Source organism: Miscanthus floridulus, chromosome 5 (genome assembly GCF_019320115.1).
Source record: "Miscanthus floridulus cultivar M001 chromosome 5, ASM1932011v1, whole genome shotgun sequence".
In the NCBI taxonomy this organism is placed as follows: domain Eukaryota; kingdom Viridiplantae; phylum Streptophyta; class Magnoliopsida; order Poales; family Poaceae; genus Miscanthus; species Miscanthus floridulus.
Genome location: NC_089584.1, coordinates 135,488,418 through 135,629,688, shown reverse-complemented (window position 1 = coordinate 135,629,688; position 141,271 = coordinate 135,488,418). Strand labels below are relative to the sequence as shown.

Genomic DNA, 141,271 nt, shown 5'->3' with positions numbered 1-141,271 from the left:
AAATACTACAGTGCACCTGCGTTTCCGGCGACGCCAACTTTGGCCGGAACTAAACGCGGCCTAGAGCGGAAAAACTCCTCTCACATTTTCGTTTCTATATTTTTAGCAAAAACGAGCTCAGGTTCGAAAAAAAATGGAATTAAAAATGGATGAGGATATACAGAAATACGGAAACAGACAAATACGGACGAAGAGCCAGAAAATAAGTTATAATAACATGATCAAATATTCTTGAGTATACATGAACAAAGTCACAAAATAATATACACGTACGAAATTATCGGTCCAATATTCACTAGTATACCGTGTGTTAATGTGTTAACATGCATAATTTGTGATTAGTAGGTTTATGAATATATTAATTTTTAGACATCTCACATAGATCAAAAACGGAATGAGAAACGGAATAAATACGGGTCCATTCTAGATAAAAACGGGATCTCACGGAAACGAACGGAAAAACCTCTTTCCCGTTTCCTTAAATACGAAAAAAGGATCCCAACAGACCGAAGAAATTAGAAAATGGTACGGGTCGGAATTGGATTTTTTCCGTCCCTGTACAAATCGCAGATACGGCGACTGTGCCACCGCTCAGGCGTCCTTTTTAAGTCTCCAGATTTCATTGCGACTTTCTAGCATCAGAATTCAGAATCGACAATTTTACACGTTGCGATCAGATTTAAGTCTTAATTCTCAGGAAATGACAAATTGCATTGCTGATCTCTTGCTGCGCGCAGCCTCGGAGACTAGCCCACCGCCGAAGCAAAGCCCGTCTGCCATGGCATGGCGAACCAACTCGCAACGAAAAAAAAACACAAACCACATGACATGGCCGTGGCTCATCCCAAAATGCTGCTACTACTAGCAGTTCTTACTACCAGAACTAACCTTAATCAATGCACAAAACGCTGTAGCTAGTTTCTGCGGCCTATTCTGATCCCGACGGTAAACAAAAAAAGCACTACGCCCACTTGGAGCCTGCAGCTTGGCCTTGGCAGCCGTTGGCCTCAGGGCCCCGCCGCGCGGCTCCCTCGCCATCGCCACCGACCACTGTGCCGGCGCCACCTCGTCCGGGGCCCCGCCGGGCAGCGTCACGTCGCCGGGGAGCCACTTGGCCTGCATGTACCCGGACCTCCGCCACGGCGGGACGTGCAGGCCGCTCTCGCGCAGCGACCGCTGCGCCTCCGCGCAGAGCAGGGACACCGCCTTCCGGAGCTTCGCACGGGGGGCCCACGAACACCGCCGGCAGCCGGGCCCAGAGCTGCGCGTACCATGGCGCCGGCCTGGCGAGCTGGAACTGGGACCTGAAGTCGGTGTCCACGACGAGCCTGGAGCTGCTGGAGGAGGTGGCCGCGCCCGCGCCCGCGCCGTGCTCCTCCCTCGGCACCACGACGTCGATGTACTGTAGTCGCCTGCAGCAAACGGCATTGATCATTTGCAGCGAGCGTTTTTATTTCCTTTCTGATGATATAATCGCGACGGTGGATTAACTAGGAGTAATCGAGTGCATGCTGACAAGGAAGGACGAATCCTTATAATGGTGGCATTGATCAGTCGCAGACCTTGCAGGTATGATGTGGTAGCACACAGACACAGTAATCAGTTCCTAAAAGGAAAAGGAATATGAAAAAAAATAGAGGAAGGAAAAAAGAAAGGAAAGGAATAGTTCAGTCAGATACTTCATGCAGAGAATGGTAAATTTGGGAAGTATTTTCATACCAAAAGAAGAAACATGCTGCTCCATGGCAGCATTTTCTGCAGGCAGCCCAGCCCCTGTTTTAGAAGTTTACTGTGGGTGCATAAGAAGAGCAAGTAAGGACAAAAATGGTAAAGAAGAAGAAGAAGAAGAGAGGAGCATATATATACTGTGGGTGCTATATTATTATCGCCAGAGAAACTAAGCAAACTACCATCAGTTCATTCAGCTGAAACTTGTAAGGGTGTGTAGAGGTGTAGTAAGAGTGATGATCACATCACATTACCTCCCGGGTGCTCAGTGGTGGCAACCCAAGAAGACCTGCAGAGGGACGCATGGTAGCCGTCTTTCCTGAGCCTCATCATCAGCCTCCTCTTCAAGCTGCTCCTCTTCCTCTCCTCCCCGATCTCTCTCACGTGCTTCATGGCCCTCTCATGTAGCTCAATCTCCACCTGTGTGCTAGGCTCAACGATACCCTGACTATATGTATGTAGCAGATGCAAACAGAGTAATGCAACAAAGGTTTGAATCAGCAATGGCGAAACAAAACCCCACATAGTTAGAGATTGTAGGAGCAGATGATGAGATGAACCAATCAAACCTCCAAGATGTGGTATGGACTTTGGTGATGCATGGCGATGGCTTGTGGTGCTGATGGTGGCTCGGAGTCCATCTCGAACACACACTCGTCCGCTTCTTCGAGACAGGAACGCATACTCTCGTCCGAACTGCTCATGATCCTGCTTCAGGAATGAAGCAAGCCCAGCTCATAAGCTCAGGAATGGCGGAGAGGCAGACAGAGAGGGAGAGGCTCTCCCTCTTGAATTCCGATTTTTTTAAAATAATATTATTTAATGATTAATTGCAAATCTAAAAGCTGTTATATAAAAATTTGATGTGTTGCATCCTGTCGGCCTCTCATTAGCCGATAGACGTATTTGGCGCACACGTGCGAACCAACACCCACCAAAATAGCGCGTCCTCTACCATGTCGGCCCTCCAGATACCGACATGTCTAGTCGGCCCGTGGGAGGCCTATAAGAATACGTGGCGCACACACCCACCTATCCTGTCGGCCCTCCAGGTGGGAGACCGACAGGTATTCTCAGGCCACTTCATAAGTAACAGCGAATCAACTTAATAAGCAACAGTGAATCTACGGTTTGAGCCTGCCTCTGCGATAGTGACTGAAGCTTGAAACACAAATTCTTCTTATGCTGAACAAATTAAAGTGCCACTATACACCAATACATACGATAAGTAGAAAATAGAAATTACATCCATCTTCTGTTGATATACACCGAGGTTAGTGGCGGATGGAGTGTACACTACTGCTACATCAATCTTCTGTTGATATTGAAAGCACAGGGAGGGACGAGGGACAGGTCTCGTCTACCGGCGACCGGCCGGGAAGAGGGAGAAAATTTTATGGGATGTGACACGGTACGGTGACGGAGACAGAGTTGCGAGTAGGAGTGGAGATAGAGCGCGTGTTTAGTTCCCGCTCGAAAAAAAAAAAAATGCTACAGCACCCATCGCATCGAATCTTGCAGTACGTGTATGGAGCATTAAATGTAGATGAAAAAAACTAATTACACAGTTTGATTGGAAATTGCGAGATGAACGTTTTGAACCTAATTAGTCCACGATTGAACACATTTATTATTAGGCCTAATATTGGTATCCTTTTGACCTTAGGCCTATTCTCTCCATCCCAAAAAAGATGCAATTTCTATTTTTTCCGAGGAGACAAATGATTCTAAGTTTGACCAGAGCTATGATACAAGATGTGTGTCATTAAATTAATTATGAAATATTTTTTTATAGTAAAATAAGTTAGATACAAATATAATACTATTCACTATAAACGACTTGATTAAAATTAAGCTAGTCTGACTTGCACAAATCATATAATTCCATTCTTTTGTGAACGGAGAGAATACTATCTAATTAATTCTAGATCTCACTCCATTAATGTTGAGTGACACAGTGTAGGTTAAAATGACTGTTTACATTATCGTATAAGACTGTATTTACGACCTAAAGTCTTATTTTCAATAAATACAAAAGGAGAGATTCACTTCCACGCTGTTGTACATGGTGCTGGTTGGTGCAAAACTCGAAGTGAAACCTGCTTTAGGGCGCGTTCGGTTACCCTGGTTTGGAGCCACGAATAGTTCCAGTTTATCAAAACTATTTAAATTAGTGAATTATTCCTACCTAGAATTATTCCCGGTGCTCAAACCGCAGGAACCGAACAGGGCCTTAGGGCTCTTTCGGTTGCTAGGGAATCATTCCTTGGAACGATTTCTACCCTGATTGCTCTGCTAATTTATATAATCTTTGATCAGTTAGAACAATTCCTCTGTAGAACCGAACTGAGCCCTTAGTAGTCCTGGTTCTAGATCCTGGTGTGAAGGGATTTTCCAAGGCTAAAGGCGAATTTTGTAGCAGTGAAGTGAGTCACTTAGAGAGGAGAAACCAATAGAAAATATACAGTCAAACAATTCAAAACTACAGTAAATCGAATCATACCGTCACAAAGATGATTTTTTTTTAAGGAAAGACGAAGTTGGAGCTGTACCGTTGGAAGCCATGGTCTAAACTCACACTCTTGCCGTACGTATTGGGCTGAAATTGGTGCACTGGAATCTGTTTTGGTTGCCTCTCATCTGGGTACAACTGTAGTATCTGTTCGTACACACGTATGTCCACTCTCAACACACGCACACTACACACCACTCGTGTATAAATAAACATACAACTACACTCAGATTTGAAGATCGTGTCATTCTTGAAATCACCGAAATCCACTGATTCCATAGGTGACGGGCATCATGTCAGCGGTGCAGAACCGGGGTTCGAACCCCGGCCGGCCAGCTCCCACCACCGGAGCACAGCCACTGCGCTACACGCACGTCCGCACTGGAATCTGTTGGTGTAATGGGTCGCGAGCTATTTTCAGACCGCACCGAGTGTAGGTAAGGCCCGGTCCACTTTTCAGCCCAGCAGCGTGTTGGGGCCACTTTTCAGTCCACGCTTCTAGCGAAACAAAAACAGGCAAACCACACCCAGGACGGTGGACGGAGTGACGGACACCCGCGCCGCCGCCGCCATGGCCGACGCCGCAGCAGCACGGTGAGATCCCCTCTCCCAGTCCCAGTCTCCTACTCAATCGATTCATTCGCCCTATCCCCTCTAACGGCGTTCCACACGACCACACCCGCGCTCCCCTCGCAGCCGCCTCCGCGCCTTCAGGCGGTGGATGCACGCGCACGGCGTCGTCTGCAGCGACGCGCTCAGCCTCGACGTCTCCGATCCCCTCGGCGTCCACGTGCGCGCGGTCACGCCGCTACGCGACGGAGACCTTGTCGCCACCATCCCGCGCGGAGCGTGCCTCACCCCGCGCACCACCGGTGCCGCGGCAGCCATTGAGGCAGCCGAGCTCGGCGGATGCCTCGCGCTCGCGGTCGCTGTCATGTACGAGCGCGCACGCGGTGCCGACTCGCCGTGGGACGCCTATCTCCAACTGCTTCCCGACCGCGAGTCCGTGCCGCTCGTGTGGCCCGCTGACGAGGCAGAGTGCCTACTCGCCGGCACCGAGCTAGACAAGGTGACACATTTTCTTTTATTTTACTATATATAAGGTGTATGGTAATATTCTTTTGTATCTGTGATATAGTAAATTCTAGTGCTTTGATGATCAGAAAGCGAGTCTATCCTGCCTTCGCCTGCTAATATTTTGATGCAAGAAACATTACCGTGTCCCCCCCTAGAGCTGCAATGCTTTTTTCTTGCTCCAAGGTTGTGCCTTGTGATGCAATGCGTTGAGCATACCATATTTGATGTCATGTTTATGATGCTTTCCTTGACTAAGCATGGAAATTACTCTAAGAACGACATATTTCTAGGCAGATAGTGAAGCAAGACAGGGAATTCCTTTGTGAGGATTGGAAAGAATGCATCGAGCCCCTCATGTTATCTGGAGAGCTGGATGTTGACCCAGATGATATTAGCTTGGAGAAATATTTCTCTGCAAAAACTCTTGTTTCTTCAAGGTCCTTCCAGATAGATAGCTATCATGGATTTGGAATGGTTCCATTGGCTGACCTGTAAGTTTCTTGCTAATTCTGTAATTAAATATTTTATTTACCTGGTTATATTGGAAATGATTCATCACTTCAGCATGTATTTCGGCAGCTATTTCTGTGTAGTATTAATTTAGGTGGCTGAAGTCTGAGTAAAATTACATATCCTTGATCCTATAGGATATTTGTATATGTTCTGCTATTTATGAAAATTTTCTTTTCATCCTCTTCCCAGTTTCAATCACAAGACTGATTGTGAACACGTGCATTTCACGTCTGCATCAGATGCCTCAGACTCAGATGGTGAAGATGACGATAATCAAAGCGATGCTTCTGTTGATGATGAATCGACTATAGAAAATCCCACAAGTAGTCCTCCAGGTTATATATCCACAAACATATGCATGTTTATATCTCTTATCTCGATTTGTAATTGACTAATGGACAGCTTCACTCATTATTTTTATACTTTTGCATTTATTGTAAAGGTTCAAGAGCTAACGGTGAAGATTTGGAAATGATTATTGTTAGAGATGTCAATGAAGGGGAGGAGGTAATTCTCTGTTGCCATCATTCCATTGATTAGAGGCTGAGGTGCAAAGGTTCACTAGCTGTACTTATACTCAATCTGTGTTGTTCTTCCGACTAGTAATGTGTCTGTGTTTCTTTTCATCTTCTATTCTAGGTGTATAATACATATGGAACGATGGGGAATGCTGCTTTGCTTCATAGATATGGTTTCACAGAACTTGACAATCAATACGACATTGTCAACATTGATTTAGCATTGGTTACTAAGTGGTGCACATCCATATTCTCCGGTCGACATACAAGAGCAAGGGTATCGCTATGGCGCAATTTGGGTTATTCTGGTTGCACTAGCCAAGATACTGAGTACTTTGAGATTGCATACGATGGAGAGCCCCAGCTTGAACTCTTAATCCTCCTTTATACCATCAATTTGAAACCTGATGTTTATGACAAGTTGATCTGCGTGGCTCATGATTTCGTTAGTGACGAAGAGCATGCTACTATTTGTAACGTGGTCAAGTTTGTCAAAACAACAAGTTCCAACCAAAATTTTGAAGTCAATGGCCTTGAGAAACTGCCTGATGTTAAGAAGTTATTGCACAGTGAGAGCATTTGTTCGACACTTCTATCACTCGCTGACATGAGGGAGAGTCTCTATGGTTCAAGCACTTTGGAAGATGACGAGAAAGAACTTCAAGCATGCTGCATTGTCAACGAAAGGAAGCTCTATCATTCTCTGGTTCTGCGGGTGAGCGAGAGAAGGATACTTCATAGATTGAGGAAATTTGCCTCTAGTGGGTCAAAGGCCAAGAAGAGGAAGCATCCCTAGTGTTTAAGCCATATTCTGCGAATCATGTTTTATATTCCTGGACACCACGCAGCTTGTAACGTTTGCCTTTTTATGATGATGAGGCGAGGTACTAAAAGTGTGGATGCGTGTCCACGAGCCATTTCATGATTTGTACCATTTTAACATGTAATCCCTGATAGCTTTCTGCAATTTTGCTGCTCTTGTAATGGAGTAACATTTTTGAGGAACATACGGGCATGCTTTGTTTCCTTTAGGAGATTAGATACTTGATATTTATGACGTGGGAGACATTATGTGTTGATTTGCGTGTGTATTTTGTCTGCCAGTAATGTAAACTTTCTGAAGAGGTTACATAAATCACAAGCTGGATTCAGAGAAGTTCAGTTTTCAAACAAATGGTAATGTAAACTTTCTGGAGAGGTTACATAAATCACTCGCTGGATTCAGATAAGTTCAGTTTTCAAACAAATGTGATCTGGCAGATGAAGAAACAATGTTGGACAAAGGGAAGCCTCTATTGATGCTTGTTTAATGGTAAAATAAGAAAGATGACAAGATGCAATTTGCTGTCATGGCATAAACGGCAGAGTATGGCCATATCCAAGTATCAATACAGTTCTCTGAAATACACTTCTTTTTTTTCAAGAGAAGTTACAGACACATGCACATGTACACGCCAAAAAAAAAAGATGTATCAATGAAGTATGTTTAGGATGCCTGTTTTGTGCAAAAGCTTGAGGAACAAGCGATTAAAATCCTCAAGAAAGTTTCTGAACGATCTATCAATTAAAGTATAGCTAGCTATCTTATGTACTCGCTGCGCTTGCAATCTTCCAATCTTCTGGGAGGCGCCATTTCTTGTGCCAATAAATTGATACCCTTGACCACAAAGGGAATCCAAAACTGTAGTCTAAAGGTTCATCTGCCCGCCCTCCAACGAAAAGTGGAAGCCAAACATACCAGGAGTCTCTCAAGTTTGACGGACTCCACCTATCCGCCACGAAGATAAATGTACCAGGCAAACCAGGGAGGGGAAGCACAAATGTGCTTTGAGATAAGAATGTTGTAAGGCGGTAAAACCTGTTGCCTCCAACGCAAGGGTTTCCCAGTGTCTCCCATGGGCCCATGATAGACTCTGCAGCATGTGCCAATGCCCTGTTGGGAGCCCAGCCTGAGCAACCAGAGGTGATCATGTAGTAGGTCCCTTGGTGCTTGAAGACAGCCGGAGCCTCACGATGTCGCCTTATTAGTATTCTCTTCATTGCTGCTGTGATCTGAATATAGTCCTCTGTCAATGGGCTAACGTGGAACTCAGTATTATCACGAGAAGAATAGAAGAGGTAAGCCATTCCATCATCATCTTTGAAGACTGTCATGTCTCTACTCTCAAAACCATGTGGACGAAAGCTGTAAAGGTAAGTAAAAGGTCCAGTCGGAGAGTTGCTCACGGCCACACCAACAGATGCTTTGGTGTAGTTAGTATCATCGATGTGCATTCACATGATATATTTTTCAGTGCGATCATTATATATCACCTTAGGTCTCTCAAGCACCTTTGATTTATGAAGGTCGTGGGTGACATTAGTAGGTTCACCAGGAAGCACAATTCCTTCAAGAGTCCACGACCACAGGTCTTTCGATGAGTAGCAGCTTACCCCAATGACGTCAACCTGGCAAATTGGAACACACAACCAATCATCACTACATGTCTATCCACTAACCTTCTCCAAAGTAATGCTAAATCTCTTTAGATCTGTCAATTCGTGTCTAAAATACTGCTTATTCTATGCAGTTTTTTTTTCCTGCTGCTCTTTTATTCCACTTGTGTCTAGCTAAATAAATGTTAGCGTGTTCATCATTCAGCATTTTTTTCTTGGAATAATTGAAGGGCAACAAATGACCTATTTGTAACTAGATGGAAAACTACTGATTAGCACAAAACTAAAAGTAACATAAATACAACTGCGGTGAATCTTTATGGCTGACAACAAATGCTAGCACAAAAATAAACCAGAGGAGGTATGTTGGAATATCTACTCACCCTCTGTGTTCCTTTGGGGCGAGCTTGGTATGTTGGTCCATCTTTGTTTTCTCCATACCAATAGAATTTGGCAGTCTTGTGATCATACATAATCCCACCACCATGGGCTTGAATGGCGTTTCCATCAGTGTCCAGCCACACTCTACCAGGATAAAAATACATGCTATCATTTCCCCCCTTTGTTGGATCCATACCAGTCCTTTGATCAGGGAAGAACAGTGCATGTACTGCTGAAGACTCCTCCAGATAATCATCTACAACCTTTGGTAGTTTACGAGGTCCCCTCCTTTTCACTGCACGAGGATTCACCTTGTGAGGAGGTGGCAAGCGGAAATGATCCTCCTCGATGTCCTCTAATTCTCTGGTCGCATGTAGAGGACTGAAATAAACATGCTGGGTCTGCCCACTGTCTGCTTGATGTTTAAGGGAAAGGAAGCAGACAACAAGACCAAAACCCACCAAGCTCCATATAATACAAGATAAAGAAGATCCATATCCTGCATCAGAACCGAGGGCAAATGATTTTCTCTGTTTGTTCCTCATCTTCTTTCTCCCCTTACTAATCTTCATAAGATAACTGCAGTAATAAATCCACTATGGTTTTAATCCATATGAAAATGCCAAACAAAGTGATTCAAAATAAACGAATAAATATAACAGGAGCATCACCAATATTGGGAGAAATAATCATGGGAAGAATTTGGAATACAAGAGTGAGGAAGTTATTTGACATCTGAAACAAATACAGTGAAATTCTGGCTAGCTGCCAAACAATAATGATAGACTAGTTTACCTGCACAAAAATAGCCACTCCCTGCCCCCACCCAAAAAAATGATATTGTGATAGAAAGAAACTAAGACATGGAGTTGTATTGGAGGCACATTTATCAACACTAACAAAACATACATATTATTTTATACGGGAACGTATTTGGTGCAAACCAACCACCCCGTGCAACCTTGGAAACTACGAATCAGGGCCACAAGATGCTAATCCAATGGACAAAGTTAAAGTTGGGATTATTTTGCGCTTAAGCCCCCCCCCCCCCCCCACCAGCCGGCCACTTTTCCAACCATAAACGGACGCGAGGGGGCAGGGGGTATTGGAAAAGTGGCCGGCTGGTGGGGGGCCTTAAGCGCAAAATAATTCTACCTCTAACCCTGTCCATTGGATTAGCATCTTGTGGCTCTGATTTGTAGTTTTCAAGGTTGCACGGAGTGGTTGGTTTGTACCAGATACGTTCCCGATTGATACTGTACTGCATAACAGTTTTCCTGTCAGATTGAACACTCCACCCTCCACACTAGTTTTCTTGTAATTCTATTAACTGGTATTGATGTGAGGTCTGGTTGACGATGCACATAGCCCAAAACTAGATAAAAAATCCGTTCCTGACTTCTTATTATCCCTTTTTTTCCTTTGATAAGTTAAGTATTCAATGAGTTTCACAAAGCTGCTTTACCATACTGCTTGGAAGTTGGAACAGGAATGCAAAACAGAAAGTAACTGAATTAGGTTATCAATAATCATAACTGCACAGCAGTTAAACACACTCATCTAGTTCGCTGCTTTACCATACTGCTTGGAAGTGGAGAAGCAGGTGAAGCCGTCAAGACGAAGGATAGGGGTTGACCCAAGAGCAGGGCCGGCCCTGTGTTTTTAGGGGCCCAGGGTGAAACCAAAATTCAGGGGCCCCTTATATACACATGAACTAAGCACTTTATACGTATAAATTGTTAATGATAAACGCTTAGTAGCATATACAAAAGCGATATTCAGGAAAAAAACAATTCATATATAATAAAATACCTTAAAATTTTATTCTGATGTTCTCGATGCAAAGTCATTAATTATGATAGATACTCTAGTTCCTCGAAAACAACCAGTCAACCATCGCCATCTTGTTTGGATCTCTACGCTTGAATTACTCTTATAAAAAAAACTTACGTATAGATCTCTCCGTGATTGTATTAATTCATCTACTCATGCTCACTTTTTTCTTTTCTCTATTTGACGAGATTATGTACAAAATATTTTTTAAAAATAAAGAAAGCATGTAAGCTTTACTGTACGTGTGCATGCATAATTATGTGCGCTTTGAAGAGGCAAGAAGATAGTGAAGGAAACTAGCAAATTACTCTGGCTTTCATGTCTTGTTTAATAGGAGAAGATGAAGAAAGCTAGTTAGCCTGGTTGTTCAGGGCCCACCAGATCGAGTTCGCGCTTTGAAGAGGCAAGAAGATAGTGAAGGAAACTAGCAAATTGCTCTGGCTTTCATGTCTTGTTTAATAGGAGAAGACGAAGAAAGCTAGTTAGCATGGTTGCTAGTTCGCAAAGTAGCTCGCATGAGGATCGTCAGGTTGTTGTAAAGCGGTGTACCTGCAGGCTAGCAACGGCGCAGACTATTCGCTGGCTCGCTGCTGAGCCTTAAATACGGTATTCCTGGGATGGGGCCCCATGGGATCGGGGGCCCAGGGCGGTCGCCCCGCTCGCCCGCCCTCAGGGCTGGCCCTGCCCAAGAGGCTTTTACACGTATGTCATTAAAAAAGTTTATAATTATATATAAATCATTAAAAAAAATTAACTGCACACAAGTGTCATTGTTCTGAACTTCTTTGCTCTCCAAGCTATTATGTCGGTGTTCCATTCGTTTTTCATCGTTACATGTGGGCCCGATCAGTTAAAACATTTTTAATACCCCTCTCATCCGTATCCTCTCTCTCTTCTCGCGCGCACGGCGGCAGGCGAAGGAAGCGGACGCGCTGGCAGGGCGGCATGGCATGCTCACGCGCGCGGTGGCGGAACTCTCTCTCTCTCTTCTCGTGTGCACGGTGACATGCGAAGGAAGCGGCCACGCTGGCAGGGCGGCATGGCGTGCTCGCGCGCGCGGTGGCGGCGGTGGAAGCAGCCACGGCGGGGCACGAAGCACGGAGTTGGAGCGATGCGGTGAGGAGGGAGAGGAGGGGGGCGCCGGTGCTTCATGCGGGTGTCAGCAGGGCGACCCTCTGGGCGTGGCCTTGGCGGGGTGGAGCAGCGTGGTTCCACGCAGTACGGGCGCGCTCGCGCACAGGCCGGGCGACGGTGGGTGGGAGGCAGCGCGGGGAGCGAGGTGGAGACGTGCGCGGGCCTCGTGGAGCTGCGGCGTGCGGAGGAGATGTCGGGGAGGGGCAGTGGGCTTGCGCGCTCTTGCGGTGTGCCATGGCGGCGCGGGGCATCGGCGGCTGGCCATGGCGGGCGCTGCAGTTGCTGCGGGCACGGGAGGCGCGCCTGCACCTCGCCCGGGAGCGGAGCGTGCGGCGACAGAGTGCGGCGGGCACGCCCACGGCCATGAGCACGAGTGCTGACGGAGGGGATGGTGACCGCGAGCTCGAGCGCGAGCTTCGCCGAGCAGGGCTCTGCCGGCCGCGAGCTCAAGCGCGAGGGGAAGCCGGGCGTGGACGAGGACACAGTCGTGCGGCCATGGCGGTCGGAACTCGCGGGGCAGGACGCGCAGGGCCAGGGTGGCGCTGGAGGTCTCGCGGCCGACGGCCATGGTGGGTAGGGGCGCACGCGGCCATGGCGGCTGGAGCTCGTGGGGCGGGGCGTGCGGGGACAGGGCGGTGCTGGAGGTGTCGCGGCCGACGGCGCGGGACGCGTCCGGCGGCGGGTGCGGACGGGTGCTCATCGGAGCTCGGCCATCGTCAGTCTCGCCCCTGGCCATGCACGGGAGCGAAGGTGCCGGTCCGACCACCTCCGGCTGCGGAGCTCGGTGACCGCCTCGGTTTGAGAGAGAGAGGATAGGGATGAGAGGGGTATTAAGGACGTTTTAACTGACCGGGCCCACATGTAACGGTGAAAAACGAACGGAACATCGACGGAACTCGTGTGCGGTCAATTTTTAATGGCTTATGTGTAATTACAAACTTTTTAATGGCATACATGTAAAAGCCTCTTGACCCAATGATCCGGCCGAAGATGTCGGGAGAACGACCGCCCAGGCGCCCGGCCGTGTTTTAGAACCGAGACGGGGTATGTCCGCTGTCCGCGAGCAAGGGGCGAGGCCACAAGTCCACAGCAGCCGCCAGCCCCGGTAGGGCGGGTAGGCTTGTAGGCGGGGAGGCCGGGAGGGTACACACACCTCGCGTTTAGACTGATTATATACAATATATTAAAAAATATTATTTTCTTATTTCCGAACTATAAGCCACTTTAATTCTTTTATACATCGATTTTGTTATGTATCTGGACATACATTATATCTAGATATATAATAAACTTGATGTACCAAAAATATTAAAACAACTTATAATTTAGAAATTAATCATTATTATGACAAATACTCCCTATGTCCCCAAATAATCGTAGTTCTAACTACGAACCTGGACAAACACTTGTCCAAGTCCAAAGCTAAAACTATAATCTTTTGGGGACGAAGAGAGAGTAAGTATTATTAGATTAATCATATGGTATACTTTCATAATAGATTCATTTAGAGATTTAAATGTTGATGCTAGTTTTATAAATCTAGCTAGATTTATAATTAGTTGACTTCTCAAAATACGAGATGAGGCAATTATTTTATGATGGAAGGAGTAATTGTGTAATTGTTTCATGGGATAGATCAACTTTAAATGTCTCTTTATATCCTTCCTAATTTATATCAATAGAGATTTTGATGAAAAATCCTTTCAACAACTCCTTTAATTAAATATCTAAATATAGTTATCCTCGATTATGGATTTCTCTCTAACTAAATATAGAGACCGAGGTTGGCTCTCTAGAGTCTCTCTAGAGCGTGCACAAGACATGGAGAAGTTATTTAGAAAGTGAGTTTAAGAAAAACACTTGAAGATGCTCTTAGATCAGCTCCCAACCCCATAAAACTCTACTATCTTCCCAAGTAACCACAAGCCAACATATTTTAAAACCTCACCATGAAGGTGCCATTATAGTATAAAAGGATTAACTTACTTCAATGGTTTTTTTTGCATAAGATTTTTACCTCCTCGCGTTAGGTGTTTTTTCTAGAAAAAGTCAAGCTAAGGTGTTTGGTACGACTACTTATCCCTTCCAAGGTCGAGAGGCCGTTGGAGGAGTGTCAGGTTGTTTGAGTTGTGCCAGAGGAGGCAAGCTCACCTACCCACAGATGTAAGGTCGAGATGACGGACTAGAGGGAGGTGAATAGTCATTTCTAAAAATAATTACGGCAGCTAACCGAAACAAATACGGAATTAAAACTATCGGTCTAACCAAGACTACACCCCTCTATATAAAATTTAAGCACCTTACAAAAATCCTAAATAGGCAACAAAAGTGCCGGACTAGCTAGAGCTCACGTAACAATTTTAGCTTGCAAGGTCACATAAAGCTATGCAACTAGTACTTTAAGCAACCGGGAGAGCTCCTACACAACTAGTGATGCAAAGCACATAAAGCCCCTAAGCTCACTACAATGCTCAATAACAAGGCTACACAAGCCAAATTATAGAGCGCAAATTACTTAGCTACACAAACTAAGCAATACAACTAACAAGGCTACTGAAGCCAAATTAGTTACGAAAGGGAACTACTTTTATGCTACACAAGCAAGAAGGTAACTAACAAGCTACACAAGCTAACTAATTACAAGAGCAACTACACAAGCGCAATGTATATAAAAGTAATTACAAGCTTGTGTAAGGGGAATATAAACCAACTGGAAGACAATGATGACCCGGTGATTTTTATCACGAGGTTCACTTGGTTGCCACCAAGCTAGTCCCCGTTGAGACAAGCTCTAAGGTTGTCGTCGGTCCTCTTGCTAGTGGTGACCCGCAAGTCACACTCTCTCACATGGAGTGCTTACCACAAGCTATAGCACTTGACATGGTTGGACCACTTGTCGTCCTTCGCGTCTCGCTCTAATAGAGTTGCTCTTCGTGGCTCCCGTGGGGTGAGCACAATACCCCTTACAATCTCTTCTCCGGAGCACCGCACAATCTTCTTTGCATGCTTCGATAGAGACCACCATCAAGCCATCTAGGAGGTGGCAACCTTCAAGAGTAACAAGCACCACCGGCTTACAATTCGATCACCTAGTGCCACTTGATACAATCACTCAATGCAACGAACTAGAAATTGCTCACTTCGTAATTGGATCACACTTTTGCAAGCACAAGTGAGTTAGAGAGCTCTCAAACCAAGCACACACAAGGGCAACACATCCCCAAGATGCCCAACCTTAGCCAAGCCAGAGCTTCACCTCTATTTATAGCCCCCAAGCCAAATAGAGCCGTTGGAGCCAAGTAGCACATTTCTACGTGGTCACCGGACAACAACGTGCGGGCACCGAACATAGGGTGGTGGTGCCCAACGGTGGAATTGCAATGGCTATTTCAAACTAGCCATTGGGACCCTAACACCGGACATAGGGGGTGGTGTACCACCCTAGGGGTGACGGTGCCCCCGACGAGTTTCCCCCCTCTCTAAAAAAAGGGACAGTGCCACACTGCCATGGTCACCGGACACTACGGTGATCAAAACTTTCTCCAAATTGAAACCCACCACTTTATACTTGTAGAGCTACTCGTTAGCTTTCCAAAAAATTCTAGATCATCGAAATCGGAGTTCAGAGTTAGGAGTTATGCCCGAAATACGAAAGGTTGTTGCTGCTGTTTTTGGGCACTGCCCTAGGGTGGAGGTGCACCGCCCTAGAATGGCGGTGCCCTATTCAGTGCACATCAGAAAGGGCGGTGCCACCCTCTACAATGGCTGTAAGTTGGCTACAAGTTAGGTTGCAACTTCCGACCCTCGAACAACCAAAACCTTGCCCTTTTCTTCTCCTTTTCAACTCTGAATTGATCCAAATCAACTTCAACACCTTCTCCTTTGTAAATGTGCTAACACCACCAAGAGATCACCACCTTGTGCACGTGTATTAGCTTTTTACAAATATTTTCTTAAAGAATTAGCACTATTTTCACCATGCCACTCGGTCCTGGCAACGATGCAAAGTTAGATCACTTGAGTGGCACTAGATGACCGATATGCAAACAAGTTTGCCCCTCTTGATAGTACAGCCATCTATCTTAAACCCGGTCATAAACTTCTCTACACACCTATGACCGGTGAAATGACATGCCCTATAGGTTATACCTTTGCCTTGCGCATTCTATTTCATCTCCTCTGATGTTGATGCAACACATGCACCAACCTTGATCAATAAATGATATGATTCACTTCATATCATCACATGACTTTATTGGTTCATCGATCTTGACCTTACTTGCTCTTCACCTTTGCCTTCGTCCATCGGCGCCAAGTCTTGCTCAAGCTTCACCACCATGCGGTCCATCGCTCTAAAGCCTCTAACTTGTCCTTCACGCTTGCAACCTATCCATAAAGCCAAATCTTGTCTCGATCTTCTACACCTTAGTCGCATGACTCAATGTCATGTCTCATATGCAATGATGTCCTTCATCACATGTGTGAGCCTTGCAACATATCCACACCATTTTCACTGTCATGGCATAAGTTGGTCACACAAGTGTACTTGTGGACTAATTACCTGTGTATCTCACTGAAACACATATTAGTCCACCTAAGGTTGTCACTCAATTACCAAAACCAAACAAGAACCTTTCAATCTCCCCCTTTTTGGTAATTGATGACAACTCTACAAAGATATAAAAATTAAGCACTTTTAGATTCATGTTGCTTGCCCAAGAAATTTTGCCATGTGTAAATGATTTTAGACAAGTACCACAAATCTGAATTGGTAGTATTAGCTCCCACTACATATGTGCTAGAGTGTTTGGTTTAAAGCTCGCACATATGCATAGATTGGAATTGTGGGAGAATAATTACTACCAAATGATGCTAAGGTGTAAAGAATTAACCTTTGATGCATGATACCCATCGGAGTGCACATTTTAACACCATCCTTAACACCACGAGTAGCTAGACAACAAAAATACTAGAAACCTCGTGAGATCAACATTATAAGCAAGGTTCTAGTTTTGCTTGAGAAACACAAGTCTAGCTACCATCCTATGCTTGCTAGTTATCAAATCATCAATCAAGTTCTATAACTAGCATACAACACACAAGCATGCATATTAAATTTAAAACCTATATAAATGCGAGCAAGCACATGAATATGCACATATCAAATGCAAACAACCAAGTTCATGAGCTTGCCCCCTACTTGTGTGCTTCTCTTGTTCAAGAAATTTTGATCCTTCTCAATTCTTCAATCTTTTTTATCCCTCATAATTCTTCAATATTGCTCCCTCTTGATCCATGTCCATGCCCAATTCCCAATATTCCAACTTCTTCCCAATGCTTCTTCTTGCATATTTCATATCTTTGTCCACTTCTCCCCCTTTGTCATTAATTTCCATAAAGGGTGTGCATCTTATTGACACAAAGGGTTGCACTAGGGGTAGGTGGTTGACACTTGAATCTTGCATTTTTATGGACACCACCACATATATGTTGGAATGACATCACTTGTAACCCTTGAGATACCTCATGTAGGATCTTTGACCTTGATACCAATTGGTGGGGTACCTCCCCCTATGTCAATGCATGGGTCATCCTTCTTGATAAGCTTGAGCCTTTGTATGTGAGGGAACTTTTTTCTCTTGATGATCACTTAAAGTTGAGGATCACTTGTGGAACCATCATTCGATGTGCTAGATACCACTTATATGAATGCTATTTGTAACAAAGTGATAATCTAGATATACCATGTGTAAGAACAATCATGGAACCACTTGTAGGATTTGTCAATTATAACCATTGTCACAGTCATGGCATAAGTTGCTCACACAAGTGTACTTATGGACTAATTACCTATATATCTCACTCAAACATATATTAGTCCATCTAAGGTTGTCACTCAATTACCAAAACCAAACAAGGACCTTTCAACAGGTTACAAGAGAGGGAGGGCCTACTTAACCCATCCAAGGTCGAGAGGTCATTGGAGGAGTGTCAGGTCATTTGAGGTGTGCTGGAGGAGGCAAGATCACCATCCCCTCCCTGTACTGGTCACAAGAGAGGGAGGGCTGTAGGAGGCCAACTCGATGGCTATCGGGCCCTCCCTACACTAGCTGCAAGAGGTGAGCTTGATGGCTATAGTCGGGGGCAAAACCATCGGAGATCAAGCAGGCAGAGAATCTAGCTCACTGGAGAAGCAATGGTCTCAGGAACTTTGGTCGACGCCAGTCACGAGCGACGGTGGTAGAGCGACAACAATAGAGTGGCGTGGATGGGTGCGAGCACGTGAAGATGATGTGAATGGGGGCAATGAAAGCAGCGCAAATGGAATTAAGCTGGTGAGAGCGGCATGCATAGGAGAGAGGGGGAGACAAGATAGGCTAGAGAAACTACTCCACGTGAGCTTCTTGGCTTTTCACTTTGGTAGTTGACATGTTATCGGGGAGAAGCGCTTGTAGAATAAGCTCACAAGAAGCGCGTCCTGTTCTCTTTAACTTATCAGGCTAGCTTATCAGCTATGGTATAGTGTTTTTCTCTCACAATAAATCAGCTTTAACTAGCTTATTAGCCACAGAAATCATCTGCTAAACAACTTTCATTTTTTGTTTCGCTTGGGCTTTTCAATGAAAAGCTGGTCTAGAAGCAATTCTAAACAGCACATTGTCAAACACCTCTCGGAGTAGAGCTTGATGCGTGTGGCGGCACCAGACGACTCGATGATTGTGTCAAGGAACACGAGCACCTCTAGGTGGCCTAGGAATTTGTGTGCACCACCCGCAAATGCATGGTTGGATATTAGGAAGTCAAAGAAGTCCATGAGATGACGCGGCATGTGTGCATTGTGATGCGTAGAGGCTTCTTTTTATGACTGATCGATATTCATTCATTCAGTAGTTCTAGGGTTACAATCTCGGTTCACCAAGGCCAAAACACATGCTGGGACCTAGAGCCACCATCCGCCTTGCGTATCGCCCGTGACCTGCTTGGCAAGCACATGAGCAACCTGATTACAATTTCTACTAATGAAAGAAAATTTAAACTCTCAACTCTCGGATCTCCCTCAGGATAGACATGATGCTTGAACATTGATTCTCCCCTACACACCAGAGCTTCACCAGCTCCTAACAATCTGATTCCATCCACACTCGCTGTGCATTAGTCTGCTATGCCAGCAGTAGCCCGTCTCTGCAAGCTAAAGCCTCCATCGTGAGGGCATCAAGACAATGGGCATACCACTTGGCGCTACCTCTCACAAAGGATCCGAGTTCATCTCGAAGAACTAAATCGGTCGCTCCTTGCCATTGCTCTACATAAAAGGCAGCATCTGCCATCTGAAAGGTCCTAATGGCTAGAGAGGGGTGAATAGCCTATTAAAAATTCTACAACAACACTAAGACAAGTGATTAGTAAATAAGATGGCGAAACAAATTTTGTGCTAGTACTACACTTGTGTTGTAAGCAACCTACTCAATTCTAATCTCTATGATCTCTAGTATATCACACAAGAGCTAAGTCACTAATTTACACCTAGGTGATCAAACTAGCTAGAGAACTAAACTAAAGAGCTACACTAGCTACAACTAACACAAGCACTCCACAAGGTAAATACACAAAGTAATGCAAGAGAATGGTAGAAGTGATATACCGCCATGGCAAGTGATCAATCAATGAATACCAAAGAATACCAAGGAGACAATGATGACACAATCATTTTTTCCTCTGAGGTTCACTTGCTTGCCGGCAAGCTAGTCCCCGTTGTGACGATTCACTCACTTGGAGGTTCACGTGCTAATAGGCATCACATGCCTAATCTGCAACCGGGTGCCGCACAACCAACACAAGATGAGGATCCACAAGCCATACGCAATCCACTAGAGTTGCCTTTGGCGCTTTGCCGGGGAAGACACAAGAACCCCTCACAATTACAATGATCGAAGCCGAAGACAATCACCTTCTTTCGCTCGAAGATCCACCAATCACCGGGCCGTCTAGGTGTCGGTAAACACCAAGAGCAACAAGTTCTCCACCAGCCCAAATCGCCCAACTAGTGCCACAAGATGCTAGACCACTAAGCAATGCACTAGAGGCTCTCCAATCTCACTCAAGATGATGAAATCAAGTATGCAAGTGAATAGAGTGGTGTGCTCAGCTCCCAAAGGGTGTATGCAGGTGTGGGAAGTGCCAAGAGAGTGACCAAGGCCAGCCACTACCTCTATTTAAAAGCCCACATGCAAATAGAGCCATTACCCCTTTGGAGCAGCTTCTGTGTGATCACCGGACATGGCGGTGAGCCACCGGACAGGGGGTGGCGGTGACCCTCCAACGGTCACTAGCCGTTGGGGCACCGGACAGGTGGCGGTGGCACCGGACATGGCATGGCGGTGCCACTCCGGCCCAGCTGCCCGTTTTCCCTCCTCTCTAGGAAATTAGGGCGGTGCACCGCCATGGCGTGGCGGTGACCACGGCGGTGCCCAACACTAGAACCCCCACTCTCTGTTGAAAAGGGGCGGTGCCACCGGACAGGGTGGCGGTGCCACAGTCGGTGCACCGTCGCGCCTGAGGCGGTGCACATTGCCACTGACGGTGCTAGCCTCAGCTCCAGCTCCTCTCGGCCACGTCCAGGTGGGCACCGCCCTAGGGTGGCAGTGCCACTGGACAAGGGGTGGCGGTGCCCCCATTGGGCAATACCCAACTGCCTTCTCTCGGCCTCCAGCCGGTCACCACCACAGGGGTGGCGGTGCACCGGACAAGGGGTGGCGGTGCCCCCAAGGCAACACCCCAAGTTACGCCTCCTTTTCTTCATCTTTTCACCACATTTGCAAATGTGCTAACACTCCAAGTGTTTCACCATCATGTGCGAGTATGTTAGCATTTTCACAATCCTTTTTTAAAGGTTAATCACTTTCTCACCGCTTGTGCACTAGGTCTAAAATGCAATGCAAGTTTTTCAATACCTAGTGGCACTAGATGATCAAGTTGTCCGATAAGAGCTCCTCTCTTAATAGTACGACCATTTATCCTAAATATGATCACACTCTCTATAGTGTCTTGATCACCGAAAATAAAATGGCCCTATAGATATTACCTTTGCCTTGAGCCCGTTTTGTTTTTTCTCTTTCTTCTTTTTCAAGTCCCGGAGCTTTCATCATCCATGTCCACATCACCATCATGGACTTCATTTCATGTGGCCATCTCCATCCATGAGTGCCACCTAGCTCCTTCACTTAGGTTGAACCAATCTATCTCAAATACACACTTAGAGTATAGGATTAGTTCAAATAAGTTTCATCAATTAATCAAAATCAAACTAGAGCTTTCACCGTATTGTAGTCGGCGCTCCCACCGGTGGTTGCCTGTCTTCTGCGTGGTCACTGTCGGCGTTTGAGAGATGTGCCATAGATCAAAGGCCAGATCCGCCATCCACTGGACTGCTCCTTTGGTCGGCACTGGAGCCTTACCGTGTCTCCGTTTATTTCGCTGCATCCACAACGAATACATACCGATCATGACCAGTGGCTGGCTTCGTGTATCACCAACTCTCCCACAGACCAGGTCATGCGTAGAGGCTTCTGTGCACGACCCCAAGGACACTTGGGTTGCGACTCCAAATTAGTGTTCGCGCGCGGGTTGTGTGCCTAGGTGCCCACTGACTTATCGGAGTCCATGGCATTAAGGTGCGCCTTCGTGGCGACAAGGCTACCGTGTGTGACTTATGAATTTTTTATGCTCAAAGAGGGTGCCGCTTTGGCCAGGCCATTACTTGCTTAGCCAACTGAACATATACGTAATCATTCTTGACCTATTTCTCTAAGTTGCATTCCTCCACAATCGTTCTTGGTTCCATATAGACAGTATGCGGGCTGCCGCAAAGCCTGCAAAATGCTAGTGGTTCCATGCGAGCCTGTCACAACGACCGCAAGAACTCTATCAGCTTGTGCCGACACTCCACAGGCAACCGTGGTCCGGCCCGCCTGCAATCCTAGTAGACAATGAGAGCGTATTCATGCGTACATGTGATTGTGAATGGCAAATTGCAAAGCGACATCATTTGTATAAAAATGATCGGTGAGTAATAATGCTAATAACAATGAGTACCCCAGTACCCGCCACCCGGACCTGAACCCATTTTTGTATTGTCTGGGTTAGGTTCGGATTATCTACTCTTCTCGTGCCAAATCGAGATTTAAATCTTAATAGACTGGTTCAAAAGAGTGCGAGCAATTTACTCTTCTCTAATATGCAATGCAAATTGGGCATCCCTTGCATTTAGGGATGAAATCATTCGCTCCGAATCTGAATTCTAAGGATAGGGAGAAGTGTTTACAATTACGGTGTAGGATATGGAATTAGCGAAATTCGGTAGATATGGATTATCCGACACTTATAATAGGATAATTTAAATATTTTAAGGAGCCCAAGCGGCAAGAATATAAGTCAGTCTAGCCCATAACACAAGCATTATTATATTATAGCCCACAAACAAAGCTAGTCAACTATATATACTAATTTAAGTATGTTTACACACGACATGTAATGGTAATTTTAATGATTGCTTATTTGCCGTTTTATGACTTTGGTTAATGAATTGTTTCTCATCATAAAAAAACACTAGTTAATGAGTTTCTCATCATTTGGTTAATGAATTGTCAACTATATAAAAAAACAATATGTAAGCACATATTATCTGACTTTAAAAAGTCCGCTTCTGCTCCGACACTAGTCCGAATCCTTACCATTTCCGGCATCCTAAAAAATCATATTCGCATCCGAATCCTTATATGATATAAGGACGTTCGTCCCCCGACTTCTGTCTGGACACGCTCCCGCAAAAAGAAAAAGAAAAAGAAAAAGAAAAAAATCCCCGTTCGCTCGTTCTATTCCCCGCAGCGTCTCGATCCCCCTCCCTGCCTGGACGCCGCGCCCCACTGCCGCCGCCTTCACCCGTAGCTCGCTCAAGCACCATCCCACCCACGACGCTTTGGCTCCCCCATCCCGCGCCACACTCCATCTTGCGCTGCACCGCGCACCCCATCTCCCTCACCCCCACCCCCATCCCACCCACATAGGCACGGCCGGGTCCGTCCCCATGCCTTCACTGCTCGGCCGGTCATCTCTGACTGGTTCGTGCTGTCGGCGATGGCGAGGGTGCTGTAGCAGCGCACGATGTGGGGGTGGCCTAGGACATGGCGCTCCTCGTGGGGCCCCTCTAGGTGGCAGCCCTGCTCGGCCTCCTCCTTCTCCGCCGTTGCCACTCCAATCCCCACCAAGTAGGCCATGGCCACGTGGAGAACACTGTGTTTCAAGTGTTTCAGACGTTTCAAAGTTATGTTTCAAGTGTTTCATCTGGATATTGTAAAAGTATATCTGGGATGTTGCATATGTTGAAATGACAATATATGCATGTTGCAAGCCTATGTTTCAAGTGTTTCACGTGTTTCAGATGAATGCTGCAAATATTTCATCTGAATGTTTTAAAAGTAGATCTTGGTGTTGCACATGTTGCAATGGCTATACAACATGTTTCAAGTGTTTCATCTCCTTCAGACGTATGTTGTAAATATTTTATTCGGATGTTTCAAAAGTAGATCTGGTGTTGCACGTGTTTTTATACTCTGGTGTTGCACATGTCGCAATGGCACCGATGGCTGGCGTTATAGCGGTCTTTCTCGCATGACGTGCCTCGCCCTCCTCTCCCTTCCCTTCCCTCCCTTCCCTTCCCTCCATCTCCTTGCCGCGGCAGTTCGAGCTCGGGTGGGCCTAACGGTGGCACGATGCCCGTGTGGTGGCCCCACAGCAAGCTAAGGTTCATGTCGCCCACTCACTACTCGCGGGAACAGAGCAGCCGCGGACATTCGCCCGGACGTCAAGCGCTAGTCCTGCCATTTTATAATATTCGATCCACTCCGAATCCGATTAAAAAATGGATTAGGATATGAGAAAGCCATTATGCGCTCCAATCCGATGTGTTTTCATCCCTAATTGCATTGCCACATGGGACTGGTTTCGGTCATGTTAATTGAGCCTTCGTTACATTGGCACACGGAATGATTTTGGTTATGGTGTCACTTGTCTACAGTTGTTACTCCATCACTCACGTTGAGTTGTTAATGTGGCGACGTGTTGTTGCGCAACAGATACCGCGGTAAATTTTTAGCTCTTCTTAAGTAGCTAGGCTCGTTTGATTCTGACAATGTGTTCTCTTTGTGTATTTTCTTATTCTGGAATTAACTAAAGTTTACATGGGGCGACCTGTAGATGCTAAAAGTATTTTTGAGCGTCATAGTAAATCGTCATATGGGCTCAAAAAATCTAGGAGAAATTGACAACAAAAAAACATTCCACATGTCACTTGGATCTGGATATACCGCCAATATATGATATTTTGTTGCAAATGCCCACCCACTGTCCACTTTGTTGCTAAAAAAGATAATAGACTAGCAGCTCACAATGACATGTATGGGAGGGTACTTTTTATAAAAAAAGGTGAATCTTCACAACAAAATATACTAGGGGCATGTTTGGTTGTGATAGCTGTGGTAGCGGCAGCTGTTGCTGCTGTAGCATCCCCTCATAATAACTACAGTTCTCTATACACAAAACAAAAAGTTGCAGCCGCTGCCACTGTGCAGCAATGCCAGCGGAACAAGCTTTAATCTATAGTATTTTTCTATCACAACAAAACAGCTTCAGCCGGCTTTAATGGCGTATGGGTTATTTTTGCAAATTTCTCGGCAATCCAAACTTGTTTGTACCACTAGGACCTAATTAATTCATATCGCTGGCTCGCTCTCTCCCTCTCTCTTCGGTAATTCTGTGCTAAGGAGGTCCGTCCCGTCCGGACGTTTCTATTGGTGGGCCACGATATCAGCCCCACATCCCCAACACACTTCACCTGTGTATGCGCTCGTCCACTCGCCGACAACTATATCCGCTCGTGAGCCCATTGTCCGTTCCTCTCCACTCACTGCACCTTCGCGTTCGCACCGCCACGACGTGCTCTAGCGTGACCATGCCGCCGCGGCACTCTCCACGGCACCCGTTCGGCCGCCGTACCCTCTCTCCATCGCGCTTTAGCGCCACCGCCTCCCATCCTTTCTCCCCAGCGGGCCATTCGCTTGCTGCGGCGTTCTCCACAACGCCGCCCACCTTTCTCCACTGGAGCTACGCGCCACTCCGCGGCATCGAGCTCCGCATCGACGAGCCTCCATATTCGTCCAAGGCGGCAAGTAGATGTTGCGCTGAAAGCACATGTTGCAAGCGTATGTTTCAAGTGTTTTAGATGTTTCAGAGATATGTTACAAGTGTTTCATATGGATTTTACAAAAGTAGATCGGGATATTACATATGTTGCAATTGTTGTATACGTATGTTGCAAACATCTGTTACCAGTGTTTCATCTGTTTTTCAGACGCATGTTGCAAGTGTGTTTATCTGGATGTTGCATATGTTTCATACATATGTTGCAAAGTGTTTTATCTTGATTAGGTAAATGCTCGTGCGTTGCAATGGGAACATAATACCACGATAACATATGTGTGCGCGTGTGTTATACTGTTATCTAAAATAGACACCGCAATTATAATGTTCCAATCAATATTACATAAGTCTTCACGAAAGATAGATAGTTAAAATATAACTCTAAATTTGAATGCAAAACTAAAACATCAACTTCAATTGTCGCATCACTTCATGCCTACGATACGCGAAAGATAAGCTTGCACTTCTTTAGGAATCAAGTGTTACAGAAAGATAATCATAACAAGTTTGTGTTTCACAATACATGTTTTAGAATCTATTCTACAATTAAGAATCTAATCTCTCAATAGTTCGACTAAGAGAACGTGCTTTGCACGAATACCAAGCTGCAATTGGTCACCAATCAATGATGATCCTGAAGATTTTCTAGTTCAAGATGCGGCGTCTGACTTCTTACAGCTGAAGCATGCAGATGGTTGAAGCTGTAGTTAGAAGTATCCTGCATATAAGTTGTTTGTTAATTTTTAAAGTTAAAGTACCATTTGATATCCTAAAAAATATGTATTGACGTGTGATGCATTACCTCTTTTATGGAGTTAGAACCTCTTTATATAAGATATTCTTTGTGAATATATCCTTTGTCACTTTCTTCTTCCCCTTCCCTTTCTCTTTCCCTTCCCCTTGTTCATGTCCTTCTCAGCAGCCAACATGGCTATGATCCTAATGTTTGATCTTGCCATAGCTCTTGATAGCGCCTCATACAATTGGTCATGCGAGAACACTGGTTCCGGCAAGTATACCCTAACGTTAGGGATAGTCTACCCCTGCGACTTGTTAACGGTCATCGCGAAGCTGAGCCGGATAGGGAACTGCTTTCGCTTAAATTGGAAAGGGAACATCTCATCGTCCGACGGGCATAAGGGTATACGAGGCAGAAAAACCCACTTTCCAGTGTGTTGTCGCAACACAATTTCCATATCTATGGTATTCTTTTGAAACCCCCATATGATAAGCCTGATACCATTATAAAGTTCGTTTGTAGGGTCAATGTTCCTAAGCAATATGACCGGACAACCAATCTTCAGCTTCAACACATGTGGAGGTAGACCATTGGGTGTCAAAGTGTTAAGGAATTCCTCAGGGTAGTAGTTATGCGGATCATCCACCGCACAGTCAAAACTATGGTACAACATCTCTTTCCCGTGGAAACGATCTATCATCTTCATATTAATCATATCAACCCAGTTGTTCCGCATAGATAAGATCGCTCGAGAGGTGATATAATCTTTGCTTGACATATTCATATTGAGGTTAGGGAATATGTAGTCAATTAGAGTATCAAGGTCACTATCTTCCCTGATGTGTGGTATGCATATATCATGAGGAAGACGGATTTCATCATCAACAGTCACCTCCTCAGATACTCCACCGACGCGCAACAAATATTCTGCAAACCACAGGTCGCACTTTGCCCTCATGTTGTGCACCAGTTTTAGATGTCGCATGGAATCCCAAAGGTATGACATATGTAGTGAGGCACCAACCACCTGAGCCCTCGACCCTCTCCGAGCAACGGGAAGAACCTGTCTGAAATCTCCACCGAACACCATGGTCTTCCCACCGAACGACAGCTGTGGTTGGTCCATTATATCACAGAGACTGTTGTCCAACACCTTGACAGACTGCCTCTTTGTCATGCTAGCCTCGTCCCAAATAATGAGAGATGATGCTCGAAGCAGCTTGGCAGTACCACTCTGTTTCATGAAGGTACAAAAGGCCCCATTATCAATGGTGAGGGGAATCTGAAAGCACGAGTGGGCGGTTCTACCACCAGTCATTATTGAGGTTGCGACACCAGATGTAGCTGTTGCCACAGCAATCTTTTTCTGACTATGTATAGTAGTGACAAGTGCTCTGTACAGATAAGTCTTTTCGGTCCCGCCAGGACCATCCACAAAGAGGAGACCCCCATCCTCGGTATCAACTGAGGATATGATCTCATCGTATGTAGCCCACTGCTCCTTGTTAAGGGTGTCTGACAGAGCCACACCATCCTCGTTAGCCTCAATGCTAGCCTCCTAAAAAATCTCTTTAGGAATATCACAAGAGGCATCATATGTGTCATCTATATCAGGAAGTGGGTACATCTTTATATCATTCTGCATTGATTGTAGCAATTTTGAATATCCATGAGGACCATCTGCTCTACCATGAAGGTGGATTGATTATTACGCCTGTAGTCCTCCGACATTGCCTCCTTGTGTTTCTCCCACAGTCCAAACACATCACTGGTCTCACAAAATACCAATATTGTTGCAAAGAGCCTTCACAACGCATATCATACACCCGGTTGCCTCAGTGAGACACTCATTTAGCGTGTTGTCCTCTTCGATTAAGCCCCTTCTTTCTACAGTTGCACGGAAGGTTGGTAGGATTTTGCCATCCACGGTCCTTAGACACTCAAAGGAGGTTGCACCTGCCATGTGGTTCAGGAGAACCCTAAGATAGTAACGCTCCCCCTCGGCTAGATTGGCAGACACGATTCTTCCAATCTGTCATAATGTATCATGACGTACCCTATTTTGCCAAACTTTGCCCTGTGCTTGCCATGTATAGAACTCAGGAAAGTCCTGGTACAATATACCTCGAGTTGTTTCATCTGTCCTATTCTTCTCGAAGTATGCTGTAAGCATTGACTTGTCAGCACCTGAATAATCAAGCACTCATCGAATCCCTTAGCGCCGGTGAAATGACACCATGTGCATGTCTGGAAGATGTAGCTATAAGGACAAAACAGAAGGGTACCTATCACTCAAATCAAACCCGTATATCCTCCACAAGGCTTCTGGGGGGGTTACCCATCTAGCATCTCTGTACTGCTTGATCTCATTAATGTTCCCTTCACTATCCTCCTTGTCAGCCTCTCTCATAGCCATAGACGCCCGGTCATGACCCTTGTAAATGTACTTAAATATATACTTGACTGCCTTGATGCTCCCACATGCCTCAACATTAATGTGGTAGTTGAATAGACGGAGGAGATACGGGTTGTAAGGCACGACCCATCTGTTGTCAAGCTCATGTCCGCAAACTTTTTCTTTTCGGCCATCTTCACGTCGTCTGTAAACTGGATATGAATCCTTGCCTTGTACTATGACATCACAGAAAGGTCTAGGGTAATGGTTCTTGTAGGAATCATGACCCTTTGTGCATGGACAATCACGATTAAGCAGTCCGCAAGGGCCATGCATCATATGTTTGGTAACCATCTTGTACAAGACTGGGTACTTCTTCTTGTTTAGGAGCTCAGCTGAGATGAGGCGATCATACTGCTCTGGACACATGATCTTGTACTTCCTATCCATGATTAGCAAAAAATGTACATGCGGCAGACCCCTCTTCTGGAACTCCACAACATAAACATGTGCTCGCACCTTTCCAAGGATATCCTTTTTTAGTAGTCTATCCTTCAGCTCTTGTAGTTTTGCTCTAAAGACCTGAACAATGAGATCTAGATGATCCTGTGGTGTCTGGCCAGGGTAGAGTTCACGCTTGATCTCATCCAAGTTTGGGTTACATGTCATAGTTAGGAAGATGTCCGGTTTACCAAACCTCCATACCAGAGCTATGGCGTCCATGTACCAACGCCTCATGTCACGTGGGCCTCTAATAAATGATGAAGGCATCACTGTTTGTTTTCCAACAGCTTCTGCTCTACCTTCACCAACATGTAGGCTATCAACCAATCCTTATTAGAGGTCGGCCCTAATATCATCTTGATGGTTGCGTATATAATCTAATCAAGAACTCTTGATCTTGATGTACGTGTCGACTACAAACTATTGGAATAGACACTTGCCGTATAGTATGGGGTTAAATATTCCTAGATGCATCTGAAACTTGTAGCAATAGTAGTCATGCATAGACACGCATAGTCTACCAGGGGAGTCTACAAAAAATAGCCATGAATTAGAGTTGTTTGTAGAATAACCACTGAGGTACATGTATGCAAAGTATTTAAATAAGAAGAATAACAAACCTATTTCTTCTTCTGACCCACTACAAGCCTTCTGTAGGACACGATACTCGGTGACTTCTTCCATACTAACTCCTTTCTTTGGAATATCCATGTGCTACCCAAGCTCACCCTTAGGGAAGAATAGAGGGTATGAAAGAGCATCGTAACATCCATGATATGAGCAGATGCTTTGTCTGCTTCTATCTTTCCCATGCAGTACAACACTATTCTAGAACTAACCAAGGAGTTCGCTTCCCTTGATCCAAACAGTAACCACCTCTGAAGTTGATGGTGCATTGTATGTTCTCTGGTCTAGCCTCTGGTCAAGGTTTAGTGTGACATGATAGTTCTCGAGGTGGTGAGCCTGGCCCACACTCCTAAGATGTTGTATGGGTTGTCACGAAGGATGGCCACAAGCCTCTTAATGACTTCCTTGTCTTTTTGGCACTTCTCTTCACGACATCGTCGATAGCGGTGCTCAAGGCTTGGATCATTGTCATAGAAGTAAAGCTTGAGATGTCTTGGCTCCTTACCCTATTCTCTGCCAAATGACCTTATGTTGTGATAGATCTGGCCATGTGCACGAAAGGTGAATATGCCACTATTCTTCCAGCTTGTAGTAGCGTGATCGAGGCGATAATATAGAGAAGTGAAAGAGAAATGGCCATTGAAAAACCTAATGTTGTTACAAAAGTGCCTAGCATCTGCATCATTACTTGACTAAAGCCTCATAAGCTCATTAGGTATGTTCAGTTCATTGAGCTCGACCTTTTTGTTGCAACAACAGAACCCACGTGGTTCATGCTCAAACCTTTTCACATCGTAGTGCTTGCAATTTGCAACAGGTTTTAACATATGGGTATCTGTAGGCATGTTACTATACACCTCATCGTATCGGTCATGTACTTCAGGGATAGAAGTCATGTCTTCCTCAAGGTCATTGTCTTGGACATCATCATCATCTTCCTCTTCTAAAATAACATTTAAGCCGTAATAGTTTAGATAAAGTAGTGGAAGATTTGATTTATATTTGGTCTTTCATACAAATACCTTGCCCAGAAAATAGGTATCCCTCATCCTCTTCGTCATCCTCTTCAAATATATCTCCCTCATCATCATCTATGGCCATCAAAGATACGTGAGTTAGTAGAACTATGGGTAAAAATAAACAAAGGAGTTCAAATAGTTTAAAGAATGTTACAAAATAGTGTAAATTACCACTGTCATCAAATAGCGGTGTCATCGGTGCATCTGATGCAGGTAGAGGGCTAGGTCATGTCCTTTCTGATAATCATATAATGACCATGGTTGAGTTAGGTATAATATGGTATACAATATAGGTCACTTAAATGGGGTCATGAGGCATTAGTATTTACCGTTGTTGGTCAGGATTGATTGAGGCAAGGGTGTGTTATCATTCGGGTATTCTTTAGCCATGCATTCACAATCATCAAATAGTGGTGCCGTCAGTGTGGATGATGTAGCCTGAATGTTGGGTCCTACCCTTTCTGTTAATCACGGAATTACCATGGATCGGTTAGGTATAACATGGTATATAGGTCCCCTAAATGGGATAGTGAGGCATCAATATATACTTTTGTTGGTCATGACTGATTGAGGCAAAGGGGTGTGTTAGCAGCCACTCGGTCTTTAGCCATGCAGTCAGTCTTTATTAGATGCCCTTGTGTTCGAACCAATGCGACGCTCAAACATCGTGTTACGATGCGTTAACAACGCATGTCTTTGTCCAGATGGAACATGTGATCTTTGTGTCATATGGCCAGACAGCAACTCATCGCATCCTTCATCATCGGCCTCCTCATGAGGTGGAGGAATATAAAGAGGTGTTGCACTGGACTCTAGGATAACCCAATCATTGGATTTCACCATGGATCCATGAGCTCCAGATGCGCTTACAGTGGGCCACACAAGCTCAGGAACAAATAACGGGTTCTCTATGGCGATAGAATCCCGATGTAGGGTGTCCTTTTGCACCTCCCTTCATCTTTATTACCCGCTACTTTGACCTTTCACCCAGGTGCCCTATAACTTTTTCGTTGTTGTTCACGTCTAGCCTCCCTCTGTTCTGGTGTCATATTTACATATCGTTCCCTAAAGTACCGTTGATAAGATTTATCAAAAGTAGCAGGGGTACCACAATCATGACTCAAATTGGTGTCCACACAATCTTTTGTACAAGGTGTTTTATTCAAGTCAATGATGCTACTGTTATCTACACTCATCACCGAGCATTCACCTACATAAGAAATTTTGTTCATTATTATGAGGTGACATCATTATCCTAGACAACACCATATATATATATATATATATATATATATATATGTATTGCAATATTGTGTTCTCCTTACCAATTCACATAGGTTGGTACGACTGGTTAATATGGAGCCAATCATTATTCTCGGTGTCAACTGTGTTTTCAATGTCGGTTACAACGTCACCATCAACAAACAAGTTGCATGCTATTTTAGATTATTAATATTAAACACATGGGCATTACAGGTAGTGTGACATAATAAAGCTAAGAATGTCACATATAGATAGTTTATCGTTTTTAGAATTGGCTTTTTTCTTGTGATATGCTTCACGTCGCTTTCTATTAATTTTGCTACGTTGTTCTTCAGTCATTGCTGCACGACACTCCGTAAGCCTTGCTCTATCCCTTTGCCTTTTAAGTTCCCGAGGATCGGAGACTTGTGTAAGTGGATTAGATCCACTTTCAAGGCCTGCTTTTTTTAGAAGACAGACTTAACATCATTAATTATCAGATGTTAAAATTTTCACATATATATACACATCGACATCAGTATTTACCTTCATTTATCTGGATTGACAAGTCTCTCAATGGCATGCGACAACTGTGATTTTCATTAGGCTCCATGCAGGAAAGAGGTCTAAAAATACATGAAGATGATTTTAAAAAAACAAAATAGTCTTTTAGATATAGAAATAACGATCTGCTAAAAATGTGATCATTCTTATAGTTGTAAACAATAAACTATGAAACCAAAGCGGCTATAAATTATTTCGAACAGCTTCTCAAACGATAAACAAAATGATGATATACCCTATTTTGCTAAATTAGAAATAATATTTTATGCATGTACCTATGCACTCATATGTACATGTGATCAGTCTGAGAATTGTCTAATACTCATAGGTTTAATATTGTACCTCTACACATTTGAAACACGTAATTTCTGATTCCGATTAGATTAAAATGGTCAAAAGACGAATGGATCATATATCGAGAACCTTTTTATCTTCAGTATAAACTCCCTCCATTTCTTAGGTTTAGGAGGGTTAGGGGGCTAAGAATCGAACTTCCTTGTCTTCAAAACAAAGTAACTTTAGTACCTAAAAAGTTGACAAAAAATTTGAGGATCTAAACAACACCATAGATTTCAAACCTACCCATCCCCAACCATAGAAAAGCATGGCTGAATCTTTTGTTTTTTAGAGATGGTTGCAATAGCGGGGGCAGATGAGTTATATTAACAACTACCAATTTACCAGTGATCACAAGTTGATTAAAATCAATTTTAGCAGAGAAGACTTATTGCAGTCATCGGAGCCTTTCCCTAAGGGGAGGCCTCAACAACCAGTTTTCTATCGTGCTTCGATCATTAGGTGTTGTTTGTGACCGATGTCCCAACGGACCTATTACGATGACACGAGCGATCCATATTTGCGTATCATCAAGGCAACTATATGAACTTGCAAGTAAATAGCAACAGGTGTTTAGGAAAAAAAGTTTTGTTTCACTTAGTTTTTTCATGCCCAATACCTATGTACGAGCAAATTTTGTGGGCAAAAGAAATGAAATATGGTTTGCATGGCAGGATGAGGACTCAATTGGCGATCATCAGGCAGTGCAAAAAGCTCAAAATTCCAACCAAAATGGATGGACTAAAACCAAACAAACTCATTGTAAATTACCCAAATAGCATGACATAATTATAAACATTATGGTCCCGATAACCGATCATGCAAAGGGAGACTTTCTAGTTTCATAAACATCCTCAGAAAATTATCAACAACTAACATGATGTTTATTAGAATGTTCACGTAAAAAATAAAACACTGACAGGTCCATGAACCATGGATCGGCGGAGTGGTGTGTGAGCGGTCCACCATGGACCGAGTCCATGCTGAAGGGCATGGGTCCTTGTATTTCCAATGTATTTCCTCTTTTATTCTTCTGATGGAAAACGACAAGAAAGTGTGGACATGTCATCCTGATGTCATCAAGCTAGCAACGCTCGTGCAAAGCAGAGCACGGAACAGAGCATGACCTGTGCTCAACGGACATTTCCCAGCAACGCGAGCTTGCGGTTGCGTAGTGTGCCTTGCGCACGTGCGTGCATGGAGAAGGAGTGCAGGGGTACGGGGAAGCTCACCTGCGGCTTACCAAGGGCGGAGGAGCAAGGGCGGGACTGGTTGTTCCCCGGAGCGAGCTCACGCCTGGCAATGGCGGTGCGGCACAGGAGTTCACGGGCGTGATGCTTGTGCTGCCCAGCTGGTAGTGGTGGGCTGGTGGTTCACGCTATGGAGCTCGACCGCTCGCCATGATCACCGATCTATTGCAGGCTCCGTGGACTGCAGGTGTCGAGATCAGTGATCTATTGCAACAGACATCGGAGCAACGTCATGATTCCACGTGCCTGGCGTGTGTCAGCGATGGTGGAGACCTGAGCCCGTGGCGGCGCAAAGCAGCAGCCTCAGTGGAGAGGGTGCAGCGCCACGGAGACTTGAGCAAGGCGATTCGGCGACGGCTCCGCTGATTGTCATCGTCCGTGTGCTTCTGCTAGGATTAGTCGTGGTCGTCTTTGCCCACGTGCTGCTGTTAGGATTTGGGTTTGGGTGTTCCATTTCGCATAGCTGGAAGGGAAGACAGATGGGGATATAGGGTCCTGGTGACGTACCTGGTGGGTGCTCGTCGCTAGCTCGATGTCGTGATAGGGTACGCCAGCGTCAGCGGGCAGGGCGATGAGGCGACGGGCGCTCCAGCGGCATCGAGGCGACGGAGACAAGACGGGGCATCAGACGGGGCCGGTATGGGGTAGGACGTGGACAGGGTGCGATTGAACGATGGCGTTGATCGACGGACGATGTGTGCGATGGCGAAGGTGGCGCGAGGGCCAGGCACGAGGAGGTGAGGACACGGTGCCGTGCGACTGCAGAGTGCCAGGGAGGTCACGGTGCAGGTGACGACGCGGTCTCGCGTGATTAGCGACGTGCGGTGATTGCAGAATTGATCACGATTGTTACGGGAATTGATTTTTGCCTTTCTAATTTGCTACGGCTGTTATGGGGATTGAGCTGATCGCATGGAGCGAGTGCGCGTTGTCTTTCTGATTGATCGCATGGAGCGGCTTTGGTGTCTGCGTATGTTTGCAATGGTTTTCAAGTATTTTTGTGAGTATTTCAAATGCATGTTTCAAGTGTTTCATCTATCTTCAGACGTATGTTGAAAGTGTTGCATCTAGACGTTTTAAAAGTAGGCCGTGTATTGCATATGTTACAACGTGACTCACCTACTGCTGCAGCTAGAGGCGGCGTGAGGGGTTGGGCAGGGCGTAGACACCGCATAGGGGTCAGGTGGGAGCGCAAACGCCGTGTGGTTTTGGACGATACGCAAAGTGTAGGCGTGGGAACGGGTGTGGTATGGGCGTCCGTCTAACGGCGGCGTGCTAGCACTGTTGCTCTCTCTTTTGCGAAATTTTACGGTCTACATCTAGTTCCTTGGCGATAAGATTTTAGGGATGGTTAAGATTCCATATATCCAACCGCCTACCAAACGCAATCGCCTGTCGGCCGGCCAGTTGAGCAGGCCGATTCCTCCTGCGAATCAAAATATAGCGTGTGTTTAGTTTCAGAAAGTTAGAATTTAGGGTTATTGTAGCATTTTTGTTTTTATTTGGCAATTAGCGTTCAATCATGGACTAATTAGGCTCAAAACGTTCGTCTCGCAATTTCCCACCAAATTGTGTAATTAATTTTTTTCGTCTATATTTAATGCTCCATGCATGAGCCGCAAATATTTAATGTGATAAGTACTTTAGCATTTTTTGAGAATTTAAGGTGAAACTAAACGAAGGCATAGATTCATTGCATGCGTCATAGCTTACGAAACTACACGCCACAAGGAGTAGGTACTCTACAGCCAGACCAACCAACAAGCTCTGGTCAGGTCAGATGTCACAATGCGAACCCCACAAGAATCAGCGTAAGAGGTCAGATGTCACAATGCGAACCCCACAAGAATCAGCGTAAGTAGGTGTTTGGTCGTACCTCTAACTAGCTGTTCCATCGAATATTTATACATGAATCGAGTATTAAATATATATTAAGGGTGTGTTTAGTTCGCGAAATGAAAATTTTTGGATATCATATTGGATGTTTCGGAGATGTTGGAAGGGGTTTTCGAATACTAATAAAAAAAACTAATTACATAGCTCGCCTGGAACCTGCGAGACGAATTTATTAAGCCTAATTAACCCATCATTAACGTTTGTTAGTTACTGTAGCACTTATGGCTAATCATGGACTAATTAGTCTTAAAACATTCGTCTCGTGATTTCCAACCAAACTGTGCAATTAGTTTTTATTTTCGTCTATATTTAATACTACATATATGTGCCACAAGATTCGATGTGATAGTTTGGGGTGAAAATTTTTGGGAACTAAACCAGGCCTAATTACAAAACTAAATACATAGATGAAGATTAATTTACGTGATGAATTTTTAAGCCTAATTAGTCTATAATTTGACAATGTGGTGTTATAGTAAACATGTGCTAATGACGGATTAGTTAGGCTTAATAAATTCGTCTTATGGATTACTAATGGATTTTGTAATTTATTTTTTATTAGTATCAAACATCCCATACGACATCCCATGTGACATCCGATGAGACACTTCTTAAACTTTAGGCCTGGTTTAAATTTAGAGTGTAAAGTTTTAGGGTGTTACATCGGGTGTCACATGGGGTGTCGCATGAGGTGTTCAGATACTAATAAAAAAATAAATTACATAATCCATCAGTAATCCGCGAGACGAATTTATTAAGCATAATTTATTCGTCATTAGCACATGTACTACTGTAGCACAACGTTGTCAAATCATGGATTAACTAGGCTTAAAAGATTTGTCTCGCAAATTAGTCGCAAACTGTATAATTAGTTATCTTTAGTCTATATTTAATACTCTATGTATATGTCCAAATATTCGATGGGGTGGGAAGTAAACTTTAGGAGAAAAATCTACACAAGGGCCTTAGTCATTCATGTAGCGCAAGATATATCCTGTCGCAAGAGAATCGCTTTCCTCAGTCCCAAAGTCTCGACACAACGCAGCAACCCCACAACCTCAGGTTGTATAGGCTATTAGCAGCGTCCCTGCCCGTGACGGTCAACCACCATCCTTTCCAGCAACGCCATGGACACGTTCTTCATCTCCCACGGCTCTCCCACGCTCTCCATCGACGATTCGCTGCCGGCGCGCCACTTCCTCAAGTCGTGGGTGCCCGCCGGTCTCGCCGGGCCGCAGCCGCCGCGCGCCATCCTCGTCGTCTCCGGCCACTGGGAGACCGACGCCCCCACCGTCAACGTCATCCACGGGACCAACGACACCATCTACGACTTCTACGGCTTCCCCGACCAAATGTACAAGGTACAACGATCCCCTGCTCACCGTGCCTCACTGGCTCTGAACAGAGATCACGTACGTACGTGACAATGTTTTTTTTGAGGAAACAGGAGAGGCTCAGGAGCCTCTACTGAAGCACGTGACAATGTGACCATATACGTACGTACGCACAGCTGACGTACCCTGCGCCGGGCGCGCCGGACGTGGCCAAGAGGGCCAAACAGCTCCTCGAGGACGCCGGGTTCGGGCCGGTGGCCGAGGACCGCCGCCGCGGGCTGGACCACGGCGCGTGGGTCCCGCTGATGCTCATGTACCCGGAGGCCAACGTCCCCGTGTTCCAGCTCTCGGTGCAGACGGCGCGGGACGGCGCGTACCACTACGACCTCGGCAAGGCGCTGGCGCCGCTGCGGGAGGACGGCGTGCTCATCTTCGGCTCCGGAAGCGCCACGCACAACCTGCGCCGCATCCTGCGCACGTTCGCCCCGACCAGCCACGAGCCGGCGCCGCGGTGGGCCGCCGAGTTCGACGCGTGGCTCAAGGAGTCCCTCCTCGGCGGCAGGCACGAGGACGTCAAGCGCTATCAGGAGAAGGCGCCGTACGCGGAGGCGGCGCACCCGCGGCCCGACCACTTCTACCCGCTGCACGTCGCGCTCGGCGCCGCTGGAGAAGGGTGCGAGGCGGAGCTCATCCACCATAGCTGGTCCAACGCCACGCTATCGTACGCGTCCTATCGGTTTGCCACCAAAAACTGATGGCTGCTCCGTTTCGCGTGCTGCTCTGATTGCACCACCACACCAGTAAAAGCCCCTCTTCTGATAGGGACAAAAATACGACGCTGTATAGTGCCACACTGCCGCTGTCAAATTGTACTCCTGCAACTTCACTGTACCTGTACTCCAAAAATAACGATAAGACCAGAGATCGAGAGCTGCAAAGATGATATGGCTGCACATGCCGAAGTTCTATAGAGTTTCACTGTGCCATTATAAAAGGTTACAATTACTTATAAGTCATTAAAAAATTCGAGCGGTCGGCGCTAAACTTTTTTTATCTTCCACGCCATCTCGACCACCTTCTCTTAGATTTTCATCGTTTGACAGCTCTGACATGTAGGTCCACCCAATAAAGATGTCTAAAATGCCCTCTCCATCTGTGTCCTCTCTCGCGCTCACGCACATGGACGCCCGAGCCTTCGTCGTAGATGCGCTCGTTTCCCAGCTCCGTCTGGGGTCTGTGACTTTGCGGCCTCCCACGCCGCCACGCTGGAGGAGCTGGCGTGCTTCGTGCTCGCAGTGTCGGCGCCCTCCGCACGTGGTGGCCGCGTTGCTCGACTCTGTCGGCGTCGGAGGAGGGGACGTCCGCGGGCGGGCGTGGCGCACTGGCACAGGAGGTCGGATGCTTCATGGGACGCAGCCGCGGCAGGGTGGCAGTGCTCCTGGCCGCTTGCGCCTGCGCCGGCAGGGCCAGGCCGTGGCGGCGGGGCCGCTGGACGGCATCACGTGCCAAGGCCGTGGCGGCATCGCATGCCAGCCATGCTCCACCCGCGAGGCCTATTGGGTTAATCTAGCTTGTGCACGCGTCTGCTGAGTCAGGTGGTTTAGCCAAGTCAGCAGGAGGCGAGAAAGCGAGGATTCAAATCCAGCAGGAGCCGATGCGTGGTGAGCGCGCCCACGACATCGCGGTGGAGCGGCAGTTGTGCTGTGTGCACATTGTATCTTTGTGTTATCGTTTTTTATTAAACCACTTGTTGTAACAGCTATGGTATAAATAGCTGAGACCTCCCACTAGCTAGAAGTAACTTATCCATTGTAATCGTATTCTGTACTCCATATTATCAACAGTGAAAAAGGGCACCGTACATCTCCCAGTCGTCCTCAGGGCAGTTGCCAATCCGCGTGTTCTTGTTCGCGTTCATTCGATTGATCTTGTGTTTTCTTAGGATAGCTACCGATCGAAGGTTCGTGATTGTGTTCCTGGCATCCACAATTGGTATCAGAGCCATCAATCACGCAGCCACATAGGTTAGATCATCCACGATGAGCGAGACAGCTCGGAGCGGCGGTGGGGGAACTAGCGGCGCAGGTGATGGGGGGCGGATCGTTTACCCACCGCTCACGGCGACCAACTATGTCAGTTGGAGCATCCGAGTGCAGGCTTTCATGGAGGATCAGGGCGTATGGGAGGTTGTTGAGCTGTCGGAGGAGACATATGATGCGACGCAGATGGCAGCGCAGACAGCGGCGAGGACGGCGAAGGACAAGAAGGTGCGGGCGCATCTCTTGCAGTGTTTGCTGGACGACCTCTTGATGCAAGTGGCGAAGAAGAAGACGGGAAGGAGGTATGGGATTGTTTGAAGGCGAGGTTTGTGGGCGCGGATCGTGTGAAGGATGCGCGCCTACAGACGCTCAAGGTGGAGTTTTACGCGATGAAGATGAAGGAGGAGGAGCCCCTAGATCGGTACGTCGGGAAACTGACGGCGATGTCAGTCAAGTATGGCAACCTGGGGGGAACATTGGATGATGCCGCACTGGTCAAGAAGCTGTTCGACACCGTGCCAGATCGGCTCATCAACGTGGTGGCCGGCATCGAACAGTTTATGACTTGAAGACCTTGCCGTTCGAGGAGGAGATCGAAAGGTTGAAGGCGTTCGAGGAGCGTGTTCGGCGGGGAGCTGGAGGCGCGGGCGCCAAGACCGACAGCAGTGGTCAGCTGCTGCTCACTCAGGCGGAGTGGGAATCATGGCAGAAAGAAGTCTGGTGGGGAAGCCTCAGGGATAGGGAGATCACTAGATGGGGGAGGCCGTGGTCGTGGTGGTCAAAGCTAGGGGAGAGGCCATGGTCGTGGCAGGCGCGGGGATGCGCAAGGCGCGGCGAAGAAGGACAAGGGGCACATTCAGTGCTTCAATTGCAAGAAATACGGGCACTACACCAACAGGTGCCCGGAGGAGAAGAAATGTGAAGAAGCTCATCACGCGAAGGCGGAGAATGTTGAGCCAGCGCTGATGCTCGCGGTCACGGAGATGCCGAAGCCGCTCGAGCTCGTGCCAAGACTGAATCTGGCTTCAGGTGGGCGGCGAGCTGTGAACCTGAAGGAGGATCGTGTGTTCCCAGAGTTGCATCTCACTGGTGGTGGCACCAACACTGGTAATATCTGGTACTTAGATATGGGTGCTAGTAATCACATGACTAGGGATCTGGGGAAGTTTAAGGAGCTTGATCGTGGAGTAGCCGGGAAGGTGAGATTTGGGGATGGTTTAGGAGTGGAGATCATGGGGAAGGGTACTGTGTTGTTTCAGTGCAAGAATAGTAATGATCAGTGGTTGTTGCATGAAGTGTATTACATTCCCAAATTGAAAAGCAATTTAGTGAGTCTAGGACAGCTCACTGAAGTTGGACATAGAGTAATTCTTAATGATGATTGTCTAGAGATTGTAGACAAGGTGTCAAGGAGATTGGTGATGAGAGTTCAGAGGTCTGTCAACCAATTATACAAAATTGAGCTTAGGTTGGCTGATCCAGTGTGCTTGATGGGAAGCTTGGAAGAATCAGCATGGTTGTGCCATGCTAGATTGGGGCATATGAACTTCAAGGCTATGAAGTTACTTGTGGAGAAGGGGATGGCTGTAGGTGTGCCAATGATCACACATCCAGAACAAGTGTGTCATGGGTGTTTGGCAGGGAAGCAGGCCAGAGCATCTTTTCCAAATGCTACAAGCTTCAGAGCAGACAAGCCACTACAATAGGTGTATGTTGATTTATGTGGGCCCATCATTCCAGCAACACCAACTGGTAACAAATATTTTATGCTTCTAGTTGATGATTTTAGTAGATGGATGCATGTGTATGTGTTGAAGAGTAAAGATCAGGCATGTGATGTTTTTGTGAGATACAAGGCTAAAATTGAAAACCAGACAGGTTGCAAGATCAAGACTCTTAGATCTGATAGAGGTGGAGAATTTCTATCAAGCATCTTTGCAGGTGTATGTGAAGAAGCTGGTATTAAAAGACAACTGACAGCACCTTATTCACCTCAGCAGAATGGTGTGGTGGAGAGGAGAAATAGGATAGTAATGGAGATGGCAAGATCAATGCTGAAATGTATGAAAGTTCCTAGAAGATTCTGGGGAGAAGCTGTCAGGCATGCAGTGTATCTACTGAATAGGCTCCCTTCAAAGCCAATGGGGGAGCAGACTCCATTTGAAGCATGGAATGGGAGGAAACCACACCTTGGACATCTCAAGGTGTTTGGTTGTTTAGCATATGTAAAGCAAACAACACCACACCCAAAGAAACTTGATGACAGGAGTCACAAGATGGTGTATCTTGGGGTGGTAGAAGGCAGCAAGGCTCATAGGCTATATGATCATGTGCAAAAGAAAGTTTCAGTTAGCAGAGATGTGATTTTTGAAGAAGCAGTAGAGTGGAAGTGGAGTGGGACCTCAAATGATGATCTGATGGAGTTTTAGATAGAAGATGAGGCATTAGTTGACAACAGAAACTAGGCAACAGTGGATGTTGATGAAGAGATACCACTACCACAACAGGAGCAAGGGGAAGCTCAGTTTGTAGATAGTTCAGGCAGTGTGTCAGATGAGTTATAGTCACCAGGCATCTTGTTAGGTGTTGGTGGAAATGCATATAACTCACTGTAGGGAAATTCAAATACACACAGTATGGGGGTGCAGTCAAATCCTAAGATAATGTATGATGATTTATTAGATGAGGAGCCACAACATTTCAGAAGTCTGAATGAGATTTATGAAAATATAGATGAAGTGGAGCTAGCAGATTCAGAGAAAGCAGAAGCTTTGTTAGCTAAATCTGATGAACCTGCAAGTTTTAGTGATGCAGCAGGAAACCCAGAGTGGGTGGAGGTAATGAATAGTGAAATCAAGTCTATTGAAAAGAATAGAACTTGGGAATTATCAAAGCTACCTGCCGGTCATAAAAGCAATAGGTCTCAAATGGGTATTTAAACTGAAAAGAAATGCTGATGGAGAAATTATGAAGCATAAGGCCAGGCTAGTAGCAAAGGGCTATGTGCAAAAGCAAGGAATTGACTATGAAGAGGTGTTTGCTCTTGTTGCCAGAATTGATACAGTGAAGGTGATCTTGGCAATGGCAGCAAATAGAGGATAGAAAGTACACCATCTGGATGTGAAAACAGCTTTCTCAATGGTGAGCTAGAAGAAGAAGTGTATGTTGCTCAACCTGAAGGGTATGCTGTTAAGGGAAAAGAATAGTATGTGTCGGCGTTTTGGACCGGCGAGCCATCAACCAACTAGTAAATTTATACTGCGTGTTCCTAATCCTGAATGGTGATGTAAAGAGACACAAGGTTTATACTGGTTCAGGCAATGGGTGCCCTACGTCTAGTCTGAGAGGTCGATCTTGTATTCCTTGCACTGAGGTGCTCGTAGTAGGGGTTTACAAGCAGGGTGAGAGAGGGAAATTGTCCCAGGTCTCTGCGTGGAGCGATGTGAATTGCTTGAGATGTTGATCTCAGGCAGTGAGGAAGGATGAATTACAGAGCGCTATGCATGAGTTCATGGACTTGTGAGCTCGTGTCCCCCCCCTCTAAGCGGCCTCGGTCTCTCCCTTTTATAGTTGAAGGGGGGATAAGGGTGATACATGGGGTTCCTACATAGCGTCGTGCGAACAGAGGCAACACGTCTGAGCCCTGTAGTGTGTCACTGTGGCGGCATGGTCGACAGAGCGGTCTTTGTCCTTGATGCACTGGAGCGATGCACCGATCATGCCCGATCTTGCGTGATGTGGGGGCTCCAGTGATGGCTTGACGTAGGGCATGGCGGACGATGTGCTGGTCGCTGTGTGTTGGCCATGTGAGGAGTCGAGGCTCAGCCGGTGCTGAGGCCGAGCCACCATAGGGGCTCGGTGGACGTGAATCCCGAGGTTGCCGAGACCCTGATGTGGGTTGCCAAGGCTTGGTGGGAGCAGTTGGTCCTGTACACTGATTCTGAGGCTATAGTGACCTGAACCTGACCTCCCACGCCGCGTTGTTCCTAGATCGGGGATTAGGTAGCACAGTGCAGCGTGGGCGTCAGTAGTGGGCACAGTGCCGAGCACAGCGGTCGGTAACCCCTGCTCTATCCTATCCCGGACAACATGGCCTCAATGTGACTAGCATTCAGTCAGCCACGCCACTGTGTCGAGCCGTCGTCCGGCTGATGCTGCGAGAGTGATTGGCCGCATTAATTGGATGCGGTGCTCTGTCGGGGGAATCGGTCGAGGCGAAGGCGACAGGGCTATTGCCGAGCTGGCCTCGAGCGAGATGGAGAATCGGTGGCCTCGCCTGAGACTTTACGCGTGAGGCCTCGAGCGAGACGAAGAATTGTCAGGCCGTCCGAGGCCTCTTGTGCGAGGCCCCGAGTGAGGCGGAGAATCGATGTCTCATCCGAGGCTGTACGCGCAGGACCTCATGCGAGATGGAGAATCGGTGTCTCGTCCGAGGCTATACACATAGGGCCTCGGGTGGGATGAAGAATCAGTTCCATGACCGAGGCCTTTCGCGCGAGGCCTCGATCGAGACGGAAAATCGGTAGGCCATTCGAGGCCTCTCGCATGAGGCCTCTAGCGAGGCGGAGAGTAGGTGGCCTCGGACGTGGCCAGGGTTTGGCCAATAGTTGTCCCTTGGCTTTGGTTTTGAAAGGGTCTAAGCGATTTTTTCGGTTTTCGCTTAGGGAACCCTGTTTTATGGTACCCGACAGTAGCCCCCAAGCCTCAAGGAGAGCGCGAGCACTCTTCCTAAGGTTTTGATAAGACTTGGCACGTGGCAGCTTCTGGCAGGATGGTGTTTCATGCTTGAGGCCTTGGTGGGTGTGCGTGAGCGCACCCACCGGGTGTAGCCCCCAAGGCCCTAGAGGAGTGGATTTATTCCTCTAGGGGCTTTTCTCACGTCGTGCGAGGGGTTTTATTGCGTTTGCCGAGCCTGTAAGAGCGAGTTTGGGTCGCTGAGCCTCGGCAAGTTTATAGGGAGAGCCCCCTAGCCTCCACGCAGAGCAAGAGGGTCGTCAGAGGTTTCCCTAGCTTTTTCTACGGCCCTCACGCATCTTTTTCATTCGGAAGGAGGGGTGGAGGGTGCCATGCTACCCTCAGTGGGCGCAAGCGGTGACACCCCCGGTGAGCTGTTATTGGGTAAGTCCGAGTGGAGGCCCGTGCCCCGTTCGCTAGGGGTCGGCTAGCGGTCTAGAGATGCACTCCAAAAGTATCAGAGGGTTTCTCTAGTGGGTGCCGGGGCTGTTCTCTGGGCCCCGGTGGCTCGATGCCTCCCTACGGTGGGATCCCATTAGGAGACCTCCCGGTCGGTCTCGGACATGACTTAGGACGTCCCGAGCGATCGTTTGCTCAGGCCTTGGCCATGCGTGGGCTCGCCCATAGTCATCCTTGACTCTGTTGCCCTGGGGCGGCTGTCGAAACCCTTGGGGGCCCAGCCTTCGAACCCCTAGACCATAACAGGCTCGATGCCCTTTCATCGCGTTTTTTTGAGTCTTCAAGTGTGGGCCTGGGTCATTTGTCTTCGTCTTGGGTGCAGGAGGAGCCCCCGAGCCTCCGCACGGAGCAAGAGGGCAGTCAGGGGTCTCCCTGGCTTTTTTGTTCGACCCTCACGCATCCTTTTCGTTCAGACAAAGGGTTGTTTGCTGAGCCCCCTCGAGTGCGAGCTTGGGTCGCTGGGTCTCAGCAAAGTTGTAGGAAGAGCCCCCGAGCCTCTACACGGAGCGAGAGGGCGATCAGGAGTTCATCTGGCTTTTTATACGCCCCTCGCGCATGAGGGTTTGTTTGCTGAGCTCCCCTCGGGTGCGAGCCAGGGTCGTAGGGTCTTGGCATATTTGTAGGAAGAGCCCCTTAGCCTCTGCACAGAGCGAGAGGGCCATCAGGGGTTCTCCTGGCTTTTTGTACGACCCTTGCGCAACCTTTTCATTCGGAAGGAGGGGTTGTTTGCCGAGCCTCCTCAAGTGCGAGCCTAGGTCGCTGGGTCTCGACAAGGTTGCAGGAAGAGCCCCTTAGCCTCTACGTGGAGAGAGAGGGCCGTCAGGGGTTCCCTTGGCTTTTTGTACGACCCTCACGCTTCCTTTTCATTCGGAAGGAGGGGTGGAATATGCCAGGCTACCCTCGATGGGCGCGAGCGGTGGCACTTCTGGTGAGCTGTTATCGGGTAAGTCGGAGTGGAGACCCGTACCCCATTCGCTAGGGGTCGGCTAGCGGTCCAAAGATGCACTCCAAGAATACCAGAGGGTTTCTCTAGTGGGTGCCGGGGCCATTCACTGGGCCCCGGTGGCTCGGTGCCTCCCTATGGTGGGATCCCATTCAGAGACCTCCCTATCGGTCTCGGACACGACTTAGGGCATCCCAAGCGTTTCGCTTGATTGGGTCTCGGCCCCATATGGGCTCGCCCGTAGTTGTCCCAGACTCTGTTGCCCTGGGGTGGCTATCAAAACCCTTGGGGGCCCAGCCTTCGAACCCCTAGAACGTAGTGGGCTCGGCACCCAATTCCTTTGTCTAAAAGGAATGGGGTGCGGGATATTCCCTCCCCCCATCGGTTCGACAATAGCAGGCGCGCCTTTTGAGGCGATTTTCTCGGGGAGGCGGAACGGTGCCTGCCGCTGTAGTGGTTGGACGTGATGTTGCGTCAGCGGATGGAACATACTATTCACGTGATTAATAAGGGAAAGGTGGGTACGTGGGCGGTAAAATCGGATCTGGATTAACTGTGCCGGATCTGGGGAAAACTTTCCCAATTTCGTCACCCACCTGTTCCACCTTCTTCCTACATAAATACGCAATGATCCCTGCCCCTCCCCTCCTTACCTTGCCTACATTTGCCATTGCCGCCCTTGAGCCATTGCTAGAACAGAGAGCGTCGGGGAGAAGGAGAGAGAGGCGAGGTAGAGAGAGCGAGAGAGGCTCACCGTCGTAGATGTATTCTCCGTCGCACCCATGGCCAGTGCTGTTGTAGTTGAGGCGGATTCTTGGGGTCAGTCCAATGTCACCGTGGAGACGCTTCAGTCGCTCGTCGACGGTAGACTTCTTCGCCCAGTTACTGACCCCAACAGGCCAGAGTGGATCGCTCCGTTGGGCGAGCCAGAGCCAAGGCCACATGAGGGCTATGTCGTGAGCTTCGTGTCTTTTCATGAGCACGGCCTTGGCTTGCCGATGGATCGATTCATGTGGGTGCTCCCGCACTACTATGGCGTGGAGCTCCACAACTTCAACCACAACTCCATCGCATAGGTAGCCATCTTCATTGTCGTCTACAAGGGGTACCTAGGGATTGCTCCCCACTAGGAGTTGTGGCTCCACCTTTTCCGGGCAGGGCATACCACCAAGCTGGCAGGCACAACGGGCATGAGGAAGGTGGTGAGGGCCAGCGGCTGCACTCTCCAAGTGCGCCAAGACCGCCAGCACCTTTATATCCCAGCCCAGCTCATGTCAACTAATCGCCGTTGGTACAACAGTTGGTTCTATCTCTGCAATGATGACGGCGGGCTTCCCCCCTACACCGAGCGAATCATGGAGAGCTATCCGAAGAAGTGGAAGTATGGCATCCTAAAGGAGGATCAGCACAAGCTACAGTCGCTTCTAGAGGGGCAAGAGGTTGTGGAACCACTCACTTACTGCGGCTGTAGTCGTGGCTACCTTCCACCGTCGGAGGGTGCTGCCGCTGATGCCTCGGCGGCAACGCCTATTCGAGATGAGGCCGGATGAGCCGATCGAGGGCATCCGGATGTCCGCCTCTGCCCTCTCTGACGAGGAGATTCTTTGTCGAGTGAGGGAGATGGTGGAGGCGAAGCTGAGGAGCGGTGGCCTGACACCCATCGCGATGCGCCCATCGTGGGGTTTCCTCTTCCTGGTAAGTCACGCGCCGTTGTAGCCCCCGAGGCCTCTCCGTTCCCCACCATTTTCCTATTTCCTTACCCATGTTCGCTGTTCCTATAGGGGATGAGGGACGTGCAAGCCTCCCCACCGCCCATTCCTAAGGATGTGAGGCAGCGTGCGGTTAACCGGGCGCACGCCGAGGCACAGAAGAAGCGGAAGGACGCCAAGGTGGCGAAGCGCACGAGGAACTAGAGAAGCGCCGGCGGCGACAGAGGCAGGACGGTCTCCCAGTGGAGGCGTCTTCGTCGCCGTCACTGTCGGAGGGTTCTTCAGGCGGAGGTGACGAGAGTGAGGTGGGGCGAGGTCCCCTAGACCATCTCCCCAATGTTGGAGAGACGACGCCCGGGGTGTCGGCGAGCAGCCCGGTGCTCCTAGGAGGAGGAGGAGACACCTCGGGGCCGGCGATCGCCGGCCCTAGGGCCAAGGCTGACACGCCCGAGGCACGGGCGTTGGGAAAGCACGTTGTTGGCCCGGTGGGCTCGACGGCTGAGGTGGAGCAGGTGGCGGTGGGGGCGACACAAGTGCCCCCGCAGGGGGTTGAGGGGGCGCCGGGGTCTGTCGAGGACCGACCGGTGTTGGTGGATACGGAGGCCATGCCTCTACCACCGCCACCACCTTCATAGAGGAGGGTCGTCGTGCCAAAGCGGTTGCAGCCCTGCTCGAGGTAATCGTATTTTCAACAGAGTTGCAGCTTTTTCCATTCGTACTTCGGTCGTATGCTGACCCCGTGAGTATTTTGTCTTCAGCCGGAAGCGACCTGCGGAGGTGCCCACCTTGGCCCCCCTTAAGGCGCTCAAGGTGAGCCCTGGCTCCACCGCCCACTGGGTGGTGGAGGCGCAGGCCGCCATGCAACATGGCGTGGCGTCGGCGAGGGTTGACCCGAAGGAGCCGGTCGCCCAAGGAGGGGCTGTCGAGGCGACCCCGACACAAATGGGGGAGGGAGCGCCTTCGCCCCGCGAGGCCAAGGCTCATGAGTCAGATGGGGCTAAGGCGCCCTCAGTTGCCGAGGCCACCAAGGTGGAGGCCCCCTGGGCCTCTGAGGCCGAGGTGATGGAGGTCGGGGCACCCAGAGCCACCGAGGCCACAGCGACGGGGGCCAGAGCCCCCAGGAATACCGAGGCCACGATGGCGGAGGCTAGAGCCCCCGAGACCACCGAGGGCGACGTGATCATGATGAAGCTGTCGGCCTAGGAAGTGGAGATGAAGGCGGCGGAGGCCTCGGTGGCGCCCCTGGTCCAAGGCCTGCCGCTGTTGCGGGAGAGCGCCTGGGAAGCGGAGGTCCATCCGATCTCCTCCAACGATACTTCCCGGCTGTAGGAGGCGGTCGATGTCGAGGTGGCCGGCACCGTGGAACAGCCGGTTCTGACCCAGGTCGAGGGAAGCTCGGCTCTCGTGTGGGTATGACCTGAGCGTCGCGGGTGGGATCACCCACGTGTCCTATGGCAGAGCCGGGACAACCCTGAGGGGGAGCCTCTGTTCGCCCTCGAGGACACGGTCGAGGGCGGGCGCTAGGACACCTTCGAGCAATACCACTAGCTGGTGGAGCGGTCACTACGGACGGCGCTATCCATGGTGGTCGATGATCTGTCTGGGGTCACCCAGGTTCGTGCCTTCCTTTCTCATGTGGTGTTGTCTTTTTTCGAGTTTTCTTGTAGTGAATGACCCCTGTTCTGCTTACCCATAAGCTCGAGACCCGGTCTCTTGGGAAGTCAGTCTTTCTCCAGCGAGAGAGGGACATCTGGGACCAGCTCTAGCAGCAACAGGACATGCTCGCTCGTGCCAACGAGCTTCTGTCAGTGTGGAGCGTGGAGGTGGAGGACCTCCGCTTACGCGGTGCCGATATGAAGGCTGCTGCAGCGGTGGCTTAGGAGCAGGTCACCCCCTTGGCGGCATGGGTCAAGGAGTTGGAGGAGGAGCTGACCCACGTGGCCAATGATCGGGACGCCTGCAAGTCCTAGGCTGGAGAAGCCACAGCCTCTGTTAAGGCCCTTACCGGATAGCTAGGGGTGGAGCAGGGTGCGCACCAGCTGACGAAAGGTGCCCTGGACGAGGCCCTCAAGGTGGCTGAGGCTTCCCGGACCGAGGCTGTGGTCTGGAGGGGAAAGGCCGAGGGTGAGTCTTATTCCCCTTGTTTTATTTGTTTTTCTTGTGTTCGGTTCCTAACTCCTTGGTGTGATGTAGATCTAGAGGAAGAGGCTTCTAGGGTGGTCGAGGTTCAACGCCTGAAGAAGAGGGCCGAGGCTTCTCGGGTCGAGGCCCAGCGCTGGAAGGAGAAAGCCGAGGCCTCTCGGGTCGAGGCTCGACGTTGGGAGGAGAAGGCCGAGGGTGAGTCCCGTAGACTTCTGCCCCTATTTGGCTTGTTTTCCTTTGTGCTCAACCTCATTCCGTTGCTTTTGGCGCAGAGCTGGAGAAGGAGGTCACCTAGGCAGCTGAGGCCTTCGTCGCAGTGCAGGCGGTGATTGAGATCGAGATCAGGGAGCACGATGCGCTGAAGAGTGCCGCCTGATTGCATTGAGTGGCCAAGTGCACGATCGACTTCGAGGGGCGCTGCACATAGGCGTTAAGCGTGCCCTGGCCATCATTGCCTCGCACTACATTGGTGTCGACCTTAAGGCCATCAGCGATGGCTACGTCCTGCTTGATGATGATGGGGAGGCCGACGAGGAGGTAACGAAGCTGATGGAAGCGGCGGAGGACCCCGGCACGGTGTTGGCCAAGCTATTCGAAGAGGAGGTGGTCCCTCCTATGCCATCTACCGACGCAGGGGACCCTGAGGCTTGACCTGGGCTCAAGAGGCCGTGTAATTAGATTAGGGATTATGTTACCCAACCATAACGTTGGTGGCCATCGAGGCCTTTTTAAAATAATCATGCGTCTACGCTTCTTTAATCGTTTTTCATTGTATTTTTGAGCCTCTGCCCTCTGTCTCGTCTCTGAACAAATCTCTTGCAAAAAACTTCCTCAGAACCTAAGCTGCCCCTCGGGCAAAAGGTGGTAAGGGAGTGCCGTAGCCCGGAGGCGTAGGCCGTGTCACGACTCAGCCGGCCTTTTGACCTTGAGACAGTCTTTCGGTCCTTAGTTTTTTTACAGTCGATATGTCAGAGCGTGCTAGAGAGTTTGGCGTAGGAATTTTTCAAAAAACGATTAAAAATGGTGCGTGGGACTTAGGGGGGAGTCCCTCCTTCTAGCCCCCGAGGGAGGCTCGGTTCTACAGAGGCAGGGCCACGTCCTGTTCGAGCCCCACAACGGGCACCTCTACAGAGGCAGAGCTGAGTCTCCCTTATGGTGTTATCATGATGCCGAGGCCCGTGATGGCCTCGGCAGGTTTCTCAAAAATTTAGAACAACTAAAGAACGCTTCTTAATTGTATTTAGAGAAAACAATGTATACAATGCTTGGTAATTTAAGGGTAAAAGCGACGTAGCTGTTCTATGTTCCAAGCGGTGGTGAAGATTTCGCCCTTCTCGTTGGCTAGCTTGTAGGTCCCAGGCTTCAGCACTCGGGCGATGATGTATGGTCCTTCCCATGGCGGGGTCAGCTTGTGGCGGCCCTTGTTGCTCTGCCTTAGCCTCAGCACCAGGTCACCTACCTTCAGGTCTCGGCTTCGAATGCGTCGGGCTTGATAGCGTCGTAGGGCTTGCTGGTACTTGGCCGAATGTAGCAGCGCAACGTCTCGAGCTTCCTCCAGTTGGTCGATGGCGTCTTCGCGGGCGGTGCGGTTGGTCTGCTCGTTGTAAGCCTGTAGCCTCAGGGAACCGTATTCCAAGTCAGTGGGGAGGACGGCCTCGGCTCCATAGACCAGGAAGAACGGTGTGAACCCCATGGCTCAGCTTGGGGTGTTCCTCAGGCTCCGACGTGAAAGCACTCATGAGTGGGGTTGTAGGTGCCCTCATCGTTAGAGTCAGAGTAGCCGAAGCAGTAGTCGCTTGCAGCCAGGAAGCGGCGCATGGCTTTAGGGTCGTGGAGTTCGGAGAAGTCCGCTCTAGCCCATGCCTCGTCCTTCTTCCGAGGAGTCAGCGTGGGTGTGGGTTGAAGTCGTGGTGTCGAAGTCGAGGGCGAAATGTTGGTGGTGTCCCAAGGGCTCTGCGTGAGCGGAAGCGTAGGTGTAAGCGTAGGAGGCGACGGCATTTCTCAACCCGAAGGGGTACGGGGATGGTGCCATCGCCGGGTTTTGCTCCGTCGGGGTTAGCTCCTTAGGACGTGGTGGGGTAGAGCTTGATGACGGGGTGTCGCTGCACGCCACCGGCGTCTTTCTCTTGTCTAGGCTCAGGCTAGACAGGTCCCCATCTAGGGACCCTATGCCAATAGCTAGGCATGGGATACCGGTGGAGCACAGCGCGTCGCCGTGAGCTTGCACAGCATCGGGGTAGTCTCGCCCGTGTCACACTTGGAGAGCGCGACGAGAGCGGCTGCCCGAGCGCCGCCTACGCCTGGGCTGCCGGTGCATGGCGTCATCGTCGATCGGTGGGGCGCGGGGTGTGAGGAGTACCATATCGTACTCGTGCCCTAGAGACATGAACTCTAGGCTCCCAAACCAGATCACCATGCTGAGACGCAGTGGTCGTACAGGGTCTGCCATCCGACACTTGTTAGGATGACAAAGTTTAACACGCAGAGGCCCCTACCTGGCTTTCCAACTGTCGGCGTTTTGGACCGGCGAGCCCTCAACCAACTAGTAAATTTGTACTGCGTGTTTCTAATCCCGGATAGTGATGCAAAGAGACATAAGGTTTATACTAGTTCAGGCAATGGGTGCCCTACGTCCAGTCTGAGAGGTCGATTTTGTATTCCTTGCACCGAGGTGCTCGTAGTAGAGGTTTACAAGTAGGACGAGAGAGGGAAATTGTCCCAGGTCTCTACGTGGAGCGATATGAATTGCTTGAGATGTTGATCTCAGGCAGCGAGGAAGGATGAATTACAAAGCACTATGCGTGAGTTCGTGGACTTGTGAGCTCATGTCCCCCCTCTAAGTGGCCCCGGTCCCTCCCTTTTATAGTTGAAGGGGGGATAAGGGTGGTACATGGGGTTCCTACGTAGCGTCGTGCGAACAGAGGCGACATGTCTGAGCCTTGTAGCTTGTCACTGTGGCAGCATGGTCGACGGAGCGATCTTTGTCCTTGATGCACTGGAGCGACGCGCCGATCACACCCGATCCTACGCGACGTGGGAGCTCCAGTGATGGCTTGACGCAGGGCATGGCGGACGACGTGCTGGCCGCTGTGTGTTGGCCGCGTGAGGAGTCAAGGCTCAGTCGGTGCCGAGGCCGAGCCACCTGAAAGCTCTAGTTTGGTTTTGGTTAATTAATGAAACCCTAAGTGCTAACCTAGTTTATCAAGATGATTATGAGATAGGTAGCACTACTCCAAGTGATGATGCAATGGCGAAGATCATGACAATGGTGATGGCATGGTGATGGTCAAATGCAACTTGGAAAAGAAGAAAGAGAAAAACAAAAGGCTCAAGGCAAAGGTATAAAATGTAGGAGCCATTTTGTTTTAGTGATCAAGACACTTAGTGAGTGTGATCACATTTAGGATAGATAGCCGTACTATTAAGAGGAGTGAAACTCGTATCGGAATGCGGTTATCAAAGTGCCACTAGATGCTCTAACTCATTGCATATGCATTTAGGATCTAGTGGAGTGCTAACACCCTTGAAAATATTTGTGAAAATATGCTAACACATGTGCACAAGGTGTTTGCAGGGTTGAGATGGGTTCGGCGCTTTCGGGAAAATGAAATGTCTATTTTCTATTGCGCCGGATGCAAAATTCTTGGTGGTTGGCACACTTGAGCAAGGGTGAAGAAGTTAGAGTTGAAATGGAGTTGGTCGAAATGATGCTGGCGTCGGTCTACTGACCGGACGCTGGGTCACTCAGCGACCGGACGCTGAAGGGCTGCGTCCGGTCGAGTTGTCAGACGGCACAGTCGCTAAGGTTGAGCACCGGACGCTGGTCTGCGTCCGGTCAAGGTGGACCGGACGCGTCCGGTCGAAAAAACATGCCTCGGGGAGCTTACTGGAAACGACCGGACGCTGGGGCTTCAGCGTCCGGTCAGTTTTGACCGGAGCGTCCGGTCAGCTTCGTAGCCGTTGAAATCTGACGAACAACGTTTGAAGCTGGTGACGCGTGGCGTCCATCGGGCGACCGGACGCTGAGGGCCAGCGTCCGGTCAGTATGATCGGAGCGTCCGGTCAGAGCGCGTTCTGCCGAGTGAAGGGGTATAACGGCTCTATTTGATGGGGGCTCTATTTATAGCCCCATGGCCGGCTCAAGGGATCTCTCTTGCATATTTTCATTGACATAGCATCCTTGTGAGCTTAGCCAAAGTCCTCCCACTCATCTCCATCATTGATCCATCATCATTGTGAGATTGGGAGAGAATCCAAGTGCATTGCTTGAGTGATTGCATCTAGAGGCACTTGGTATTCGTGTTGCGCTGCGGATTTCGCTTGTTTCTCTTGGTGGTTGCCACCACCTAGACGGTTGGAGCAGCGGTGAAGGATCGGCACGAGTTGGTGATTGTTCGTGGCCGCCTTCGGTGATTGTGAGGGGAGTTGTACCTTCCCCGGCGGAGTGCCGAAAGGTAACTCTAGTAAATTGCTCGTGTCATTGAGTTACCTCACTTGTGGGTCGGTTCTTGCGGTGTCCTATCGTGTGGACGAGGTTTGTGAAACACCTCTTAGCCGCCGAACCACCAAGTGTTGGTCGACACAACGGGGACTAGCGTGTTGGCAAGCACGTGAACCTCGGGAGAAAAATCGGTTGTCTCTTGTCATTTGCATTCTCCCGGTGATTGGCTTGATCTTCATCTTGTGATTGGTTCATCCCCTACACAGCGGTATAATCACCCTATTTACTTGATTACTTTCTTGCAAACTAGTTGATACAAGCTCTTTAGAGTAATTAGAATTGAGAGCTTGCTTTGTTGTTTACATTCATCTAGTTGAGCTCTTGAGAGTAGCAAGTTTGTGTGCCTAAGTAATCATTGCAACTAGAATTGTTGGATAGGTGGCTTGCAACCCTTGTAGAGCTAGAGCAAGTTTGCATTACGCTATTTGTCATACTAATCAAATTGCTCTAGTTGATTTATAGATTTTTAAATAGGCTATTCACCCCCCCTCTAGCCATACTAGGACCTTTCACCACCGTAGGGGCTCGACAGACACGAATCCCGAGGTTGTCGAGACCCTGATGTGGGTTGCCGAGGCTTTGTGGGAGCAGTTGGTCCTGTACACTGATTCTGAGGCTATAGTGACCCGAACCTGACCTCCCACGCTGCGTTGTTCCTGGATCGGGGATTAGGTAGCACAGTGCAGCGCGGGCGTCGGTCGTGGGCACAGTGGCCGGTAACCCCTGCTTGTCCTATTCCGGACGGCATGGCCTCGATGTGACTGGCGTTCAGTTAGCCACGCCGCTGTGTCGAGCCATCGTTCGGCTGATGTTGCGGGAGTGATTGGATGCGACGCTCTATCGGGGGAATCGGTCGAGGCGGAGGTGACGGGGCTGTTGCCGAGCCGGCCTCGAGCGAGACGGAGAATCGGTGGCCTTGCCCGAGACTTTACGCGCGAGGCCTCGAGCGAGATGGAGAATTGTCAGGCCGTCCGAGGCCTCTCGTGCGAGGCCCCGAGCGAGGCGGAAAATCGGTGTCTCGTCCGAGGCTGTACGCGCAGGACCTCGGGCGAGACGGAGAATCGGTGTCTCGTCTGAGGCTGTACGCACAGGGCCTCAGGCGGGACGAAGAATCGGTTCCTCGGTCGAGGCCTTTCGCGCGAGGCCTCGATCGAGACGGAAAATCGGTAGGCCGTCCGAGGCCTCTAGCGAGGCGGAGAGTAGGTGGCCTCGGACGTGGTCAGGGTTTGGCCAATAGTTGTCCCTTGGCTTTGGTTTTGACAGGGTCTAAGCGATTTTTTCGGTTTTCACTTAGGGAACCCCGTTTTATGGTACCCGACAGTATGTTCTGGAGCTAAGTAAAGCACTGTATGGGCTCAAACAAGCTCTAAGAGCTTGGAATATCAGACTGGATAAAAGTCTGAAGAAATTGGGGTTTACCAAGTGTGCTAGTGAGCAAGCAATGTACAAGAGAGGGGCTGGGAAGGCCACACTCATTTTGGGAGTTTATGTGGATGACTTGTTGATCATAGGGAGTGAGACACATGATATTGAGAGGTTTAAACAGCAGATGACTAGAGAATTTGCGATGAGTGATCTTGGGTTACTGTCATACTACCTTGGGATAGAGGTGGAGCACCATGAAGATTTTGGGGGTGTTTGGTTTCAGGGACTAAAGTTTAGTCCGTGTCACATCAAACGTTCGGATGCTAATTAGGAGGACTAAATATGAGCTAATTAAAAAACTAATTACACAGGAGTAGACTAATTTACGAGATGAATTTATTAAGCCTAATTAAGCCATCATTAGCACATATTTACTGTAGCACAACATTATCAAATCATGGACTAAATAGGCTTAAAAAATTCGTCTCACAAATTAGTCGCAATCTGTGTAATTAGTTATTTTTTTAATCTATATTTAATACTCCATGTATATGTCTAAATATTCGATGGGACAGGGACTAAAATCTAGACTAAGGAACCAAACACCCCCTTTCTCACTCTCAAACAGTCAGGGTATGCTAAGAAAGTGCTTGCCAAGTTTGGCATGGAAGATTGTAATGCAACCAAAATTCCTATGGATCCTAGCACTAAATTACATGAAGACAAGAAGGGTCAGACGATTGATGCAGCAGAGTACAGGAGTATAGTTGGCTGTCTGAGGTATTTACTGCACACAAGGCCTGACCTTGCTTTTTCAGTTGGAATAGCAAGCAGGTATATAGAGAAGCCCACTATGATGCACCTAAAAGCAATGAAGCAGATCATCAGGTATGCCAAGGGCAGTGTTGACCATGGGCTGGTGTACACCAAAGGAGGTGATCCAGAGGTGTTGAATGTTTTTTCAGACAGTGATTTGGCAGCTGACTTAGTAGGAAGGAGAAGCACAGCAGGATGGCATTTTATCTCAATGAGTGTCTGATAACTTGGTGTTCACAGAAGCAAAAGACAGTGGCCTTATCCTCATGTGAAGCTGAGTTTATGGCAGCTACTGTGGCAGCTATGCAGGCTCTGTGGCTCAGGAGCTTGTTAGCAGAACTCATCTCAACCAAACCCAGTGTTTCATCAGAGATTGTATGTTGATAACAACTCAGCTATTGCATTGATGAAAAACCCGGTGTTTCATGGACGCTGTAAGCACATTGATACTAGGTATCATTTCATTAGAGAATGTATGGAGAGAGGTCAGATTGTGGTGAAAAGGATTAGCACAAATGATCAGAAAGCAAATTTGCTGACAAAGCCAATGGCAGTTGGGAAATTTGCAGTGATGAGACACCTGATTGGTGTGCGAGTTGTCAATGCACAGCAAGATTAAGGGAAAGATTGTTGGGTTAATCCAGCTTGTGCACGCCTCTGCTGAGTCGGGTGGTTTAGCCAAGTCAGCAGGAGGCGGGAAAGCGAGGATTCAAATCCAGCAGGAGCCGCCGTGAGCGTGGCCACGACGTCGCGGTGGAGCGGCAGTTGCGCTGTGTGCGCATTGTATCTTTGTGTTATCGTTTTTTATTAAACCACTTGTTGTAACAGCTATGGTATAAATAGCTGAGACCTCCCACTAGCTAGAAGTAACTTATCCATTGTAATCGTATTCTGTACTCCATATTATCAACAGTGAAAAAGGGCACCGCCTCCCGGTCGTTCTCCGGGGCAGTTGTCAATCCGCGTGGTCTTGTTCGTGTTCATTCGATTGATCTCATGTTTTCTTAGGATAGCCACCGATCAAAGGTTCGTGATTGTGTTCCTGGCGTCCACAAGGCCTCCTTCCCTGGCTCGTACGACGACGACGAACAGGTGGTGGAGGAGAGCGCTGATGTGGCGCAAGACCTGGACTGGGCGGCCGACGACGAGGTGGCTCAAAACCAGGGCGCGTCGAAGGGCAGATTCGCGGTGCTCTGCACGCCAGGGCACCGGAGCCGGCGGCCGCGGCTTTGGTCGGCGGCGAGAAGCGAGCGCCGCTCGACCTCGTGACAGTGATCGACGTCAGCAACAGTATGCGTGGCCAGAAGCTGTTTCTGGTCGTGCAGGCCGTGTCGTACTGTCGTTCGTCATCCACAACCTCGGACCGGGCGGACCGCCTCGGCGCGTCGTTTCCTTCTCGAATGCGCGACCCGCGTCCCGAGTGCTCCGGGGAAGCGCGCCGTGTCCGTGTGGCCGCCAAGGTCCTCGATGATCGCCGGCAAACGAACGCCGTGGCGGCACGTCGATTTTGTACTCACGGCCACCGTCAACCGGGCGCGGGCGCCGATCTCCAAAAGCCGGATTCTGCCAGCCTGAATATCTACAAGATGTGCGTAGATGGCGAAGGCTTCTAGAATGGTCCGAGCCGGGCCGGCCTCCAGCGCGCGTCGTGAACGCTCACATACATGCATTGCTATACTGTCTCTAGCCGGAAGCACTTGCATTGCTATACTAGCTTAGCACATCGTGAACGCTCACATACATGCATGAAACCGTATCACATAAAGCTCGTACACTTGCTAGCTTCTTCTTTTTCTCCCGATTTCTCGCTCGTATGATCGATCAAGCCATCCATCAAACTAGTGCCATGCCCCCGCCAGTTCGTGTTCTAGCTCATATGTTGGCAGCGGATTCAATTCTCGCGCCGTATATCGCTCCGCGTATACATACGACGTACGACTTACTTAGAGAGAAATACATGGACGCCATAAAGCTGTCCAGATATGTGCAGCGTGAGTTCAGATACGCATTTGCTAGCATGTATGCACGTTTGTTTTCATGCAGCTAGCTAGTTGCTAGTTTGCTTGCTTCTTATTTTCTTCTCCATTTAATTAGCGCACGTGAATATACATGCACATATTGCCTATTTATTTTTCTTCTCCTCAAGCAGTACAAAATGCTTCTCATTAATTAATAGCAAATATATATGCATACACATGTGAGAAATCTTTTGTACAAAATCTCGTCAAACACTCAACGGACAGCATAAGCTCACACATGAGCGGCGGCCACGACAACCGTGAGCCAGCGTCCACGTTCGAGGTGCTGCGGAAGTTGGTGGCACAAGAGGAACAACCAACTTTTGTGTGGCTCTCAGAAACGAGGGCATTTTAGACTTTTCGTATCACGGTTTGACATTGTTAAAGGTAAAAGTGGATGGAAGGGTGTAGAAGATAAAAAAAAAATAACGCAGTGACACCTGTCAAACTTTTTAATAATTTATAGATAATTGTAATATTTTATAACGGCATACGTGTAAAGGACTCGAAGTTCTGCTAGGAAACTGGAGCAAACTTGGCGTACGGTGGCCAGTACAGGTGAATCTCCAACTTGTACATGACCCTTGGGCCATCCTAGTCCACCGGCGACGACTGGACGTACCCCTCCGTGTAAAGAAAATCGCCGGTGCCGCCCACCACCGGATACACCGACGGCTTGGTGTTGTGGGAGCCCCCGAGGACGGAGACGGAGCCCCTGTAGCCGCGGTGGTGGAGCGAGATCTTGGCCGCCAGCAGGTTGTGCAGCCCGTCGAAGCTCGTCGTGGTGGCCGTCCCCTCCATCACGCCGGCCACTGTCGTTGTGCAGGGTCAGGTCGTCGCGGAAGACGTAGATGCTGCCGAAGGGCCTGGTGGTGTCGCTGGAGGGGGCGCCTTCGTCGCCGGTGACCACGACGTACCCGGTCTCGTTCAGCCTGTCGTGCTGGTACACGGTGAAGATCTCGATCTTGCCGGCCATTGTTGTCGCATGTCGCAGCCGATACAGGAGAGAATCGGTGAAGCTGGAGCTGGTAAACGAACCATGGAATCAGGCATAGCAGCAAGGTTTTAGTACTCGTAGCCATGGTGATTGTTTGGATTGCCACCTGACCTTTTTTTTAGAGTTCCAAGGCGGATGGCGGCCGTCTCGGTTCGTTAAATCTCACCGGATTGCAACCTGACTTTTACCTGACGTAGGGTGTTTGATGCATGGCATCGGTAGCTTGTTTCTTGGTGTGCTCAAGTGTCAACTTTCTAGGAGCATTTACATATTTACCACTATTACGGTGCACCCAAACCGTGGGCACCCGCAGCGCCACGTCGCCCGTTAACCTGCGAACCGTCAGATCGAGCAATCAGGCGATCTGGACCGTCCGATCGGGGTCCAAGCGGGTCTCTCACCCGTTGAGCCGTCAACCCGGAGGGTCACGAATCGTCGCGAACCCACTCTCGGGCGACTCCCGCACCTCCCTCTCCTCCCAGCGCGGGCGTTGCGTTCCAGGCCATCTCGGCGCGGGTGAGGGCCCCAGCGGCCCTGGCGACCCCGGCGCAGGCGGGGTGCGGGCACGGCGGACCCGGCCGCTCCGGTCCCGGCCATCCCGGCGCGGGCGGGGGCCCCAGCGGCCCCGGCGACCCCGGCGTGACCGGCGGTGCGGCCGTGACGGCTCCGGCCACCCCGGAGCCATCCCGGCGCGGGTGGGGCCCCCAGCGGCCGCGACGACCCCGGCGTAGACAGGGTGCGGGCGCGGCGGCCTCTCCGCTCCCTTCCTTACCCTCCTCGCCGACACTTGCGGGCGGCTTCCTGCGCTGTGCGCTGGGAGGCGAGGGCGGCAGCATCTCTGTTCGCCGTGGCGGGAACCAGGCCTTGAGCGCTTGGTGTTCGACCGACGGAATCCCGCGCAGGAGGGCTGTCCCCTGCAACTCATTCGTCAGGCTAGGCCAAGGTATTTGAGTTGCTCAGAGAAATGGCGAGGCACAACGATGGGGCTTATTAATGGTACATTCTTCAGAATGTAATTGAGGATGCGTTTGTTTTCTTCTCTGTTTAATCGTCATGCTTGAGCCTTGAGATGCACGAGTGTGAAACGCTCGGGTCATGCATTGAGGTGTACTGCAGTAACCTGGATCTACACATCCCATAGAAAAATCCTCCTCACCCTGATCCATTCCTTAACAAGCTACAACTAGTAGAGATATATATTCTTTTCTTCATGATGATGAATCTGTAGGATCAGTAGTTTGTTGTCAGGTTGTATAATTCATTGTAAACTGGTGGTCGAACAAAACGTTGACTAATGTGGATCCTAAAATGACTTTTAGTTTCGGGTTCGAAGAAAACAATAGCACAGTTATGAACCTTTTTTAATCAAACAATTTAGGATCAATATTAATTTAAAAAATTTATAAAAGATGAAAATAGAAAATATATTATTTTTTCAGAATTTCCAGCAAGTTTTTAGTCGTTTGTGAATTTCCTTCTTGCTTACACTATGATGTATTACCAGTATGATTATATTATTTCCCTAATGCTCCTACTCGATTTGTTGATATTATATGCAGCAATTGATTGTTCAAAGTGTGATTAAACTATTGAACAAGCATGGTGATAGTATTTTCTTCTTTTTTTGTTCGTTCATGTGTTTGAAACGATTTTACATGATTAAATCATATTAGCAGCCTTATTTGCATTTGGGTGGCATTGTTCTGTATTGTACTATAGAGCACATTACTGCAACTTGTGTGAATTTCTTCATTAGTTAAAATCATCCATTTTGGGCTCAGCAAAATACATATAAGTAAGTTAAAATCATGTTCTAACAAAAATGTTTCCATAGAAACCTTATGTGGTCTAATTATGTAAACCAATCTCTGAATTGTAGGAAGTTTGGTGCAAGCGGTAGAGTCTTACCGCCTGTGACCGGAAGGTCCTGGGTTCGAGTCGCGGTCTCCTCGCATTGCACAGGCGAGGGTAAGGCTTGCCACTGACACCCTTCCCCAGACCCCTCACAGAGCGGGAGCTCTCTGCACTGGGTACGCCCTTAGAAACCTTATGTGGTCTAATTATGTAAACCGATCTCTGAATTGTAGGAAGTTTTGCTGCCTGTACTCATTAGGTTGGCTTGGCATACCCTGTAAATCATTGTCAAGGTCAGAGGCCACGACCTTAGTAAGCCAAATGGCATCATCCATTGTGGCTTGACCCAAGGAGTTCAAGGACAGATCATTGACACCCATTCTAGGGTGTGCTCCTGAGTGCAATACGAGGTTTATTATGGTTGAAATGCAGCCTCCATCATTGCTATTTGCCAACACACCTTCCTGACTGGGCTATATATCACTTGACCAGCTGAGCTGTCATCCATGATATAGGAGACAAGTGTATAGTGCACACTGTTGTAGATCTTCAAACTTGCTTAGCACCACAATATGTGGAACACTTTTGGCTAGGAAATAATTGTGTCAATAGATGTGGGATTGCAGCTTTCAGAAATGTAGAGCTTGCAGCAGATAAATTTGGAGCGCTTCATGCTTGGCTTTGTTGTTTCCTGTGGAGCAAGTGAACAGGATAGCAATCAGGTTAGCATATTTAAGGCTTTCTAAGTAGCTATGAGACTGGTTAATAGGAAAATGATACAATCAGGGAAAATATTTTGTGGCATAAACTAATCACAAATGGCAGCCTCTGAAAAACAAATTAGAAATAAAGAAAAGGAAAGGAAAATTTGACGAAATTGTGCTATCAAAGTCAGTTTAATACGACAAAACAAATTCATAAGTAATAAGTTTAAGTGAAGTGGTAAGAGGTATTACTGAGTTACTGCCCCTAATCTATTGATTACCTGGCCAGACGAGTGAAAGCTTCAGGTTAATTCTTCAGTTTTGACTCAATGTTTCTACAGAGCTAATGTATGTGGGCTAAAGATAAATTACTCTGTTTTTGTGATCTACAGCCTGAATAATTTGGAATGCATTTGAAGATGATAATGCAGGCAGCACAGAAACAGGAAATTTGCGACCAGGTGAGCATATATCAGCAGATTTCCTTCAGGTGGGTCTAGGATCAGGAAGTCGAGGTGGGCTTCGAATGCTGTATCATTTTTTCTGTTGACCAGCAGCATCCATCCATCTAATCTATTGCATCATATTCAGCAACCTTTGCCTCTTACACAATGAGGCATGCCAACTAATACGATTTTCCATTTTACAAAGTTCTCATCCAGTACTGTTTCTTGAGCCTCATCAATTCCAAGAATCTATATACATTTGTCTTTATTGTGCTAGTAACTATCAGTTAACTGCAATCCATCAATAGATTGAGATTATTTGGATTTGCTTGTTTCGCTTATAATATCAGAAAAAAAACAGCTTCCTATAGTTTGATTTGGTAATCTGTATATGACACCTCACTTACATTTAAGAGAAAACTTAACGTGTTTCCCTGCTGAAGTAAAAAACAACGGTTAATCTTTTTGCCCTTACTAAAATTGCAATACTTTTAACATACCTTTTGCAATTGGCACATCGATCTCATAGAATAAAGCACAGTAGTTAATGTTTTCTTAAGGTACTAGCAGTACTTTTAACATCCCTTCAGTTACAAATCTTTGATGGACATCGAGCAGGACTATGTTGATCTCTACGCACCAAGCTCTACCATCCGTCCACGCGGACAATTCATAGGTTCCACCTTGATACAAGATCTCCACTGGGTTACCTCAAACAGTCAAATTGGCGCCGCGTTAACGTAATACGGGCTCGCCTCTCCACTGGGCAAGCTCAAGGTGGCGCGGCAACGCCACGCAAGTTTTCTAGTCATATAGAAGGATTGGAGCTATCCCCTCCGTCCCAAAATTAAAAATAAAAATCTCGCTACCCGAGTCAAACACATAAGGGTGTGATTGGATCCATTAGTTGCTAATAACTATCTAGCTAAATAGGTGACAACTAATATTAGCTTCTATTAGCTAGTTTGGTCCAACTAGTGAAATAATTATTAGCTATGCACTCAACTAACAATTACCTAAACTATTTGCTAGACTTATTTGAATTTAAGGAGGTAATTATTAGCAGCTAACTATCATCTTCTTAGATCCAAATAAGACCTAAGTTTATGACAATTGAGCGCAGGTGCCTGAATTTTAGTTTTCTTTCAGACGACGGTTATTGCATATATTTTATATTAAAGTTGCAATTTTTAGATACAATCTGCAATTTTTTGTTCCGAGAATAAAAAAAATGTTAGACAAAAACACAAGACTAACAAAATCTGATATTTGTTGGCAATTTAACAATTTACAACTATTTCTATAGTTAGACAAGGATAAAAATTTGATATATTAGGACACAAAGATAAATGACAAATCACAAAAGTGATAATTTACTTGTTTTAATTGGTAGTATAAGAGTGTTGTCTGAAATCATCTCAAAATTCAGACATATGAAATATAGGAGAAAATCATCAACGCAAACTATGGTTTTGTATATATAAGAAAAAGGCATCAAATTATTGTTCAACTTTATTATGATCTAAGATTAGATAAAGATTCACGCCGTGTTCAAAAAAAAAAGAATAAAATGAGCACACTTGTAGGCCGTTGCAATAGCTATACTATTCACGCTTTATGCGGAACCGTAGCGTAGTGGGCATACGGAGGCCAGTACAAGTGAAGCTCCATCTTATACGTCACCGTCCGTCCCCGCAAGTCCACCGGCGACGACCGGACGTATCCCAGCGCGTACGCGAAGTCGCCGGTGCCACCGACCACCGGGTAGTCGGACGGCTTGGTGTTGTAGGTGCCGCCAAGGACGGAGACGGATCCCCGGTGGCCGCGGTGGTGGACCGTGATCTTGGCCAGCGACAGGCTCTGCAGCCCGTCGAGGCTGGTGGTGATGGAGCTCCCCTCCGCGACGCCGGCCACCGGGGAGGCCCTGTCCGCGCGCACCGTCAGGTCGTCGCGGAAGACGTAGATGGTGCCGAAGGGCGTGGTGGTCTGGCTGACGCCCGCGCCCGCGACGCCGTCCACCACGATGTAGCCGGTCTTGTTGATGGTCTCGTGCTGGTACAGCGTGAAGCTGAGCGTCTTCCCGCGCCCGTCTCGTCGGCTCTCGGTTTTGTTGTGCGACGTCGTCGCAGCTGCTACAGGCGGGATCTGAAACTGGAGGCGGTGGAGAAAGGCGACCAGCAGGCAGAGCAGCAAGCTCCTGGCAGCACTCGTCGTAGCTGCCATGGCAAGCCGAGAGATCGATCGCTACCTGATTAGTGTAACTGACTTAGCTAGCTTATCGTGGAGTTTGGAGCTTTTATGCACTGCAGCCTGGCAGCCAGGATGGACTAGCGAGCGATTCTCAAACAGCTGATCTTGACGAATTATTAAAGTTAGTCTTAAAGAAAAATTGACGGATCGAGACACAGGACATTCGGTCGCCGTCGGAGTAGACCTGAACATCTAGATGCAGACTTTCGGTGGACGATACCGTTCTTTCTCTGTGTGAACTCTGAAGACTCGCGACCGGACGTGTGACGTCCTGACCTCAACTGCGGCTGCGTAAGTGATGCGGTTGCCACCGGACTGCCGTGGCGTATATGCTAGGGCGTTCGAACTTTTCTTTTCATCTTCTCTCTTTTTGGTGAGAGGAGTTCTTTTTCTTTAGAACAGTGAGAAGAGTTCTTTTCCTAGGCCCAAGCAGATCTGTGGGCCTGTGGCCTTGCTCGAGACCAACAGCAATTTCTGGCTAAGCCTGTGTAGGGCTAGCAAGCCCATAATGGAAGACCGGCCCGATCCAAGACCAAGATTCGAAGAGGCCCATCTGTCTAAATCCGCTTTCTCTCCTTGTTAGCGAGTAAACACGCCGTCGTGCGTCATTGCTTACACGCCAGTGACAACACGACGCGGGCCGGCAAACCGAACCGATTCCGGCGGAGGCCGGAAGATTCGTATTGCTGCGCGTCTAGAGTTTGGACTTTGGACCCCGTCCCCGTGCGACCAACCAAACCCCAATGTTTTTCAGGCGCCCTCCAATCATTTCTCTCGCGCTGCTCTGCTCCCCACGGACCACGGGGCACCACCACAAACCTGACGCGACGCACGCGCGCAAAATCCAGCGAAGCGAGCGCGACGACATAATGGGGCAGAGCCAGGGCAGAGCCAGAGCGGGCAGAGCCAAACCAGAGACGCGGCACGCGACGCGGGAGGGCGAGGAGGGCGAGGAGCAGCGGCGGCGGCGCGGCGACATCACGAGGCCACAGCCAGACGCAACAGCCGAGGAGGGGCAGAGGCGACCGCCGAGAAGCCTGGCCACCATGGACACCTTCTTCCTATCGCATGGCCACCAGGTCCGTTCGATGCCCACCTACCACCCTTCTCTGTCTTCAAATCCCCGCGAATCCGTTGGGAAGCCTCGCGTTTAAGATGACCCAGCGCATCAAAATTGGGTTTAGGATAGGCAACATTGCGGCTCGTCTGGATTTATCAGCGAGTTCTTTGTCTTCCTCTGCGCATGGGAAAGGTCAAAATCGGAAGTTTCCTCATTCGTATACAACAGCTAATGGCTTAGCAGTGCTTTTGAGTTACCCCATCAGATCATGGTCCATGTGTTAGTATTGATCTCCCACCAGTTAGGCCCAACGGCCTAACTGGGCCTTGTCCTCGCGCCCTGATCGGAGGCACCCAACCCTACATGGTTGGTGGGCCTCCGTCGCACAGCACTATAAAGGAAAGATGGGGGCCGGGGCTCGCAGTACGAGGTTCACCGCGCCGCTAGTCACCCCACCGACATCCTGAACCCTAACCCTTCAACAACTACGGCGTTTGACGGTTTGCCACTTATCACCTATCTCTCAATCTCTCTCTGTGAAATCCGAATGATCTATTACTGTACTAAGAATCCCGATCCGATGAACATACCTAAGAACTCTAAATGTAACAATGGCATCAGAGCCAAGGTTCGACAAGAAATCAAACCAATATGATGCGGATCGGGAAAGAAAACAGAAAAACCGAACTCTAAGACCTAACCCCATCACTAATCGGTTCAATCCGAGAAGAAAGAAAAGGAACCCTACCATCTAGATCTCGAATCACACAAAAGGTAAACACGGATCGGGGAAATCGGGTTCAACCGAACCCTAACCCTAGATCCCCTTTTCGGGTGAACGAGTGAGAAGAAAAGAAAGAAGAAAGAAATCAAATCCGAAAGGGGAAGGGGAAAAGAACAAGAGGCGGCACACTGAAACCCTAACCCTAATCCCATTCGGATGAACAAGCCAAAAGAACACAGTAAAAAACCCCATTCCCAAACCCTAACCCTAATTCCCGTGCGTAGGAATGGGGAAGAAAGGGGACGGGGAAGAACGAGAAAAGAAAGAACACGCCGTTCGTCGGGGATAAACTACCACCGGCGTGGAAGAAGAAGAAGAAGCGCACCGGCTTTTTTCGCCGGCGCTGGAGAAGAAACCGAGCCGATGCGCCCGGGCTCGGCCAAGAAAGCGCCGCGGCTAGGCCGCTCGACGGCGGCGTGCTCACCCGTTGGGGAGCACGCGCGCCGGCGAGGGGGCCAGCGACGGCGCCAAAGCCCGCTCCGGTTTTCCTCGCTCGCGGCTGCTCGGCGGTGACCGTCTCCGCTGCGGCTGAGAAGAGGCAAGCAGCGAGGAGAGAGAGAGGGGAAGAGCCGAATGCCTAGGGTTTCTAGGGCGTCGGCCGCGGCGGCGTTTTGATCAGCGCGAAACAGCCGCTCGGCCGTCGGATCGACACGAACGGCCGCGATACGCTGGGCCAACTCGCCGGCCCAGGCGGGAGGAGGCGCGCGCGGCGCTTTGCCGGCCCAGGCCCAGGTTGCGGCCTGGGTGCGGCCTGTGCGCGCGAGGCAAGCCGGGCCGAGCCGGTTCAGCGCGTCTTGGGCCGCGCTGGGCTAAAAAATGAAAGAAGAACAAGAAATTTTTTTTTCTTATTATTTTCCAGAAACAATTTTGAATGCATATTTTGATGAATTTGAATGATTTTGATACAATTTTCTGTGCAAATTTTATCCAATGATATTTTGCCCAGAAAACAATGAATTTTTTTAGTGCTTCTAGAAAATAATAACATGAAAAGATTATTAATGTTTCCGCTGTGCATGATAATTATTGTTCTCTTTAATTAAATTTGAACCAACGGGATAGTTTAATTTTTAAGAGAAATGAATTTCTGATAATTTTGATGCAATTATGATATTGTTATTTTCTGACCAACGTTGTTAATAACAAATATTATAATTTTTGATCCATGAGAAATTGTGCATTAATTTTACTTCTGCCCAACGGTGATGTAAAATATTTTGTATGGATGAATTATAAGTTTTAATTTGACCAACGTTGAGTTAAAAGCATGAATTTTATGTATAAATGTTTCTTACTTACTCTGGTGTGATTTCAGGAGGCAAATGCATTGTGAACATTGCCAACATCCCGACACTCAACGGAACCAATCACCGTGTGTGGCGGGAGAAATATGAATTGGAACTTGCGTTGGGAGAGGTCGATTTTGCCATCACCTCACCGTGCCCTACTGAGCCAGAGGACCCGGTGAGAGGTGACAATGAATCTGACGCTGATTTCGCTTCTCGAAAGCGTGATCATGCTGAAATAAGAAAAAAATATGACCTTGAACATAGGCAATGGACTCTCTCCAACCGCAAGTGCCTGTTGGTAGCCAAAGCCACCATAGAAGAACAGATAAGGGGCTCAATCCCTGAATGTGCTACTGCTAAAGAATATCTTGAGAAAATCAAGAGTCAGTTTACTGGGTCTACCAAGGCCACAGCAAGTTCACTGATTAAGAAGCTTGTGAATGAGAAATTCACTGGTGGTAGCATAAGAGAGCATATTTTGAAGATAAACACTACGGCATCTAAGCTAAAAGAAATGAATTTGAAGGAGGAGGATTTCTTAATTCATTTGATTTTTGCTTCTTTGCCGAAAGAATATGACACCTTCATTGTGAACTATAATATGCAGCCTGAAAGATGGGGCATAGAAAGACTCATCTCAATGTGTGCTCAAGAAGAGGAGAGGATAAAGTCCTCACAAGGTGAATCTGCTCATTTTGTGAAGGACAACAAAAGAAAGAACTTTAATGGCAAGAATTCTAAACCACAAGGGAAACCTAAGTGGGATAAGTCCTCTTCCTCCAGTTCACAGGGAAAGAAACCCCAGGATTCTGAGAATCAGCAGTATGGTGGAGCTGAAAAAAATCAGTGCAAGCACTGCTTCAAGAAGGGACACTACAAGAGGGATTGTCCAGACTTCCTGAAATCTCTGCTAAAGAAAGGTGATGAATTTATTATATTTATAGATGAATCTCTGTATTTATGTTATGATAAATCCACTTGGTGGGTTGATTCAGGAGCAACTACTCATGTTGCAAATTCTTTACAGGGGTTAAGTGGGACGAGAACCTTGCAAAGAGGAGAAAGAACGATTAAAGTTGCAAATGGACTGCAAGCCAATGTTGAAGCCATTGGAGATTTTTCTTTAGAATTGAATAATGGTTTTGTGCTTAGACTTAAAGAAGTACTTTATGTTCCCTCCTTGCGTAGAAATTTGATAAGTGTTTCGAAACTTGATGATGATGGAATTGATTGCCATTTTGGTGATGGCAAGTGTAAGATACTGGTTAATAATAAATGTGTTGGTCTTGCCTTTCGACAAGACAAGCTTTATTTATTATCTCTTGCTGAGAATGCGAACAATGTATGTGATGAGAATGTGAATGATTCCCCATCTACGGATGTAACTAAGAAGCGGAAGAGAATTGATACTGTCTCTTCGAAATTATGGCATTGTCGCTTGGGCCATATTTCGAGGGGGAGAATGGAACGATTGGTTAAGGAATCAATTCTCCCGCACTTAGAATTTTCAGATTTAGAGCAATGTATTGATTGCATCAAAGGAAAGTATGTCAAGAAAATTAAGAAAGATGCCAAACGAAGCACAGGAATTTTAGAAATAATCCACACAGATATATGTGGTCCTTTTCCTATGAAAAGTGTGGATGGTTATGACTCGTTTATAACATTCACAGACGACTACTCTCGTTATGGCAATATTTATCCAATTAAAGAAAGATCGGAAGCATTGGATAAATTCAAAATATTTAAAGCTGAAGTTGAAAACCAGCACAATAAGAAAATAAAGATAGTACGATCAGACCGAGGTGGAGAGTACTATAGGCGACATACCCCATATGGCTAAATTCCTGGACCATTTGCAAGGTTCCTACAGGAAAATGGCATAGTTGCTCAGTACTCCACACCGGGGGAGCCTCAGCAGAATGGAGTGGCTGAAAGACGTAATCGTACCTTAATGAATATGGTAAGAAGCATGATGAGTTACTCCACATTACCGATTAGTTTATGGATGGAGGCACTGAAAACCGCCATTCACATACTTAATCGAGTACCAAGTAAATCGGTGCCTAAAACACCGTATGAATTATGGACAGGAAGGGAACCCTCACTTAACCATTTGCGTGTGTGGGGCTGTCCAGCTGAGGCAAAAGTGTTTAACCCGAACATAGGAAAGTTAGACTCCAAGACAGCCAGCTGCCATTTTATTGGCTATCCAGAAAGATCGAAAGGATATCGCTTCTTTTGTCCTGACAGATATACGAAGATTGTAGAAACAAGACACGCTGTGTTCTTGGAGGATAACATGATCAGGGGGAGCGTGGTAGCACGAGAAATCAGCCTACAGGAGAAGCGGGTACATGTACCCACTCCGATGGTTAAAGAACCATTCTTCACGCTACCTGCTGTTGTTGCACCGACAGTGCAGGACACTGTAGTGCCAACACCTGTTGCAAGTTCTCCCGTGGCGATAATGAATGAACATGAGGAACCTGTCCTTGAGGAACCTATCCTTGAGGAAACTATAGAACCAAATGTTGCACATGAGGAAGAACTACAACAGCCCAATGTGGAACAAGTGCCGGAGACACCTAGAAGGTCTCAAAGAATAAGAAGAACAGCTATTACTGATGACTATGAAGTTTATGAAACTGAAGAATGTCAGATGGGGGACGATCCCACCTCATTTGAAGAAGCCATGAGAAGCGACCACTCATCAAAATGGCTTAAGGCCATGGAAGATGAATTGAAATCAATGAGTACCAATAAAGTTTGGGACTTAGAAAATATTCCTAAAGGAGCCAAAACAGTAGGCTGTAAATGGGTCTACAAAACGAAATATGACTCCCAAGGGAATATAGAAAGATTTAAAGCGCGACTCGTGGCGAAAGGCTTCACGCAAAGAGAAAGGATTGATTACAATGAGACGTTTTCTCCAGTCTCATGTAAAGATTCCTTCAGAATTATAATGGCACTTGTAGCCCACTATGACTTGGAGTTACATCAAATGGATGTAAAGACGGCTTTCCTAAATGGGGATTTGGAAGAAAATGTTTATATGGCACAACCGAAAGGTTTTGTCGTAAAAGGAAAGGAAAATATGGGATGCCGCCTAAAGAAATTAATTTACGGATTGAAGCAAGCTTCAAGACAGTGGTATTTGAAGTTTGATAGAACGATAAAAGTTTTTGGGTTTGAAGAAAATGTTGAGGACAATTGCGTTTATGCAAAGTTCAGGAATGGAAAGTACATATTCCTAATTTTGTATGTGGATGATATCTTGCTTGCTAGCAGTGATATCAATCTACTAATGGAAACGAAGAAATTCTTGTCCTCGAACTTTGATATGAAAGATCTCGGTGAGGCCTCGTTCGTTTTAGAAATAGAGATTCACCGAGACAGGAGAAAAGGGGTTCTAGGATTATCGCAAAAGGCATACATAGAAAAGGTCCTGAAGAAATTTAGTATGCATGCGTGCAGTCCTTCACCTGCTCCTATAGTCAAGGGCGATAGATTTGGGGAACATCAGTGTCCCAAGAACCAATATGAAATTGACCGAATGAAAGCGGTACCGTATGCTTCAGCTGTTGGAAGTTTACAATATGCTCAAGTGTGTACACGCCCTGACTTAGCTTTTGTTACCGGGTTACTTGACAGATATCAAAAGAATACAGGAATTGAACATTGGAAATTAGTGAAGAAAGTCCTGCGTTATTTGCAGGGTACGAAAGGCCTCATGCTTACGTATAGAAGATCTGATTCCCTGCAGATAGAGGGGTATTCAGATTCTGATTATGCGGGAGACGAAAGAAAATCCACGTCAGGATATGTATTTACTCTCGCAGGAGGGGCTATATCGTGGAAAAGCTCCAAACAAACCGTAACTACATCCTCGACAATGTATGTCGAGTTTGTAGCATGCTATGAGGCAACGGGGCAGGTGAACTGGCTGAAGAAATTCATACCCGGATTGAAAGTGATTGATGATATAAATGAACCACTACGATTGTATTGTGATAACAATCCAGCGGTACAGTACGCTCACAACAATAGGTCAAGTGGTGCTGCCAAACACATTGACATAAAGTACTATGTTGTGAAAGATAAAGTTCGGGATCATATAATAAATCTTGAGCATATAAGTACAGAGAAAATGCTCGCGGATCCGCTCACAAAGGGCTTACCACCCAACGTGTTCAGAGAACACGTAGCCGACATGGGTTTAAGGGAAAGCCTGTGATTCCCGAACATACGAAGGGCCTAAAGAAAGTTTACATTTCAAAACGGAGAATTGTATTGTGGCTGTTAGTCTAACGGCACTAATTGCTGTGACGATGGGACAGTTCTATGCACTAATCTATGATGAAATAGGATGGAAGCAAGAAAAATATGAATTGAAAGTTTTGAGTATGAAATTAAAGAACGAAGAATAGATGAGAGATCAAGGGGAAGAATGTTAGTATTGATCTCCCACTAGTTAGGCCCAACGGCCTAACTGGGCCTTGTCCTCGCGCCCTGATCGGGGGCACCCAACCCTACATGGTTGGTGGGGCCCCATCGCACAGCGCTATAAAGTAAAGGTGGGGGCCGGGGCTCGCAGTACGAGGTTCACCGCGCCGCCAGTCACCCCACCGACATCCTAAACCCTAGACCCGATCGAAAGTAGGGGCGCTACCAGCGACGGGAAGTGCCACCGACGCCGGCAACGCCACCCGACGTTCACATCGCCGCCGAGGACGCCACAGCGCCGACTCACTCTCCACCGACCGTCGCTGCCGGCGCGCAGATGGCATCCGTCAACGAAACCCCGGCCGGAGCTTCAACAACTACGGCGTTTGACGGTTTGCCACTTATCACCTATCTCTCAATCTCTCTCTGTGAAATCCGAATGATCTATTACTGTACTAAGAATCCCGATCCGATGAACATACCTAAGAACTCTAAATGTAACAATGGCATCAGAGCCAAGGTTCGACAAGAAATCAAACCAATATGATGCGGATCGGGAAAGAAAACAGAAAAACCGAACTCTAAGACCTAACCCCATCACTAATCGGTTCAATCCGAGAAGAAAGAAAAGGAACCCTACCATCTAGATCTCGAATCACACAAAAGGTAAACACGGATCGGGGAAATCGGGTTCAACCGAACCCTAACCCTAGATCCCCTTTTCGGGTGAACGAGTGAGAAGAAAAGAAAGAAGAAAGAAATCAAATCCGAAAGGGGAAGGGGAAAAGAACAAGAGGCGGCACACTGAAACCCTAACCCTAATCCCATTCGGATGAACAAGCCAAAAGAACACAGTAAAAAACCCCATTCCCAAACCCTAACCCTAATTCCCGTGCGTAGGAATGGGGAAGAAAGGGGACGGGGAAGAACGAGAAAAGAAAGAACACGCCGTTCGTCGGGGATAAACTACCACCGGCGCGGAAGAAGAAGAAGAAGCGCACCGGCTTTTTTCGCCGGCGCTGGAGAAGAAACCGAGCCGATGCGCCCGGGCTCGGCCAAGAAATTGTGCTATCAAAGTCAGTTTAATACGACAAAACAAATTCATAAGTAATAAGTTTAAGTGAAGTGGTAAAAGGTATTACTGAGTTACTGCCCCTAATCTATTGATTACCTGGCCAGACGAGTGAAAGCTTCAGGTTAATTCTTCAGTTTTGACTCAATGTTTCTACAGAGCTAATGTATGTGGGCTAAAGATAAATTACTCTGTTTTTGTGATCTACAGCCTGAATAATTTGGAATGCATTTGAAGATGATAATGCAGGCAGCACAGAAACAGGAAATTTGCGACCAGGTGAGCATATATCAGCAGATTTCCTTCAGGTGGGTCTAGGATCAGGAAGTCGAGGTGGGCTTCGAATGCTGTATCATTTTTTCTGTTGACCAGCAGCATCCATCCATCTAATCTATTGCATCATATTCAGCAACCTTTGCCTCTTACACAATGAGGCATGCCAACTAATACGATTTTCCATTTTACAAAGTTCTCATCCAGTACTGTTTCTTGAGCCTCATCAATTCCAAGAATCTATATACATTTGTCTTTATTGTGCTAGTAACTATCAGTTAACTGCAATCCATCAATAGATTGAGATTATTTGGATTTGCTTGTTTCGCTTATAATATCAGAAAAAAAACAGCTTCCTATAGTTTGATTTGGTAATCTGTATATGACACCTCACTTACATTTAAGAGAAAACTTAACGTGTTTCCCTGCTGAAGTAAAAAACAACGGTTAATCTTTTTGCCCTTACTAAAATTGCAATACTTTTAACATACCTTTTGCAATTGGCACATCGATCTCATAGAATAAAGCACAGTAGTTAATGTTTTCTTAAGGTACTAGCAGTACTTTTAACATCCCTTCAGTTACAAATCTTTGATGGACATCGAGCAGGACTATGTTGATCTCTACGCACCAAGCTCTACCATCCGTCCACGCGGACAATTCATAGGTTCCACCTTGATACAAGATCTCCACTGGGTTACCTCAAACAGTCAAATTGGCGCCGCGTTAACGTAATACGGGCTCGCCTCTCCACTGGGCAAGCTCAAGGTGGCGCGGCAACGCCACGCAAGTTTTCTAGTCATATAGAAGGATTGGAGCTATCCCCTCCGTCCCAAAATTAAAAATAAAAATCTCGCTACCCGAGTCAAACACATAAGGGTGTGATTGGATCCATTAGTTGCTAATAACTATCTAGCTAAATAGGTGACAACTAATATTAGCTTCTATTAGCTAGTTTGGTCCAACTAGTGAAATAATTATTAGCTATGCACTCAACTAACAATTACCTAAACTATTTGCTAGACTTATTTGAATTTAAGGAGGTAATTATTAGCAGCTAACTATCATCTTCTTAGATCCAAATAAGACCTAAGTTTATGACAATTGAGCGCAGGTGCCTGAATTTTAGTTTTCTTTCAGACGACGGTTATTGCATATATTTTATATTAAAGTTGCAATTTTTAGATACAATCTGCAATTTTTTGTTCCGAGAATAAAAAAAATGTTAGACAAAAACACAAGACTAACAAAATCTGATATTTGTTGGCAATTTAACAATTTACAACTATTTCTATAGTTAGACAAGGATAAAAATTTGATATATTAGGACACAAAGATAAATGACAAATCACAAAAGTGATAATTTACTTGTTTTAATTGGTAGTATAAGAGTGTTGTCTGAAATCATCTCAAAATTCAGACATATGAAATATAGGAGAAAATCATCAACGCAAACTATGGTTTTGTATATATAAGAAAAAGGCATCAAATTATTGTTCAACTTTATTATGATCTAAGATTAGATAAAGATTCACGCCGTGTTCAAAAAAAAAAAGAATAAAATGAGCACACTTGTAGGCCGTTGCAATAGCTATACTATTCACGCTTTATGCGGAACCGTAGCGTAGTGGGCATACGGAGGCCAGTACAAGTGAAGCTCCATCTTATACGTCACCGTCCGTCCCCGCAAGTCCACCGGCGACGACCGGACGTATCCCAGCGCGTACGCGAAGTCGCCGGTGCCACCGACCACCGGGTAGTCGGACGGCTTGGTGTTGTAGGTGCCGCCAAGGACGGAGACGGATCCCCGGTGGCCGCGGTGGTGGACCGTGATCTTGGCCAGCGACAGGCTCTGCAGCCCGTCGAGGCTGGTGGTGATGGAGCTCCCCTCCGCGACGCCGGCCACCGGGGAGGCCCTGTCCGCGCGCACCGTCAGGTCGTCGCGGAAGACGTAGATGGTGCCGAAGGGCGTGGTGGTCTGGCTGACGCCCGCGCCCGCGACGCCGTCCACCACGATGTAGCCGGTCTTGTTGATGGTCTCGTGCTGGTACAGCGTGAAGCTGAGCGTCTTCCCGCGCCCGTCTCGTCGGCTCTCGGTTTTGTTGTGCGACGTCGTCGCAGCTGCTACAGGCGGGATCTGAAACTGGAGGCGGTGGAGAAAGGCGACCAGCAGGCAGAGCAGCAAGCTCCTGGCAGCACTCGTCGTAGCTGCCATGGCAAGCCGAGAGATCGATCGCTACCTGATTAGTGTAACTGACTTAGCTAGCTTATCGTGGAGTTTGGAGCTTTTATGCACTGCAGCCTGGCAGCCAGGATGGACTAGCGAGCGATTCTCAAACAGCTGATCTTGACGAATTATTAAAGTTAGTCTTAAAGAAAAATTGACGGATCGAGACACAGGACATTCGGTCGCCGTCGGAGTAGACCTGAACATCTAGATGCAGACTTTCGGTGGACGATACCGTTCTTTCTCTGTGTGAACTCTGAAGACTCGCGACCGGACGTGTGACGTCCTGACCTCAACTGCGGCTGCGTAAGTGATGCGGTTGCCACCGGACTGCCGTGGCGTATATGCTAGGGCGTTCGAACTTTTCTTTTCATCTTCTCTCTTTTTGGTGAGAGGAGTTCTTTTTCTTTAGAACAGTGAGAAGAGTTCTTTTCCTAGGCCCAAGCAGATCTGTGGGCCTGTGGCCTTGCTCGAGACCAACAGCAATTTCTGGCTAAGCCTGTGTAGGGCTAGCAAGCCCATAATGGAAGACCGGCCCGATCCAAGACCAAGATTCGAAGAGGCCCATCTGTCTAAATCCGCTTTCTCTCCTTGTTAGCGAGTAAACACGCCGTCGTGCGTCATTGCTTACACGCCAGTGACAACACGACGCGGGCCGGCAAACCGAACCGATTCCGGCGGAGGCCGGAAGATTCGTATTGCTGCGCGTCTAGAGTTTGGACTTTGGACCCCGTCCCCGTGCGACCAACCAAACCCCAATGTTTTTCAGGCGCCCTCCAATCATTTCTCTCGCGCTGCTCTGCTCCCCACGGACCACGGGGCACCACCACAAACCTGACGCGACGCACGCGCGCAAAATCCAGCGAAGCGAGCGCGACGACATAATGGGGCAGAGCCAGGGCAGAGCCAGAGCGGGCAGAGCCAAACCAGAGACGCGGCACGCGACGCGGGAGGGCGAGGAGGGCGAGGAGCAGCGGCGGCGGCGCGGCGACATCACGAGGCCACAGCCAGACGCAACAGCCGAGGAGGGGCAGAGGCGACCGCCGAGAAGCCCGGCCACCATGGACACCTTCTTCCTATCGCACGGCTCGCCCACGCTCTCCATCGACGACAAGATCCCGGCGCGGCACTTCTTCAAGTCGTGGGTGCCGGCGAAGGTCGCGGGCGACCAGCCCCCGCGCGCCATCCTCGTCGTGTCGGGGCACTGGGAGACGGCCACGCCGGCGGTCAACGTCATCCGCGGCAGCAACGACACCATCTATGACTTCTATGGCTTTCCCAAGCCCATGTACCAGGTCCGTTCGATGCCCACCTACCACCCTTCTCTGTCTTCAAATCCCCGCGAATCCGTTGGGAAGCCTCGCGTTTAAGATGACCCAGCGCATCAAAATTGGGTTTAGGATAGGCAACATTGCGGCTCGTCTGGATTTATCAGCGAGTTCTTTGTCTTCCTCTGCGCACGGGAAAGGTCAAAATCGGAAGTTTCTTCATTCGTATACAACAGCTAATGGCTTAGCAGTGCTTTTGAGTTACCCCATCAGATCATGGTCCATGCAGGTGCAGAAATGGGTATTCTTGTCTCGAATCATGAGATCATGTGCTTATCTTATCTGAAACAAGGATCACTAGAGCCAGTGACCATTGACCAATGTTCTGGTGAAATCAACATGAAATTAGGATGTGAAAGATGTAGTATCTATCAGCCTGTTGGCTCGTTGTTTCAGTCAGACCTTATCAGTCAGCTAACAATGTTTTTCCCTAACAACAAACTAGCACCAGCTGAGCTTATCAGCCCAGAAACCAACCAGCGAACAGATTCATAGAGCGTTGGGGGAAGTTGCCGGCCTAGAGCTGTACGGTAGTTCTAGAAAACTGAAGCTGCAGATGCAGACATCTAGCTGACCTGAATTTTACCAACCTTGGTGTCCCATCTCGTGATAGGCTCGCTTGTCAGCAGGAAGAGCCATTGGTGTTTGATGGCTCGTCCACATCGAAGTAGGTAAGGTGCGCTTGCCACTAGCCTTTACTTAATAATTTACTAAATTATAAGGGGTGCAAATGTTACAAATATTTTTGCGAATCCGTTTAGGACCCGTTCGGTTGGGGCCATTCCTGGTCAGAACGTATCCTGGCGATGCATGGCTGTATAAAATACAGTAGTATTCCAGGCCGGATCCGTTCCAGGGCTTGATTACGTGAAAACCGAACGTGCCCTTAGAGGAGTTCACATCCGTTCGGAATATTTTTTGCGACGGTATCTGAGTCCGAATCCGTTTAGAGGAGTTCACATCCGTCCGTCTGAGTCTAAATATTCAACATCCGATACCATATTCGTATACCTGTAGTTATCAGCTGGTATGCGACCGTTTGCACCCCTATTGTCAGCCGGCCGGAATTCTGTATGTCTCTTTTTATGATCTCTAAGTAAAAAAAAATCAAGAAAGCGATCTTTGCTAATAAGGTGCGTTTTTTCCTGTTATGCATGCCTACTGAAATCTGTCATAAGCAGTTGTTCTACTAGTATACGCAGCTTATCTACTGTTACTACTATACTTTATCACCTGAATTGCATAAGAATGCATCCTAGATAATGGTTGAGACTCATATATGCATCCAGGACTAAGAATTTAGTTGCCCTCTACTCCTCTAGGTCCCCAGGCTTGTTTGGTCCGAGGTCAATTGAAATTTGTGGTTTGATATTTCATATTGTGCAAGCTTAGTTCAGTGGAAATATTTTTTATCATGATTTTTAGGTGCTTGGCTTGTTTAGCCTCCAAGTTTCCATTCCAGTTTGAGACATCCACCAACTTATCTTTAGCTTTTACTACTGTTTGGTAGTCTATGCTTCTAGATAACGTAGGCTGAATGAGCACGTACTGGGTTGGTAGCTACTATAATACTGTATTTGGAATAATATGTCGCGTGTCATTGCAAATCTCCTCGATGTTTATTCTTTAATTGGGGACTGGGGCTCACATACCATTGCAGCTGCCGTTTTTTTCCTGCAGCACCCATGCTGATTAGCTGATTTGCTATCATATCACATCTCTGAAACTTTCTGAATGAAATCGCTACACTTTTCTATGCTTGTCTAAACACAGTGTGTAAATCTACAAACAAAAATGTTTGCCGCTGCTGCAAAAAAGTTCGATGCAGCAGCTAATAAAACACGCTGGTTGTGGTTGATGATGTTTGTAGTAGCTCATTCAGTCTTCTCGGCATCATGCTTGAATTGAATTGCTCTGAAGTCTGAAGTTTGCTCGCTGAACCTGAAGGAATAAACTCCTTTGTCCCGTTCCAGCTCAAGTACCCCGCTCCGGGCGCTCCTGACTTGGCCCTGCGGACCAAGGAGCTCCTGGAGCAAGCCGGGTTCGGCCCCGTGAAGGAGGACCACAGCCGCGGGCTGGACCACGGCGCCTGGGTGCCGCTGATGCTCATGTACCCGGACGCCAACATCCCCGTGTGCCAGCTGTCGGTGCAGACCGACCGCGACGGCACGTACCACTACAACCTCGGCAAGGCGCTGGCGCCACTGCGGGAGGAGGGCATCCTCATCCTCGGCTCCGGCAGCGCCACGCACAACCTGCGCAAGATGGGCCCGTTCGACGCGCCCGTGCCGCAGTGGGTCGCCGAGTTCGACACCTGGCTCAAGGACTCGCTCCTCAGCGGAAGGTAAACCTGAAATGAAACTGCTCAGTGCTCTCTCAGAGCCGCCGAGACCGTTGCTGCTGCTGCTGAAGTGCTGATCCATCTCCGGTCGCCTCGCGGCCTTGGCCATCAGGTACGAGGACGTGAACCGGTACGAGGAGAAGGCGCCGCACGGGAGGGTGGCGCACCCGTGGCCGGACCACTTCTACCCGCTGCACGTCGCGCTCGGCGCCGCCGGGGACGCCGCGAAGGCGGAGCAGATCCACCAGTGCTGGACCAACGCCACGCTCTCCTACGCGTCCTACAGGTTCACCACCAACAGCTGACGCGCTCGTGGGAAGCATCCGTCGACGGGCGTGACACGCACGCATGTAAAACTGTATTCCTAATAAACCACCGTTGTGCCGTTCCGTTCGAAGTAGATATGTGTTTGTTGATGTGTTGCATTGTTTCGAGAAGCATTCCGCTGTTAATGTATTCCATCGTCATTTTTAAGATTTTTTTTTTGTTGAGAAACTCATTTTTTTTATTAAGAGTTGAAGGGCTCCTCTCTAATCCCCAGTCACATTCCATCACCATTGTCTGTCTCGAAGTGGTGCATCATGTGTCTTTTTGCCTTTTTCACCCTTCTGCTTTGCTTTGTTGATCTTCTCTCGACCCATCACCTCAACTGGGCTGTACTTTCCGAAAGACCGATCCAGCCCAATTGTACATTGCCTGATGCCGTGCCGTCATCCGGCATGGCAACATGTGACACAAGAAAGGAACTCATTGGTTTGCCTTGCCATCTGATCATCAGTTGCTGCTGTACTCAGCAGCTTCCACAGGCAGCTTGCAGCTATTGCGCATCCGGCCATGAAACGAAACACGGAACCTGCATACATTTGTTTGTTGCCTGCAAAAGTCGCTCGGCTTCTCGCCCTGCTCCCAACTCAGGCAAAAAAGCCTTTGCCCGTTTCAGCGGTCCGCGAAAAGCATGTCGCCTTTGCCCAGTGGCATCGTGCTCGTGCATTGACATCGTGCGGTGCGGCCGTGCCGTTGCTGCCTCTGCATTTATACTTGTGCGGTTGTGCCGTTTCAGAGTTGGTCGCGTACAGCCGTCCAGGTCTAGCCTCGCCATCGATTCAGTTGCGTGAGCACCTTGCTCACGTCGACGCGTACCAGGGTACCATGCTGTGGGCTAGAGCGTAGATGTTTCGTTCGATGTATCCTGCAAGCTGACGAGGTGGCTCCTGGAAGTCTATCTATGGGTTTATCCACCACACAACACGGCCGGGGCTGTCGTGTTCTCTTCTCTCCATCGGATACGTCGTGCACGGCCAATTCGACGGTTTCGGAATACCAGCGACATGTCCGCATCAGGTGATGTCTTTGAACTTTGACAGCACTGACGAACGGCGGCGCGGTTAAAATCTTTGGCAGAGTTCGACCCATGTAGGGTGTATGGCTACTTTATATACATACCAGTAACACTCATAAGAAATCTAGGACTGTGCACGATTTCGAAGAGATCGTCTCTGCTTTTCCACACTTAGTTTTTGACGGTTAAACGATCCACCATCGACGACAACCATTAACTAAGAAAGACCACTCGACCAATAAAGGAGGCCATTTGTATAGTAAGCTATGGCAAGATCATGGCGGACTGCAAGGGATAATTAATGCGCTTAGTGCTAATTAGACCTAAAACACTTTCAGTGGCGTCAAGAGATGGGTGATCTCACGGTGATACACCAATCGGCTCCTTGACGTCCGCGACTTCAACTAGAAAAAGATATATTTCCCTTTTTGGAAGCTCATGCATGTATGCCGGCAGAGTGCTGCTCTCTTCTCTCTTTTTTTTCTTTCTCTATTGGTTAAGGTCTTGTTTGAATCCTTCTAATTAATTAGCTGCATTATTAGCTAGCTAGGGAGATGGTTAATACCTTTTTTTTATTATCTAGGTTGTTTGGACGAGCTGAAGCTTTTTTTCAGTAGCATTCGAGCATCTTCAAGAGACTTTTTATATCTTTCCTAATTTACAGAAATAGAGATTTTGGTGAAAAAACATCCCCTAGCAGATAGATATCTTCTATTCCGGATTTCTCGCTAGCTAAAGATGAGAGTGACGATGGCTCTCTAAATTGCACACGAGATATAGAAAAGTTATTGAATAGTATAAAGATATAGAAACGATTTTTACTCAAATGACTCTCCAAATGATTGTTTAGAGAGTAGATTTTAGAAAGACTCTTGAGATGCTAGCTCTAGTTGATCCAGATAAGGCTTAAATATGAGTTGTCAGTGTGAATCTTAAGGCAGCTCTGTGGTCCACTCCAACTGAAGCCTGCACTGGATGGACTTTTTTAAAAAAAAAAAATTGGCGCATAACATATGATATGAGAATGGAAGGTTAAAATAATCCTAGAAGTAAATTTACTATAGTTGTTTCTATGATACGTTTGGAGCTCATGAATTTCAGAAATATTTCACACTAGAGGAGCTCAATCTGTATGGTAGGGACCAAGAATAAAATCAAAGTAAGAATTATCTAGTAACATCTAGAAAATATTATCCAACCTAAATGGAATGCGCAAGGGACACTAATAAATAATAGACCTTCGGTTGAACACATTAGTCTCAACTGAAGTTGGGCCCGGTATTAATATGAGCATTAGTCCTGGGTCTAAGTTTTATGGACGTCGGGAAATCTTTAGTCCCGATTGGTAACACCAACTGGACTAAAGAGCCTTGGCCCTTTAGTCCCGGTTGGTAACACGAACCAGGACTAAAGGTCCTTCAACAGGTTAGTTCAAAAGAAAAATACCTCATCCAAAGTCACATGTGGTATGTATGTGTGGTGGAAAGCTATATGCGAGACAATGCATGAGGTCTTGGGTTTGAGTTACTCGAGTCACTAGGGTGGGAGCATTATTTTTTTAGCCTCGGATGGCCTTTAGTTCTGATTCAGGCAACCGGGAAGTCCCGATTGGAAAAACGAGATTAAGTCTTTCCCAACCGAAACTAAAGCCACGTTTTCTACTAGTGGGACTTGGAGTTTCGGCGAAAGTGCAACAAAACGAAATTTCAAGCAATATTTATTTTTACTACACATATATTCCGTCGCTAGTATAATACATTGACTAACAGTTATCCATTAATATTTTTCCTGTGATATTAAATTATAATCACAAACGAGTATTTTCTATACGTATTTGACATTAACTTTGTGTCATTAAATTTGTGTATCTGGTTTTACAAAACAGAAGGAGTTACAGTAAGCTGGAAAAAGGGCCAAAGGTTAAATGATCATATATATCTATTGTGAAATTTGCTGAAAGTATCTTGTTTCCCTATGGAAATTTGTGTGGTTATTGATTAAAGTCTCGTCTTAATGAAACTAAACGAGCCTCATAATTTCAAAAGGAGAGTATAGCTTTGAAGGTGCACTCCAGCATACTCCCTCCATCCTAAAATAGAGTGCATTGTGACTTCTAAAATTTGTATTAAAATACAATACATTCTACATAATGACTATGTTTAGATTTGGCAAGGTTTGTTAAAAAGGAAGCCATAATTTGAGGAGAAACTCTATAATTGGAATAATCTATGGGTACATGCGTCATTTGAGTATTCCCTTAAGTTGTCTTAGAATTTTTAGAACGCACTGTATTGCAGGACAGAGGGAGTAGTCTCTTAATAAACACATAATTAACAATGCCCAGGTAACATAAATGGAAGGGAAAAGGTGAACAGATACTATTTCCATAAGATACTCGATCTTGATGTATTGAGCCCTAGAATAGATATGGGATTTCGTGAGGCAGATTAATTGAGAACACCCCTGCATTGGTTGATGCCCTGGCAAATCTGCCTGGCACAAGCGTGCATCGCATCCCAGGCGTTGGTTTTTGGACGCCTGGGGTCGCATGCATTTGCCTGGGTGCAGCTCCCCAGGCCAAGGCTAAAACCAAACAGCCAAAAGAATGAATGTACAGTGAAAGGCAGGTCAGGTGCAACGCTCGCCACCTCTCTCTATATAGCTGCAGCGCACCGAGCCCAATCATCCCATCGACCCTGCCGCATACAGCCTTGAACTCTAGACTCTAGGGAGGCGGAGAGACGGACAGAGATGGACATGGAGAAGGTGGAGAGGAAGGAGGTGGACGACGACGGCCGCGTCAGAACAGGTACTAGACAGTCTGTGGACTCTGCACAATTGCTCCCTCTTCTAGTCTTCTACCTGCATACATCATCTCATCGAGCTCTGTAGTCTCTGATTTTTGGTCTCCGTTTATCCACCATTTGTCTGCCGTCGTCAACACCGTATCACCATGCTTCCGTAGTCGCAGTCCACCGTGTCCCCGTACTGACGAGACGTAGATTTCTCCATGCCTCAGATCCATAGGAAGTGGTAGGAATATATAACAGGCTGTAGAAGAACACTTCCTGTTTCATGCAGAGGCTAGCTAGTTCCCTAGCAAGACCTCACCATATCTACAGCCCCCTGGCCTCTGCCATGTCCAATTCCGCGCTTAAGATGTGTGTTTCTTACCCGGGAGGCTGGGGACGACTATACGCCGCAGTTGATCTACACATCCATGGCGACATGGCGTTGCTTTACTTTGGATAGGGACGTGAGCTGGTGCAGGCCGTCTTTCTCCGTTTCCACAGGGGAGACGTGGGGATTTCAGCTGCCAGCATATAGGAAGCATGCACTTCTCGTCTTCTCTTGCATGTCTTTCAGACATCAGACCCTTCTCGTTTCCCTCTTGGCATTTTCGCCATCTTTACACCGCACCTTGTAGCTTTTGGTGCTACTAGCTAGCAAGGTGAAGATGATCGTTGATGGAGCATGGACATACACATGCAATTTAATGAATCGAGTTCCCCATTTAATAGCTCGTACTACGACCGACACACATGCACATCCATCATTCAAAATTTCATATATTTTTGGTAAAATAAAATTTTATATACTCACTTAAAGTTCATATACTGTCTTGATGTTTGTTACCTGCAAGGCTGCAAAGCTTGCAAATAAGGAATGCTATTCAATTCAGAGTAGGTCCATGCATGTCACCAATTAATTTTTTTAAGAAATGTCACCAATTAAATTAGAAAGGCTATTCATAAAGATAATACAACAAATAAAATGGTGGTAACACAACATTTTGTTTCTTCAATCTTTTGTATGTAGTAAAAGATATAGGGCATATTTTAGAGGGCCTACTTAGACGTTAGACCTGACGCGAACATCTTTGTAAGTGTAGAAGTTTGAGCCTGTCCCTTTTGTATTAGTACACATAAATAAAATTTGAGTAAAATCGAATGTTAGCATAGGATCAGTAGATCTATCGGAACATGCATAAACACCCGGGTGAAACAAAACCAACTTTGCTTATGATGATCAGAGTTGCCACCTCATAAAAACCACAAACATCTTAGGCGAGATTTCCAATTTTGCATAGATTTCCATTCACTTGGCATGCCTTTTGCATGCGTCATTCATCGAGATTTAACGTTTCTTGAGCGTATCAATTTCCTTTGAAACAGCATCCGTGAAATTGAAGAGAAATATAATGTACAGATACCTTTGCACATTATCTAAAAAACAGACACCTTTGCATAGCATAACTGAATAAAGCTAGCGCCTGGACATGTGACATAGTGTATAACTGAATGAAGCTAGTCACGCCTGAAAATGTGGCATACATAGAGTGTAAAGCTTCTTTTGCCACATCTTCGTAAGCTAGGAACAGCGTAAGTGGCTTAGTATTGATGCTGGAACTGGGTCCTGCATCTGCTCCCAGTTGGTTGCCACTGGGCTACTCGCAAGATCCAAAATGCCAGTGACTTGGCAGCCACTGCCTTTAACATACAAAGAAACAAGAAGTATATGACTTTCTACTCCTGAACATTTCCAGTTGTCCAATACTAGTCTTCCAGAATTATATTCAGGCATAGTTGAGTTGCGTGTGAGATCATGCCATTAGATGGTTCTGGCAATGATTCTCCTATAGATTTATAGGAATCCCGAAAAGAATGGAGAACATTATTCACCTCGAACCGGAAATAGTCTATCAGAAAGTGTTTAGTGTGGTCCAATGGTTTGCATACGAACGAATGGCTGCAAACCTGCAAGCTGTGCTCTCTCCACTTCCATCAGGAATCATAATTCTAAACTAGAGTTCTTTTTCATGGCGTCAAAATAGTACATAACTAACTGCATATCGGGTGCACAATTGTGGACTTGTGGCCCTGAACAAGGCTTCTGTGAGTATGAGTGGACAGTTGAGCAGTCCTGAACACTGACTGATGAAGAGTGCAAGGATCTGTTTGGATGGGACTGTCGTTGAGATGATTCATCACAGCCTTGCCAACAGGGTGTCTTATTGCCTTATGATTTTGACTAGTTAATAATGACTGAAAGCAGGTAGTACCTGAATTCTCAACTGTTGCATGACCTGAATTCTCAACTGTTGCATGGCTGTTGGATGCCACATCACACTCCACATATATATAGGCAACCTGATGCAGTTTCCGAAAAGGCCTTTCATGCTTACACGTTGGTGCAAAGGGTGCGTTTATGCAGCTCCAATTGGGCTAACATCGCACGTGTAACACACCAAATCTTGCTTTACTAGCCTTGACAACTTTGCTAAGCATGCTTTAGTTGTATTATTGCTACTACTTTGGTAGTGCTTAGAATAAGCCAATGGAGTTGGCGTTGCATGACGATCCAAATCGGCTATGCGTATATACCCGATTTTTTTTTTTGTTTTTCAGCCCTTTTTTTTTTTTGAAAGATTTTCACAAATACGCCCCTGACAGTATCCTTTCAAAAAAATAGACCCTAACCTCGGCGCCGTGACAATTGGCGCCGAGCTTACACGTCTCGGCGCCAATTATAATGGCGTCGAGATCCAGGGCCATTTTCTGCGTGTCGTTGACGTGGCTGCTTGCGTGGCGCGAACGTGGTATGAGCTCAGCGCCGTGGATCTTGGCGCCGAGCTATGGGAATTAATAAATTTTAATTTTTACCATGACTTGGATATTGAGAAATGTGGCTTACTCTAGATTTTTTACAGTGACTTGTTGTTTGATCACTTAAAATAATCTAGAAATACTGGGTTCATGTTCATGAACTAGCCTAAAAATGCTTTTAAGTGTTGGATCAATAATTAACTCTTTTTTCATGATGCTGTTTTGACCAGGGTAAAACTATAGTTTCTTTTCTAGATATGAAGTTTGACTTTTAATAGAAGTTGTAGTTTGAGTTGAGTACAACAAACTTTGCTTTTGGACCTAAACCTAAATCAGTCTTTAACATGGCCGAATTGTGACGTTGTTTTGGCCCCTCTAAATCTTTCTAATTCTCTTATCATCGGTAGTGAATTGACATGTTTGCGAAATTTTATCTTCCAAATTTGTATATTTCCAATAGTTGTCTGTAAGTTTGTGGTGCAAACAATTTCAAGGACCTCAAGTCGTAACCCAGTGAACTTCCGCTTATCATTAATGCCTATACGTAGCGCATCATCTTGAACTGACTTGATACAAAGATGTTTCCTGGGCCCATTGGTACGATGTACTAAATGATCCAGGATGACTTGCATGTCATGCTGTTCCTGTAAGGTTACCTCAAGGTCCAAGTTTTGGACGTTGACAAACTCCTTGATCCAGCTACATGATGGTAGTATGCGTATATGCCCGTGCAGCTTAAAGCAATAACTGCGGGTCTTTGGCGGCCGAGCAATTGTATCATCCAGAGAAGGAAACAGACCATCCATGTTCTTATCGAGTCGCACTAACAAGGACTCCAGATGGTTGTGACACGAGATGGTAGAAAAAAACCCATGGATGTTGTCCAGGTTGGATATTGAGAAATGTGGCTAACACTAGAGTTTTTACAGTGACTTGTTGTTTAATCACTTAAAACAATCTAGAAATACTTAAGATAAAAAATTTGCCTGACCAAATAGAACTACAGCATATCCGGGCGACACAGTACAGAGCTCGGCTCCTGTAGTACGGCAGGGCGATGTAAGGCTCGGCTCTATGCGTCTATTGTATTGCTAACCGGAGATGCATCGGTGCATGCAACGAACCGTACGTGCATGTGTAGGCATGCAAGCACGGACGCAACACACCTCACCTGTAAGCACGTCATGACCTGTAAGCACGTGGAAATATGGCTAAATCTAGAATTTATGACCGTGGCTAAGTCTGATTTTTTACCATGGCTAAGTCTAAACTTGACGAGACTTGTTCTGTTGTCATCTCCTCAGAGAGTATTCAAACTCGTAGTACGGTATCAAATTGAGTTTCTATACAAATTTGGAAGATAAAATGTCGTAAACATGTCAATTCACTACCGGCGATAAGAGAATTAGAAAGATTTAGAGGGACTAAAACAGCGTCACAATTCGGCCATGTTAAAGACTGATTTAGGTTTAGGTCCAAAAGCAAAGTTTGTTGTACTCAACTCAAACTATAACTTTTATTAAAGGTCAAACTTCATATTAAAAAAGAAACTATAGTTTTACCCTGGTCAAAACAGCATCATGAAAAAAGGAGTTAACTATTGATCCAACACTTAGAAGCATTTTTAGGCTAGTTCATGAACATGAACCCTAGATCACTTTTTAGCTTAAGTATTTCTAGACTGTTTTAGATGATCAAACAACAAGTCACTGTAAAAAATCTAGAGTTAGCCATATTTCTCAATATCTAAGTTGTTGGTGTTTTAGACCGGCGGGCCCTCAGCCAACTAGTAAAAATGTACTGCGTGCCCCTAATCCCGTATGGTGATGCAAAGTGACACAAGATTTATACTCGTTCAGACAATAGGTGCCCTACATCTAGTCTGAGAGATCGATCTTGTATTCCTTACACCGAGATGCTTGTAGTAGGGGGTTACAAGCAGGGTGAGAGAGGGAGCTAGTCCCAGGTCTCTGCGTGGAGTGGCGTGGATTGCTTGAGATGTTGATCTCAAGCAGCGGGGAAGCGTGCGCATTACAGAGTGTCGAGTGTGTGTTCGTCTACCTCATGAACCCGTCTATGCCTAGGTGTGTGCGAGCGTGAGAGTAAGTCTGTCCTCCTATACGTGTTCGTCTATCTCGTGCGCTCGGGTCCCTCCTAGAAACGGCCCCGGTCCCTCCCTTTTATAGTTGAAGGGGGGACAGAGGTGATACATGTGTTAGCTACGTGGCGTCGTGCGAACAGAGGTGGCATGTCCGAGTCCTGTAGCCTGTTACTATGGTGGCATGGTTGATGGAGTGGTCCTGCCCTTGAAGTGCTGGAGCAACACGCCGGTCACATCCGATCCTTTGCGATGTGGGAGCTCCAGTGATAGCTTGACGCAAGGCCTGGCGGGCGACGAGCTGGTCACTGTGTGTTGACCGCGTGAAGAGCCGAGGCTCAGTTGGTGCCGAGGCCGAGCCGTCATGGGGGGGCTCGGCGGGCGCGAATCTCGAGGTTGCCGAGACCCTAAAGTAGATTGCCGATGCGTGGAGGGAGCAGTTGGTCATGTACACTGATTCCGAGGCTATAGTGACCCGGACTTGACTCCGCACGCCGCGTTGTTCCTGGATCAGGGGTTAGGTAGCACAGTGCAGTACGGGTGCCGGTCGTGGGCACAGTACCAAGCACAGCGGCCGATAACCCCTGCCCTGTCCTGTCCTGGACGGTATGGTGCTGATGCGACTTCCCGTCTCGTCGGCTGCTCTGCTGTGTCGAGCCGTCGTCCGTCTGATGTCGCGGGAGTGGTTGGTCGCATTAATTAGACGCGACGCTCTGTTGGGGAGATCAGTCGAGGCAGAGGCGACGGGGTTATTGCCGAGCCGGCCTCGAAGCCTCGGACGAGACGGAGAATTGGTAGACCGTCCGAGGCCTCGAGCGAGGCGGAGATTCGGTGGGCCGTCCGAGGCCTTTCGTGCGAGGCCTTGAGCGAGGCGGAGAGTTGGTGGCCTCGGTCAAGGCCGGGGGTTAGCCAATAGTTTATCTCTTGGCATTGATTTTGACGGGGTTTAAGCGATTTTTCAGTTGTTGCTTAGGGGACCTCTTTCTATGGTACCCGACACAAGTCATGGTAAAAATTAAAATTTATCAATTTCCATAGCTCGGCGCCAAGATCCACGGCGTCGAGCTCATGTCACGTCCGCGTCACACAAGCAGCTATATCAACGACACGAAGAAAATGATCCTGGACCTTGAAGCTCGGCACCAATTATCATGGTGCCGAGGTCAGGGTCTATTTTTTAAAATGGTACTATCAGAGGTGTATTTATGATTTTTTTAAAGGGCTGAAAAAAAATCGGTGCGTATATAACACTGGCAGTTCAATTCGCAGTTCAGTTGGCTTTGCTTTATGTAATGGTATCCAGCGCACGGGCAGTAGATCAATGGGCTAGCTTTTCTCAACTTGTTTGCATACGAAAAATGATCGAAAATGATGACGAATTACCAAGTGGGAAAAAGGAGTCATGGGTTGAGTAGCTAAAGCAGTAGATCAATGGGCTAGCTTTTCTCAACTTGTTTGCATACGAAAATTGATCGAAAATGATGACGAATTACCAAGTGGGAAAAAGGAGTCATGGGTTGACTAGCTAAGGACCACATCAAAGTATAATGATGACTTCAGTGGTGTACTACTGAAAATGCTCAGAGATTGCAACATACATGCAACATGTGGCCCCGTTCGACTTGTTGAATTTTAGTTGAAATTGGCTGAAAAACACGGTTTCTGACTGAATTGTTATGAGAGAAAAACACTGTTCTGTACGCATAACGCTGTCAGACGGTGAGCAAAGCAGGTGGTTAGCTGATCTGAATACTTATATTTGACAGGGACGGTATGGACGGCGACGACGCACGCCATCACCGCCGTGATAGGCTCCGGCGTGCTCGCCCTGCCCTGGAGCGTCGCCCAGATGGGTTGGGTCCTCGGCCCCGTCGCCCTCATCGGCTGCGCCTACATCACTTACTACACCGCCGTCCTCCTGTCCGACTGCTACCGCACGCCGGACCCCGTCCAGGGCAAACGGAACCACACCTACATGGACGTCGTCCGCTCATGCCTCGGTAACCACACCACACCATGTGGCTTTTCTGAATCTCGTCATGGGCAATGGTAGTAGCATGTTCTGATTGTGACTGACACTGACAAGAATATTTTCTGATCATGTGTGTGTATAGGGCCTAGAAATGTGGTGGTGTGTGGACTCGCACAGTATGCGATCCTCTGGGGGACAATGGTGGGCTACACCATCACCACTGCCACAAGCATCATGTAAACTACCCATAACCTAAACCTTGGTTGAAATCTCTGAAAATTCCTGTTCAGTGGCGCACAAACGCACATTTTAGTTTAGATCTGGTCTAAAAATGAAGTTTGTTGGGCGCGTCGCGTGTGTGAAACTATGAATGGCAGGGCCGTCGCGCGCACGGACTGCCACCACTACAGGGGCCACGACGCGGCCTGCGTCCCGTCCGGGACGATGTACATGGTGGCGTTCGGCATCGTCGAGGTGGTCCTGTCCCAGTTCCCGAGCCTGGAGAAGCTCACCATCATCTCGGTGGTAGCCGCCGTCATGTCGTGCACCTATTCCTTCGTCGGGCTGTTCCTGAGCGCCGCCAAGCTGGCGTCGAACCACGGGGCACGCGGCACCCTCCTGGGCGTCAAGATCGGCGCCGCCGCGGGCGTCTCCGCGTCGACCAAGACGTGGCACGCCCTGCAGGCACTCGGCAACATTGCCTTCGCGTACACCTACTCCATGCTTCTCATAGAAATCCAGGTACATCCCTGTGCACGTTGCAGCTAGCGTACAGCATGGACATTGACAATGTCCGTCCACGAACTGTGATCTTCAGGACACTGTGAAGTCACCGCCATCAGAGAACGTGACGATGAAGAGGGCCAGCTTCTACGGCATTGGCGTGACGACCATCTTCTACGTGTCGCTCGGGTGCATCGGGTACGCGGCCTTCGGCAACGCCGCGCCGGGGAACGTGCTCACCGGCTTCGACGAGCCGTTCTGGCTCGTCGACGTCGCCAACGTCGCCGTGGTTATCCACTTGGTTGGAGCATATCAGGTGATCTTCGAACCATAGCAACTGCAACCGTGCACCGCGCGTAACACACCTTTCAGGTCGCATGCATGCTCTCGACGCTAGCTGGCAGTTCGTTTGCATGATGGATGCGTTTGTTGTGTGTCGCATGCAGGTGTACGCACAGCCGATCTTCGCGTGCTACGAGAAGTGGCTGGGGGCCCGGTGGCCGGACTCGGCCTTCTTCCACCACGAGTACGCGGTGCACCTGCCCCTGCTCGGCGGCGGCCGCGCGGTGCGGTTCACGATGTGCAAGCTGGTGCTGCGCACGGCGTTCGTGGCCGCCACGACGTTGGTGTCGCTGATGCTGCCCTTCTTCAACGCCGTGCTCGGGCTGCTGGGCGCCATCGCGTTCTGGCCGCTCACGGTGTACTTCCCGGTGACCATGTACATCGCGCAGGCCAAGGTGGCGCCCGGCAGCCGCAAGTGGGTGGCGCTGCAGGCGCTCAACGTGGGCGCGCTCGTGGTTTCGCTGCTCGCCGCCGTGGGCTCCGTGGCCGACATGGTGCAGCGCCTGGGCCATGTCACCATCTTCCAGACGCAGCTCTGACTCTGAATCAAGGATTCAGAGCGCTTGCAGGCATGCCTGTACCGTATATTCACCTGTGATATTAGTATATTGGTTTGGGGACAACTAAAAATATGGAGCATGCAAGATGGTAAGTCATTCCAGCTAGATTTGGTGCATCGCAAGTGTGCTTTTGGGGGGTGAAATAGCAGGCAGCACACACTCTCCTTGACACAGCTGAAGCCCAGCTAAGCGTTGGGTTTAGTGTAATAATGACGTTGCTTTAAATTTACCACTTCGGTTTCGTGGTGTAGTTGGTTATCACGTCAGTCTAACACACTGAAGGTCTCCGGTTCGAGTCCGGGCGAAGCCAATTAATTTTTAATCTGGCATTTCATTTTAAACCTTACGTTCGGCCTTGAGAAATGGCAGTGTCTTCCCTGGAAGGATGGACCTTTCAACCGAGCACTAAAAAAAATCGTCATCTGCTGGCCATTTAATTTTTAATCTTTGGGCCTAGAGAAATGGCAATGTCTTCCGTGGACCTTTCAAACAGAGCACTCACAAAAGTCGCCGTCTGCTGGTAATGTGGACCTTGAGAAATGGCAATGAACTGCTCGGTTGGTCGACGGATCTGTCAGCAACGGCCTGCACGAGGCCGGATGGAACTGGATTCTCTGCTGCCAGTGTGCTGTCAACCTGTCACCATAAGAACATCGCAAGTGACTGCCACCGCTGTTCACGCCCTCTTAGGCCACCTGCAACGAATGACTCATAAGGATATTTTTTTGATAGTATTTCAATGGGAAAGAGAAAAGCTAGTAGCTTTTAATTAAAAGCTAGGCTCATCACATATTTTAAGATCATGTGAGAGTGTGGGTTCATTCATGTTATGAGCTACTCCCTCCGCTCCTAAATGTTTGTCGTTTCCTTTTCTCGATAAACAACTTTGACTAAATATATATTAAAAATATTAATATTTATGATACATAATTAATATCATTGATAGATATTTGAATCTAGTTTTTTAATAAAATTATTTAGAGTTAGAAATGTTGCACGTACTTTTTTATAAATCGAGTCAAAGTTATTGACACGCAAATCGTGGAGACTAACATTTAGAGACGGAGGGAGTATATGCTAAAAGTTAGCATTATGGAAAAAATTGGTTTAGAGCTGAGTGCCCCTTAGTAGCCCACACGAAACCGGAACGTGGAAGGGGAACTTAGGGTGTATCTTATATACTATGCGAATGTAAATGTTTCCGAATCGAAAACGCAGACGTTTCAGAAACGATGTTTCCGGAATGAGAAACATGACCATGTTCCACGTTTCAGAAAACTAGAGTTTTAGAAAAAAAAAATATAGTATTTTACCTCTGTGAACTATTATTGTTATCTGATTTACCTGACATCAAACTCTTTAAACTCTCTAAATGTTGCGATCCCACTTGAATTATTAAGAAAAGATTTCAAATAAAAATTGTGCTGGCACCTGGAATGAGTGTGCTACCTGGACACCTGGTTAGCGGGGCTCAAATAACACTCCAAATTATGGTGAAACTTGTCCACTTAGCCATCTAGGTTCAAAATTTTAACTTAGCGTGAGCGATCGTATTTTTTTTTGTAGCCACCTAGGTTAAGGAGCACCTAGTTTTTTTTGCGTGCCCAACATCTATTTTTTTTATAAACTGTTTATCAACAATTGGTAGCCAATTCAAATATTACCAAATTTTGTGTTATATAAGAATGAATACATTTAAGCTACCGAAATATGATCAGTGCCGGCCCTAGGGGGAGGACACGGGGTGCGACGGCCGAGGGCCCAAGCGGGGAGGGGGCCTAAGCCCATGTATACAAACCCCCATGCCCTATAGTTCATTAGGCATCGGCAAACTAATGAGAAAAGAGGCAAAGAACTGGCCAGCCGGCCCAAGAAGATCGTCGGCCTTTCTAGCTTTCTTTCCCAGTTTTTACCACGGCCCTCGGGCAGAGAGGAGGCGAAGAGCCGCGCCTAAGAAGTATCTTTTTATGAGAAGCAATGGATATGATGGAGTTATATTCTTCCTTAAGGTAATTATATTAGTTCTAGAAGTACAGATATATTGCTTTTTTAGTCTACATTGTTTCTCAACAATTATCAGACATGTTAAATTAAAAATATATTATTGGATTTGCTTTCGTTTTCTAGGGAAAATTAGCGTCTATATTATAAGATTTTATATATGGTCAAAAGGGGCCATCACGATAAGTTCGTCAGAGGGCCCTCAAAATCGTAGGACCGGTGCTGAATATGATGCACGTGCCTTAACAGAGTCTACTTCCTTTTGTTCATTTTTTTTTTCTAATGGCACACTTCTATATTCTTTCAGCACTCGGTATGGAATTTGGTAGGAAACTTTGGTTATCAAAAGCATAAGATTTTAGAATATTAGAGAACAAAGCAGCATGGTGACTTGACACTAGTGGAGTATCGTGGACTTGATTTGGTAAACTGGTGTACCGCAGTACACAGCAAAATCAGCAAGATAAAAATGATTCTCTTTCTTGCCACAGCTTTTTTTTTTTTTGTGGGAATTTCGGCAGGTGCACTGCTGTCAGTATGAGGTGCTTGTGACTACTCCACTTCACGTTTTTCAGCTCCGCTCCATGTTTTTTAGCCAAATAGGTTCAACTTCATGCACTCTACTCGAGAAGAAAAAAAAATATGGAGTTGTGAGAGCACCTGGAGGGGTGCTTAATAAACTCTAGATTTTTTATGAAGCTGCTCTACGGTGAAGTTTGTATAGCAAAGTTCGCGGAGCAGTCGACTGCGAGTTCTTTACGGCTGTTTATTACATGATTGAACGGTAAAACAGGAAGCAAAGCACATGAGAGGAAGGGAAAACAATTGGTTCTTGATGGGATGTCCATCCCAGCGTTACCGAGTAGAGTGGCGAATCTAGAAAAAACTGTGATGGGGGTTGGCGCAAACTCATGATAGAATTTATAGTAATCTAACATCATGATACATGCAAAATATAGGCATAATTGTGAAGCCAGGCTGCAAAAATCAAGGATTCATATATAGGAGCGAAATTAATAATATTATATTAAGATAAGAATAAACTTTTTACAATAGTGGTTACCTCTTATCATTTCACTCTACGGGTACTATCATCCAATTCTGGAAACGAACTATGACATCGCCATTTGAGATTGCATCAAGAAATTCTTGTTCCACGAAGCAAACGACACAGTCATTCATAAATTCATCCCCAATACGGTTACGTAGATCTGTCTTCACAATTTTTATTACTGAAAAACATCTTTCCATTGATGCTGTGGCGATAGGAAGAACTAGCACAAGTTTGAGGAGTTGACATACCAAAGGAAAAGCAATATGTTTTTATGTATCCACCATGAATCTACCAAGTTCAAAAATAGTATCCAATGGGGCAAATCTTGCATCGGTCCGCACATTATCAATGTAAATATGAAGCTCAAGACTAAGATCGTCTGGCTCATTTGAATCAAATCACTAGGATATGCATTTGCCAATTTCATCGAACTCTTAAATTTGAAAGCATCAAAAGAATTCTTGGGATTGAAAGTAGCAACATAGGTAAGCAATTCAGAATTTACCTCATTAAAACAATCATTAAATTTTGTAAACTGCAAATCAATAATTAGGTTCAAGCAATCATATTTGTAGTGATCATCACAGGGGGATTTTTTTCCTTTCAAGAATCCTTCCATTGTGCTTTGATTGGCTATCAAATTAGTGAACACAGTTAAACACTAAAGTAGATATTGAATAACAGCAAGCAGCCTGCAGCCATGCGTATATTTCCTTACCTGACATGTTGATATTGCTCCAATCAGCCAACGTCACGCCGGCGCCGGCCACGGCAAGATACGGCGATATCTGCAGGCTGTATTGCTGATTGCAGTGAGGGGGGCGATCGCAAAGGAAGAAACCTAGAAGTTGAATCAGAAAGACGAAGCATCAGGCGACGGCCGGTCTAGGCAGAGTAATCGACGGCATGATTTTTGGGCTTGTTAGCTTCTCGCTTCTGTTGTTTATTGGCTACATGATGTCCATCCATGTATTCATATTGGGCTTTTGCGTTTGCGGCCTGCTGGCCTTTGCACTGGGCTGCACAGTTGTTGGGGTCAATATTTAATTTCACTAGGGTGAGAATACAGAGGGTATCGCTGGTTCTACGGAAGTCATCGGGGTCGGTGGACCCCAACGCTTTACTGTAGATCCGCCCCTGTCCGAGGAATTATTTACATATTTACCATTATGATATGAGTGGTATAAAAAATACCATATTAGTGATTCATGTATCAGTAACACAGTGTAAAATACCATCCATAATAATGATAAATATGTAAATACCTCCGTCCGAGTACCATCACTTTACCCTACCTAATGCGCTTACACGGCATAGGCACTTGCGAGTGGAATGCAGATCTATGGTGTGGCACGAACGTGTCTTTTTTTTTTTATGGAACGTATGGCACGAACCCGCGTGTCTAGATGCATTGAATCCTTGTGTACTATGCCATACTTACGTCCTGCAAGGTACAAACTATAGATCGTTGTTGTATAACAGAACTTTACCCCATGCTATATCTATTTTGTCCACGCATTGTCTTCACCTTTGTGAATAAACGATTTTGCTTTGGATGAGTATATGTCAAGCATTGACTTTTACTTTATTATTACCGCCTGGTGATGAAGATGTGCGCGATTACCCTCTATCCTGAATTCCCAATCCTCTCAAGTAGCCTGTAGCCATAAAAGCATATGCATATATGGACGCTGATAAGCAGAATAACACATCAGAACAATATAGTACATGCTCAAAAGATACCGGTTTATACACCATCGTCATAATCCTCTAGTTCCAATTCCATTCCGTGAATTTGAAGAAAAAAAAAACACTACATGAGTTGTGCTTCTTACTAATCTTAACATATATAAAACTCTTGTTGCATCATCTGCCTTTTCTATGACTTTATAAATTTATAGTTTGGCTTTCAACTTTTAATGGAGTTGTTGCAAATTTTTTCCACATGCCAGTTAAGTACAAACTCTAGTGCTTTTTTTTATCTTTTATTCAAAATTTATATTATTATTAAAAAGAGTTTAGGTCTTAATAGTATTATCTTCACATGTTCAGTTGAAACTCAGCTTGCACCATGACACTAAAAATATTGAATTGGTTTAGACGTTAGTAGTATTACTTTCCACATGTTATGCCCTGTTCTTCAACACTAAGTCAGCAGTACTTTCAGTGAATGAACATTGTTTTTCTCTCACAATATTTCAGCATAAGCAGCAGCAAAAGGCCAAATTTTTCAGCGAAACGAACAGGGCCTTCAGTTTGCACCATGACACTAAAAACATTGAATTGGTTATATCACATGATTTTATGTGTGTAGTATTGTTTTATATATCATGGAGTGCTTAAAATTAAATTATCAATATTGATATGGCATAATGTTTCAGTAAAAAAATCTAAATTTATTTAAAACAATAACATATGAAATTTATTATCAGGAAGTATTAATATATATTAATGTGAATTGCCAGTGCTATTGCTATGTGGTTTGTTAAATGAATAATTTTCCATTGTTCATAAGCAACTAAAATAAATATTTGTCCTAATGTATGCATGTTTATTTGGTATATATGGTGAGACATAGTATTATGGTTATTTAGTTTCACGGTTGTAGAAGTCTACAACACACACACACACACACACACACACACACACACACATCATACTTTATGAGTATTATTTTATTTTCAATAATAACATATATTAGTATTTGATGTAGATTTGAGAGATATTTTATTTACTTTTTATAACGGCTCAGGTAGATACAAATATAAAAGTAATACTTTATATTATCTTTTATAATGACATGTATGTCTAGGTTGAACTCAAACTTATGAGGTTACTTTGCATTTTTTTATAATAACAAATATGGATAATTTATAAAATTATTAGAGGGTATTTTAAATTATCTCTCATAATGGTAATGTGGGTAAATTATACTGTGACCATTTTGAGTATGTTCTATGCTTTACCATCATTGTGCGAATATTATGGATTACTAACTTTTGTTTGAGAAACCACGCATATACTGTGACCTATGACCAGGAGGATCATGTCTGGTATACTAAGCAAAGCAGGTGGTCGGTGACATAACGTTCTATTATATAACTCGTTGAACAAAAGTATTCTATTTCTACACATTCACACAAAAGGTAAAATTATATTATTTTGCTTTTGGGGTTGAGTGGATTTATATTCTAATTCTTTGCATACGGAAATCTCCACATTTAAATAACTGTCATTTTTTCCTCTTTGGTGAGAGATTCGTTTTTTTCCTGTTTCTATTGATATAAGTGAAAATACAAAACTATGAGCGGGTATATATAGAAAAGGATAAAATAAAAATAAAAACCAACAACAACTAAAACTCAATGGTATGCAAACAACGACACGCAACGCGCACACGTCATGGGTCGTCGTAACTCTACATTTAGTGTCGTTTGTATTGGCCCCTGGTACCCTTGCCGCAAGGAAAAATGCTTAGATGGAACGAGGTGCACTGAGTAGGCTACTCAGACGTCTAATCGGACGGGATACCTCATCTACTTGGTGGACAAGGCACAATAAAAATATACTTCAAAACCAACTCTATTTGACTAGATGTACTTAAAAACAAACTAGAAAACCTACATGTAAACCAATAAGACTCTATCTACCTCTCCCTCAAAACTATATAAGGAGGGGTAGAGAGCCCCTAATCAGTCATCCCAAGTTCATTCGAGTAGAATCTCTCAAACATCATCAACGCCCCTGTAACACGAGTGCACGACCCCTGTAACCAGTATATTTATGTTCCGTGGTCTACCCCTCCGATTCCCTACGCATAAAACGTTAATCTACTTGTCAGATGAAAAATCCTATGACATTTTTAGCCACCTTAGGGCCAAACCAGCCGACCGGGAGCCAGTCTTAGGGACCACAACCTCAGTCGCTTGCCGGCCGTGTTCGTCTGCCGAACAATCGTCTCGCCCCGGCCGCAGTGCTATCATGGGGTAGCTTCTGAACACCGACTTGATCGGTTGAAGCTGACGACGCAACGGCCGGACGGGGAGAAATTTAAAAAGGCTTGCAATGTTGCGTGGCGATCAGATTCCGACCGTGGAAAAAAGGCACCGATCCGCGCGCAACAACCGGTGTCGGGACTCTGCTCCCCGCACCATTCTGGTTCCTGGTGCCGTGGTGCGGCGGCGATGTAGGAGTACGCGATACAGCCGCCGCTCGAGTGCTCGACCTGTGCGTCTGCCTACGCAGGCGTACACTGACAACGACGACGCAACGAGTAGGAGTAGCCCCTTCCTCGCTCGTCAGTCGTCACTGCTCTGTGCTCCCTTCAGCTCGGCTAGCGTTTCGGTTGCCGAGTCATATCAACGTGGTTGTGGTTGTGCTGCATGCATCGTTTCGGCCGTGTTTGACAGGTCGTGCCGTGCCGCCACGAGCAGCAACGTTGTTGTGGTTGTGCTGCTAGGGCCAGTGCCGAAAGGAAGTTGCGCTCCGCATGGACCTCCACGGCTTTTGCCTGCCCCGGGGCCCCCGGCGGCCATCCGTCGATCTGCCTGGATACGTCTCTAGAGTCGAATCACGACGGCGCGACGCCGATGTTTGCCTGCTTTGTGAGCCTGTGTCTGTGTGGGTGTGGGTGTGGCCGTGACGCGCTGCAAAACCGTATGACTTCGCCTTTTCTTCGAGCGGTTTCTGTGGGTGCAGTGTTGTGATTGTCCGCTTGGCTCTGCATGCATAAATATGGGTTCTTTTTTTTTAAAGAGTTTTATTAGGACATAGCCCTGGTATTAGCATTCATAAAGACCAAAAGTCTATAGCATGCAGAGGTGCTTAAGACATCTTCAAAAGTATTTCTTAAACTCACTTCCTACGTCATCATTTAGAGAAAAATCGCTATCTATATTTTCCCACCACTAACTTTCTATATATCTTACCCACATTCTAGATATCTAACATTGTCCTTTATCTTTGGCTAGTGAGAAATTTAATTAGAATAAAGGATGACAATATTTAGATATCTAATTATAGAAGTTGTTGGAAGGATAACATTTTTCTAATGCGTTCGGAAAAACTCAACTGAGACTCTTCTTCCCAGAAAACTCAAATCGAAACCCACTAACAGGTTTACGCCCATTCAAACCTCGACTTACAAAAGCTAACCTATTTTCCCCTCCTGATATGCTTTTCATGGAAGAGAACTCCGCCAACAGACTTTTGCGTAACATCTGTCAACTACCGAGCTTTTGCAGTTAGATATAGAAACTTCTCTCGCTTGCTTTCCACTTGATTCAACGAGTACGGGATGTCTGTATTCGGTAGAGATCTAAATTCTTGTAGAAACATTTTGGATCTAGAGTTTTTTTTAGAAATGTTTTGGACGATGAATCAAAATCACTTTATAAAATTACGCCCTATTCACTTGATCTTAGTCTGGTTTATCAGTTATGGCACAGTATTTTTCTCTCACAACAAATCAACATCAATCTGCTTATCAACCGTAGAAACCATCAGTCGATGGCTGTTAGGCTAGATTCTAATTCTCAAATAAAAGTTTTTTTATATAAAAAATCATATAAATAAAAATATGATTTAAAAAATTCTGAACTTTTTTTTGACAAAGAACAACTTAAATACACCCATTTTAACTTTTGCACTAAAAATAATTTATTAAAAAAATCATTTGCTAGCGCAGAGATGGTGGCAAGAATTGAATCCAGCGAAACCAGCTTTTCACCGTTTCACACTTCTACGTGCAAATAGAGAAACGTTTCTCCTGCGACATGTGAAACCGTTTGACAGTGATTCTACAATTTCTCTTGAGAAACTGAAACGACTTCGGCTGCCAAGCGGGGCCTAACTGCCTAAGGATGGCCACCAGCCTCTCACTAATTTCTTTATCTTTTTTATACTGCTTTTCGCGACACCTTCGATATCAGTGATGAAGACTCGGGTCGTCATCATAGAAATAAACCTCAAGATTTCTTATCTCCTTACCATATTCTCTCCGAAATAACCTTATGTTGTGATATGTGGGCATGTGCATGGGAAGTGTATATGCACTATTTTTCATGTCTGCAGTAACGCTGTCGAGGCGGCAGTATAAAGAAGCGAAAGAGAAATAACCATTGGAAAACCTGATAACTTGATCTGGTTACGAAAGTGCCTAGCATCCGCGTTGGCACTTGACCAAAGCCTTATCCTCTCTGTCAGGCATATCAGGTGCATTAAGCTCGACATTTCCACTGCGGCAACAAAACCCAAGTGTTTATACTGAAACTTCGCACCATGGTGAGGACAATCTGAGTGTTCAGCTTTCCAGTTACGCATCATTTCATTTAAGAAAGAAGGGGTTTGAAGTTATAACGAGACGCTCGTCAAGCGCCCTAGGGCCTAGGGGGTTGGGATCGACCAAGTCACTATAAGAGATTGCATATCTTTCCACAGAGCTCTCTAAATAATAAAATCATTAAATATGGGTTACGTGCCGATATGCCCAGCCTTTATATGTACACAGATCAGATCGACCCTTTTATATAGTGGACGTTGGGTTGGACTAGCTAGTAGTTATAGCAACGAAGTAATACTCCACTAGAGTAGTATGGATCTCACCTGTGTATTTTGCGTATGAGATGATGGAATCCCTGATCTAAGCGGTTGTCGCCATGCCCGATTCGTCCCGGACAAGAAGAGATGGAACGCAGTCATAGTTCCCAGATGACGTATTGCCAAGCAGGTCGAGCTGGACCACCTGCTTACTGCTTTGCTCGGTTGCTCCGGGTGGATGGTTGGGCTGGCGCCTACGCCAACACACGTTAATCTCGGCAAGCTGGCGCCGCTGCAACAACAGTTCGGCTCGGGCTGGGCCACAAACGCCCAACGTCCTAACATTATGTTCGATCCTACATTCCAATGCTACTTTTCACCGTTCACGTGAATTCGTAAAAATTTAGGTGCTGTCTCTTTTTAAAGCGTGCGGATTTCATTAGTTAAGCACGTTGCAAATAAGGTACAGTTCTAATTAACCAACGAAGTGCAATGGTACTACTTAATTTCGTCGAGTCATCTTCTAAAAAAAAACCGTCGAATCATGGATTCATGGGTTCCGCTGTCCCGGACTCACGATGGATGAAGACTGAAGAGTCCGTTGGCGCTGAACTGTCACGCCGCGCTTCTTCTCTACAGGCCCCAGGCGGCGGTCTGCCGCAGCGAGCCGCGTGTTGGATTCGCTTCGAGAGTTGGAGCCTATAAAGCAGCCAAACCCCGTTCCCGCTTCGTCCCGCGGCCGCTTGCCCGATCCCTCTCTTTCCCTGGCACTTGTCACGGGACACCCGGGCGCGCGCACGGGAGACGGGAGGATGGACAAGAGCGGGGCGGCAGCAGACGACGTCGAGCGGGGCGACTACGAGCAGGAGCACGAGCGGAGAGGTGCGTGCCCTGACGCCCCGTCCTGCGTACTGTTATCCCCGTGTTTCGGGAGATCCTATTCCTGCGATTAATTCTCGCGGATTTGTTGAACCCCTCTCTCTCTCTCTCTCCCTCGGTTCCTGGTTCGTTCCAGGGACGGTATGGACGGCGACGGCGCACATTGTGACGGCGGTGATCGGCTCCGGCGTGCTGGCGCTGGCCTGGAGCGTGGCGCAGCTGGGCTGGGTCGCGGGGCCCCTCGCGCTCGCCGGCTTCGCGTGCGTCACCTACTACACCTCCACGCTGCTTGCCAACGCCTACCGCGCGCCACACCCCGTCACCGGCGACAGGAACCGCACCTACATGGACGCCGTCAGATCCTACCTCAGTACGCGCCGCGCACCCCGTCATCTCTCGACGTCCGTCTCGTTTAACTGAACGCAGTGCCTAAACATGCATCGCAGGTCCCAGAGAGGTGCTCATGTGCGGGATCGCGCAGTACGTCAACCTGTGGGGCACCATGGTTGGCTACACCATCACTGCAACCATAAGCATGGCGTGAGTAACCAAATCCTATTTTCCTCCGAATCTCCGTGCAAGCGTCAGGGATGTGCTAATTTTTGTTTCCCTTTTCTGCCGACCTTTTTTATGCGCTGCGCTGCGCAGCGCGATCAGGCAGTCCGACTGCTTCCGCCGGAACGGCGCCGGCGCGCGCTGCGACGCGTCAGGGACCGTGCTGATGCTGGCGTTCAGCGTGGTCCAGGTGGTGCTGTCCCAGTTCCCTGGCCTGGAGCACATCACCTGGCTGTCCGTCGTCGCGGCGGTCATGTCGTTCGCCTACTCCTTCATCGGCCTTGGGCTCTCGGTGGGGCGGTGGGTGTCTCACGGCGGCGGTCTCGGGGGGAGGATTGCAGGTGCTGCCGCGGCGTCCTCCACCAAGAAGCTCTGGAACGTGCTCCTTGCCCTGGGGAACATTGCCTTTGCTTACACCTTTGCGGAAGTACTAATTGAGATCCAGGTATGCATGATTTTGCAGTAACTTCAAGTGGGAAATATGTTCAGATATTTGGCCAGGTAACAACGTTCTGATCTGTTCTGATTTCCCCTAGGATACACTCAAGTCACCACCACCGGAAAACAAGACGATGAAAAAGGCAGCAATGTATGGGATTGGAGCCACCACCATCTTCTACATCTCTGTTGGCTGCGCTGGGTATGCTGCATTTGGTTCAAATGCCCCAGGCAACATCCTGACGGCAGGCGGGTTGGGTCCCTTCTGGCTGGTTGACATTGCCAACATGTGCCTCATCCTCCACCTGATTGGTGCATACCAGGTCAACACATCTCAGCTGATGTACACCTCACTAGAAGAAATTCATCAGTTGCCACATTCAGAGCTGAACTCTGTAGCTTAAGCTAAATCTAATATCTCAACGCAGGTATATGCTCAACCTATCTTTGCTTCAGTTGAGAGGTGGGCGGCCTCCCGGTGGCCGGAAGCCAAGTTCATCAACAGCGCATACACCGTCAGCATCCCCCTCGTGCAGAGAGGATCGGTAACCGTTGCACCATACAAGCTCGTCCTAAGGACTGTTATAGTCGTCGCGACGACTCTGGTGGCACTGATGATACCATTCTTCAACGCTGTGCTGGGGCTCCTCGGCGCATTCAGCTTCTGGCCGCTGACGGTTTACTTCCCCATAAGCATGCACATTGCCCAGGGCAAGATCACCAAGGGGACGAAGTGGTACCTTCTGCAGGCTTTGAGCATGGTTTGTTTGATGATTTCAGTGGCCGTGGGTATAGGCTCTGTGACTGACATTGTCAATAGCTTGAAGGTCTCTTCCAACCCTTTCAAACTGTAAGCTAATATTGTAGTCATGTACAATATATATGTAAAATCTTCTCTAAGTCGAAGAAGTATGTAGTCATGCTCTGAGCTGATTGTGTGTGCTCTGTTTACTCACACATATCAGTAGTGCAAATCGGCTGTAATGACCCCTTTGGTTGTTCATATACTCTGAATAAATTGGAAACGATGGCTAAAATGAAGCACAAGGACTGGAGGTCGGAATTTCATCAGAGTATTGAATAATCAGTAAGCGTCATTTGCCTGTCAGGCTGTCACCATGTCCTGTTCCTTTCTGATTAAAATCGACCCTATGGATGTCTTGCCCTCATTCTCTCATTCACAGACAATTGCTAGCAATGCGCTAATCATACTGATGCACATGACATATCTACACAAACTTTCAGAGTACAATACTAATCTGTACAGAATCTAATAAAGCTTTTACATATAGACAAGCATTGCAGAGGCTATATACCTCCACATTATGTTACCAGCCTGCTAGTCAGGCATTCTGACGGCCTAATAAGCTTCCCCCATGATCTGCTACAGGGTGCTTAGAGGCCCTGATATTGTGATCATTACTAGTATATATATCTTAATCGAAGACAAAGCCTGTCGCTGTTACTTGTCATTCTTGTTCTTTGCCCTCCTAGCTGTGGAGCTAGGATCAATGTCGATGAGCATTTTCACGACTTCCCTCATTGTTGGCCGTTCAGATGGAAGCTGAGTGGTACAAAGAATAGCAATATTCAACGCCTTTATCATGTAATCTGATGCATCATTGCTTACTTTTGGATCAAGAACAGCTGCAGGGTTTTGCTCGGCCAAATGAAATGAAACCCAGGAGACAATGTCCCTTTCACCGTCAAACTGTTGATCAGATGGGCTACGTCCAGTAAGCAACTCTAGCAGTACGACACCGAAGCTATAAACATCGCTCTTCTCAGTCGCCTTTAGAGAATACGCAAGCTCTGCATATCGATTTAAGATGGCATGAGACTGATGTCTTCAGACTAATATCGTTAAGTTTTTTTTTGAGCCTTAATATCGTTAAGTTGCATGCGTCTGATAGTTCTATACTTTGTTTTAGGAATAAATGATAGTTATTGCAAGAATTGCATGGAATACATTACTTATGAAATGGATATATTATTAATAATTGCACCAAAATCAGTAAGAAATTTCAGAAGAACAACTAAGAGCCTCACAGCCATTTTTATTTTACAAACAGCAATTAAAGTACCCATCAATTTGTGCATCATTCCATTTGATTGGACTATTTATTACCAAGACAGATCAAAATGGATTCTAGAGTACAGAGTTACACTGAAAAAATATTTTCTACAGTATCGTGCAGAGCAATGTCCAGTGACCACAACTATGGAAAAATAGAAATATGCAGGAGACTTTCGTTGAAAACCTTACCAGGAGCCATGTAGCCATGTGTACCAGCAAAGCAGCTAAGCGTCGAACCTTCCACCAATTTAGCAATACCAAAATCTGCAAGCTTAGCTTCATACTTCTCGTCCAGCAGAATGTTGGTCGACTTTATGTCCCGATGAATTATGGCTGGGGAGCAATCATGGTGAAGGTACATGATGCCCTTTGCAACCCCAACAGCAATCCGGCACCTCTTGTCCCAGTCAAGCTCCGGCTTCCCAGCTTTGAACTCACGGCGAATAGCATCATACAGATTGCCATTCACCACATATTCATAGACCAGAAAGTTTGATGCTCCAGTCAAAAATGCATTAAGTTTCAAAATGTTCCGATGGCGTATCTTCCCAAGGGTATTTATCTCAGCCTTCAAGACCTTTGCATCATCACGCTTCCACAACTCCTTCACAGCCACAGTTCCCCTTCCCTTGCTCAATTCTAGCCTGTAAACTTTGCCAGTGCCTCCACAACCAATCAATTTATCTGCATCCAAGTTGTATATCTCCTCAGGGTCAAGTTCTGGGGGTTGGAAGGTCTCAAGAGCCCACTTCAAATCAGTATCACTGCCACTCTCAATATCCCCTTTTCTGTTGAACTCTTCTAGCTTATAATTTTCATAGCTCAGACATGCCAACCCAAACAGGAGAACAACTAAAGATATCACAGTTACCAGAACAAGAAGAAGCCGTCTCCTTGACAAGTTGTCACGGTTATCGGACCACTGACATGGTTTTAGATTAGTGATACTTTTTTTCCAGCCTTCTGAAGTGTCTGCAACACAAAGGCCAGCATTTTCAGAAAATGCATAATCTCCAGCTATCATCAAGAGCTGGGGAGGGACTGGGCCAGACAACTCATTGTGGGAGAAATCAATATCACTCAGCTTCAGTGACTGCAAACCTTCAGGAATGTCACCAGAGATCATGTTATGGGAAATATTGAGTGAATTCAGAGTGACAAGGGAGACCAGTGTGTCCGGAATGTCTCCAGTCAAAGAATTCTCTGCAAGATTCAGGTCAACCATGCTACTGCACATACCAATATCTGGCGGTATTGGCCCTTCCAGTGTATTATGTTCCAAATGCAGGTAAGTCAGCTGCTTGAGACTTCCAATCTGTTTAGGTATTTGGCCAGATAGTCTGTTGTTGGAAGCAATCAACTTCTGAAGCAGGGTGAGCCTCCCCAGCTCTACTGGAAGCTCCCCAATGAAGTTGTTGTTCTGAACATACAGCTGGTTCAGAGTAACTGAAAAACCTATATCAGAAGATATGCCCCCAATAAATCCATTATCAGCAACATCAATTATCACAGCATTAGGCAACCCCCACAAGCCAGCAGGAATGCTCCCACTGAATTGATTTTGACTTATTCTGAACCTCTGAAGTGTCTTGCAGGAAGAGTAAGAGCTGGGGAATTCACCTGAAAAGTTGTTGGTCAAAGCCAGTAAGAACTGAAGCTTGTTGTTTTGGCACAAGAATCTTGGAAATTCGCCAGAAAAGTAATTCTCTGATATGTCAATTGAGTTGAGTGGCGAGAACCAGCCCATGTTGGCAGGGAACTTCCCTGAGAACTGATTTTCATAGGTTGAGAATGACTCAAGAAACTGCAAGTTCCCCAGCCCTTCAGGAAGTTCACCAAAGAAGTTGTTGTGGTATATATGGAATATCCTCAGCTTCTTCAGGCCCCCAATCTCCTTAGGCAGCATGCCAGTCAGCTGATTCCGAGAAACATCAAATTCAGATAACAAGGTTAGAGTTGCAAGCTCTTGAGGAATTTCACCAGTCAAGTTGTTTCGGTAGAGCTCAATCTTCCATAGGTTCCTCAGTTTGGATATTGCCTTCGGGAATACACCAGTAATTTGATTGCGTGAGAAGTCCAATGTCCCGAGTGATACCAAATCAAAGACTGAAGCTGGTATCTCTCCCCTAAGATTGCATTGTCCCAGGAATAGCCATGTTAAGTTCTTCAGTTCTCCAATGCTTTCCGGAACATCACCTTCATCGAAGCTGTTCTCTCCTAGGCCTAATTCAGTTAGGCCCGATAATTTGCTGACCCATATTGGGAATTCCCCATTAAAACTATTGGTCGACAAGTCAAGAACTTGTAGGTTGACCAATGCTGAAAGATCAGGCAGTTGGCCTGTTAGACTGTTCATTGACAAATTAAGAACCTGCAGATTTGTGCAGTTGGCGAGCGCAGCAGGAACTATTCCTGAGATGGAGTTTGCCCCAAGCTCCAGAGTGCGCAATTGTTCAAGAAGAGAAAATGAAGATGATATAGTGCCTGATAGTGAGATATTTGAGAGTGATATCCCAATGACATCACCAGAATTGTGGTCACATGTAACACCGTAAAATTGGCACGGCGAATGGGATTCATCCCAGTTGTGTAGGTAATTCTGTGGATCTTTCAGATAGCCTTTAATGCCCAAAAGTATATCTCTATCCAGAGGTAGGGATTTCGATATTCCGAAATTGCAGAGCACAAGAATTAACCAGAAATATATTTTAAAATATGAGGTGGACATTACACTCTTAGCACCGTTTACCTGAAAATAAGAGATTCTGACATAAGTGCACTGGCATACTGGATTTGATGACAGTAAAAATTACCTTGATATTTTACAAAAGTACACAGTGTTTAACGTTGAAGAAACAAATGAAAATGATCTGCAGTTCACTTGTACCAGGGTGGTCATTGAAAGGAATTGAAGGAAATTGAAGTGTGAAAAGATCAAAAAGATTCATTCTATTGAAAGCGAACCACTCAATGATCATGGGGTTTACATTCACGTTCAATGATCATGGGGACCAGGTAATAAAAACATAATCAATTAGATATTCTTTTCATCTAAACTACCTGCTTCCCTCGTCACTAATTTGTGACGATGATTTCTGATATACTCTTCTTTCGAATAGAACTAAGTTGTACACTGATTCTTCCTTTTAACAAAGAGTTACTTGAGACAATCAAATTCCTTGCTAACCATCAGAGACTCATACAGTAACTAGTAAGATATTTTAGCAGATACTGTGATATACACGTCACCTTTCTCTGCCCCTCAGTTAGAAGTTAGAACATAAGGTTAAGGTCTTGTATATCAGTATGTGTCCATAGTTCATAACAGCAATTAACTCATCCAGCAAGGGGATGACTGACTGATCATATTCAGGATCAACGCAAACGTACTTATCAGAGCAGTCTCTAGCATGCAAAGCCGCTGTCTAGTGGAACTTTTTGTAGCTCATGAGGATGATGTGCAAGTTCTGCACTTTCAATACAAGTTTATCTCTGTGAACCACACATCCACATACAATAAACCGGTAAAAGTTGTGAAATTACAGTCCACTATACGAACGGCAGGTGGTTATGCTGTATTGACTTTTAACACTTTTGTCATTCATCCAGTTAAAATGGCTAATCCTGGCTCTGTCGAGTACCGAGGAACACCAACATATCAATGTCATGAACCATAGAATGAAACATCGAGCCTCCATTTCCTACCGCAGACAAACTCAAAATCACAGCCTAGTAGCCTACGCACCATGTGACTTACTACGTCCCCCAATATATATATTTTCTTTTTTGATCAACTTGTGAAATCAGTTCTAAAACTATAAGTTAGCCATGGAAACTAACTGCAGAACACTTGTTTCGATTTTCAAGTTCATTTTCTGACAAGACTTACTATTACTAGCCTACTAGTAAGTCCCATAGAACACACAAACTTACAGTTTAGCAAATGCTACTTTGACTGAATCAAGAAATGCACAAAGCTGAAGTACAATGGAGACTGCAGAATTGAAGGCATCCATGCTGAACTGCTGATGAAGCAAAGATCATATACTTACCGACAAAAAAAGACGGCAGAATCTCAAGCGTCCGGGGCCTGTTTGGCAGGCTCTGGCTCCTCTAAAGGAATAGCTTCTCTGGAGGAGCTGAAGTTGTTCTGGAAAACGTTTGGCAAAACGGCTTTTTCGCATTAGAAGACGTGAACCCACACCAAGAAGCCACGCGAAGCTCGTTTTTTAGCTTCTCCTACACAGGTAAAAAATGGCTCCAGCTCTTGACCGACTCTCTAAAACCCTGCAGGAGCTAGAGCTGAAGCCCTACAGAAGCCCTGCCAAAAAAAAAAAAAGCGAAGCTAAAGCCCTGCAGAAGCCCGGTCAAAAAAAAAAACTCGGAGTTGATCAGGGACACAGGCCAGGAACAGAGAAATGGTAGTGCACGGCCAGGTACCTACTAGGAATGATGCGACCACAGACCAGCCTGGACCAAGGCAAAGCAGTGCTACTGCGCTGGGCCAGTACGTCTAGGTGCTAGAACACTCCTAGCCTCTGCTGGAGACAAGGCCACGGGGGCGGCGAGGACGGGTAGATTTATAGAGCTGGAGGGAGGGAGCGGGAGGGGCGACCAGTGGAGCAAGTAGTGGTGCGCAGCGTGGCGGGAGCGGCGGGCCACGCGGGGTTGTCCCGCCCCCGCCCCGGCCCGCCCGGCGCGCGCGTCGCGTCGCGTCTCGTGATTCGCATGCGGAGAGGAGGCGGGCGGGGCCGCAAGGCGGATTGGACGAGACGACCATGTGTTTTACGTCGTACGTGAATTTTTTTTACAGAATTAAGATGCAACAGCTTTTACTCTTTTTCTAACTCCAGCCTCTGGTCTTCTTCTGTCTCTAGACAATCACAAATCATAATATCACAAATCCACATATTATAAGAAATATTTTTTTCTATAAGAATAAATCATAGATCGTAGGAAGAAGAGGAGAGGCCTGGAGCTGGATTCGCTTCGATCGCTTCGCTTCGACTGGCCACTCGATCACAGTTGGCAGTCAGATCGCAGTTGGCAGTTGGCAGTTGGCAGTTCGGACATAGCGACGGAGCGGGCGGGATTGGACGCGTGCGTGTGTTGCGCGGCGTCAGCATAAGGGAGGGAAAGACAGAGAGAAAAACTATGTGTTTTTTTAAACACACAAGTTGTATAGCATTCGTGGAAAAAAACGTAATCACGCGCCGAGCGCGCCGGAATCTTTTGCATTCTATGGACGGCGCGCGCCACTTGGCCCCGCACCGGAAAGCGACGCCCGCGCTCGATCGGCCTCGGCGGCCTCGGCCGTGCGCCGGTGCCCGCACGCCCGCGGAAGCGGGATCGCGCGCGCGCGGCGGGTACCAGTACCACCGGAACGCGGAGATTCATTCGATTCCGCTGGTTTTCTCTCGATGTCGCCCCTCATTTTCCGCCGGCGTACTATTACGGGACGAGACGGGCACGCCTGGGGGCGACGTCGGCGTGGACGTGCCGAGAGATCGGATACTTTGCAATCCTGCCTCTGCCTAGCTGTACGAGGGCAGTCCCGATGAAAGAAATTAGTAGTTTTTATAACATAGGATATCGCATCAAAAAAGTACTCCTTTTCGACCTATGGTTTCTATGAATAATAACTATTTTCTCTTTCTCTCTTCCAACTCTATCTTTTCCTTCAATGGAAGTGCGACACGAGCTCCCTAGAAACTGGTGGTTTCTTCCCAATGGCGATTTCATAGTTTCTTGGTGCATTGGTTCAAGAGTAGACCTGGTTTCTTCATGAAGAAACCAGGTCTATGATTTTTGCTCTCTTTCTTCATTAATTACGTTGCCATATCAGCATTTTGTCTACGTGGCAAGTCATTTAATGAGGATAAAAACCATCATCAATGCACCATTGGGACTGCCCAGATATTTTCGACGCGTCCACTTGTTGTGGATAATGGCACACCGACGCCGCGACGCGCTGGGTCTGGATCAGAGGATCTTGGTTGTCTCGTAGGTCGTGTCGTCTGCCTCATCCAATCTTCCAGAGCCGAGTCCCGACATCCATATCCACGCGACCGCGGGATCGCATCCTATGGCTCTTGGTTTGCAGGCCGGAGCAGGTTTTTACGTGCCATACATAAATATTCGTGCTGGCCAAAATCATCGTCGGCCTGTTGGACAGGCTGAATTGGCTGGCTGGTGCTAGAGCTGGATCAGCCAGTCCAGTCAGCTAATTTCAGCCTCCCAACAACAACAGCTGATTTTCAAAAGTTCGAAGAATGACGCCAACAAGAACAGCTGCTTTTTGCGTCAATAGTATGTTATGCTGATTTTAAAATTTCAAATCCAAACTACCAGCCAATTCAAGCTCATGCTGATTTCGAAATTACAGCCAACAACAGGTTCAATCATGAATTTACAGTCCGTAGGTTACATCCACACAACACACATACAACATTTGTTCCATCCATTCACAATAACTTGTACAACATTTACTAACCAAATATGATGACATGTTTTAATGCACTAAAATCTTCAACTTCGAAGAAGACTTACAAAATCTCAAAGCTCATCAAATTTGCAATCTGATCTAGCAGTACACTAGTCAATTTATTGTTGTTAAGGTATCTGAGAGACAAAACTCAGCAGTCAGCAAAGACAGCACTCACCATTCACGAGAGAGGGAAGAATTTGATATCATGTTATATTTTCACTTACAGATTTCTCAGGGGAGGGAAGCCATTTCCATTGCCAATAAAATCCCTGATAGTGCATGTCAGGTGGTTGTTGCCAACATCACTACAAAAGGAGAGTTTATTATTTGCCATAAGTCCACTACATCTCACAAACCAGTATAGTACCCATGACTTGTTAACATAATTATGCAGCTTTGCTTACCCTCTAGGACCACCCTCAGGAGTTTCATTCACCAAGCGTGGAAACTCAGCTTGATTTTCCTGGATCAACCGTAGTATTTGTGGGTTTTGTTTGCCCAGCTCTTGAAACATTGGCTGTCAATCAACAAACCATACAATCATTGATCACACCCAAGTGAAATTATTAAAATATGATTGGACAAGACAAATACTAGGCAATAACACGGTAAAAGCACCTGTAAGATTTGAGGAATAGCCTGGACCAACTGAAGCAGTGCTTGAAATTGATGAGGACAAAAAACAGTAAGTAAATTATAGGCTCATTACTTATTTGTATGTACGAACATGCACAGTTACTATCTGTGGAAGCTATCGCAAGGCATCAAGGGCACCAGATCCTGCACCTGGAACAACACTTGGATTGGCTCCACCACTTGGAACACCCTTTTCACCACTTGGAACACCCTTTTCAGAAATTTAGTATCACAAAAAGGTAAGAACTAATATTACAGAAAAGAAAAAACTGCTTTCAGGATAAACATGGATAAATGTCAGTTAACTATAACTGGAACTAGCAAGGATAAGATGCACTTGTGTCGTGGATATCATGACATTTGCAATCGAAAGCACAGCTTCAGAAGCACGAAGCGCGTCTTCTTCTGTCAACTAGAAGCTTCTCTTATTCTGCACCTGCAGCCTGCGCAATTGCAAACTCATATTACCTCTGGTTCATTCATCCATATGAACAAAAAAAACAAATATGATAAAATCATACCTCTGAGGAACATAATCCTTGAAGAAAGCCAAGCCAAAGATCATAACACCGACATGACTATAGAACTGGACCAATCAGGATAAACAGTCGGTGTTGCAGCACCTGAGGTAGCAGGTGGCTTCTGCTCCAGTTACATGGAAGGACAAATTTTTAGCAAGTAATCTTTGTTCGCTTAAAATATAATGCCACAAGCCCAGCATCAAGAACCTGAGGGGCAAATGCCTTGTCATAGACGGTGTATCTACCCCACTGCTTCCCCTGGTGAATCACAGAAACAGTGTAGCAACTAGTCCATTGTCCGTAGACAAATAAATCGGAGTATTTCATCACATCACCAAACACTATAGAACTTAGCACTTGTAATTCTGACACTAAAATTCCCCATACACCAATAAACACAATATGATAGTCCCATAAAACAACGTTTCAGAACGAATATAGTCCCACAAAACCTTACACATGCACAAAGACAAGACTGCCATGGAACTGTACCTAAAGCTACTAGTTTAAAAAACAACAGCGTTGACCCAAACCACATACAAATAATTGCACGGCATCAATACTTGCTACAAATATAGGAACTGCAGTGAATGTCGGATCATCTGAATGCGATCCCTCCAGCTCCCATGAGCTGCAGTTAACCAAACTAAACCCTTTCGAAACTTCAGCGAGGTATTCTTTTACTCACCTTCAATAAGAGGCTTTAGTTTTTCTTCAAGCCAGTCAATATTCTTCTCCAAGTAATCAATGCAATACACAAGCCCTGACATAGAATTGAACCCTTAGAGAAAGATGCCATATTATTATAACAAAAGTAGGTAAGTTACTGCACAGCAATAGAGGACCAGCTGTATTACCTCAACTTTCCTAAATCAGACACCACTCCACACCACCATGATATTAACTCCCTAACTCTAGAGATTGGGGTTCTCCGATTTAGCTCAACCCACTCTGGCAGCTCATACGAAGGTGGATCAGTGCCGTACTTACGCATCCACAAATAATTATCTAAAGTAAAGCATGAAATGATTATCATAGACCGCTTCATCCTACTGCAATACGACACCTCGTCCAAAATCTGCCAACGTTCTTTCAACACCCCAAACCTCCTTCCAATGATATTTCGCAACTTCGCATGAATGTAATTGAATTTCTCCTCCCTCTATAACTGCTGCAAATCTACGCCCCTAAAATTATTGATATGATACATTGTGTTTCTGTAGGGGGGTCATGTAACCTGGCATCTCCGTGTAACCAGCGTTCGCCAGGTAGTACCGACCTACAATCGATAAAAATAGTTCCCCAATTAGTCATGAACAGATCACTTGCTTGGTACAGACATGTCAATCTCATCAACAGATCAATTGCAAATTGTTTAATAAGGAGACAATATGTAGGCATCAGCTGCCATAACAAATTACATGCTTCAATACATCTACTACAAGCAAACAATTAAGGAATGTGAACCTCAAGGCATCACGAACCTCCTAGGGGATGTGGGAACGAAGCGTCGTCCTGACAGTCTTTCAACACCGCCATGTCATAACATGCCCCCGCCTTCCCGGCCTCCACGTATGTGAAACGCCCATCCATATCCACAATGGCACAAACATTAATTTTTGTTTTGCCTTCCCTATTGAAGAAATCAGTCTTTGCTTCACGGTTAACCTCAACCTTTATGTGAGTGCCATCCATAGCACCTATGCATCCATCAAACCATGGTGCATATGCAGCAAGTTTGTGGCTTACGCGTATGTAGTTCCTATCTACTGGCACTAGGACAGTATTTGCCCACCTATACGTGACCTCTGCAACTTCTGTAATCTTTCTACTAACTATATCTAAAGACTTTTCAAACATATCTTTGCACTCTCTACTTGTCGATTGGTGGGCACAGGTCTAGATGTACATGCCTAGAGCTTCTACCAAGGTGCACTTATCTGTTGAGGGCAGGCCAAACGGTAGCAGGGTCTCATGCAAATGCATGAAGGCATCACGCGTCATGCGCAAATTGTCTAAACATTTGGTTTGGTTGGTTAGGGTAAGCTGCATCCATTGTGCTCCAGATAACTTAGGAATGGGACAAGGATGATTTACCTCAGGCATTTGTTGTGACATAATACCTTTTAGAAGGACAACTGCTGCCTTCGCCAAGGTCACGGTACTCGGTCCATTACTAGAAGTGTCGTTGTACGATGACTCGTCAGTGCTGCTCATGATGCTACCTGCAAATGGGAAGAAATAAGTAAGATTGTAATACAAATATTAGGAACAAAATGTATGCTAATACGTGAACATGTCAAGATACCTGAACTAGGTAGCACCTTGAAAACAGGTTGGAATGTACAAGAGAAAAGTGATACATGCATAATGTTTTACAGCACTCACAACACTACACAAATATTTTATTCAAAACACGAGACAACGACATGCACTTAGTTCTCAGCAATGGTCTTTGGTAATACAAAAAATGAACATAATGAGACAACAAACATAATGAACTCAACATGCACATGGTGGATATTCGCAAATAGTAGAAAACATGAAATGTGCTGATCACTGGGACTTATTGGAGCACACAAATGCCCACGTCACATTGATCCAGTTCAGCCGACCCTCTTTAGATTTCATTTTCAAAAAACCCTAACAACGGAGCCTGTCTCTACAAAGGTTTAGGGCTTGCACGAATACAACATCAATCTCGCTGATACCATCTTGCAATAGAATCTCATAGACTTGCTCCAACTCCTGAGCATCCGTGTCATGACGGGCCTTCTAGGACCTAGCCTTCCTGATAAATTAGCCTAGGTCTTTAAGGCACTCTTCTACAGATAGAGTCTGGCTACTTTTCTTGCTGCGAGGATTGTTAACTGAATATTCCCTATGGACTCTCTTCGAGGGCTAATGACTACTAGGTGGCATGACCGGCTCGTCCGACAAGGATGGAGGAGTGCGAGGGCTTCCATTACTAGGTGCCTTGTCAGGTCGATGGCCCCCCGCCAATAGCAACTAGCCCCTATCACGTGGGGTGTGTCTCAAAATCGTGATCAGTTGCTCACAGCATTGGGACCGTCTAAACTTATTTCTAGCGGGTTGGCTACTTTCCTACACGTGTTCCAGTGATGGCGAAGTTAGTACTGAGTTAGTAGGAACCTAATTGCTAAAATAAAGTCAAGGAAATACGTGTAGTTAGTACCCCGGGGCTGGCACCGTACCACTTAGGGTCAGTTATAACCTCTCTAGTAAGCGGGTCACGGCCTAGCCCAGTATGGGTCTATCCGTCGCGCCAATTGAAGTAACAACGTTTTAGCTTGTTGTACTTGTTCTAGCACGTTTTCTTGTTGTACCCAAGGTTCGTGACTTCGTTGAAGCCACGAACAACATTGACCCACCCTAGTGAGGTTGGACCAGTGTTGTTCCAGAGACAGAGGTCTTTCTACTTGATGATTAGGTCAAGAAGCAGAGAGCAGGTTCTGTCATCCCAGCAAGCATGGTCCTGGCTCATCTGATTCAAGGATCGACAAAGCTATTAGTAATGCACCACTAGCAAAATGTATCCAAAAAGAAGTTAGCTTATGTATAGAAGGGGTTTGCTTTAGATTTTTCAAAAATTGATATTGAAGAACCCACACATCACTCAACAGAACCAAACATAGAGGCATTTGTACCATAACTTTCAAGGGTTGCAAATGTATCTAGATCAAAAGACCATAATATGAGGTTGTCGGGGACCTAACATTGGGGTACCCTAGGAGGTGGAACCAATAACCATCGAACGTTAAAAACTTCTAGACGGACAAGGGCGCCGCTACGTTCCTTGCCCAAATGATGGGAGTTTGGTTCCGCCTCGCCTGACGCCTTTGGGCCAAGCTCCACCTCGCCCGAGGGCTAAGGGCTAGTCTCTGCCTCACCCGACGCCTTTGGGCCAGCTCCGCCTCGCCCGAAGGCTGAGGGATAGACTTTGCCTCGCCCAACACCTTTGGGCCAGCTCTACCTCGCTCGAGGGCTGAGGGATAGACTTTGCCTCGCCCGACCCCCGAGGGATGGGCTCGGTTTTGCCCGAGGGATAGGACTAGTCTCCGCCTCGCCCAACGTCCGAGGACGAACCTCGCCTCACTCGATGTCCAAGGATTGGTTTCGTCTTGCCTGACAACCTCTCCCCGTTCCCTCGTGATGATAGGTATAGGGCAGGATGAGACGTGCGGGTCAACCGTAGCTTCAAGGACCATACCCTGCGCCCCGGTAGGAAAAGTACTGTCAGGGAACGATGGGATAGGTGCTTTAGACCCTTCTAGGCATAGTAGAGCCTAAAAAGTGTTGTGGGTGCGTGCTCTTTGCCCTATAGAGTTGTAGGCGTCGCCTTCAGCTCTGGGACACATAACCCGACGAAGATATGCGACAACCACTACAGTCTAGGAAAGGACTCGCATCCTCCACAAATGACGGATGTGCGGTCACCATGTTATGATCACAGGGGAGTGGTGTCCGCTTCTCAGCCCCTCGGGTCCACCAGATCAGAAGAGCTCGCTTTAGCCTTTGGACGCCCTCTCCAATCGGAAGACCTTGCCCACAGCGCTACTCTGGACCCTGACCCCGTATCCCTCTGATAGAGACTCATAGGAACCAGAAGGCATGCGGAGCAAGGCTGGGTGAGGCTCATAAGTCAAAACCCCTATACTACAGTCGATACCCTATGCGGGGCAGTACTCTGTAACCATCCTGACATTCTACAGAGGCATCGATAGTATTGTAGGTGCTTATCATCCTTTTGCACCCACCAGAATGGACAACAAGGCTGGGTAGACGTGAACAACAAGGCTAGGTAGCATACGCACCCTAGCCCTCTCACTTGTAAAGACATCCCCTTCATCTATAAAAGAGGATGCGCTTTCTCCAACAAAGGGACCGACTTTTGACGGTACAACACACAACACACACAGTCTAGCTGCTACCAAGCTCTTGGCCTCCTTTTGAACCTTCCATCAGAGACTTGGGACCAGTCCCTCTCTTGATCGTTTGTAACCCCTACTATAAACCATTTTTTGATGCTAATAACACGAGCAGCAACAAACTGGATGTAGGGACATTTGGCCTGAACCAGTATAAATCTTGTGTCCTTTAGCGCACCATCCGAGCCTAACGCGCATCACTATAAATTTACTTACCGGTGCTTGTACAAAAACATCGATAATTGGCGTGCGAGGTAGGGGCCTTTGCATGTTCCAAATTAGGCCTTGGATGGCCACCCACGCAATCAGCTGAGTCTTGGGCGCACATGTGTGTTTCAGCGACCTAGATTTCATCGTCACATTAGGAGGAGAGCTGGCGCTGGCCCACATGGCCATGCAGTCTTTCCCTTCCATCAACCTCAGCCACCAGAGGCTTGAGGGCCAGCCGGGTGACTCCCTTGGACCCTAGTTATCAGGGAGGCCCCGCGCTGCATCACCCTATTTCTGGAAGGCCCCGTACAGAGCGCTCCGATAGCATTTCCATTCGGTCTCCACAATGCCGCGGCGACCGCTGGCCACCTTCTGGCACTACGCATGGTTTAGCCGCCCACGGACTGCGAGTTCATGGGGACAATTGAACCTAATATGGAGACTCTCCACAGGCTCCTCATGAAGGAGCCAGGATTGTTCTCCAGCTTTGACTCCAGCATGGGGAGCCATCACCCTTTCTGAGAATGCTTCATGGCGCAAACCCCTGAGAGGCATGTTGAAAGCGTCTCTGGGAAAGAAGCTACCCCGACAAGCAACCCTGGCAGTAGGTCTGGGGAGGAGGCAGCGGCCCCATCTTGCCTAAGGATGGAGCAACTGAGGGCCCACAAGCTGGAGATCGATGAGGCTAGGCAAGGGCTCGTCTGGGAGTACGCGGACATCAATCGTGAGATTGAATGCTACGTAGACGGGGGGCGTGCGCGCGCCGCGGCCCGGACCATACACCAGAGGATCCTCACCGACGATGGGACCCTCCCTCACTTCACCCGAGCAAGCCAAAACATCGCCGCTGCGACGGTCTTGCTCCATGGCCTTCTAGAGACCGCGATGTCCGAGGATCGCCACGCCCACCGATAAATTTGCACGTTGCTCGAGCGTGCGGCGGCGCAGCAGGTAGAAAGCTCGTTGTCCCAACGACGCGAGCCAGATGCCAGCCAGCGCATGCCCTCGGTGCGCCCCACCAAGGACATGTCCGTTCACCAAACACCGCCAGGCAGCAGGCAACCCTCTGCCGTCTCGGTACATCAATGTCTTGACCACAACCGCGACGTGCGCAGCACCATCGATGCCCGTAGGTGCACCCATGGTGACACAGGAGAGGCAGCCCACTGCAGCTACCATCCTCGACGTGGCGGACGCTACGACAGCGGTGAGGACCAAAGCTCGAGCCCTGGCCTACTAGGCCCTCAGGACTTCAGCCGATACATCCTCAACGCTGTGTTCCTACCAAGGTACCGACTACCAACCAACATCCCTAAATATTCTGGGGGAACAAACCCTGGGCTTTGGCTCAAAGACTATCAGCTTACATGTCTGGCCGGTGGTGTGAGTGATGATGATTTCATTATTTGCACTCTCCCACTATTCTTGGCCGATTCAGCATGAGCATGGTTGGAGCACCTACCATCCAACGCCATTCAAAGTTGGGCGGATCTTATAGAGATCTTCGTGGGCAACTTCCAGGGCATGTACAAACGCCCCAAAAACCCATGGGACCTCAAGAACTACCGCCAGAAGCCCAATGAAACCCTCTGCGGGTACATCCGGTGATTCTCTCGGTAGTGCAATGAGCTCCCTAATGTCGTCGACACCGATGTGATAGGAGCCTTCCTATCCGGGACAACCTATAAATCCCTGGTCCATAAGCTGGGGCGTAGGGGCCCATGGACCACCAAGGAACTCCTAGACATCGCCACCAGCCATGCCTTAGGAGAGGAGGCAGTCGGAGCCTTCTTCGACCGCCCCAACGACAAGGCGAGACGAGACGAGGACGCCGGCGAAGGCGCCTCCAACCGTCCCGCCAAAAGAAAGAATAAGAAGCAACGACGCGACAACTTGCTCGTGGCCGCTGCCGACCGCAAGGGTGGCTGGAAGCCCACGGAGGGCACTCCGAACCACTTTGAAAAAAATGCTTAAGGGGCCATGCCCAAACCATGCTTTCCCAGCCAAGCATCTATACAAGGATTGTGGCCACATGCGTAAATACTTGTCCAGGGGCCACAACAAAGGGGAGTAGGGGAAGGAACCTACCCCCACCATAGACGATGCCGAGGAGAAGGACAATGCCTTCCCGACTCCGAACAGCGCCCTCATGATCTTCGGAGGATCAGCGGCCTACGACTCTAAGCACCATTAGAAGGTCGCACGCCGTGAGGTCTATACGGCCGGACTGACCATGCCTACCTTCGTCTGGTGGTCAGAATCTGCCATAACCTTCGATCGGACCAACCATCTGGATGCCATCCCACACCTAGGAAGGTACCTACTTGTCATTGACCCAATCGTCGGCCCGAAGCGGCTCACAAAAGTACTGATGGACAGAGGCAGCGACCTCAACATCATGTACGCCAAGACGCTCGACGAGATGGGCGTCAACCGAATGAACCTCCACCCCATCCGAGCACCTTTCCATGGCGTCGTGCCTAGTAGGCAGGCCATACCGCTAGGGTAGATCGATCTGCGCGTCACTTTTGGGGATCAGTCCAATTACAGGACTGAGACCCTTACTTTCGACATGGTAGGGTTCCTTGGAACTTTCCATGCCATCATCAGACATCCATGCTACATGAAGTTCATGGCTGTCCCCAACTATACATACCTCAAGCTGAAGATGTCGCCCCCCCGCAGGGTCATCACCGTCGGCACCTCCTTCAATCGTGCTTACGAGTGCGAAGTCGAATGCTGCGGCCATGCCTCAGCAGTCATCGCCTCTGAAGAGCTCGCCACCCTCATGGAGGAGGTCATTGAAGAAACACCCGATGCAAAGAAGTCATCCGAGTCATTCGAATCAGTGGAAGGATCTAAGGAGGTCCTCGTGGACCCCAGCAGCTCCGAGGGCAAAAAAGTCCACATCAAAACCGCACTCTCCTCTGAATAGGAAAGCGCGCTCATCAACTTCCTCCACGATAACAAAGACGTCTTTGCGTGGAAACCCTCGGATATGCCAGGCATCCCGAGGGAGGTCGCCGAGCATACCCTAAAAATCCTCGCAGGCTCCAAGCTAGTGAAGCAATGCCTACGCCGCTTTGATGAGGAAAAACGCAGGGCCATCGGTGAAGAGATAGCAAAATTGTTGGCTGCTGGGTTCATTAGGGAAGTATACCACCCAGAGTGGCTAGCAAATCCCGTTCTTGTGCGAAAGAAGAGCGGGAAATGGAGGATGTGTGTCGACTACACGAGCCTCAACAAGGCGTGCCCAAAGGACCCGTTTCCTTTGCCATGCATTGACCAAATAGTTGATTCCACCTTAGGGTGCGAAACCCTCTGCTTCCTTGATGCATACTCCGGCTACCACCAGATCACAATGAAAGAGTCCAACCAGCTCGCGACGTCTTTTATCACCCCATTCAGATCGTCCTACTACATTTCAATACCGTTCAGTCTGAAGAATGCTGGGGCAACTTACCAGCATTGTATGCTCAATTGCTTCAGGGACCTCATCGGGCAGACCGTTGAGGTCTACGTCGACGACATCGTAGTTAAGTCCAAACGGGCTGACTACCTTGTCACCGACCTCGAACGAACCTTTGCGAAACTCTGGGCAAATGGCATCAAACTCAATCCTGAAAAATATGTTTTTAGGGTTCCGAGGGGCATGCTGCTCGGCTTCATTGTCTTCGAGCACGGCATCGAAGCCAACCTGGAGAAGATATCAGCCATCACAAGGATGGGACTGATCCAAAACATAAAGGGGGTTCAACAGATCATAGGGTGCCTTGCTGCCCTCAGCTGATTCATTTCGTGCCTCGACAAACGAGGACTTCCCCTTTATCGACTCCTGAAGAAATCCAACCACTTTGAGTGGACAACCGAGGCTCAGGAGGCACTTGACATGGTTAAGCAATTTCTAACTAAACCCCCAGTCCTAGTCCCTCCAAGCAATGGAGAATCCCTCCTGCTATACATAGCGGCCACCACGCAAGTGGTCAACGCTGCCTTGGTTGTAGAGCGGAAAGAAGAGGGGCAAGCCTTCAAGGTACAGCGCCCTATATATTTCATCAGTGAGGTGCTATCCGACTCCAAAACCCGTTACTCCCAAATCCATAAACTCCTCTACACCGTCCTCATCACCAAGAGGAAGCTACGCCACTACTTCGAGTCACACCCTATGATAGTCGTGATGTCATTCCCCCTCGATGAGGTCATCTGTAGCCAGGATGCTATAGGAAGAACCACAAAGTGGGCGCTTGAGCTGATGGACCAGGGCATTACTTATGCCCCCTGAACAGCGATCCAATCCTAGGTGCTGGCCGACTTCATCGTGGAGTGGACCGAAGTCCAGATGCCACCAACAGTCGTCGATAAAGAGTACTGGACAATGTACTTTGATGGATCGCTGATGAAAAAGGGCGCTGGCGTAGGACTAGTCTTCGTATCACCCCTTGGGGTCCACATGAGGTACAGGGTTCGGCTCCATTTCCCCTCATCAAACAATATCACAGAATACAAAGCGCTCATCAATGACCTACGAATCGCCATCGAGCTGGGCATCCGACGCCTCGACGTTAGGGGCGACTCCCAGCTGGTCGTCGATCTGGTCATGAAGGAGTCAAGCTGCCATGACACCAAGATGGTGGCATATTGCCAAGAAGTACAATGACTGGAGGACAGATTCGATGGCCTCGAGCTCAATCACATCCTAAGACGCCTCAACAAAGCAGCCGACGCGCTCGCAAAAGCAGCGTCTGGCCGAGAGCTAGTTCCGGTGGGTGTCTTTGCCAGTGATCAACATAAACCCTCGGTGTGCTACAAGGGATCAGAACAGGCCAATGAAGGCCCATCTAATCCGGCCCTGGGGGCTGACCCACCGACTACTCCGCCCAACCCCAAGGTCGTGGAGCTTAAAGAGGACCCAACAGCAGAGTTCGACCCTCCCAACGACTGGAGAATGCTTTACCTCGACTACCTCCTCCATGACACACTACCGACAGACAAGACGGAAGCCCGATGGCTCGCACGTCACGCCAAGTCCTTCATTCTTATAGAAGGCGAACTCTATAAATGGAGCTATACCGCGATCCTATAGCTCTGTATCCCTAGCGAACAGGGAAAACTTCTGCTGAGCGATATCCACAGTGCAGTCTACAGTCACCATGTCACACCAAGGACCTTGGTTGGAAACACATTCCAACAGGGCTTCTACTGGCCCACCGCAGTAACCGACGCCGAGCAAATTGTACGCACCTACGAAGGGTGTCAGTACTACGCTCAGCAGATTCACCTTCCAGCCTAGGCGCTCTAGATGATCCCCATCACATGGCCCTTCGCGGTCTAGGGGATCGACCTAGTTAGGCCACTCAAAAAGGCGCCTGGAGGCTTCACCTATCTACTTGTCACCATAGACAAGTTTACAAAATGGATCGAAGCTCGACCGATCTCCATGATCAAATCCGAGCAAACTATGCTATTCTTCCTCAACATCATCTATCGCTTCGGAGTACCGAACTCCATCATCATAGACAACGGCATGCAATTCACCGGTAGGAAATTCATTCGATTCTGCTATGAACAACACATCTGGATCGATTGGGCAGCCACCGTGCACCCCCGGACGAACGGGCAGGTTGAGCGCACAAACGGCATGCTCCTGCAAGGCTTTAAGCCCAGAATTTTCAACTGGTTGAACAAGTTCGGCGCGCGCTGGCTCGCTAAGCTTCCGGCCATGCTCTGGAGCCTAAGGACAACTCCTAGCCAGGCCACTAGCTACACACCCTCCTTCATGGTCTATGGTTCTGAGGCCATTCTCCCAACGGACCTTGACTATGGAGCACCAAGAATTAGAGCATACGACGAACAGGGGGCCGAGGCATCCCACCAAGATGCCATGGACTAGCTAGATGATGCCCGCGACATCGCCCTCCTCTGTTCAGCTAAGTACCAGCAAGTGTTGCGACAGTACCACAGCCAATGGGTGCGGGGCCGAGCCTTCAATGTCGGAGACCTCATCCTTCGCCTTGTGTAGAGCAACAAGGACCGCCACAAGCTCTCCCCACCCTGGGAGGGGCCGTACGTCGTCGTAGAAGTACTTCGCTTGGGCGCTTACAGGTTGAAAACCATCAACGGCGAGGTCTTCACCAATACCTAGAACATTGAGCAGCTACGTCGTTTTTACCCTTAAATAAACGCATGTTTCTTTTTATCAGTTTTTGTCTTTACAAAACCCCGATCTTTAGTGACATCCGACCCCTGCAAATTATGAGGGGCCAGACCTCACTCAGGGGCTGATACAAGTACAAGTACGTTTATCTTACAAACACTTCCTGTATTTTCTTTGAAAACTTTATCTAAGTTTTTCAATCTTCTTGTAAACAAGTCCTAAGGACAAAGATTTCAGGAACAAATTCTGAGTACAACTGGTAGGACTACGGGAGACCCACGCCCCAGCGGCTACAACCTCTTTGCTCACCAGCATGATCAGAATTAATTCACCTGCACTCCTAGTTTCTTACAACTTGGGCCATGGGAAGGGTTGGAGGGCACCGAAACCTTTTCTACAAGAAGAGGAAGCTGAAAAGCTGTTTGCCGTATTAAAAGATAGAATTTGTTCGTTTTTGCACAAATTAACCACTTACAAAATGATTTCATCACGTAAAGGACTAATGTACTCCTAAAATTCAAAGGACTATTCACTTGGGGGCTCCCCCAAACTTATTCAGTTGCAGTCTCTGCTTAGTTTTATTACATGTACTACTACGGCTGCCGCGCCGAGCTCTCCATCAGCAACATTTGGGCATGTACATGGGCCAGTTCGTCTACTGTGGCCGCCGCACCACGCTCTCCATTGGCAAGATCCCACCGCGCCATGGGACCTTTGAAGGCACCGTCATCTACAACGTCGAGCACCGCACCGATGAATGTGGTGCCCCTCTGCCGGGGCATTCAGGGACTATGCCATCATCATCAGCCATAACCCTGACAATGGCGTCAGGGCAGAAAGCGCCTCCCGCTAAAGGAAGGCCGCGACCAACAGCGGCGAAATCGACAACGCTCATCGCCCTACGGTGCCTTTTCTCCTCCGGCAGCGGTGACCCCTCCTCAGCATAGGCGAACCACGCCATCTCATCTACGTTGGATAACCTCCAGCTCAACATCACGCTCTAGAATCATGGGTGGACTTATGAGTTTCTCTCTCCCTAGCATTACCCTCTCTTACTTAGGAACCAATACATTCGGTGGAAAGGAAGGAGAAGAGGTGACGGCTCGGAGGCTGGCGAGGAGGTAGGGCGAGAACTCTTTCCCCCCTATTTAAAGAGGGGGCTTAGCAGCTAAGGAAAGGCAAAAGGTTCAGACAAAAAACTCTCTGCCCTCCCCTATTCAATGCAAATGCAAAATCAATGCTGACAGAAATCTGAGGGGACATGCCGGAAACAACGGGATGCGCTCTGGTTGACGAGACATCGCCTGGCAGGATCATGGAATGGCCCAACAATGGAACCTCCCTCTAGGGGAAGCCCAGCGAGCCTCCTGGGTAGATCGGGCGGCCCAGGCAAAACAATGAGCGAACGACCAATTGAAAGATAAGTACCCCTGTTTACTTACTTCGAGTAGTAAATTCTTTACTGGGCCTCTGACCCCAGCAACGGCAGGGGCACGGACATCACTCGGGGGCTGTCGAGGGCGCATGTTTGTTTAAACACCCTCTTAGCCCAACCCCTCCTTACGTTTGGGAAACCAAAAGCACGGCGTGTGGGAATACAATGATGAGCACAACTGGACAAACCACCGGACCCTACGCTCCATCGGCTACAGAGTCTTTTTGGTTCACCAGCATAATCACGTTCACAGTTCCTCACACTACTAGCCTTAGCTCCCACCTTCCTAAAAGGAGTTTGGAGGGGTCCACCTGCAGAGCCCCCTTCAGGGGAAGATGGCAGATCGCTTAAAAATCAATCGCAAAAACAACAGTAGCAATACTTATGCAGGTTATGCCAGCCTCATTGGAAACATCGGACCCAAACCTGGCTCGAACACGTCTGGTAGGAGCTTCCACGGCTCATACCACCAAGGTAACATTACCGACCCCTGCTTTTGTTTCGATTAAACTATATGTTAAATTCATACGTTGCATATGCAAATTCTTGCATCCCAACGCTTCGTGTCGTGTCACAAAGCGGTAGTCGCTTCATTCAATATGAGCGACGCCTGACCGAGGTTCGAAGGCTGGCCCGTGAAGGGCTCAAGGCCGCCTCGTGTCAAATAGAGCCAGGGGAGGAAAACTGAAATGAGCCCCAACGGCCTTGCCCAACCCCGTCTAGAAGCGGATAGGGATATTTTGACCTTTCTCATTCAATTCTAACCCCGAGCCAGACCCATAGAATCTCCATCGAGGAGAGGCCAATGGGCTGCCTGAGCCCAACAAACGGCTCAGACATCTGCTAGGAGGCGGGTTCAGAAATAGTGGAATGCCACATGAGGGCTCTGCCGACCCCGTCAGCGAATGATGGATCTAGATTCCACATGAACATACCCGTTAGCAAGCTCATTGAGTACAACACTCGAGCCATCAAGGCAAGTGTCGTCAACTCAGCCCCTTCGGCTATGAAAACTGAGGATGGGGGGAGCGCACAAAAACACAGCCGACCCCTAGCAGACCCTCAAGGGCTCGGGGGCTCAAGCCACTTGATCCAAGATTGAGAGACCGAGGTTTGATGACTGACCAGCGAAGGGTCCTTGGCCACCTCATGTCGAACAAGAGCTACGGGAGAAAACACAGAAGAGCCTCAACAGCCTTTGCCTGACCCACATTAAGGTGAATAGGGTCATCTCAACCTTCTTGTTCAATCCAGCCTCTAGCCGAGCCCATAGAAACCCCATTGAGGGGAATCTGTTGGAAGGCGGGCAAAGGAGTAACGGAACGCCCCTCTAGGGCTTTGCCGGTCCCACCACAAAGCAAACGGGATCAGATTCCATCCGAACACCCCGTTAGCAAGTTCATAGCGCACGGTCACGTAGCGATCATCAAAGTCCTAGGTAAGAGGTATGAGTAAATACAAACGTAAGTTTGCCTCCCTCGCTTCGGTCTCTAGTAACATCTGACCCCAGCAACTGCAAGGAGTCGGATCTCACTCAGGGGCTGATAAAGGTATGAGTACCTCCTTTCTTTTTTTTGAAAAAACATTACATTAGATCTCCTCCTCGCATCAAGACTGGCGGCAAGATTCGGTGGAACAGACTGGCAAGATGGCGTCGTTGCCGGGGATCGAACCCGGGTCACCCGCGTGAGCCCACGCTCCGACAGCTACGATAATTTTGCTCACCAGCACACTTAAAATTTCCTCCACAAAACTTTGGGCCCTACGGTCTTAACAAATGGAAGGATCGATTGTCGAGATCTTTTCATCACAAAAAAGAGAAGGTAAGATTAAACAAACGAAACGAGACTTATGCAACCATTTCTAGGACACAAAAGCACTGACACTTATTCACTTGTTACAAATAAGTGTTTATCAAATCAATTCCACTAACTACTTCCATGAAGGGAGAACCTCTTCTTTCAGCTTGTCCGCTAGGTTCTGCACAAGGGGAGCCACCACCTTCTCCATCTCATCTAGCTCAGCGTCTTCATAGACAGGCGTGAAGCCTTGGCTCATCACCCCTAGGTTGATCTCCTGAGCATAATGGGAATGGGCGATAGTGAAGGCTTGGGTGATCTCGAGGCAAAAGGCACTCTCCTCAAGCTGGCCCACGGGCGCCGTGATACCAGCTGCACAGACCGCAAGGGAACCATCCCCCTCCTCTTGCGTCACCCATAGGTCATCACAGACCACCAGGACAGCAGAAGATAGGCGATCATATTCATCACCTTCGTCTTGAAGAAGCCCCCGCGCCTCAGCGAGATCGGCGCGCGGACCGGCAGAAACTTCCTCGGCATCTAGCCATCAGGCCACCTCGACTCCAAGATCTGCCTGGCGTGCCTTGGCCTCCTGATGCGCTTCATCGTGCGCTCGGATGGCCTGATCGACCACCACGGCATCCTGGTTCACCTTCTCCTGCAACATCGCGAACCTCTCCTTAGCCTTTAGCTTGAGGTCCCACTCCGTCTGCAGCTCCGCCAGGAGCTCGCCGGCCCGCTCACTAGCCGTGGCATTCTTTTGCAACAACTCGTCTCGCTTTTTTCGGAGACTGGCGATCTCCTCCTCATCCAGCTTCATCCTCACCGAAAAATCCTCAAACATCGCATGGAACTCCTCCACGTCATGACGCGCCTCGGCCTCCTACCGCTGGACGACAGCAAGCTGCGCGCTCACATCTCCTCATAGCTGGGCCTCCTCGGTGAGGTGGTCCCACTCCACCTTTCGCTCGCGGAGAAACTGAGATTTGTTCCGGCTACGGGCAGCAAGATTCTGAAAAAAGACTGGTATCAAAAATACGAAAACACAAGGATACGAAAAGGAGGAGAACAAGGCGAATACGTGGCTAGAAGGAACAATGATTTCGCATAGGGCTCCATTGGCCTAGTTCAAGGCATTGATCATGGCCGAGAACCCGATGTCAAGGTTCTCCCGCTCCACACTCTCGGCAACATCATCAAGCGAGAACAGAGTCGACGACGGATCCCGAGCATCCATCCAATGGAGCGTCGGCATGCTCCATGCGGGGGAATGGCTGCCCTCCGACAACAGGGCTGGGGGCGATGACCAGTGAGTCCTTCCCACCACCACCAAGACGCCCGGAGACCCACTGGCCATATCCTCCCCCGTCTGGCCCACCTCAGAGGCTACCACAGCCGCATCCACCCCCGCTAGGCCTAACGCGGTCGCGGCCACCCCCATCTGGACCTCTGGTGGCGCGGACTGCACTGCTCCCTCGGACGCTACTGTGGCCGCATCCAACTCTGCCTGATCCGCGTCGGGCGTTGTCTCTGTGGCCACCGAAGGCATGGACTATGCCACCCCCTTGGACACGACCATGGCTACATCTGACTGCTCCTGGCCTAACGCAGTCGCGGTCGCCTGTTCAGCAACCACCAAGGGTGTGGGCACCGCTGAACCAGCCAATGAGGCCACGATGCTCCTGCCCGAAACAGGGGCGACATTGGGCAGCACCAGCCATCCCGTCTGAAGGGCAAGGCTTTTCTTGGGCGCCGGTCCCAGAGGGTGGCCCCGTCGTAAGAATCTGCAAAAGAGGAAGAAGCGTAAAATCAAAACAGAAAAATAAAGGGAACAACGAGGGGAGTCGATGACGTACTCTGACGCTTTTGGGTGGCAGGTACATTTCAGGGATGAACCCCCGGACCCCTGCTCCAACTCATGTAGGCGGTACCGTTTCGAGCCTACCCCCTGCTCCAAGGCAGGGGGCCTCGTCTCCCTTGTCTCATGAGGCACGACGCTAGAGCCGCTCCCCTCCATCACCTCTCGGGGTGCGGCATCAAAGCCACTCCCCTCCACCGTCTCATGGGGCGCGGCACCAGAGCCGCTCCCCTCCACCATCTCATGGGGCGCGGCACTAGAGCCGCTCCCCTCCATCACCTCTCAGGGCATGGCGTCGGAGCCGCTCCCCTCCACCGTCTCATGGAGCACAACACCAGAGCTGCTCCTCTCCATCACCTCTCGGGGCATGATGTCGGAGCCACCCCCTCTACCAGCACCGCGGGGATGATCTTGGATCCGACCCTTCCCGTCCACCGATCCTCCACCGGCACCCCAAGGGTAGCAGTGGATCCACCGGCTCCCACCGAACCTAGGGGTAGGCCTGGCTCCACTGCTCCCATAGACTGCTTCCCTCCGCATGGAACGGGAAGGGTCCCTACGTGGGCAACGAGTCCTTGTTCACCAGGTCACCCAATCCACGCCGGCTGCTTCCTCATCCGACTCATCGTCATCATCATTGTCTTCACTGCTTGTCTCCTCTCCTCAATCTTGAGCTTGCTGCTTCTGTATCGCCTTCTTCTTTGCAAGCTCCTGCGTCTTCTTGTCCCAACCAGCCACGGTGCGGTTTGCTGCCGCCTAGGTTGGGTCCTTCGGCAATGGAGCTGGGCTATCCTTGAAGTGTAGTCCCCCCGGCTAGTCCCGCCATCCTAGGGTTAACATCAGGGGATCAGAAATTACAAGAGAAGAAAGGAGCAAGAGGCAAGAAAACTTATGAAGTCAACAAACCCCGGTTCCGGTCGCATCAGGGGATGCCCCGGCACCAGATACATGAAGTCAAGGACAGTGCCAGCAGAGTCCTTTGTGGGCTCCATCGCCTCCTTGATTCGCTGCACCACTTTAGAGAAAGGGAGCGCCTTGTTGATGAGCACCGTCCCTTCAAACGACGCTTCGGGCACCATCTGATACAGGGGAAGTGCACACGCCATCAGCGATGCCACCCTCCTCACATGGTAGGCGCCGATGATCCCTGACCCCTTCACGCCCCTCTACTTTAGAGTTTGGATGGCGGCGAGAAGGCTGTTGAGTTGCTTCTTCCTCTTGCCTGGGACGCCCCACCCCCACAACCCCGGGGCCTCCAAGATGTAGCGCCCGATGAAAGCTGGCAAGGGGGCGGCGGCGTCGTTCTTGATATAAAACCACTGCGAATGCCACCCCTTGTTGGAGGTGGACAAACGCATTAGCGGGTACATCCTTCCTTGGTTGTTGTGGAGGTGGATGCTGGCGCACCCCACCAGTGCATGCAGCTCTTGCTACCCGACCTGCCTCTTCACCAGGTTAACGGCAAAGATATACTGCCACAGGTCAAAGTGGGGAACGATCTCCAAGAACCCCTCGCATAGGGCGACGAACACCATAATGTGCTGGATCCTGTTAGGGCTAAGGTGCTACAGATCCACCTGATAATAGTCCAACAATCCCTAGAAAAATGGATGGGCGGGCATGGTGAATCCCTGCTCATGGAAGTGAGCAAAAGACACGACGTACCCTTCCGGCGGCTGCGGCTCCTCCTCCTCACCGGGCAGTCGCCACTCCTCGGTGGCGGTCAACGGGCAAAGGAGGCCTCAGTGGATGAGGCCCTCCTAGCACCGAAGGGAGATGTTGGATTTGTACCCTGAGTCCATTGCGACAATGGGAGCAAGCACGGAGAAGAAGGCAGCAGCGAGCTTGACGGCGGCGGCCGCACGGGCGCAAATGGCAGCAGCGATTTCGACAGTGGTGGTAGCATGGGCGTAGAAGGCAGCAGCGAGTTTGACGGCGATGGCAGTGCGGGTGTAGGAGGTTAGGGCGATTGGCAGCGGAGGTTTCAGACGTGAAGGCAAGGGGGCGAAATACGAAACCCTAGGGGCGAACCCCGTGGTTTTATAGGGGCAACGGATGCGAGAAGGGCAACCGTCTGCCTCGATCTTTGGGCCTACCACGTGCACCATCGCGTCACATCGCGGGACACGCGCCCGCGATCCCTATCCTCTCCCACCAAAATCGCACCGGGCGGTTCACCTTCCCGAAGCGACCGGACTCTTTTCCCGCAGAGGGAACGTGGACCAGAAAAATCTCTTCTCTAAATCCATCTGGGCCCATAACGACCGGGGGTCGGCCCAAACCAACTCAATGGCCGCCACAACAAAGGATGGCCCCATGAGAAACCAAGCATCACCAGGGCCTTGATTCGCAGTCAGGACCCAGCTGGGCCGGCACTGAGTAAAATTCCTGCGAACGGAATACCATGATTCCCTTAAAATATCCCATCGACAAAAAACCAAGTTCTTCAGCCTTACCCACGAAGGGTCCGATACTACCCCCCGGGCGACTCTACTCGAGTCACCCGGGGGCTACACCCATCGGGTGCGCTCGCGCGCACCCTCTGGCAAATTAACTCCAACGAAATTGAAAACACCCCCCGGATGATTCTATCCGAATCGCCCGGGGCTCGGGAGCTACTGTCGGGGACCTAACACCGGGGTACCCCAGGAGGTGGAACCAATAACCATCAAACGTTAAAAACTTCTGGATGGACAAGGGCGCTGCTACGTTCCTTGCCCGAATGATGGGAGTTTGGTTCCGCCTTGCCCGACGCGTTTGGGCCAAGCTCCACCTCGCCCGAGGGCTAAGGGCTAGTCTCCGCCTCGCCCGACGCCTTTGGGCCAGCTCTGCCTCACCCGAGGGCTGAGGGATAGACTTTACCTCGCCCGACGCCTTTGGGCCAGCTCCGCCTCGCCCGAGGGCTGAGGGATAGACTCCGCCTCGCCCGACCCCTGAGGGACGGGCTCGGTCTCGCCTAAGGGATAAGGACTGGTCTCCACCTTGCCCAACGTCCAAGGATGAACCTCACCTCACTCGATGTCCAAGGACTGGTTTTGTCTTGCCTAACAACCTCTCCCCGTTCCCTCATGATGATAGGTACAGGGCAGGATGAGACCTGTGGGTCAACCGTGGCTTGAAGGACCATACCCTACGCCCCGGCAGGAAAAGTACTGTCAGGGAATGATGGGATGGGTGCTTTAAACCCTTCCGGGCGTAGTAGAGTCAGAAAAGTGTTGCGGGTGCATGCTCTTCGCCCTATAAAGTTGTAGGCGCTGCCTTCAACTCTAGGACATGGAACCCGACGAAGATATGCGACAACCACTACGGTCTAGGAAAGGACTCGCATCCTCCACAAATGACGGATGTGCGGTCACCACGTTATGATCACAAGGGAGCGGCGTCCGCTTCCCGGCCCCTTGGGTCCACTAGATCGGAAGAGCTCGCTTCAGCCTCCGGACGCCCTCTCCAATCGAAAGACCTTGCCCACAGCACTACTCTGGACCCCGACCCCGCATCCCTCCGACAGAGACTCATAGGAACCAGAAGGCATGTGGAGCAAGGCTTGGCGAGGCTCATAAGTCAAAACCACTGTACTACAGTCCATACCCTGCGCGGGGCAGTACTCTGTAACCATCCTGACATTCTATAGAGGCATCAACAGTATTATAGGCGCTTATCATCCTTTCGCACCCACCAGAATGGACAACAAGGCTGGGTAGACGTGAACAACAAGGCTAGGTAGCGTACGCACCCTAGCCCTCTCACTTGTAAAGCCATCCCCTTCATCTATAAAAGGGGATGCGCTTCCTCCAACAAAGGGACCGACTTTTGATGGTACAACACACAACACACACAGTCAAGCTGCTACCAAGCTCTTGGCCTCCTTTCGACCCTTTCATCAGAGACTTGGGACCAGTCCCTCTCTCGATCGTTTGTACCCCCTACTACGAACCGTTTTTTGGTCCTAATAACACGAGCAGCAACAGACTGGACGTAGGGACATTCGGCCCGAACCAATATAAATCTTGTGTCCTTTAGCGCACCATTAGAGCCTAACGCGCATCACTATAAATTTACTTGCCGGTGCTTGTACGAAACACCGACAGAGGTGTTTTCCTATAGAATTAGCTTCCCAAGAATATTGCAGTTAGATCTAGTGGGTATGCTTGTCATGCTTATGTTCTATAGAAGCTAAGAAACAATTGATCTTATTGGGGTTGCAAATGGCATTAGAGATGTCCCAAGTCCAAAAGTAGCAAAATTACCAAAAGCATACGTGACTTAGTATAGCCCTTACTGTAACAACAAATAATTAATTAAAATACAGTCTTCTGCCATAAAATATAAGCACCAATAAAACCTATAATAGACGCTGATAATGGCAAGCAAGAATCTGCTAGAAAGTGAAAACTGAGCATAGTTACAAAATTTCATGGTTAAAAGCAAGAGAGAAAGCAAGCAAATTAACCACAAGAATAACCATGGTGCGTAAGGACCACCACTCACTGTCACTATAACATTACCAAAGGAGAATTAAACCCTAAATCCAAACAGCAAATTGCCAAATCATATCCCTAACTTGCTTTTTGTGTCTGTTTGTGGCGTTTTGAGCGGAGGTTGTAGTGGTTGCCAGCAGTTGGAGAGCAAGACGAAGCCGACGACGTTGCCAGTTTGGGCAGCGTTGCTCACAACCGGACGAAACGTCCATTCTATGTATGCATTGCAATCATAGAGCACACTTGTAAGATGATAAATATAATCTGAAAATTTGAACATTTACAGGAGTGAAGAACATTACATGTGTACTGTCTAACATAATCTGAACTAGAATATCAACAAAGAATTCATTGTGTACTAAGTTAACACTAATGAAGCCTTAAGCTATACTTATCACCACTTAGGCAAGAATGAGCTAAAACAATCAACTCTATGTACACACAGATTCAGAACAGCAACATAGCAGTCACTTCTATCAATCATAACTGAAAATATAATATCCCACAAGGATGATCCTATACTTTGTGAAAAGCTTAAGAAACCGCCTACAACTTTGTAACTATCATCAAGAGGTAATTTCACAGTTAACAGGGTCAAACATTACAAGGAAACAACTCTGTCCAGATTTGGACAGAATCTGGCATTGAAATTAGAACACCTATAACTAGAGTTCTAGTTTACAAAAACTTAACATTTTAGAAAGCTTATGAAAAGTAATACAACTTATTAGTTGTTACCAAAAGGTGATTCGAAGGTTAACTAAGCCATTAAGCATCATCTACCAGATCTATTCAGAAAGTAATCAGAAACTTTCTAAAATCTGTAGGTAGAGTAGTTCTGTAATATAGAAACAAGATGTGGGGATTTCTATCCGACACATACATGAGCAGACATGAATACATGTTGGATCTCAGATCCGACAGGGTCAAACTGCGGCGGCGTCGGGTTCCGGGGGGCTTATCGTGCTAGAAGGAGTCCTCGTTGATGGAGGCGGGGTCCGGGGAGAGAGGCCGAGAGCACTGTCGCCGAGGCCCGACGAGAGTGCGGGAAACCCTAGCCGCGCGGGGGTCAAACTACAAGACGAACAGCTACGACTTAGAGGCGGCCAGGTGAGAGGACGGCGGCGTGGGATTCGGGTAACCTTGCTGGCCGAAGGCGTCGTTGATGGAGGCGGGATGGGAGAAGGAGGAGGACGTCACTGTCACCGCAGCCCCAGCGAGGAGGACGGCGTAGAGAGGCGGCCGCGCCCAGATCCGGTGGTCACCGACGACGCTCGGTGACGTGGCGCAGACCACCGCCGGTAAACGCGCGGAGAGACGGCGATGAGCGGCGCGTGTGCGTGGAACCCTAGCCACCGACGGGAGAAAGTGAGAGACGCCGCACGCTGGACCGAGCAACGGGTATAATATCAGTCGTTCGGCTGGTGCTGGGCTGTCGAACGGCTAAGCTGATAAGCCCAACATCAGGCAGGCCAGCCAGCCTACCGGACAGGCTCCCTATTCCGCGAGCTTGTGGCGGTTCGTAGTTTGTTTTCACACCACCTGTGTTACCCCGCCAACTTGGATGCCGATGCATGGAAGCATCTAGTGCTACGGGTGTCGTGTGTGGTTTTCTCCCATAGCTCATGGCAACAAAATCTGAACATCCCAACATGCATGCCCACGATAGCAAGATTCCCCCGAGCAAATCACGGTGCATCGTCGTTGCACTCCATGTGGGCTCAGGCAGCAGAAAGCCTTCCCTTTCATCGGTTGTGCACACAGCACAGTAGTGTCGTGCGTACGCAGGTCGGACAGGGCAGTCGGATAGACGTTTCGTTTCATTTCTGCCAAGTAACATCAGGGTTCGAACATCAAGTCCAAGTGTCGATCGTGTCTTAACGACATGCCAGAAACTAATATCCAGAGGTCGCAAGAAGAATTGGATCAATCATCGGATCTGACAGATAAGGAAGCTCCGAGACAAGAACGTAGGAACAAAAATTCCAGCCGATATTCGAGTCAAAGATCTGCTGATTCAGCCCGCCTACTTGACGTAGCAAACGAACAAACCGAAAGCTGCTGGACCGGACCCAGTGTGTAGGCCAAGGCCATCGAAACTTCTCTCGGCCACATGAGCACTCCGCTTCAAAACGATCTGTCAGATAAGCTCTTCCTCTTGGTGCACACATGGCACCTAAAGAATTCGGATCAGCAGAGAAGTGATTTGAACTTGTTAGAATATACGTACTGTCTACTCTACAGTGGTAGTACTTTTGTACACGACCAGAGAATACTGATTTGTATCTACATGTCTGATTGGATTGCGATGTTCTGCTCTTTTCTGGTCTGGACATTAGCCCCGTGAAGTGGTAGGAGCGACCGCTGCCGGATTGCGATGTTCTGCTCCATTCACAGGAGCAGGCTATGAACAAAGCTGCAGTCACCCCTGCGGCCCTGCCGGATTGAAAAGCACTAGCTGCCTTGGAAGTGCATCGCACTGCTATTAAACAACAAGGATCACTAAACCGCCATTACATCAGCTCATGTCGCCAACAGTGCGACGATAAAAAGTGCTGATCTGTTCTTGAAACAAACCTAAAATATTGCAGCAATGAGGTGGACAGTCATGGAATTATCTTGAGCCTGCCTATCAGCCTATGGCATCAAGGACTAGGCAAAATGATTGGTATAGCTTACACGGGGATCTGTGCATTTCCAAGTACATATAATCTGAACGTATATTTTTTCACGCGACAGTAATACTGACCAGAAAAATAAAAAAAAAATCCTTTCGTTTTGTGAAGCTATTCACCGTGTTCGCTTGATCGTAGTTATGATATAATATTTTTTTCTCACAACGAAACAACACCAGTCAGCTTATTTCTCACAACGAAACAACACCAGCCAGCTTATAAGAAAAAAAAAATCTAAGCGAACGAGGTGATTACAGTACTGCTCCATGATTGCACTAGTGTCGTGACTCGTGAGAACTTTGGCTCGTGCTCGACCTGAACTGACGGGGGAATCTAAGTCTCATGTTCTTGTCACAGACACGATCTGATAGCATGCAGCTAGCCTCTTTTGACCAGCACGGGGGGGGGGGGGGGGGGGGGGGGGGGGGGGGGGGGTCTGATCGAGCAGACATCTGCTTTTGGTGGCATTGCCTGCCGCACCATGTTTGGGCTATCACCTGTCACTGCAGCCACTAGTACAATTGTGTGAAGCCGAAGGGCTAGGAGCCTAGGATAACGATGCTGTCTGTTGAGAAATCTTCTTGGCTTCTTCTTCATTCTTTAAGAACTGTGTGTGGACGAGGAGTGCAGGCGTGGTCAGATAGTGAGCATACACTGTGCGCTCTACAACTCGATCAGGCTCGTAGAAATGTACGTACCTCACCTTGTCGATGATCCTAGTCATTTGCCGTTGAGTGCAGTCAGAATCAACAGCTACCGGAATATCGGATCATTCCTTGCGGCGACCTTCAGAGGTACAACTCGTGAAGATTCCGCAAGCACTTTAGCATTACAAAGGATCACTCTTCTCTTCCAAAAAAAAAAAAAGGATGAAAGCTACGAGTCCTGCACAATATTCAGAATAACACCAAGGGCTATGGTTATCTGGTCGAACTCCAGGCATGTCGGAGATGCTGTTCGCTTGGGTTTGTTTGACTGATAAACCATGGCTGAAAGTACTGTTGGCTGATTTGGTGTGAGAGAAAAGTACTGTTCGTTAGTTGAAAAGTACGGCTTATGAGCCAAACAAGCCCACGCAAACAGGGTGTAGGCAGCGAGCTACAGCATCAACTTCTTTCGATCAGAGATGTGTCTAGCTTGGCTGTGACCTGCATTTCTTTGACAGTATGACTGTAATACTCCTAACTTTTTCTATCTATATGAAAGTGAAAGGAAAAGGATTCTGAGTAATTTGTCTGCGAAGGAAGGCGAACGGACAAACGACAGTCTTTGGGCGGCAAACCACGATGAATTGTTTTCAATAAAACCGGATGTAGAATTCGTGATTGAAACAAGTTAACATCCCGGTCTCCGTATCCATGACGGCCACTGCTTAAACTATTGCTCCTGCTGGTCCATAGATGCATCATCATGGACGATCGATATGTAACTCCATTCAGATTCCAATAATGATCCATTTCACGTCAATAATTTGGTCTCTGCCACTCACCCAATGCAAAGTGCCGTCAGGTTGATGAATTGGCGAAACACTTCCCGCCGGTACCGGTGCCGGTGCCGTGCGGGATAGCTGGAGCCTTTGTAGGATCTATCTCAAAAGCAAAAGTGCGCACCCCGCAGCGTCGCGAACGGGCAACAATGTCAGATACTCAGATGAGATGCGACCATTATATTCCGCTGTCAAGTCTGCTGCACACCTAGAGTGCAGACAGGGAAATGACCGAGGAGGGGGAGGACCGACCTGCCCTGTCGCCGTTCGCCGTTGCTGCGCCCATGCCATGGCCACGAGGCCAGCCAGGAGCCCACGACGGCCCGCGAAAGAAAGCATCGGCGCTTGGTCCTCCACTAGCACTAGCGGGCCTGGGCGTGGCTCGCGATCAGTCGTCCCCCTCCCGGATGCTGTTTGCCGTTTGCCGTTTGCCGTTGCGCGGCGATCCACTTCTTGTGGCTGTTGATGCCCTTTTCCACGGACCACGAGGCAAGGTGTCCATCTCTCGGCGGAATCTCTTCCGGTGCAGGTGGCATCCTCCTCCCCCGCATCCTTTGCCAAAGAGCAGCATCCGATGAGTCGACGTCATCGTCCGCGTGCAATGTAATTAGGATTAGTGCATATCATCTTATGTTCATCGACGGAGGACATGGACGTGCACGTGATACTTGCCACGTTTAGTCTAAGGAACACGCATAAAAAGTGATATCGATCGAAACAGCAAGTTGACACAAACGACGAGTAGGGCCGGGGCTACGGAGAAACGCTGACGCTTGGATAGGAATAGTAGGATGTGCGCACCGCAGACGGCACAGTAAGAAGACCACGTGCAGCACGCCGGCCTGACAGCTCTACTTAATGCCGAGCCGCGTCCCGGAGCGCTGGCTGCCGAGGACGCGTGTTGCTGCCCGGTACGCGCTTCCGTCAGACCTCCCTGCCTCGCTTCTCGCAAGTCGCAACTCGAAAGCAGCCCACCCACTTTTTTTTTTTTTTTTATACAGAGGAGCAGCCCCCACCCACTTTAGGCCCCGTTTAGTTCCGAAAATTTTTGACTTTTGGTTACTGTAGCACTTTCGTTTTTATTTGATAAAAATTGTCCAATTATGGACTATTTAGGCTTAAAAGATTCGTCTCACGATTTCTCGGCTAACTGTGTAATTAGTTTTTTTCGTCTACATTTAGTACTCCATGCATGTGCCGCAAGATTCGATGTGACGGGTACTGCGCAAAAATTTTTGGTTTTTGGATGGAACTAAACGGGGCCTTAGTCTGGTAGGCACATCCACCCGATTTTTTTTATTTTTTAGCTTTTTGTTTGAAAAATTTTCACAGATATCTCTGGAGGAAAGATTTTAAAATCTGGACCCTTAGCTCGGCGCCAGCGTCCCTGGCACCGAGCTCATGTGCTCGAATCCAACGTGGCGGTGACATAGCAGGGAAGCTCGGCATCGTAGATCTTGGCGCTGAGCCTGTCTTACGTATGGGCTCAAATCCTCTCTCATGTCCCTCTCTCTCTCGCGCTTTTCACTCGCCCGAGCGCCGAACCGCCGTCGTCGCCCGCGCCCTCTCCCGCACCCGGCCGCCGATGCCCGCGCGCCCTCTGCCTCGCCGCGCCCCGCGCCGCGTCTCGCGCCCCCGCTGGGCCGTCGGACCCTGCGGCCTCGCCGGACTGCCGCGCCCGCGCCCTCGCCTCGTCCGACGTGCTGCCCGTGCCATCCCCCACTGCCGGCCTCGCCACGTAGAGCGCAGGGCATCCCACGCCCGTCGCGCGCCACCGTCGTCGTCGGACGCGCCCCCGCTGGCCCCGGCACCTACAGCGCCCGGCCGTGCCACCACCGGCTCGGCTCGTCGGCAGGACCCATGCCCAGCGTCCGCTGCGACTCCGTCGTCGGGTAGGTAAAAATTGTGAATTTACAACGTGCGTACTTAGTTAGCTTTGATTGTAGTGTAGTAGTTTTATCATTTGTTATTTACTAGTTAATGTGATGACTCAGATAGTTGATTTAGTTAGTGATCTAGTGAGATATATATATGTATATAGATAGAAACATAGATACAAAGGTACATAGATATAGTTAGATAGCTACTTAGATAGATAGTTACATATTTAGTTAACTAAATAGGACCTAGCTATTTAGTTAACTAAATAAGACCTAGCTATTTAGTTAGTACACTGTACCTAGCTATGTATGTAAATACCAGGTCAGGGTTCCATACGCGAGGTTAGAGCGAGCGTACATTGAGTTCACGAACGAGCTAGACACGCTGACGACGTCTAGTGTAAGTAAATTTTATTTCTCATGTTGGTTAGAAATGGATTAGTCTACCATGTAACTTCTTGTTTGGACATGTTGCAGGTGGAGTGGGAGCCGTACGATGGAGAGGGGGCACTTCCTTTTCAGTTGAGCAACATTTGTGGGTTCGACGATGACTTCTATAGGATGAGGTGCCCTCTAATCTGATTCTACGCTGTCGAGTTCCACCTGCTAGATAGAGTTGTACGCCAATTTAGAGTGAGACAGCTTTGGCTTACGGCTCCGCTCTCGACTGGCGTTGATTTACACAAGTAAGTCTTTTGCTATTTCAAATATCTCGTGATGGTTCATTTATATTAATATGGTGATATGTACATGAATTTAAGTAACGATGACATACGTGTAGGTTAGATCGTCAGAAGAACAGAAAAAAAAATTATTGGAAGAAGCACCACTAGTTCTACATTGAGCAATGGGAGGAGATGCACGACAACGTGGACGAGAACAACGAGCCGCATAAGAACCGTGAGTTCAGACGGTACAAGCTTGGTACCAGCATGTGACACGTTGCAGGCTTAGGGTTCAGTGGACAGAAGATGACTACGCCGACATCGAGTCCTCCGACGATGAAGACACGGCGTACGACCAATCTACTCGTGCAGGAAGGCAGGTGGAGGCAGAACCGATCTTGGACAGAGTGGTAAGTCAATTGACTTATTTTTCTACGTTAAGTTGCATACCAATACATTAGGCGTTAGAGTTATCTATTTTAATTAGTGCCACCTTCGAGCCATACCATCTTTATAATATGTTAGATTCTTGTACAAAAGAAAACAAAACCTATTGCTATCTGTTCAGAAGTGTTATTACTAAGAACTTTGTTGTAGGGTAATACACTCAAATGCTCCGTTGCAGAAATTGAGCGCATTGGGCCGAGAGTCAGGGACGACTACATGAGTAGCTTCCTAGACGTAAGATTCAAAATATTCTTTCAAACATATTATTAATACGTTAATTCTTTCAGTTAACATAATTTTATACAACAGATGCTGTCATGT

The 141,271-nt window shown here is 47.8% G+C and overlaps 11 protein-coding genes, 1 non-coding gene and 4 pseudogenes across 13 annotated transcripts; 8 read left to right on the top strand and 8 right to left on the bottom strand.

Moving 5' to 3' along the window:
* Window positions 1–861: 861 nt before the first annotated feature.
* LOC136455423 (uncharacterized) lies at window positions 862–2,487 on the bottom strand (annotated as a pseudogene).
* A 2,224-nt stretch (window positions 2,488–4,711) lies between these two features.
* LOC136453738 (ribosomal lysine N-methyltransferase 3) lies at window positions 4,712–7,402 on the top strand. The gene is made up of 6 exons (XM_066454295.1): window positions 4,712–4,834; window positions 4,937–5,309; window positions 5,612–5,808; window positions 6,020–6,165; window positions 6,273–6,337; window positions 6,470–7,402. Exons 1-6 carry the CDS (start codon window positions 4,812–4,814, stop codon window positions 7,142–7,144), a joined length of 1,479 nt encoding a protein of 492 aa, XP_066310392.1. The 5' UTR covers window positions 4,712–4,811; the 3' UTR covers window positions 7,145–7,402.
* A 336-nt stretch (window positions 7,403–7,738) lies between these two features.
* Window positions 7,739–9,866, bottom strand: LOC136453737 (uncharacterized; annotated as a pseudogene).
* Window positions 9,867–26,423: 16,557 nt separating this feature from the next.
* Window positions 26,424–28,541, bottom strand: LOC136455422 (uncharacterized). Its single transcript, XM_066455454.1, has 2 exons — window positions 28,464–28,541; window positions 26,424–27,683 (listed from the first exon to the last, which is right to left on the bottom strand). Exons 1-2 carry the CDS (start codon window positions 28,539–28,541, stop codon window positions 26,424–26,426), a joined length of 1,338 nt encoding a protein of 445 aa, XP_066311551.1.
* A 1,317-nt stretch (window positions 28,542–29,858) lies between these two features.
* LOC136455421 (uncharacterized) lies at window positions 29,859–31,866 on the bottom strand (annotated as a pseudogene).
* Window positions 31,867–36,965: 5,099 nt separating this feature from the next.
* On the top strand, window positions 36,966–38,264 carry LOC136453736 (extradiol ring-cleavage dioxygenase-like). Its single transcript, XM_066454294.1, has 2 exons — window positions 36,966–37,319; window positions 37,469–38,264. Exons 1-2 carry the CDS (start codon window positions 37,086–37,088, stop codon window positions 38,045–38,047), a joined length of 813 nt encoding a protein of 270 aa, XP_066310391.1. The 5' UTR covers window positions 36,966–37,085; the 3' UTR covers window positions 38,048–38,264.
* A 20,270-nt stretch (window positions 38,265–58,534) lies between these two features.
* LOC136455420 (uncharacterized) lies at window positions 58,535–62,495 on the bottom strand (annotated as a pseudogene).
* A 139-nt stretch (window positions 62,496–62,634) lies between these two features.
* LOC136450888 (dirigent protein 23-like) lies at window positions 62,635–64,372 on the bottom strand. The gene has a single exon (XM_066451550.1). It carries the CDS (start codon window positions 64,240–64,242, stop codon window positions 63,628–63,630), a length of 615 nt encoding a protein of 204 aa, XP_066307647.1. The 5' UTR covers window positions 64,243–64,372; the 3' UTR covers window positions 62,635–63,627.
* Window positions 64,373–64,508: 136 nt separating this feature from the next.
* LOC136450887 (uncharacterized) lies at window positions 64,509–68,680 on the top strand. Its single transcript, XM_066451548.1, has 3 exons — window positions 64,509–65,348; window positions 68,010–68,322; window positions 68,430–68,680. Exons 1-3 carry the CDS (start codon window positions 65,013–65,015, stop codon window positions 68,474–68,476), a joined length of 696 nt encoding a protein of 231 aa, XP_066307645.1. The 5' UTR covers window positions 64,509–65,012; the 3' UTR covers window positions 68,477–68,680.
* Window positions 68,681–73,799: 5,119 nt separating this feature from the next.
* Window positions 73,800–75,538, bottom strand: LOC136450886 (dirigent protein 23-like). Its single transcript, XM_066451547.1, has one exon. The coding sequence runs from the start codon at window positions 75,406–75,408 to the stop codon at window positions 74,794–74,796; it is 615 nt and encodes a 204-aa protein (XP_066307644.1). The 5' UTR covers window positions 75,409–75,538; the 3' UTR covers window positions 73,800–74,793.
* Window positions 75,539–76,163: 625 nt separating this feature from the next.
* LOC136450885 (extradiol ring-cleavage dioxygenase-like) lies at window positions 76,164–79,563 on the top strand. Its single transcript, XM_066451546.1, has 3 exons — window positions 76,164–76,715; window positions 78,722–79,092; window positions 79,202–79,563. The coding sequence occupies exons 1-3, from the start codon at window positions 76,179–76,181 to the stop codon at window positions 79,392–79,394; spliced, it is 1,101 nt and encodes a 366-aa protein (XP_066307643.1). The 5' UTR covers window positions 76,164–76,178; the 3' UTR covers window positions 79,395–79,563.
* A 3,565-nt stretch (window positions 79,564–83,128) lies between these two features.
* LOC136453735 (amino acid permease 8-like) lies at window positions 83,129–91,979 on the top strand. The gene is made up of 6 exons (XM_066454293.1): window positions 83,129–83,237; window positions 89,899–90,132; window positions 90,247–90,340; window positions 90,482–90,845; window positions 90,922–91,143; window positions 91,274–91,979. The coding sequence occupies exons 1-6, from the start codon at window positions 83,180–83,182 to the stop codon at window positions 91,706–91,708; spliced, it is 1,407 nt and encodes a 468-aa protein (XP_066310390.1). The 5' UTR covers window positions 83,129–83,179; the 3' UTR covers window positions 91,709–91,979.
* TRNAV-AAC (transfer RNA valine (anticodon AAC)) lies at window positions 91,966–92,039 on the top strand. Its single transcript has one exon. It is a non-coding gene; the product is annotated as a tRNA-Val (tRNA).
* Window positions 92,040–102,042: 10,003 nt separating this feature from the next.
* On the top strand, window positions 102,043–104,240 carry LOC136450884 (amino acid permease 8-like). Its single transcript, XM_066451545.1, has 6 exons — window positions 102,043–102,203; window positions 102,337–102,570; window positions 102,647–102,740; window positions 102,849–103,200; window positions 103,292–103,516; window positions 103,622–104,240. The coding sequence occupies exons 1-6, from the start codon at window positions 102,134–102,136 to the stop codon at window positions 104,045–104,047; spliced, it is 1,401 nt and encodes a 466-aa protein (XP_066307642.1). The 5' UTR covers window positions 102,043–102,133; the 3' UTR covers window positions 104,048–104,240.
* A 141-nt stretch (window positions 104,241–104,381) lies between these two features.
* LOC136450883 (receptor protein-tyrosine kinase CEPR2-like) lies at window positions 104,382–109,809 on the bottom strand. Of its 2 annotated transcripts, none has more exons than XM_066451544.1 (4): window positions 109,715–109,809; window positions 109,323–109,591; window positions 105,460–108,019; window positions 104,382–105,005 (listed from the first exon to the last, which is right to left on the bottom strand). In XM_066451544.1, exons 2-4 carry the CDS (start codon window positions 109,452–109,454, stop codon window positions 104,656–104,658), a joined length of 3,042 nt encoding a protein of 1,013 aa, XP_066307641.1. In that variant the 5' UTR covers window positions 109,455–109,591; window positions 109,715–109,809; the 3' UTR covers window positions 104,382–104,655. The 2 variants fall into 2 exon arrangements, with proteins under 2 accessions (XP_066307641.1, XP_066307640.1); XM_066451543.1 differs by having other exon boundaries at window positions 109,711–109,807.
* Window positions 109,810–120,306: 10,497 nt separating this feature from the next.
* Window positions 120,307–121,008, top strand: LOC136455419 (uncharacterized). Its single transcript, XM_066455453.1, has 2 exons — window positions 120,307–120,556; window positions 120,653–121,008. The coding sequence occupies exons 1-2, from the start codon at window positions 120,307–120,309 to the stop codon at window positions 121,006–121,008; spliced, it is 606 nt and encodes a 201-aa protein (XP_066311550.1).
* Window positions 121,009–141,271: the final 20,263 nt, after the last annotated feature.

Excerpts from the sequence above, each read along its gene's own strand:
- LOC136453738 (XM_066454295.1), top strand. The coding sequence starts at position 4,812 with ATGGCCGACGCCGCAGCAGCACG. Across the intron at positions 5,310-5,611 it reads CCGGCACCGAGCTAGACAAG|ATAGTGAAGCAAGACAGGGA; the intron begins GTGACACATTTT and ends ATTTCTAGGCAG. Across the intron at positions 6,166-6,272 it reads TCCCACAAGTAGTCCTCCAG|GTTCAAGAGCTAACGGTGAA; the intron begins GTTATATATCCA and ends TTTATTGTAAAG.
- LOC136455422 (XM_066455454.1), bottom strand. The coding sequence starts at position 28,541 with ATGGCTATGAGAGAGGCTGACAAGGAGGATAGTGAAGGGAACATTAAT. Across the intron at positions 27,684-28,463 it reads AGTACAGAGATGCTAGATGG|GAGGCTAGCATTGAGGCTAA; the intron begins GTAACCCCCCCA and ends GAGATTTTTTAG.
- LOC136453736 (XM_066454294.1), top strand. The coding sequence starts at position 37,086 with ATGGACACGTTCTTCATCTCCCACGGCTCTCCCACGCTCTCCATCGAC. Across the intron at positions 37,320-37,468 it reads TCCCCGACCAAATGTACAAG|CTGACGTACCCTGCGCCGGG; the intron begins GTACAACGATCC and ends ACGTACGCACAG.
- LOC136450888 (XM_066451550.1), bottom strand. The coding sequence starts at position 64,242 with ATGGCAGCTACGACGAGTGCTGCCAGGAGCTTGCTGCTCTGCCTGCTG.
- LOC136450887 (XM_066451548.1), top strand. The coding sequence starts at position 65,013 with ATGTTTTTCAGGCGCCCTCCAATCATTTCTCTCGCGCTGCTCTGCTCC. Across the intron at positions 65,349-68,009 it reads TCCTATCGCATGGCCACCAG|CCTGAAAGATGGGGCATAGA; the intron begins GTCCGTTCGATG and ends TATAATATGCAG. Across the intron at positions 68,323-68,429 it reads GAAATCTCTGCTAAAGAAAG|GGGTTAAGTGGGACGAGAAC; the intron begins GTGATGAATTTA and ends AATTCTTTACAG.
- LOC136450886 (XM_066451547.1), bottom strand. The coding sequence starts at position 75,408 with ATGGCAGCTACGACGAGTGCTGCCAGGAGCTTGCTGCTCTGCCTGCTG.
- LOC136450885 (XM_066451546.1), top strand. The coding sequence starts at position 76,179 with ATGTTTTTCAGGCGCCCTCCAATCATTTCTCTCGCGCTGCTCTGCTCC. Across the intron at positions 76,716-78,721 it reads TTCCCAAGCCCATGTACCAG|CTCAAGTACCCCGCTCCGGG; the intron begins GTCCGTTCGATG and ends GTCCCGTTCCAG. Across the intron at positions 79,093-79,201 it reads GACTCGCTCCTCAGCGGAAG|GTACGAGGACGTGAACCGGT; the intron begins GTAAACCTGAAA and ends CTTGGCCATCAG.
- LOC136453735 (XM_066454293.1), top strand. The coding sequence starts at position 83,180 with ATGGACATGGAGAAGGTGGAGAGGAAGGAGGTGGACGACGACGGCCGC. Across the intron at positions 83,238-89,898 it reads CGACGGCCGCGTCAGAACAG|GGACGGTATGGACGGCGACG; the intron begins GTACTAGACAGT and ends TATATTTGACAG. Across the intron at positions 91,144-91,273 it reads ACTTGGTTGGAGCATATCAG|GTGTACGCACAGCCGATCTT; the intron begins GTGATCTTCGAA and ends TGTCGCATGCAG.
- LOC136450884 (XM_066451545.1), top strand. The coding sequence starts at position 102,134 with ATGGACAAGAGCGGGGCGGCAGCAGACGACGTCGAGCGGGGCGACTAC. Across the intron at positions 102,204-102,336 it reads GCAGGAGCACGAGCGGAGAG|GGACGGTATGGACGGCGACG; the intron begins GTGCGTGCCCTG and ends GGTTCGTTCCAG. Across the intron at positions 102,571-102,646 it reads CGCCGTCAGATCCTACCTCA|GTCCCAGAGAGGTGCTCATG; the intron begins GTACGCGCCGCG and ends CATGCATCGCAG.
- LOC136450883 (XM_066451544.1), bottom strand. The coding sequence starts at position 109,454 with ATGCGAAAAAGCCGTTTTGCCAAACGTTTTCCAGAACAACTTCAGCTC. Across the intron at positions 108,020-109,322 it reads TCTGCCGTCTTTTTTTGTCG|GTAAACGGTGCTAAGAGTGT; the intron begins GTAAGTATATGA and ends TCTTATTTTCAG. Across the intron at positions 105,006-105,459 it reads ACATGGCTACATGGCTCCTG|AGCTTGCGTATTCTCTAAAG; the intron begins GTAAGGTTTTCA and ends ATCGATATGCAG.
- LOC136455419 (XM_066455453.1), top strand. The coding sequence starts at position 120,307 with ATGCCTACCTTCGTCTGGTGGTCAGAATCTGCCATAACCTTCGATCGG. Across the intron at positions 120,557-120,652 it reads TTTCCATGGCGTCGTGCCTA|GGTTCCTTGGAACTTTCCAT; the intron begins GTAGGCAGGCCA and ends TCGACATGGTAG.